The sequence below is a fragment of the Aegilops tauschii genome, chromosome 7 (assembly GCF_002575655.3).
Source record: "Aegilops tauschii subsp. strangulata cultivar AL8/78 chromosome 7, Aet v6.0, whole genome shotgun sequence".
In the NCBI taxonomy this organism is placed as follows: Eukaryota; Viridiplantae; Streptophyta; class Magnoliopsida; order Poales; family Poaceae; genus Aegilops; species Aegilops tauschii.
Genome location: NC_053041.3, coordinates 58692783 through 58830804, shown reverse-complemented (window position 1 = coordinate 58830804; position 138022 = coordinate 58692783). Strand labels below are relative to the sequence as shown.

General features: G+C 46.5%; 7 protein-coding genes and 1 non-coding gene across 10 annotated transcripts; 5 read left to right on the top strand and 3 right to left on the bottom strand.

The window, feature by feature from the left end:
* Window positions 1-56162: 56162 nt before the first annotated feature.
* On the bottom strand, window positions 56163-58277 carry LOC109784978 (GDSL esterase/lipase APG). Its single transcript, XM_020343580.4, has 5 exons — window positions 57934-58277; window positions 57673-57803; window positions 57193-57426; window positions 56824-57079; window positions 56163-56698 (listed from the first exon to the last, which is right to left on the bottom strand). Exons 1-5 carry the CDS (start codon window positions 58169-58171, stop codon window positions 56502-56504), a joined length of 1056 nt encoding a protein of 351 aa, XP_020199169.1. The 5' UTR covers window positions 58172-58277; the 3' UTR covers window positions 56163-56501.
* Window positions 58278-66101: 7824 nt separating this feature from the next.
* LOC109784979 (RNA-binding protein 2) lies at window positions 66102-70487 on the top strand. 2 transcript variants are annotated; one of them, XM_020343582.3, is made up of 6 exons: window positions 66102-66293; window positions 68272-68375; window positions 68472-68874; window positions 68956-69017; window positions 69497-69578; window positions 70068-70487. In XM_020343582.3, exons 1-6 carry the CDS (start codon window positions 66245-66247, stop codon window positions 70181-70183), a joined length of 816 nt encoding a protein of 271 aa, XP_020199171.1. In that variant the 5' UTR covers window positions 66102-66244; the 3' UTR covers window positions 70184-70487. The 2 variants fall into 2 exon arrangements, with proteins under 2 accessions (XP_020199171.1, XP_073361866.1); XM_073505765.1 differs by having other exon boundaries at window positions 66143-67447; window positions 67610-68375.
* A 233-nt stretch (window positions 70488-70720) lies between these two features.
* Window positions 70721-75045, top strand: LOC109784980 (mitogen-activated protein kinase kinase SIPKK). The gene is made up of 9 exons (XM_020343583.4): window positions 70721-71932; window positions 72034-72118; window positions 73085-73225; window positions 73411-73635; window positions 73756-73938; window positions 74051-74256; window positions 74532-74577; window positions 74686-74774; window positions 74866-75045. Exons 1-9 carry the CDS (start codon window positions 71874-71876, stop codon window positions 74879-74881), a joined length of 1050 nt encoding a protein of 349 aa, XP_020199172.1. The 5' UTR covers window positions 70721-71873; the 3' UTR covers window positions 74882-75045.
* Window positions 75046-86842: 11797 nt separating this feature from the next.
* On the top strand, window positions 86843-89105 carry LOC109784981 (uncharacterized). 2 transcript variants are annotated; one of them, XM_020343584.4, is made up of 3 exons: window positions 86843-87144; window positions 88254-88478; window positions 88713-89105. In XM_020343584.4, the coding sequence occupies exons 1-3, from the start codon at window positions 86973-86975 to the stop codon at window positions 88886-88888; spliced, it is 573 nt and encodes a 190-aa protein (XP_020199173.1). In that variant the 5' UTR covers window positions 86843-86972; the 3' UTR covers window positions 88889-89105. The 2 variants fall into 2 exon arrangements, with proteins under 2 accessions (XP_020199173.1, XP_020199174.1); XM_020343585.4 differs by having other exon boundaries at window positions 86866-87144; window positions 88257-88478.
* Window positions 89106-90009: 904 nt separating this feature from the next.
* Window positions 90010-94655, top strand: LOC109784983 (uncharacterized). The gene is made up of 9 exons (XM_020343587.4): window positions 90010-90358; window positions 90462-90549; window positions 90782-90892; window positions 91131-91213; window positions 92522-92636; window positions 92996-93087; window positions 93548-93613; window positions 93703-93796; window positions 94220-94655. Exons 1-9 carry the CDS (start codon window positions 90099-90101, stop codon window positions 94334-94336), a joined length of 1026 nt encoding a protein of 341 aa, XP_020199176.1. The 5' UTR covers window positions 90010-90098; the 3' UTR covers window positions 94337-94655.
* Window positions 94656-94705: 50 nt separating this feature from the next.
* On the bottom strand, window positions 94706-99500 carry LOC109784982 (probable WRKY transcription factor 72). Its single transcript, XM_040394840.3, has 5 exons — window positions 99148-99500; window positions 98650-98724; window positions 97668-98246; window positions 97456-97569; window positions 94706-95808 (listed from the first exon to the last, which is right to left on the bottom strand). Exons 1-5 carry the CDS (start codon window positions 99202-99204, stop codon window positions 94816-94818), a joined length of 1818 nt encoding a protein of 605 aa, XP_040250774.1. The 5' UTR covers window positions 99205-99500; the 3' UTR covers window positions 94706-94815.
* Window positions 99501-107391: 7891 nt separating this feature from the next.
* On the bottom strand, window positions 107392-112334 carry LOC109784975 (probable WRKY transcription factor 61). Its single transcript, XM_020343579.4, has 5 exons — window positions 112087-112334; window positions 111615-111689; window positions 110683-111249; window positions 110446-110559; window positions 107392-108563 (listed from the first exon to the last, which is right to left on the bottom strand). Exons 1-5 carry the CDS (start codon window positions 112141-112143, stop codon window positions 107601-107603), a joined length of 1776 nt encoding a protein of 591 aa, XP_020199168.1. The 5' UTR covers window positions 112144-112334; the 3' UTR covers window positions 107392-107600.
* A 5868-nt stretch (window positions 112335-118202) lies between these two features.
* Window positions 118203-118341, top strand: LOC120970123 (small nucleolar RNA Z247). The gene has a single exon (XR_005764869.1). It is a non-coding gene; the product is annotated as a small nucleolar RNA Z247 (small nucleolar RNA).
* The last annotated feature ends 19681 nt before the right edge of the window (window positions 118342-138022 follow it).

Below are 138022 nucleotides of genomic sequence, written 5' to 3'. Positions count from 1 at the left end.
GATTAGAGATTAATCAGAAATTGAACAATTAAATGATTTTATAAGTTCAGTACTAATTGACCATTTAAAGTATGCAATATTCAACAAAAAACAATATTGGACTGAAATGTTACCTTGATTCCTTGCCTTCGAATCCTTGTACAATAACAAACAAAATAGGATAACTATACATACTCCGATAAATCGGTCCAAACGATAAACGTTGACGATATGGTATTATCTTATCGGTCACCCACCAAGTAGCGATAAATCGGTGAATTGGACGATTTTTTTAACAAAATGTCGGCTCACGACGACATGTAGATTAGTAACGAACGTTGTCTACTTAATGTTGTGCTCATCTTCATTGGCTTGGTTCGGTAACTAGGATGAAAATCCCTTGTCCATACCGTCTACGGCCTGACGTGCATTGGTGCGGAACACGTCAGACTTAATCATAGGTGTTTATTATATAAAGCAGCTAAGTATAGGTCTTTATTGGGCTAACCTAGGTAACTAAGCATATTAGAGCTAACATAGAGCTAACTTAGGTCATTTTGGAGAAGAAGAAGAAGAAGGGTTTTACCCTTTTCCTTCTCATTCTTCTTCTTTTATTCTTTCTTTTTCTTCTCTTTCTTCTTCTATTCTTTCTTTTTTCTCCTCTTCCTTGTTTTTCTTCTTCTTATTCCTTATTTGTGTCATTTTAGAGCTTACATAGGTAATTATGCCATTTTTTTAGCTAACTAAGCTTATTATGTCAATTTGGAGGAAAATAAAGTAAGTATAGGTCATTTTTGTGCTAACATAAGTAATTATGCCATTTTTGAGCTAATAAAATGGATCATTTTGGAGCTAACCTAGCTAAAATGGATCATGTTGGAGCTAACCTAGGTAAGCTTAGTCATTTTGGAGCTAACCTAGGTAAAATGGATCGTATTGGAGCTAACCAAGGTTAAATGGGTCATTTGGAGCTAACTTAACTAATTATGCCTTTTTGAGTTAACTAAGCATAATTATGCCATTTCTTACACAAGTAAGCCAAGTGTATGTCATTATTAAGCAAACCTAGGTAACTAAGCATATTAGAGATAGCTTAGCATATTAGAGCTAACTTAGGTCATTTCGGAGGAAACAAAGCTAAGTATAGATCATTTTGGAGATCTGACATACCTGCCATAGTTCACTACTTGTTGGGGATATTACCACTGGGCGTAAACCAGCCAGGAGAGGCCGGGTTAACCCCATAAGTAGTTCATCCGTATCTGAAGTCCATGAAGACAGACGGTGACGCTTTATGAAGGCCCAGGGCCCAAAGCCGGTTTAAGGCCTGTAGACATAAACCGGCATTGATATGTGAACTTGTGTTGTAAGATAGAAGTAGCAGAGACCGAGCCGGACACGAGTATGAGCCGGCCTCGGGATTCTGTAAACCGACGGGCGTCAACCCATGTATATAAGGGGACGACCCGGCGGCGGTTCAAGGACAACAGACAACAACTCGAGACTCAGGCAAAGCATATTCGCTCCCTGGTCATCGAAACCCCAGCAATTCCATCACAACTAGACGTAGGCTTTTACCTTCATCGTAAGGGGCCGAACTAGTATAAAACTCTCTTGCGCCCCTTGTCCGCTTTAACCCCTTTAAGTTAACCCGTAGCGATGGCTCCACGACTAAGTCCTTTCTCTAGGACATCTGCCGTGACAAAACCACGACAGTTGGCGCCCACAGTGGGGCTATCGCACGATGGTTTCAAGTTCTTGGAGGGCAACTTCGAAGGACTCAAGGGTTACGCTGTGGGCCGGATGACCAAGAGTCGTCGCGGCAAGCTCTACATCGACGATGCAGGCTGGGGCCCCAAGGCCGGCTCAATCGAGTACGGGTACCGGGTCCCCTTTGGTGGCATACACGTTTTCATTGGCAAGATCGGCGAACCGGGCCCTGAGCCGGACATCTGCACCGACCTCGTCGAAACGGCTCAGCGTGCGAGATCTGCCCGGGTCAAGCCCGTCATGAAGCGTGCCTTCGTGGGAGTTATCCATGGAGGGGAATCTGAGGATAGATCGGAATCTGGTGGTGAGACCGTCGTTTATTCCGGCGACGAGTCATCGACCGGAGAGACCGAGTCGTTATATCAGTTACAAGATGGCCGGATTGGGGGCTGTTCCGATGGCGACAGTATTTCGGACCCCTTCGATCTGCCAAACCGGGTTGCGATCTTCCGGTACACAACCGGCGCTCCACTCTTCGACCGCAGCGGCGATGATTTTCGGATCGACAGCGGCAACAGCGGCCGGGGCAGGAGGCCCTGTGCGACCGCCAGCTCAGGTTCTATCAGATTTGTTTGACGCGTTGGCAACGCTGATGGCGGAGGTTAACTCGGCGGATCAGGATGCACACAATGCGGAAATCACGAAAGTGAAAGATCAGATCACCTAGGCCAAAGCCGACTTAGCAGCTCAGGATACCAGGATGGCCGTGGAGTGGGCCGCTTTGGATGCACAAGCTTACTGGATTATGCTGGATCAGAGTGCGTCGAACGAAGTCCTGAAGAGGAGGTACAGATCTCGCCTGCCGCCGGTTTATGACGCTAGAAATCTCTTTAACACCCCAGGAGCAGGGACTAGTAATCCGCCGGTGGTAAACCGGACGGAGGCACCTGGAGCAGGGCCGCCGGTTCAGCCACGTTTGGTGGATCTGCCTCGTCAGAACAACATTGTAACACCGCATGTCCCCACGCCGCTGGGTCATTACTCTAACCCGATGGACAACATTGTCGCTTCCGCTTCACGGCTGGCGGCCATCCCGATCGAAGGCGATTCTCCGGCGGCAGTCGAGACGCGTCAGGTTAAGGAGCTTCTTCAGACAGCCTTGATTCAACAGGAGGCTTATTCATATTGTCGCGATCGGATTCATTCCACTCCCCATCCAAGCCGGAGTTACAGCAGGCGTATGGATGAACCGGCAGTGTCAAGCAATGCGCGGAACCGTGATCTGCCCCGTGGCAATAACCCGGCGGGTGGTGCTGGTGATGCTCAGGAGGTGGTGGACGGGGCTCGGGCACGCAGAGAGGCCGAGTTAGCGGCGCAGCATGAAGCCCGTCAGCTTACTCCGGTTCGTCCAACCACATCGGTGGAACCAGGAGTTACCTCTAGTTATTTGGGAGTGCCGTGTCTCGTCCCGGCGTTGCGCAATGTGCGCCTGCCCAAGGATTTCAAGGGCCCGCGCAAGGTGCCGAATTACACCGCCGATTTATCCCCTGAAACATGGGTCGAAAGCTATGAGATGGCCATGGAGATGCTGGATGTGGATGATGCGGCATGTGCGAAATACTTCACCATGATGCTAGAAGGGACGGCCAGCACTTGGCTAAAGAGCTTACCGGCTAATTCTATCAGGTCATGGGCCGAGTTGAGAGCCCGGTTTATTCAGAATTTCAAGGATACATGCAAGCAGCCCATGTCAATTGTGGACTTAGCTGCCTGTGTCCAGGAGGAAGGAGAGTCAACAACCCATTGGGTGCGCCGGGTTTCGGAGATTTTGCATTCATCGGACCGCATCAACGCTGACACCGCAGTTTTAACATTGGAAGGCAATTGCCGGTTTGAACCCCTGAAGTTGAAGTTGGGACGGCTCAAACGTCATTGTAATGACATGGGAACCCTCATGGCTGCACTGGTGAAGTATGCCGACTCTGATAGTGCCAAGGATCCCGAGTCTGACGATGATAAGACAGGGAAGGGAAAAAAGAGCGGCAACGCCAAGGGGCAGCACCACAACCTGGCGGGTCATGGAAACGGCGGCAAGCTTAAGGCGGACCACGGTTTAGACTTTGTGGCTAATACTAATACACATGACAAGGGCCAAAGGCGTAAGGGTAAACCGCCCCAGCGCGGTGGAGGGCCAAGTCCTAATCCGGACCATTTGTCTTATCTGTTGAACCAGCCCTGTCCAAAGCATGGGACGAAGGAGATCCCGTCCACGCACCTCTGGAAAGATTGTTACATCATGCAAGAGTTCAAAAATTCTGATTCTTTCCGGTATGATCATGGACCAGGAGGCGGTTCGGGCCTCGGGTCTCATGGGCCGGGTTATGGTGGAGGAAATTCCGGTTCAGGCTTCCACGGTAACCAGGGTGGACATAACAATCAAAGTAATCAGGGTAACCAAGGTGGCTATAATCATCAGGGCAATCAGCAGCAGTAGCAGCAGTCAGGTTACCAGAGCAACCCGAAGCAGTTGAATAGCAGACAGTATCATGTCTTCACCACTAGCTTGGACAAGCGTGATCAGAAGCTTCATAAAAGGGCGGTGAATGCCGTTGAACCGGCGGTGCCCTGTTATTTGCGCTGGTCCGAGCAGCCGATTGTGTGGAGTAGAGAAGATCATCCACTCCGGGTTGACAATCCGGGTCATCTGGCTCTGGTGGTGGCACCTCAGGTGGGAGGTTATAAGTTCACTAAGGTGCTCATGGATGGAGGGAGTAGTATCAATATCCTTTATTATGAAACTTTCCGTCGCATGGGGTTAACAGATAAAAATCTTAAACCGTCCAATACGGTGTTCCATGGTGTGGTGCCTGGTAAATCGGCATATCCTGTTGGTAAGATAGCTCTGGAGGTGGCTTTTGGAGATGAGCATGACTCAAGATCAGAAACTTTGACCTTTGAAGTGGTGAAAATCAAAAGCCTGTATCATGCCCTGTTTGGACGGCCAGCTTATGCTAAGTTTATGGCACGGCCTTGTTATGTCTATCTACAGCTCAAGATGCCGGGTCACAAGGGATCTATAACCGTGCATGGAAGCCGCAAGATCGCTCTGGAGTGTGAAGAAGGTGATGCGGCTTATGCAGAGTTGGTTTGTGCAACAGAAGAGTTGAAGTTTTACAAAGACAATGTTGATCCGGCAGATATGACTTCATTAAAGAAACCAACTACAGAGCATGATCCGGCCCTAAAATTCAAATCGGCTGATGAGACTAAGCTTGTTGACTTTGTGCCTGGCGATTCGTCCAAGCAATTTAGCATCTGCGCTAACTTGGATCCGAAATAGGAAAGCGCGCTCATCGAGTTCTCCGTGAGAATCGGGACATCTTTGCGTGGAAGCCTTCTGACATGCCAGGTGTACCGAGAGAACTCGGTGAGCACACTCTCAATATTGATCCAAAGTATAAACCGGTCAAGCAGTTTCTCCGCCGGTTCAATGAAGAAAGACGCAAGGCTATTGGAGAAGAAGTAGCCAGACTCTTGGCGGCTGGATTTATTGTTGAAGTATTCCATCCTGAGTGGTTGGCTAATCCGGTGCTGGTCCTCAAGAAGAATGGCACTTGGCGTATGTGTGTGGACTACACAGATCTCAACAAAGCTTGTCCAGTAGATCCTTTTGCCCTTCCCCGTATTGATCAAATTATTGATGCTACGGCGGGTTGCGAGCGTTTAAGCTTTTTGGATGCATATTCTGGTTATCATCAGATCAAAATGGCAGTTAAGGACCAGGAGAAGACAGCCTTCATAACTCCCTTTGGAGCCTTCTGCTATGTGTCCATGCCCTTTGGGCTCAAGAGTGCCCAGGCAACTTATCAACGGTGTGTGCAGAATTGTCTTCATAAACAGATCGGCCGCAATGTTCACGCCTATGTAGATGATATTGTGGTAAAATCAAGGAAGAAGGAGACATTGATTGATGACTTGAAGGAAACCTTTGATAACCTGCGGGTTTACAAAATGATGCTTAATCCGGCCAAGTGTGTCTTTGGTGTACCTGCAGGCAAGCTCTTGGGCTTTTTGGTGTCTAACAGGGGCATTGAAGCTAATCCGGAAAAGATCAAAGCCATCACCTCCTTGGCTAAACCGAAGTGTATCAATGATGTTCAACGCCTGGCAGGCCGGATTGCCGCGTTGAGCCGGTTTGTCAGTCGCCTTGGCGAGAAGGCCATCCCTTTATATCAGATGCTGAAGAAAACGGATAACTTCGTCTGGAGTGACGCCGCTAATGAAGCATTTGAGGACTTAAAGCAGCAGCTGGCTAATCCGCCGATTCTCGCTGCTCCAGTGGACAAAGAACCATTGTTGCTATATGTGGCAGCTAATGCTCGGGCTGTTAGTGTGGCTATTGTGGTGGAGCGCAAGGAGGCAGGAAAGGAATATCCGGTTCAACGGCCGGTCTACTATATCAGTGAGGTACTTATTGAGTCCAAGCAGAGGTACCCGCATTGGCAAAAATTGGTGTATGGGGTTTTTATGGCAAGCCGGAAGCTTAAGCAGTATTTCCAAGGTTAGCCCATCACGGTGGTCAGCTCTGCTCCGTTGGGAGATATAATCCAGAACAGGGAAGCAACTGGACGGATTGCTAAGTGGGCTATAGAGCTCGGGCCTCACGGGTTGAAATACATACCCTGAACGGCGATCAAATCTCAGGCACTTGTGGATTTCATCAATGATTGGACAGAATTACAAGCGCCGGAGGAGAAGCCGGATCATACTTATTGGACTATTCATTTTGATGGGTCCAGGAAATTGGAGGGCTCGGGGGCTGGAGTCGTATTAACTTCCCCATGAGGTGATAAGTTTTGTTATGTTCTCCGTTTAATGTTCCCTTGCACTAACAATGCAGCTGAATATGAGGCTTTACTCCATGGTCTTCGGATGGCTAAGGAGATGAACCTAAGCCGAGTTAAGTGCTTCGGTGACTCGGATCTGGTGGCTCAACAAGTGTCCGGCACTTGGGATTCCAAGGACCCACTAATGGCAGCATATCGTCGTGAGGTGGATATTGTTGCAGGTCACTTTAAAGGTTATCAGGTGGATCATGTGGACCGGCGGAAGAATGAAGCGGCGGACGCTTTAAGCCGCCTGGGTTCCCAACGTAAACCGGTTCCACCTAATGTCTTCCTGGATGTTTTGCATAATCCGTCCGTCAAGCTCCCTGGTGAAGAGGATTTGGCTGTTCCTGATCCGGAGGCTCAGTTGGTGGCGGCTCTTCATGTTATCCCGGATTGGACGGTTCCATGTCTGGCGTATATGAACCGGGGCGAGTTACCAGAGGTTGAAACATTGGCCAGGCAGATAATCCAGCGGTCCAAGTCCATGACTATTATCAATGGAGAGTTCCATCATTGCAGTGTGACAGGGGCGTTTCAACGCTGTGTGTCTCCTAAGGAAGGCCGTGAAATTTTGCGTGAGATCCACGAAGGAGATTGTGGTCACCACACCGGTTCAAAATCTTTGGTGGCCAAGGCGTTTCGTCACTGTTCCTATTGGTTGACAGCTCATGCTGATGCCGAGGACTTGGTCAAAAGATGTGATGGCTGTCAGAAATTCTCAAGGCGCGCTCATGTACCGGCTCAAGAATTGAGGATGATTCCAATCACCTGGCCGTTTGCAACTTGGGGGCTGGATATGGTTGGGCCTTTCAAGAGGTCCAAGGACAAGAAGACCCACCTTTTGGTGGCGGTTGATAAGTTCACAAAGTGGGTGGAGGCAGAGCCAGTTAGTAACTGTGACGCAGCCACGGCGGTTCAGTTCATCAAAAAGGTGATCTTCCGGTTCGGCTTTCCACACAGCATTATAACAGACAATGGTACCAATCTGTCAAAAGGTGCCATGAAGGAGTTCTGTCAACGTGAGCACATCTGGCTTGACGTGTCATCAGTGGCTCACCCACAGTCTAATGGTCAAGCGGAGAGGGCCAATCAAGAGATCTTGAGAGGCATCAAACCCCGGCTTATGGTTCCTTTGCAACGGACGCCGGGTTGTTGGGTTGAGGAGTTACCTTCTGTGTTGTGGAGCATCAATACCACACCCAACAGATCGACAGGATACACACCATTTTTCATGGTTTATGGAGCGGAAGCAGTTCTTCCTAGTGACATCCGTCATGACTCGCCTCGTGTAGCGGCATATGTTGAAGCTGACAACGAGAAGGCACGGCAGGAAGCTCTTGACCTGTTAGATGAGGAACGTGACATGGCGGCAGCCCGTTCGGCGATTTATCAGCAAGATCTGCGTCGTTATCATAGCCGCCGGGTTAGAACCAGAATCTTTCAAGAAGGTGATTTGGTGCTTCGGCTCATCCAGGATCAGACGGATATGCATAAGCTATCCCCCCCTTGGGAAGGACCCTTTGTGGTCAGCAAGAATCTGCACAACGGGTCATACTACCTAATCGATGTTCGAGAGCGCAAAGACTCACGTAAATCGGAGGAGGAGACCAACCGGTCGTGGAATATTGCTCATCTGAGCTATAGGCTCTGCTTATGTACATATTATGACATTGTATATATTATGATCAATATAATAAACCGGAACCTCAGCTAAAGCGGGGTATCTGTTGTTTTTCTTACATCATGTGTGGTTACATGGAGCTTACAAAGCAGCGTCCGGTTTACCCCTTGATTTAGCTTCTCAAAGCTTTATATTACATCACTTGGGGGCTTGGTCGTATCCGAACCATAGCTACACCTCTTGATCGGCGCAATGCCACAACATCACTTGGGGGCTTGGTCGTATCCGAACCATAGCTACACCTCTTGATCGGTGCAATGCCACAGCATCACTTGGGGGCTTGGTCGTATCCGAACCATAGCTACACCTCTTGATCGGTGCAATGCCATGGCATCACTTGGGGGCTTGGTCGTATCCGAACCACAGTCACACGTCTTGATCGGCTCAAAGCCACATCAATCCGGGGCCAAAGAGAGTGTTGTAAAACAACAGCTCAAACATAGGCACCCACTGAGCACAGCTCACAATGTTGCTTGGGGATTCTTTGCTGTCGAAATGAACTAAGAATCTACACTTGTAACAGGCTATCAAGCCATGGCTTGGAAGCCTGGTGTATACACCTAAAACCTCGGGTTAACCTGCCTATTTAAGTAAGTCACTCCGCCCAGGTAAACCTGGTATGACCCTTCGAACTTTGACAAGTTACTCTAAAATGAAGACCCTGAACTTGTCAAGTTAAAACGATGATTGGTTAAGGATTGAGGACCATCTTAAAAGGCTTTGCAAAAATGGTTTAACTCAGTGGCCTGGCAGCCCATGAAAAGCCTCGAATTTGGGGCCTGGCAGCCCGTGAAAAGCCTCGACTACAACGGTTTTTATTTGCCTTTTGCTAAGTTTTCTTTGTTAGATTTGTGATGTTTTTACAACCGGTGTTTATCAACCCGGTTAGGCTGTCAACTACAAGTTGTCAGTACACGATCAAATTATAATCCGGAGACTATCAGCCCGGTCTGTTTTTGACTCAAAGGCACCAGTATGGAATAAATCGGTGTTTCTCACAACCCGGAACGGTTTTATTGTAAACCGGCATCATATATCAGGAGTTACTTATCCTCCAGAGTAGGGTTATGGCCCTCACTACAAAGTTGGCCAGCCAACATCATGCCTAAAGGTCGCAGGTATTATATATTTCCATATTTGGTTATCTTTTACAACCTTGGTTACAGACCTTGATCATATATATATTTGGGTATCATGAACCGCCCGGGGGTAAACCGCCAGGGCGCTTTAAGCTTCTTATCTGCAGGAATAGCTTGAATAAATGGCTATGGATTATGAATATCATATCTTAAGCATGTCGGATTAAGCAAGCATCAGTCGCAGATAAATATGCACGAAGGCATACCAGACCAAGTATTTTAACTAGCATATTACAAGGCGTTTCAGTGCCCAAAAGGATAATTGTTTTCTCAAATACATGTTGCAGCATGTAGAAGACTAAACCGGCCTCCGGTTCATGGTTGGTCACCAGCTTGGCCTGACGGCTGCGGATCATCTCGCACTGGTTCAACTGCCTCCTCTCTACCCAGTGGCTGGAAATCAACAGTTGCCCAGTCGATCCCAGTTAGGGCCTGGAATACTGCTTCATCACTTATCAGCGTGGACGGTTCAATGTTAGGGGCATAAGTGTGCTTACGGATTGGTGGGATAAGATTTTGCGCTTTTGGAATTGGTGCCGCAACCCGTCTGTCCTTATCATCATAACTAGCCTGATAGTATGAAAGATCTGCCTCTTCAACCAGTTGACAAGTCAATGGGCGTACTTCCCGGTTTATGATTCGGAGATCATCATTGCCAAATTCTGTTCCGTCTTCCTTCAAACTGGGATAGCCTTGGGCCGCCTCCACTGGATCAAAGTCAGGTACCCACGCTTTTGCCCGGGTTAGTGCGGCCAAAGCGCCCGTTCTAGCAGCAGACTTTTTTAGCTCGTCTACCCGGACAGGAAGCATAGATAACCTTTCTAAGGTATCCTTGATCAAAGTGGGAGGAGGATTATTATGTGAAGCAGTATAGATGATCCGCTGCGCACCGGTATACAGCTGCTCTATCAGAGTGTAGGCAGCTTTCAACTTCTTCTGTACATCAGAGCCCAGATGGCTAATGCGAGTTCCTGCACCATTGTACACATCAGTAAACCGACAACACACGGGAGAGATATGTTGAAAGTATTAAGGAAAAGATGTTTTACCGAACACAGCAGCAGTCATGGCATGAATCTGCCGCTTTACGCCCGTCAGTTCATCAACCACCGTTTTAAGAGCGGCTTCTGCTTTTTCTGCCCTTTTTATCAAAGCGGATTTTTTAGTCTCCCAATCTGCCTGCTCTTTGTGGAAGCCCTCTTTCAGTTTCTCCATAGCACCTAGAGCGCTGATCAATTCTTCCTTCACTTTGGAGGTTTCAGCTTGCTGGGATCTGAGGTTCTCTTGCAGATCAGCGGTTTGGCTTTCCTTCTTGCTCAGTTCAGCCTATAAAGAGACAGATATATAATAAGTTTACAGTACATATTTGAAGTACCAAGTACATAACAAGTTATGCCCTTAGTACTTGGGGGCTAATGCATATTTGCTCTTTATCAGAAATTTTTACAAGTCCCAAGTACAATACAAGTATTAAGCTTGGCACTTGGGGGCTAATGTGTATTTGCTCATAAAATGCTGATATGGAAATTCTTCCACAAAGTCCCGGTTCATCTTTATAAAGTTAAACTGGCCCTTGGGGGCTACATCGGTGAAGTTAAGATGCATTGTTGCAAACATGAAATTGTTACTAAGTCCCGGTTTAAATTGGTATCTTAAACCGTCACTTGGGGGCTACTGGAGTTGATAAGCTGCAATTAAATATAAGAGAGAAACACTTATGAAGTTACCTCATAGCGCTCCTTCATCATATTTACCAAACCGGCTTCATAGTCACGGCTGGTGTACAGACGGTTCAGGAAGCCAGAGTGAAGGTCTTGAGCATTCAGATGGGCATAATTTGACAAATCGGTGTTCCATTTGCCTTTGCCAATTGCAGAGAGCTCATCTTTGGCAGTATGCTTTGACAAAGCGACAGGATTTCCCGGAGCGGTATGGCCAGTGCCAGTAATCATAATGTCATCATCTTTGTCATCAGCAGCCGTTACTGGGGTTGGCGGTTTGTCAGTATGTTTAACTGGACTTGCTGGTTTATTGTCAGTTCGGACAGGGCTGGTTGGCTGGTCAGCATGGCTTGTGGTGTCAACTTCTGCCTGCTCAACAACGAAGTCATGATCTTGAGGCGGTGGGTCATTCAGTATGGCATCAAGTTGGTCTCTTCAGGATCTGGAGTTTTCTCCGGTTCAACAGCCACGTCTTCATCAGCCGGTTTATTCAACCGAGCTTTCTTGCTGGGTCTGGGCTTGGCGCTGAGAAAAATAAACATGAGGATCAGTACAGTATATCAAAATAGCAACATCAAGGATAACAACAAGTGTATAGCTCACCAAGAACCGTTTTGAGGGGTGGAAGTTTTGTGGCCGACGACTCGCCAGAAGATGAGTGAGAAGTACCCTGATAATTTGAATCGGACGGGTTAAGAGGCTGGCGGAAACAACCTGCTTTGGGGCATGAAGTATCAATGGGATAAGAGACCTCTGATTGGCGTTTCCGAACCGGACTGTTCGGTAAACCGGCGGAGGTAACTACCTGGCTGATGTGCCGGGTTGTGCGGCGAGCCTCATGCTGCTGCGTCTTCAAAAGAAAGTTTGGGTCCAAGTAAGCAAGGAGGTGAGAAATTTACTTTCCGGTTTGCTTGACGGATTTTTGATGTTGGCAGAGGATTTGAATCGGAGGAAAGAATGGTTACCTCTACGTCATCAGCATGACTGCCTTCAGCGTCGTCCTGATAATAATCATTGTTAATGAGATGTACGAAAAATGAACCAAGAGAGTCAAGTTCTACCTCTGATTCCGGATTACCCACGTCGTCATTAGCTGGTAGCTCGGAGGATGCAGTGGTCCTTTTCTTGGCAGGTTTTTTGATAACCTTGGTCTTTGGACGAACTGGCTTGACCGGGTTATCTTGCGGCTTGACCAGTTTGTCTTGTGGTGGTTTCTTGTTCCAGAATGGATCATCACCCTGTCAGAAAATAATCACACTTTCAGAGAATATTTGGACAAAAGCAACTTCAGATAAAAAGATTATATGATTCTTACAGCTGGCGGTTTGTTGAAAGCGTAGAAAGGGAGTAGTCCGGTTTGGGCACAGACGGCCTCCGGTTCGTTCAGCATTTTCTTTACAGCCTCAGTGACTTCTGCATCTGTAAGCTGAATGTCAATGTGCCACTGAGCATCCTTCAAACTCCCCGTATACTCACACATCAAACCGGAGCGCCGGCTTAAGGGCAGAATACTCCAGCTTATCTAGCAACGAGCAAGATCAACTCCTGTTAAACCGTTCGCCATGAAGGCTCTATGCTTTGATAAGTGGGGATCATAGTTGGCCCTTTCTTTTGCCGTCAACCTCTGAGCAAAAGGATGTGTGTTGCTAAGGCGTTCAGGGAGGTAACCCGGCAGGGGGTTTTCATCAGGTGGAGATGTATCCATGCAATAAAACCAAGTCTGGTTCCACTCTTTGCGGTGACTGTGGAGTTTGGGATGAGGGAAGGTGACTTCCTTCCTTTTCTGAACCGCCATTCCGCCCAGTTCCGTATTGGGTCCATCCGAGAACTCTGTGCGATGGTTTAAGTGAAAGAAATCCCTAAACAGTTCGACTGTAGGTTCCTCTTGCAGATAAACCTCACAGAAGACTTGGAAGTGGCAGATGTTGGTCACAGAATTGGGACCGATGTCTTGAGGGCGCAGCTGAAAATTGGCTAGTACATCTCGGAAAAATTTCGAACCGGAAGGGCTAAAACCTCGACTCAGATGGTCAACAAACACGACTACCTCTCCGTCCTTGGGTGTAGGAGGATTTTCCGGGCCAGGGACCCTCCAGTGGATGACATCTTTCTTGGCTAAAGCGCCCGTTTTAACAAGATTGTTTAACTGTTCTTCGGTTACTCGAGAAGGAGCCCAATTGCATTCATAGATTTGCTTGGCCATGGCAATGAAAGATCTGAAACATGATTATTGCCGGTTTAAGATTTACAATGGACAACTATACAGCGGTATAAGGATGTGAGCATATTGTTAAACCGGAATTGGTTATTCGTAAAACGGAGTCTGACAATGAAAACAGTATAATGATGAATGCATTGGCGGTTCAACAGGGGACTAATGGTATCTACTGGGTCATCATTTTGTATATGAAGTTAAACCGCCCAATCTGGTATTAAAAGCGTATAAGTGAAGGAAGAAACAAGTTTCACATCTTGCCATGGTAATTTCAGATCTACCGCGCGTTGGAAAAACAAAATATATTCTGACCTAATTTCCAGCGTGTTAAAGGTTCACCAAGTTGAGATGAGTTTTATACAAGGCAGATGTTCTAACAAGGAAGCAGGAGTTTAAAGTACAAAGGCTTTGGAAAAATCAGATCTAAACTAGCCATTGGTACTGCTAAAGAGAAGCAAACAGATTCAAGAACTTCGAACTACGAAGAACGATGAACCCTAATGGTCGATCTGGAGTAAGAAAGGAGGAACGTACTGGTGCTGAGGAAGCAGCGGAGGATTGCCGCGTTTTTCTGGTCCGATCAGGTTGATGCAGCGGCCGTCGCGGAGGAAGAAATGAAGGTCGACGGTGGTGGCGGAGCTCCAAAGGATGGGCAGTGCAAGGAAGAAGATGAGGTGAAGAGATACGGGGGGAATGGAAAGACCCCCTGGCTCTATTTATAAGGGCAGAAAGATAAGCGTCAGGCGCGAAAATCGAGGAGCCTAAATTTTGGATATGAGGCGGAGCTGTCGCCTCGATTGTCGGAGGCTCATTAATGAAGGTGGATTATACACAGTTTTAAATAACAGGTGATGTCACGGCGGTTTACCATGATCCTAGAAGATGAGGTCACCGCTGTTTACAAGATTATGTGAAGATGTTGAAGAAGAAATTTTCTTAAGTATTGAGGACTGACATGAACCAGTTCAAATCAATCTGGGGCCTAATGTTGGGGATATTACCACTGGGCGTAAACCGGCCAGGAGAGGCCGGGTTAACCCCATAAGTAGTTCATCCGTATCTGAAGTCCATGAAGACAGACGGTGACGCTTTATGAAGGCCCAGGGCCCAAAGCCGGTTTAAGGCCTGTAGACATAAACCGGCATTGATATGTAAACTTTTGTTGTAAGATAGAAGTAGCAGAGACCGAGCCGGACACGATTATGAGCCGGCCTCGGGATTCTGTAAACCGACGGGCGTCAACCCATGTATATAAGGGGACGACCCGGCGGCGGTTCAAGGACAACAGACAACAACTCGAGACTCAGGCAAAGCGTATTCGCTCCCTGGTCATCGAAACCCCAGCAATTCCATCACAACTAGACGTAGGCTTTTACCTTCATCGTAAGAGGCCGAACTAGTATAAAACTCTCTTGCGTCCCTTGTCCGCTTTAACCCCTTTCAGTTAACCCGTAGCGATGGCTCCACGACTAAGTCCTTTCTCTAGGACATCTGTCGTGACAAAACCACGACACTACTCCTTCTTCTCCTTCTCCTTCATCATCCTGATGCGCTTAGAGTGGCGAGGCAGTGGAGGCAGTGGGATGTAGTCTTCTACCACAATTGGCATGGTCATGTCGCCCGGCTGTGGGACCGCCGGTGCCACCACCATCGCGAGGTCATTGTCAGGCACCACCACCATCGCGAGGCCATCTTCAGGCAGCACCATCGCTAGGTCATCCTCAGCCACCACCATCTCTTGCCCATCGTCAGCCACCACCATTGCTAGGTCATCCTCAGCCACCACCATCTCTTGCCCATCGTAAGCAAGCACCTCCTCATCCCCACTCTGCTCCTCTTCTTCCCCACTCCATTCTGGATCATCCTCGCTGCTGCTTTTGTTGTAGCCAGAGTCGCTGCTGCTTTGGCTGTAGCCAGAGACGCTGCTGCTGCTCCCATTGCCTGGCGAAATGCAACAATGACCATTAACAATAGATGTGAGACAAAGCCAAATCTAGAGGAAGAAGAGGCAGAACATACTCGCATCGTCGTCGTCCAGGTAGCGCATGCGACACATAGTCTTGTTGAACACCTTCACGGTGAGCATGGCGTCGCTGTCGTACCTGAAGAGAAGGAAGTACCCGTGTCGCAGGTCGTAGGCACGGTAGAACTGCTCCCAGCCACAACACAGGTACATGAGGCCGTACCTGATCACCACCTCCACGTCCCAATGCCTGCGAAGCCCGCTGCCGGCATGTCGCATCTTCACATTCTTTGGCCGATGGCCGTCCAACATCTTCATAAAAGTGTCAGGCAGCCTCTGCAGTTTGGGACAAGGAGTGATGTAGCAAACAGCAGAGTTATCATAATGAGATGGGTGCAGGGGAGATCTCTCCTTTTATATACCTGCCTCCTAGAGGAATTCCCAAATATGATACTGAAGAACTCGAAATCATCCAACTCGTACTCCGGTGTGGCAGAGCGCAGCCTGCGGTGGCGGCCTCCCTCCATCTCTGATAAGCAGCAGAAGAGACCAATTACTACCCTTACAACATTATAGCAGCAGAAGTTTTGAGCAGAAGATAATCAACTACACGAAGTTATCATTTCACATTCAAAAAGCAATGCACTTGTGGACATATGATGGCAACAGCTTGAACCCTTCAAAACAAGGGATTTCTTTATACATGAAACAAAACTGAGAATGTAAACCAAATTAACAAGTTGCAGTTACTTGGAGTAACATTTGGTTTTAATTTAACTATAATATGCAAGGGATGATATTGCTCAGATATGTGTTACAAAACTGAGAAACAAGTTTGAAGAGAGAATAACAAGCACTAGTGTTGGCACTCTACTTTGGGCAGTTAGTTAGTGGAAATTTTGCTACTAGAGATGCTTTGACTGATTTCCTGGAACGTAAATAATTTCCTGGAACCCAAAAACCATTGGATACGAAAACAATGATATTTGCATCAATAAATAACTATTTCTTGCTACAAGTGCCAGTAATATCTTAATCTTGGTCTCGAGATGGGCACGGGTTAATTAACTGCAAGTGGAGACATTAGGTGCATTTTTCTATGAGCACACTTGCTAAGTTGCCGTCGCATGGTTAGATGTTGAAGGCAAAGCTCTCACATGGTAATGATGGATCATATTGGCTTGAGATCTCGATGTCCCAGACAAATCAAGGTGCTCATGAAATAAAAATCATATATAACTGTTTTTTTACTGTGTCAAATTGGACCCCTATTAAAACAACACACGGCAATACTAATCTCCAATTACTTATCTCTTAATTTCCTCTCAAGCCTTAACCTATCTGTTTCTTGTTCTGTTTCCCAGTGATTCCTTTAAATTACCAGCACACAACTTCTGTCATGGCTTCAATCAACAACAAAATAAGAGATAAGTACTTCTGCCATGGCACACTTACTTGAGGGCAAGGAGCGGTTGAGGTCGAGGTCGGGGTGGCGCGGGGCGGGGGAGGGGGTCGCCGGGGCGGCGGCGGCATGGTGACAGGGTTGGCGCGGGGGCGGAGAGGGGGTCGTCGGGGCGGCGCGGCGATGTGGGTGGAATGGGGCGGCGACGGCAGGGGGCAGGGCTGCCGGCGACGGGGGTGGTGCGGGGTGGCGGCGACTCGGGCACGGGGCCGAGAGAGGGGACAAAGAGAGAGGGGTCGGGCGCGGGCGTGTTTGATTTTTAGTTAGGGCACGGTTCTTTGCCGTCTGCTAGCAGACGATAAAGAGCCTAGCCAACGGACGTCAGTTTGTGCACCTTCTTTGCCGTCTGCTAGCGGACGGCAAAGAAAGTGTCCGTTAGGTGGATGTCGCTAGTGGGCCACCCTCCCTCTTTGCCGTCAGCGAGCATACGGCAATGCATCTATGCCGTCAGCTAGCGGACGGCAGAGAGCCGGCTGACGGCAAACAATATCTTTGCCGTTAGCTTCTTCTTTGCCGTCAGCTTCTTCTTTGCCGTCTGTTTCATTTAACCTTATGGCAAAGACCTTCTTTGCCCTCAGCTAGCTGGCAGCAAAGAGCCAGCTGACGGCAAATATCCTAATTCCAGTAGTGTCATGGTCATTGGCGGTGGACCATACACGTCTGGCTTCTTCTCATCGTCATCCTCCAAGAGGGATGCAAACGACTTGTCTAGCTCCACGTCTGTGAGGTGGATACGGCGGCGGTTGGCCACCTCCATCTCGAACTGAATTGAGTCGAGGATGGCGGCTACTTCGCCTCTAACACCGCTGAAGCCTCCGTGGCTTGGGAATTTTGGAACTCTACCTCCACCTCCGCCATGGAAAAGCCATTGAGCTCCACGCCTAGCGCCTCCTTCGCAACATCCTCCATGGCCGCGTCCTCGACGCCCGGCTCCTCCTCCTCCTTCGGTAGCTCCTCCTCCATCACTGCAAGCTTGGCCACGCGGCGTGCCTCCTCCATGGCGCGCATCTCGGCTTGGAACTCCGCCCGGCGTTAACATCTTATAATACATGATCTTCTGCTGGAACATGGCGTGTAGCGGTGAGCTGGGATTGGAAGTGGAAGAGGGAGAGGAGCGAACATCAGCAACAACCGACGGGAGGAAGAGGAGGGGAATGGGGACGCGGCTAGTGTTGCCTTGCTGTCCAACTTCAAAAGCCGGATTTAGCCCCTCCGGCGGTGCGCTGGACCTGTGCCATGAATGCTTCTGCAGCAAACCAGGGGAGGCACCCAACAGGCGCATGGCTTTCCTCGTGGCTCCCTCCTGCTAGTCTGACATGGTGAATGTGTCCGGGGGTTCCCGGGCCTCCTCTTTTCCACCCCAGATAAGAGTTGGGTTTGAGGGGTGCCAGACAGCCCAGACATATAGAGTCGGTTTGAGGGGGGCGGTTGGGTCGCATTTTCGAGACCGGTCATTGACCGGGCCATCCGTGCGGATGTATAGGAGAGATTTGAGGGGGGCGGCTATAGATGTTCTAAGAACTATTTTTTCAGTTTGAAGAATTCCAGTGCACTTTCTTTTTGAAAAGGATTCAGCTCTATCATAGAAGTTCACCGAAAGAATAAAGCACCTCAAACATAATAAGAATTACATAGAGATTTCGTGACCATCAAATGACCACTACTGATGCTAAAACATATATTTTCAAGTAGGGTAGCTGGATTTGAATTGATGAACATATTTCAGGCTCCTTCAGTTTATGGCACCCAGAACAACGTGTCTAATCTGTATGTCAATATGTTTAGTCCGAAAAAGAATATTGAAGAATTGACAGGAAGCTTTGCATATTTCAAACAGATGAAACAAACAAAAAAGAGGTGCATATAGAAGACTCGCTAATACTTTTGGAAAACAAAAACAACTATGAATTCACAAAATTCTCTTCCGGCGGAGGAAATAGCTTGTTGCCATCTATAGTCAACATCAACGGAGGTGCCCAGCTTCTAATTAGCATGATGGTGCATGCCCTTCGGCCCTAGGCGACAATGGATGCTATGACGACTAGCCAACTGAGCCTTGCGCTTGATGGGTCGTTCAGTTGCTCACATGCCTCAACCATTCGTTAATGGAGCCCAGGAAGCTGACAAGGGTCGCTAGAAGGGCGCACACATCGAGCTTGGCATCGACAAATGTGGCCAGCTGCCATGTCCTCGTGCATCGCCAAGAGGTTGATGAATAAGTTGATTGCACGCCTGACAGAGTGAGGGACGATGTCGTGGCTTCAAGGTGGCGCATGGGGCCACCACAATGTTTATTATGAGCACTTCAGTTGCCACCAAGTGTTTTCTTCTTGACGTCTCCTATTCCCAAACTAAAAATCTCTTGCATCTTTCTTTTTGTCTTGCATTGTCTGCGACTCTAGGTTAACAATAAGTGTATTGGAGGAAAATGCAAAGCATTAGTGACTTCTGAAACATGGGGAGAACACACTGGATTGGTGGTCTTACATAAAAATCTTGCATTGTTTCTATTGAATTGAGTAATATGTTGAAGGACTCATCAAGCGTGTATACAACAAACTAGATTGGTTCTCGTATATAAATTGTTGGCCTTGTAGAGTGTGGTTGCTTTTTTTATTGAAGTTGTGTAGGGTGTGGTTGCTGAGACATCAATCATAGAATAATTTCATGTGATATTTTTGCATGGAAAAATCTTCATAAATAATGGTTCGATTCAGCCCATGGAAAAATCTACCACCCCTGACATCGGTGGTATCGTAGAAGAGGTCGGCTGGAGATAGTCACACAACAAGTCGATGCAATCCTCATGGTATCCACTACATGTGCAAGCAGATAGAGGCTTCGAGCTATGTTGACCAAGAAAGAATGCATGCCCACCCAACTAACTGGCCCTGCATCGACCAGGACTGGTGCGCAAGTTTGCCTCAAATAGCTCAAGTGCAACATTGCTTGAACGTTCAGAGACATCTTCATATGGCAAATAGGAAATAGGGCAAGCGCCCCCGGCAGGCCGGAGGGCATAGCCTTGGCTCTCACACACATATGGTGGTTGGAGGCGGCATGGTGGCGCGTCGGGCCACCACAACGTTCACTACGAATACTTCCATTACCACCAAGTATTCCCTTCCTGATGTCTCCCATTCTCAAAACAGCAATCTCTTTTCTCTTCTTTTTTTGTCTTACATTGCATTGTCTTTGTTAACAACAATTGTATGAGAGGAAAGTGCAAATCCTTGGTGAATATGAAACAGGGGAGAAGACACTCTGGATTTGCTTGTCTTACAGAACTTTTTTCTTGTGTTGTTTCTGCTGATGAGAAATATGTTGAATGACTCATCAAGTGTGTATAGAGCACACTCAATCAGTGTTGGTATATAAATTGTTAGCCGTGGAGGGTGCGGTTGCTGTAATCAGTCCATGTGACCGAGTGAAATACGTAGAGAAGAAAAGAATGACATGGTTGCTTGCATGGTCCTAAGTCCTAACATGGATGTACTGTCCTCTATTCCCGAACTCTATGCTTTGTTAAACAGAATAGTCATCTAGAGGTAAGGGTGGAAACTGAAGGTAGATAATCGGACATGTCTGGTATTTGTATTCAAGAAAATGTCTATATGGCAATCGAATATTCGTATGTGAATTATAATGGAAATAATGTGGATAATAACCGGAATTATTCTGTAAATACAAATACAAATGTGTTTTGGATTTTTAAAGAAAGTGTGGATATGGATATGGATATCAGTATCCTAATGGTTACACTTATCCATGAAAACGATTGATGTTTGTACGAACGCGCTCACCGAGAAAGCTCTAGCGCTGCTGTTCGGCCTCAACCTAGCAGAAACTGTTGGGTGCAACTGACTAATTGTTCATTCTGATAATCTTGAGGTCGACGAAACCATCAAGGCTGGAGGTTGATCCTCAGGAGTTGTGGCTGTATTTTTGACGATTGCTACCATATTTTTTTAGAACGAAGGCTCGCGAAGAGCCCGGCTTTGAATTAACCAAGCCATCAACCGGTCAGGAAATACAAACACACACAAACCACCTCAGCCAAACGATACAAGGGGACACTTTAGGAGGCTTACAACTCAACGGATCGCACAAGCTCAAAGAGAATACAGGAAAACAAAGCTCGATGCTTGTCCTAGCCGAATACTACAGCTAAACAGACATCTAGGATAGGGACACACACGAGCACGACGAGGATCTTCTTACAACAGTGTGGTAAGTGAGCCCGACCAACGCCCAGGTAGAAAGACAACACACATCCTCCATCTCTCCGCCGCAGAGGGACCCTTCCCTCTCGCCATGGCTTGCAAGGCGCCGTACCATCGGACTTGAGAGACACTCACCCTAGTGCAGGGGAAGTGCAAGCTTCGGGACCTGGAGCAGCCGCGGCACATCACCACTTGAACCTTCGAGCACTCCGCGACTGCCGCATCGCCACACCCTAGAACACCTGAGAGCTGCAGGAAAACCACCAGGTGTAGCTACTGAAGAAAGGCAACAAGGGCATCAAGTAAAACCGACAAGCCACCGAGGAGCATTGCCAGACAGCCGTTGAAGAAAGAACTGGGGTTCCGCCACTGGCGAGGCGCAGGTCGAGCCTGGTAGGGGAACCCTATCCCCTACCGCCGGGACGAGGCGCCGCACCGCCGGAACTGGACCAGATGCGTCACCAGCAAAGAAACACCACCATGAGAGAAATAGGAACACCTTCGGCCATGCAGAACCTCGTTGACACCACCATCACCGGACCACCCAAGCCGCCCAAGCTCCGACTTTTGAACCCCTCACCTGAACGCAACCCTCCCCAGACGGCGCCCCCAAGGAAGACATGACGCACAGCGCACCGCGCACGCCCAATCCTAGCCGGATTTTGGGCTTTCACCCGGGAGGAGGAGCAGGGGTGGAAAGGGGAAGGGCCTCTGCAGCACCTCCAAGGAGGAGACGGCGTCAAGGACGTCGCTGCTGCCAGGCCAGCCAAGCCGACCAACGGTTTCCCGCGGCCCAAAACCAGACCACCTGTCACCCACCCACACCAGACCGGCGCTCGGAGGGAAGCCGGCGTGAACCGGCAGGGACAAGGGAGACAGGGGAAAGGAGCCAGACCTCAGATCTGACGAGGAGGGGAAGACCTCCGTGCGCCGCCGCCACCCGCCGTCGTCTCACCACCCGCGTGGTCGAGGCCGCCGGCCAGAGCACACCCGCGAAGGATGCCAGCGGACATGGCGCCGCCGCCTCACCAAGGAGGGCCGCCGCCCCAGATCCAAGGTCCTCCTCAAGGGAAGGAGCGACCGAGGTCTCGCCGCCACCATCACCGGCGGCCGCATGAGCGAATCCGGCGGCTTTCTCAGGTGGCGGCGAGGGAGGGAGGGTAAGGGAGCGGCGGCCCGACGGGGAAACCCTAGTCGCCGCCCGAGTCGCCCGAAGCGGACGACTTGCGAATTTCCCTATTTGGTTTTCGAACATTGTTATGGGGAACAGAATTGTGTAGCTCATGAGCTAGCTAAATTGGCTAGATGACCCTTTGTAATAGCTCGATGGAAGAACAACCAGATGTGATCATCCCTGTACTCACAAACGATGTAACCATAGTTTCTGGTCAATAAAGGGTTGTTGAGTTGAAAAAAAAAAGAAGAAGAAAAAAGGGTCCATAGTCAGAAGGTAACGTAGCCCATTAAGAAGACCAGAACCAGGCTTACTTGCAGTGGGCAGGATTCAGGGCAGTGACACAACCAAGTTTGTTCGCCTGCAGAGGTGAAAAGCTTGTTCAAGTTGTACATATCAGTCTCAAATGAAAGATGAAATTGCACATCCGAATACATCCCATGGAAATGAAGCACCATCATACTAATTAGAAGTTCCACAATTATACGGTACATAACATAGCACTAGGATAAAGATAGCCAGAACCAGGACGGTTGATCATCATACTAACTAATAACCTAAGTTACACGATAACATATCACTACGATAAAGATGGGCAGCACCCATACTGGCATGATCACAAAGCTTCAGCAGAACAAGTTAGGCATACATATGAGAATCTGCATACCCCTCTGATCATAAAAGCTTCAGTAGAGTAAGCACCCTGATAGACTGATCACATAGGTTCGGCAGGTAAAAACCATGTCGGGCGCCACTGGCCAGCATCATGTGCAGGTGCTACAGTCTGAGACATCAATGCATGACCATACCATTCCGTATGTTGTACACACCACATTCGCGAAATGGACTCGAAAAATACTTTGGATGGGGATAGTCACAAATGAAGTAGATGCAATCCTCCTGGGATCCTATGCATTCTCTAGCAGGCAGAGACTTGGAGCCATGCTGGCCAACAAAGAGAGCATGTCCACCCAACTCACTGATCCTTTTCCATCGGCAAGGGTTGGAGTGCAGGTCTGCCTCAAGGACAACAAATCCAGGAGTTTGAGTATTGTCAAAGATATTGTCATCAGGGGAAGGGCTCAGACGACGAATGAATCGTTTCACCACCAATAGTCTACCAGCACATTCAACTAGATACACCATGTATGTGAACGCCACCTCTCTGGAAATGCATTCTGGTCCTCCATGAAAATCGCCCGAAGAGTCGATTACGCGATTGATGGTTGAATTACTATCGAGGTTTCTGCATAACTCAAGGATGAAGAGCTGGCCAAAGACAGACACCGCGTACAACTTTTCATCGAACAACGCGGCATCAAAGAAGCGATGTACTGAATTGCCTTGTACCGAGTAAGTGGCAATCAGTGGCTGACTAGTGCAAACTGTACCGATATTATCATCATCCTTGATCAATGCCGCAACAAGGGAATCAGGTGATATGTCCAGGGGCGAGGGTACCACCAACTTGTACAAAAGTTGCTTAGGATCATATTCGCCGTGTATACGCTGCCAAAATGAGAGCGGATTAGGAAGCTCCAATGTGGTCTTAGAGAAAGGGTTCATCAATGTGCATGCGTCATCACTGCTCATGAGGAATAACCAGTTGTCAATGGAGCCATGGCAACGAGCACCATCTGGTAAACACATCTGGTGAACCTCACCTCCTGGGATGCTGAAGAAGGTGCCATCAGGGAGGGTGAGCCATGGGAATGGGAGGGGAAGTGGTTGCAGCAGGCTGTTAGAGCGCCATGGGTGACAGACTGCTCTCAGACGAACACGGTCAGCTAGCGAGGGGAGGCGCTTGAGGACAAGGCCCAAGAGTTCTGGCGGAAGATCTGACCAAGGTCTATACTGTGGAGCCTCCATCATGCAAGCCTACAAGAGAAGAAATAGGATTCATAGTTAAACAGAGTAAAAACTGCAACCAGCAGTGCTTATTGTACTATTCTAAGACCAAAGACCATCAGCTCAAAGAAAACTGAAGGAAGTTCAGAGTATATAAAAATTTGAAGATGTCGCGGAAACCATAAATACACAAGACAGAAATAAAGTAGTAAACATTGTTAGATGTGTATAGTCTCTTTTTGGTATAGCCCCATTGTATAAGGGGGTTCCTGCACTTTACCATACATGTATATGTAATGGCCTTTGGCCCTCGGTAAAGATCAGTTGCTCATTATCTAATATGGTATCAGATGCCAATTTTACCTCTCTCCCGCACGCTGCAACTCCGTGCGTGCTCCACCTTCGTCGCCGTTGCTGCTAGTCCCCGTCCCTAGCTCCGACCGCCTCCTTCCCAAACCTACTCGCCGCCAGTCCTATCCCGCTCGTCCTCGCCTCGTCTGGACTCGCCGCCGGCCGGACCTCGCCTTCCTCTGTCGCCGGCTCTCCTGCCTGGCCGCCGCTAGGCCTCACCTTCCTCTGTTGCCGGCGGGCCCCCTCTCCGTCGTCCGCGCCTGCATCCGCCGTCGGCCGGCCTGGATCCGCCCGGCCGCTGCTCCTCCTCGCCTCGATGACCTGCCGCGGCCGCTCCCTCTGCTCGTCCCCTTCTGGACGAGAGGGTTGCCGCCCCTGCACTGGCCTCGCTCCCGCTCTCATCCAGGAGCGGGCTGCCGCCCCTGCACTCGCCTCGCCCCAGCTCGCTCGATTCGATGCGCGTCTCGCCGCTTGCGTTTTGGGCTCGGGTGCGCTGTGGCCCGATCTAGATCGGGTCTCCTCTGCAGTTTGACCAAAAAAAGGAGGCAGAGAGACAGATCTCAGTATGTCCTCTTCACGCTATGTGGTTGTTCCTCGATGCTCAGTGATCTTTGATGGCACCAACTACGCTGAGTTTGCGGGCTTCATGCGCATCCATATGTGTGGTCTTCTTATGTGGGGTGTTCTCTCTGGCGAGGTCCCCTGTCCGCCCTGCCCTGTCGCTCCTGTGGCTCCTACCCCGCCAGTGCCGCCGGTTCTTGCTGCTGATGCTTCTCAGGCTGACCGGGATGCAGCCAAGGCACTTGATGATGCTGTAGTTGATGCTTATGATCAGCAGATGTCAGCCTATTCTGATGCTCTTTCTGCCTACAGAGATGTTTTTTCTGCTTACATTCAGTGGTGCAATGATGATGCTCGGGCTGCTACTATTCTCACTGCGAGTGTCTTACCTCAGTTTGCTTCGGAGTTTATGGCCCTAGGCATCGTTGCAGCAATATGGTCCTATCTTTGTCAGCGCTATCAGCCCTCTGGCGATGCTCTATACCTCTCTGTGGTGCGTCAGGAGCATGCTCTTCAGCAGGGTGACTCGTCTGTTGATGAGTTCTATTCACATGCTCTGCCATCTGGCGTCAGCTTGACTCACTGCGGACAGTTTTTTGTGGCACTTGCCGTTGCTGTCAGACTACGCGGTCTGACTTGGAGTTTCAGAGGGTTCATGAGTTCTTATCTCGTCTCCGCTCTGAGTTTGAGCCTCGACGTGTTCACTTGCTTGCTCGTGGTCGTGTTCCTATCTCGGAGGTGCTTGCTGAACTTCGTGTTGAGGAGACCCGCCTTCGCTCTGCTGGGTTGCTTGCGGTTCCATCCGTGTTGGCCGCACGAGCTCCTGTGTCATCTGCTCGTCTCACCGCTCCACCGCTCCTGCCTACTCCTTCAGGGGGCGAGTCGCCCTCTGATAACCCACAAGCATAGGGGATCAATTGTAGCCTCTTTCGATAAGTAAGAGTGTCGAACCCAACGAGGAGCTAAAGGTAGAACAAATATTCCCTCAAGTTCTGTCGACCACCGATACAACTCTACGCACGCTTGACGTTCGCTTTACCTAGAACAAGTATGAAACTATAAGTACTTTGTAGGTGTTTTTGGATAGGTTTGCAAGATAATAAAGAGCACGTAAATAAAAGCTAGGGGCTGTTTAGATGAAGACACAACTAAATTAGTTTTAGTAAAGAGCTTTTTGTCACGAGAAAGTTATTTGTCCCTAGGCAATCGATAACTAGACCGGTAATCACTATTGCAATTTTATTTGAGGGAGAGGCATAAGCTAACATACTTTCTCTACTTGGATCATATGCACTTATGCTTGGAACTCTAGCAAGCATCCGCAACTACTAAAGATCATTAAGGTAAAACCCAGCCATAGCATTAAAGTATCAAGTCCCCTTTATCCCATACGCAAACAACCTACTTACTCGGGTATGTGCTTCTGTCACTCACGCCACCCACCATAAGCAAATCATGAACATATTGCAAACCCTACAGCGGGGATCCCTCACACTTGCGCGACACGGAGAGCACCATAGGACAGCACCAATAATAAAACATGCAACTCAAACCAATCTTGATCATCAAATAGCCCATAGGACAAAACCGATCTACTCAAACATCATAGATAGCCATACATCATTGGGAAATAATATATAGCGTTGAGCACCATGTTTAAGTAGATATTACAGCGGGTAAGAGAGAGGTTACACCGCTGCATAGAGGGGGAAGAGTTGGTGATGATGGTGGTGAAGTTGTTGGTGAAGATTGCGGTGATGATGATGGCCACGGCAGCGTTCCGGCGCCACCGGAAGAGAAGGGGAGAGGGGGCCCCTTCGTCTTATTCTTCCTTGACCTCCTCCCTAGATGGGAGAAGGGTTTCCCCTCTGGTCCTTGGCCTCCATGGCGTGGGAGGGGCGAGAGCCCCTCCGAGATTGGATTTCTCTCTCTGTCTCTCTCTGTTTCTGCGTTCTCCCTGCTGCCCTTTCACCGTTTCGTATATATATATATGGAGATTCGTAACTCCGATTGGATTGAAACCTTCGCCGTGATTTTTTTACCAAAAATTAGCTTTCTTGCGTCCGAAGTTGAGTAGCAACCGCCTTACGGGTGGCCCACGAGGCTCAGGGGCGCGCCCCCTGCCTCGTGGCCACCTCGGGCACCGTCTCGCGTCGATTCTTCCTCCGGAATTTTCCAAATATTCCAAAAATATTCTCCGTCCGTTTTTATCCCGTTTGGATTCCGTTTGATATGGGGTTTCTGTGAAACATAAAACATGCAACAAACAGGAACTGGCACTGGGCACTGGATCAATATGTTAGTCCCAAAAATAGTATAAAAAGTTGCCAAAAAGTATATGAAAGTTGTATAATATTGGCATGGAACAATCAAAAATTATAGATACGACGGAGACGTATCACCCTCCTTATGTCGAGAAGGGTACATCGTGCCATTACACTTTCTGTGGCTACTGCTCCCGATCAGGTCACCCAGAGTCTGATTGTCGCCAGAAGAAGTGATACGTCTTCAACGTATCTATAATTTTAGATTGCTCCATGCTATATTATCTTCTGTTTAAGACATTATTGGGCTTTATTATTCACTTTTATATTATTTTTGGGACTAACCTATAAACCGGAGGCCCGGCCCAGAATTGCATTTTTTTGCCTATTTCAGAGTTACGCAGAAAAAGAATATCAAACGGAGTCCAAACGGAATGAAACCTTTGGGAGCGTGATTTTTGGAACGAACAAGATCCAGGAGACTTGGACCCTACTGAAAGATCGTGGATGTCGCCTAGAGGGGGGTGAATAGGCGCTTTAAAATAATTACGTTGAGGCTTGAACAAATGCGGAATAAACCTAGCGGTTAATTTGTCAAGCACAAAACCTACAACAACTAGGCTCACCTATGTGCACCAACAACTTATGCTAAGCAAGAAAAACTACTTAGGTGATAGCAAGATATATGACAAGAAACAATATGGCTATCACAAAGTAAAGTGCATAAGTAAAGGGCTCGGGTAAGAGATAACCGAGGCACGCGGAGACGACGATGTATCCCGAAGTTCACACCCTTGCGGATGCTAATCTCCGTTTGGAGCGGTGTGGAGGCACAATGCTCCCCAAGAAGCCACTAGGGCCACCGTAATCTCCTCACGCCCTCGCACAATGCAAGATGCCGTGATTCCACTAAGGGACCCTTGAGGGCGGTCACCGAACCCGTACAAATGGCAGCCCTTGGGGGCGGTCACCGAACCCGTACACTTTGGCAACCCTTGGGGACGGTCACCGGAACCCGTCAAATTGCTCGGGGCGATCTCCACAACCTAATTAGAGACCCCGACACTTGCCCGGAGCTTTACACCACAATGATTGAGCTCCGAACACCACCAACCGTCTAGGGCGCCCAAGCACCCAAGAGGAACAAGCTCAAGGGTACCAAGCACCCAAGAGTAATAAGCTTCTCAACTTGTAACTTCCACGTATCACCGTGGAGAACTCAAACCGATGCACCAAATGCAATGGCAAGGGCACACAGAGTGCCCAAGTCCTTCTCTCTCAAATCCCACCGAAACAACTAATGCTAGGGAGGAAAATGAGAGGAAGAACAAGAAGGAGAACACCAAGAACTCCAAGATCTAGATCCAAGGGGTTCCCCTCACATAGAGGAGAAAGTGATTGGTGGAAATGTGGATCCAGATCTCCTCTCTCTTTTCCCTCAAAAACTAGCAAGAATCCATGGAGGGATTGAGAGTTAGCAAGCTCGAAGAAGGTCAACAATGGGGGAAGAACACAAGCTCAAAGGATGGGGTAGAATGGGGAAGAAGACCCCCTTATATAGTGGGGGGAACAATCCAACCGTTACCCCCAAAACAGCCCCGCAGAGGGCGGTACTACCGCAGGAGGCAGCGGTACTACCGCTCCCCCGGGCGGTACTACCGTGGAGTCTGGAGGGCAGGAGAGTGACAGACCCGAGCGGTACTGCCGCGGTGGTTGGGCGGTACTACCGCTCGTGAGCGGTACTGCCGCCCTACTGCCGCTGCGAAGTACCGCACTATCCGACACGAAAAATGACCCCTCGAGTCGACGCGGTAGGGGCCTGGTACCGTAGCGGTACTACTGCTGAGGACCCACCAGCGGTACTACCGCTGCGGAGCGGTACTGCCGCTTGTGACCCCTAAGCGGTACTAGCGCTGGGTACCGCGGTACTACCGCTGGGACCAACCTAAGGCCACTGCCACGAAAACAAGTATACTCCAAGGAAAACCAGAACTGCCAAAACTTCTTCATATGAGCTCCGAATTGAGCAAACTCAAGCTTGTTGGATTGAGGAAGACGAGTAGCATCAAAACAGCGACTGGTTATAGTAAGAAGAGGCGGGGGAGGTATGCCAACAAATAGAGGAGTGAAACCTCCAACCGAGAAGAACCGGCATAACCTCCAACATCGAAAACATCATAGAAGATGTGAGTGAACTCCGTTTTCTATGAACTCGAGCTCGTCATCAAGATGACATAAGCTCCAAAACTCACAAAGATAAGAACCAAACAAGAACCAATAAAGATGATGCAAGGATGCAATGGTTTGAGCTCTCTATGAACGATACGATCAAGCTACTCATCGAGAGCCCCCCTTGATAGTACGGTAATCGATCCTATAACCCAGTCTCCCAACTACCATCATGAGACCGGTAAAATAGAAAACCTATCAAGAGCAAACCTTTGCTTTGCAAATGGTCTACTTGAGCTAGATGATGACGATCTTGACTCCCTCAAGATGGACCACCTTTCTTGATTGTGTTGGCTCGATGAAGACTAGTTGATTGCTCCCCCATACTCCACTATGGGTGAGCCACCCTTCCGCACATCTTCACAAGTCCATTGTCACCACAATGGCTTCAAGCATTTGATCTCTTCGTGATGCTTTACTTGAACTTGCCCGCTTCACTTGAACTTGCACACCGCACCCTAACCCCACAAAGAACTCTCACAAAGACCATGGGTTAGTACACAAAGCGTAATTGACAATGCTTACCATACCATGGGATCGCTTGATCCCTCGGTACATCTTGTGCGCTTTGTGTGTTGATCAACTTGATTCACTCTTGACTTAGTCTTGATCAACCTTGACTCTTTCCAACTCTCTTCATTTGGATGATGTCTTGAAGGTAAACATGAATGATCACACAATCTTCTTCTTCAAGACATGCTTGCAATAAGCTCAACTCTCACATGACCAATCTTTGGATAATTCCTTAATAACACCTTGGTCACGACATAAACTCCTTGAAACAAACACATGGACTTCAAGAAATGCCTATGGACAAATCCTTCAAATATAACTCAAGGCAACCATTAGTCCATAGAGATTGTCATCAATTACCAAAACAAAACATGGGGGCACCGCATGTTCTTTCACCTACGTAAGAGAAGCTTCCAGGAGGCCACGAGGTAGGGGGGCACACCTACCCCCCCCCAGGGCGCGCCCTCCACCCTCGTGGGCCCCCTGTTGCTCCACCGACGTACTCCTTCCTCCTATATATACCTATGTACCCCCAAACGATCAGAACAGGAGCCAAAAACCTAATTCCACCGCCGCAACCTTCTATACCCACGAGATCCCATCTTGGGGCATGTTCCGGAGCTCCGCCGGAGGGGGCATCCATCACAGAGGGCTTCTACATCAACACCATAGCCTCTCCGATGAAGTGTGAGTAGTTTACCTCAGACCTTCGGGTTCGTAGTTAGTAGCTAGATGGCTTCTTCTCTCTTTTTGGATCTCAATACAATGTTCTCCCCCTCTCTCGTGGAGATCTATTCGATGTAATCTTCTTTTTGCAGTGTGTTTGTTGAGACCGATGAATTGTGGGGTTTATGATCAAGATTATCTATGAACAATATTTGAATCTTCTCTGAATTCTTTTATGTATGATTGGTTATCTTTGCAAGTCTCTTCGAATTATCAGTTTGGTTTGGCCTACTAGATTGATCTTTCTTGCAATGGGAGAAGTGCTTAGCTTTGGGTTCAATCTTGCGGTGTCCTTTCCTAGTGACAGTAGGGGCAGCAAGGCACGTATTGTATTATTGCCATCGAGGATAACAAGATGGGGTTTTTATCATATTGCATGAATTTATCCCTCTACATCATGTCATCTTGCTTAAGGCGTTACTCTATTTTCATGAACTTAATACTCTAGATGCATGCTGGATAGCGGTCGATGAGTGGAGTAATAGTAGTAGATGCAGGCAGGAGTCGGTCTACTTGTCTCGGACGTGATGCCTATATACATGATCATACCTAGATATTCTCATAAATATGCTCAATTCTGTCAATTGCTCAACAGTAATTCGTGTTGGGGAACGTAGTAATTTCAAAAAAAATCCTACGCACACGCAAGATCATGGTGATGCATAGCAACGAGAGGGGAGAGTGTTGTCCACGTACCCTCGTAGACCGACAGCGGAAGCGTTATCACAACGCGGTTGATGTAGTCGTACGTCTTCACGATCCGACCGATCAAGTACCGAACGTACGGCACCTCCGAGTTCTACACACGTTCAGCTCGATGACGTCCCTCGAACTCCGATCCAGCCGAGTGTTGAGGGAGAGTTTCGTCAGCACGACGGCGTGATGACGATGATGATGTTCCACCGACGCAGGGTTTCGCTTAAGCTCCGCAACGGTATTATCGAGGTGTAATATGGTGGGGGGCACCGCACACGGCTAAAAGATCTCAAGGATCAATTGTTGTGTCCCTGGGGTGCCCCCCTGCCCCCGTATATAAAGGAGCAAGGGGGAGGCAGCCGGCCAAGAGGAGAGGCGCGCCATGGGGGGGAGTCCTACTCCCACCGGGAGTAGGACTCCTCCTTTCCTTGTGGGAGTAGGAGAAGGGAAGGGGGAAGGAGAAAGAAGGAAGGGTGCGCCCCCCTTCCCTAGTCCAATTCGGACCAGATCATGGGGAGGGGTGCGGACACCTTTTGAGGCCTTTCTCTCCTTTCCCGTATGGCCCATTAAGGCCCAATACGAATTCCCGTAACTCTCCGGTACTCCGAAAAATACCCGAATCACTCGGAACCTTTCCGAAGTCCGAATATAGTCGTCCAATATATCGATTTTTACGTCTCGACCATTTCGAGAATCCTCGTCATATCCCCGATCTCATCCGGGACTCCGAACTCCTTCGGTACATCAAAACTCAATAAAACTGTCATCGTAACGTTAAGCGTGCGGACCCTACGGGTTCGAGAACTATGTAGACATGACCGAGACACGTCTCCGGTCAATAACCAATAGCGGGACCTGGATGCCCATATTGGCTCCCACATATTCTACGAAGATCTTTATCGGTCAGACCGCATAACAACATACGTTGTTCCCTTTGTCACCAGTATGTTACTTGCCCGAGATTTGATCGTCGGTATCTCGATACCTAGTTCAATCTCGTTACCGGCAAGTCTCTTTACTCGTTCCGTAACACATCATCCCGCAACTAACTCATTAGTCACAATGCTTGCAAGGCTTATAGTGATGTGCATTACCGAGTGGGCCCAGAGATACCTCTCCGACAATTGGAGTGACAAATCCTAATCTCGAAATACGCCAACCCAACAAGTACCTTTGGAGACACCTGTAGAGCACCTTTATAATCACCCATTTACGTTGTGACGTTTGGTAGCACACAAAGTGTTCCTCCGGTAAACGGGAGTTGCATAATCTCATAGTCATAGGAACATGTATAAGTCATGAAGAAAGCAATAGCAACATACTAAACGATCGGGTGCTAAGCTAACGGAATGGGTCAAGTCAATCACGTCATTCTCCTAATGAGGTGATCCCGTTAATCAAATGACAACTCATGTCTATGGCTAGGAAACATAACCATCTTTGATTAACGAGCTAGTCAAGTAGAGGCATACTAGTGACACTCTGTTTGTCTATGTATTCACACATGTATTATGTTTCCGGTTAATACAATTCTAGCATGAATAATAAACATTCATCATGATATAAGGAAATAAATAATAACTTTATTATTGCCTCTAGAGCATACTTATGCTCTTGAGAGAAGCCACTAGTGAAACCTATGGCCCCCGGGTCTATCTTCATCATATTAATCTTCCAACACTTATTTATTTCCTTTGCTTTTTACTTGGCTTTTATTTTACTTTGCATCTTATCATAAAAATACCAAAAATATTATCCTATCATATCTATCAGATCTCACTCTCGTAAGTGACCGTGAAGGGATTGACAACCCCTTATCGCGTTGGTTGCGAGGATTTATTTGTTTTGTGTAGGTGAGAGGGACTCGCGCGTAGCCTCCTACTGGATTGATACCTTGGTTCTCAAAAGCTGAGGGAAATACTTACGCTACTTTGCTGCATCACCCTTTCCTCTTCAAGGGAAAACCAACGCAGTGTTCAATAGGTAGCAAGAAGGATTTCTGGCACCGTTGCCGGGGAGGTCTACGCAAAAGTCAACATACCAAGTACCCATCACAATCCCTTATCTCCCGCATTACATTATTTGCCATTTGCCTCTCGTTTTCCTCTCCCCCACTTCATCCTTGCCGTTTTATTCGCCCTCTCTTTTTCGTTCGCCTCTTTTTCGCTTGCTTTTTGTTTGCTCGTGTGTTGGATTGCTTGTTTGTCACGTTGGCTCTACCTAGATTTGGTGATCTTCACCTTAAAAGATTAGAAGAGATCGAAAGCAATGTTAGGAGTTTTATGGTTTTGCAATTTGAGCATAATAATTTCTTTAGAAATGAGCTTAAGGAACAAAAAAGCTTTATGAGTTATATGAATAAAGAACTTGATGATATGTCTAAAGAATTTGATGGTTTGAGATCCCAAATTGCTCGTCTTGAGAAGTTGATAGCTGAAATATCGGATAAGCAGGCTACCTTAGTTAATAAGATGGCCGCTAAACCGGATTTCTATGAAAATAAAGATGAAGATCTAAAAGTTATTGATGTGTCTCCTATTAAATCTTTGTTTTGCAATATGAATCTTGATAATGATGGGACTGAATATGATCCACCTTTACCTAGAAGGCGTTCCAAAAATTCGGAGTTTTTATATCTTGATGCTAAAATTGATAAAAGTGGGATTGAAGAGATCAAAACCCTAGATGTTGCTAAACCCACTATTTTGGATTTCAAGGAATTTAATTATGAAAATTGCTCTTTGATAGTTGTATTTCCTTGTTGCAATCCGTGCTAAATTCTCCTCATGCTTATAGTCAAAATAAAGCTTTTACCAAACATATCGTTGATGCTTTGATGCAATCTTATGAAGAAAAACTTGAGTTGGAAGTTTCTATCCCTAGAAAACTTTATGATGAGTGGGAACCTACTATTAAAATTAAGATTAAAGATTATGAATGCTATGCTTTGTGTGATGTGGGTGCTAGTGTTTCCACGATTCCAAAAACTTTGTGTGATTTGCTAGGTTTCCATGATTTTGATGATTGCTCTTTAAACTTGCACCTTGCGGATTCTACTATTAAGAAACCTATGGGAAGAATTAATGATGTTCTTATTGTTGCAAATAGGAACTATGTGCCCGTAGATTTTATCGTTCTTGATATAGATTGCAATCCTTCATGTCCTATTATTCTTGATAGACCTTTCCTTAGAACGATTGGTGCAATTATTGATATGAAGGAAGGGAATATTAGATTCCAATTTCCATTAAAGAAAGGCATGGAACACTTCCCTAGGAAGAAAATAAAATTACCATATGAATCTATCATGAGAGCCACTTATGGATTGCCCACCAAAGATGGCAATACCTAAGATCTATCCTTGCTTTTATGCCTAGCTAGGGGCGTTAAACGATAGCGCTTGTTGGGAGGCAACCCAATTTTATTTTTAGTTTTTTTTTTTTGATTTTGCTTCTGTTTAGGAATAAATCTTTGTTCTAGCCTCTGTTTAGATGTGTTTTTATGTTTTAATTAGTGTTTGTGCCAAGTTAAACCTATAGGATCTTCTTGGAAGATAGTTATTTGATCTTGCAGAAATTTCCAGAAACTTTCTGTTCACGAAAACAATTGTTAAAAATCACCAGAATGTGATAAAATACTGATTCCAATTTCTGCTGATCAATAAAGAAATTTTCTAGGTCTTCCTATTTTGGCTGATTTTTTGGAGTTCCATAAGTTTGCGTTAGTTACAGATTACTACAGACTGTTCTGTTTTTGACAGATTCTGTTTTTCGTGTGTTGTTTGCTTATTTTGATGAATCTATGGCTAATAAAATAGTTTATAAACCATAGAGAAGTTGTAATACATTAGGTTTAACACCAATATAAATAAAGAATGAGTTCATTACAGTACCTTGAAGTGGTCTTTTGTTTTCTTTTGCTAACGGAGCTCACGAGATTTTCTGCTGAGTTTTGTGTTGTGAAGTTTTCAAGTTTTGGGTGAAAGATTTGATGGATTATGGAACAAGGAGTGTCAAGAGCCTAAGCTTGGGGATGCCCATGGCACCCCCAAGATAATCTAAGGACACCAAAAATCCAAAGCTTGGGGATGCCCCGGAAGGCATCCCCTCTTTCGTCTACTTCCATCGGTAACTTTACTTGGAGCTATATTTTTATTCACCACATGATATGTGTTTTGCTTGGAGCGTCTTGTATGATTTGAGTCTTTGCTTTTTAGTTCACCACAATCATCCTTTCTGTACACACCTTTTGAGAGAGCCATACATGATTTGGAAATTATTAGAATACTCTATGTGCTTCACTTATATCTTTTGAGTTATATAGTTTTGCTCTAGTACTTCACTTATATCTTTTAGAGCACGGTGGTGGATTTGTTTTATAGAAACTATTGATCTCTCATGCTTCACTTAGATTATTTTGAGTGTCTTAAATAGCATGGTAATTTGCTTAAATAATCCTAATATGCTAGGTATTCAAGTTTAGTAAAAACTTTCTTATGAGTGTGTTGAATACTAAGGGAAGTTTGATGCTTGATGATTGTTTTGAGATATGGAGGTAATAATATCAAAGTCGTGCTAGTTGAGTAGATGTGAATTTGAGAAATGCTTGTGTTGAAGTTTGCAAGTCCCATAGCATGCACGTATGGTAAACGTTATGTAACAAATTTGAAACATGAGGTGTTCTTTGATTGTCCTCCTTATGAGTGGCGGTCGGGGACGAGCGATGGTCTTTTCCTACCAATCTATCCCCCTAGGAGCATGCGTGTACTGCTTGGTTTTTGATGACTTGTAGATTTTTGCAATAAGTATGTGAGTTCTTTATGACTAATGTTGAGTCCATGGATTATACGCACTCTCACCCTTCCATCATTGCTAGCCTCTTCGGTACCGTGCATTGCCCTTTCTCACATTGAGAGTTGGTGCAAACTTCACCGGTGCATCCAAACCCCGTGATATGATACGCTCTTTCACACATAAACCTCCTTATATCTTGCTCAAAACAGCCACCATACCTACCTATTATGGCATTTCCATAGCCATTCCGAGATATATTGCCATGCAACTTTCCACCATTCCGTTTATCATGACACGTCCATCATTGTCATATTGCTTAGCATGATCATGTAGTTGACATAGTATTTGTGGCAAAGCCACCATTCATAATTCTTTCATACATGTCACTCTTGGTTCATTGCATATCCCGGTACACCGCCGGAGGCATTCATATAGAGTCATACTTTGTTCTAGTATCGAGTTGTAATCATTGAGTTGTAAATAAATAGAAGTGTGAAGAGAGAAGGGACAATGTTACTATCCTTTGCCACACTTGTGCTTCAAAGTAGCACCATAATCTTCATGATAGAGTCTCTTGTTTTGTCACTTTCATATACTAGTGGGAATTTTTCATTATAGAACTTGGCTTGTATATTCCAACAATGGGCCTCCTCAAGTGCCCTAGGTCTTCGTGAGCAAGCAAGTTGGATGCACACCCACTTAGTTTCTTTTGTTGAGCTTTCATACATTTATAGCTCTAGTGCATCCGTTGCATGGCAATCCCTACTCCTTGCATTAACATCAATCGATGGGCATCTCCATAGCTCATTGATTAGCCTCGTTGATGTGAGACTTTCTCCTTTTTTGTCTTCTCCACATAACCTCCATCATCATATTCTATTCCACCCATAGTGCTATGTCCATGGCTCGCGCTCATATATTGCGTGAAGGTTTATAAGTTTGAGATTACTAAAGTATGAAACAATTGCTTGGCTTGTCATCGGGGTTGTGCATGATGAGAGCATTCTTGTGTGACGAAAATGGAGCATGACTAAACTATATGATTTTGTAGGGATGAACTTTCTTTGGCCATGTTATTTTGAGAAGACATAATTGCTTAGTTAGTATGCTTGAAGTATTATTATTTTTATGTCAATATGAACTTTTATCTTGAATCTTTCGGATCTGAATATTCATACCACAATTAAGAAGAATTACATTGAAAATTATGCCTAGTAGCACTCCGCATCAAAAATTCTGTTTTTATCATTTACCTACTCGAGGACGAGCAGGAATTAAGCTTGGGGATGCTTGATACGTCTCCAACGTATCTATAATTTTTGATTGCTCCATGCTATATTATCTTCTGTTTTGGACATTATTGGGCTTTATTATTCACTTTTATATTATTTTTGGGACTAACCTATTAACTGGAGACCCAGCCCAGAATTGTTGTTTTTTGCCTATTTTAGAGTTTCGCAGAAAAAGAATATCAAACGGAGTCCAAACGGAACGAAACCTTCGGGAGCGTGATTTTTGGAACGAACAAGATCCAGGAGACTTGGACCCTACGTAAGAGAAGCTTCCAGGAGGCCATGAGGTAGGGGGGCGCCCTCCACCCTCGTGGGCCCCCTGTTGCTCCACCGACGTACTCCTTCCTCCTATATATACCTACGTACCCCCAAACGATCAGAACAGGAGCCAAAAACCTAATTCCACCGCCGCAACCTTCTGTACCCACGAGATCCCATCTTGGGGCCTGTTCCGGAGCTCCGCCGGAGGGGGCATCCATCACGGAGGGCTTCTACATCAACACCATAGCCTCTCCGATGAAGTGTGAGTAGTTTACCTCAGACCTTCGGGTCCATAGTTAGTAGCTAGATGGCTTCTTCTCTCTTTTTGGATCTCAATACAATGTTCTCCCCCTCTCTCGTGGAGATCTATTCGATGTAATCTTCTTTTTGCGGTGTGTTTGTTGAGACCGATGAATTGTGGGTTTATGATCAAGATTATCTATGAACAATATTTGAATCTTCTCTGAATTCTTTTATGTATGATTGGTTATCTTTGCAAGTCTCTTCGAAAAATCAGTTTGGTTTGGCCTACTAGATTGATCTTTCTTGCAATGGGAGAAGTGCTTAGCTTTGGGTTCAATCTTGCGGTGTCCTTTCCTAGTGACAGTAGGGGCAGCAAGGCACGTATTGTATTGTTGCCATCGAGGATAACAAGATGAGGTTTTTATCATATTGCATGAATTTATCCCTCTACATCATGTCATCTTGCTTAAGGCGTTACTCTGTTTTCATGAACTTAATACTCTAGATGCATGTTGGATAGCAGTCGATGAGTGGAGTAATAGTAGTAGATGCAGGCAGGAGTCGGTCTACTTGTCTCGGACGTGATGCCTATATACATGATCATACCTAGATATTCTCATAACTATGCTCAATTCTGTCAATTGCTCAATAGTAATTCGTTCACCCACCGTAAAATACTTATGCTGTTGAGAGAAGCCACTAGTGAAACCTATGGCCCCCAGGTCTATCTTCATCATATTAATCTTCCAACATTTATTTATTTCCTTTGCTTTTTACTTTGCTTTTATTTTACTTTGCATCTTATCATAAAAATACCAAGAATATTATCCTATCATATCTATTAGATCTCACTCTCGTAAGTGACCGTGAAGGGATTGACAACCCCTTATCCCGTTGGTTGCGAGGATTTATTTGTTTTGTGTAGGTGCGAGGGACTCGCGTGTAGCCTCCTACTGGATTGATACCTTGGTTCTCAAAAACTGAGGGAAATACTTACGCTACTTTGCTGCATCACCCTTTCCTCTTCAAGGGAAAACCAACGCAGTGCTCAAGAGGTAGCAAGAAGCAAGACCAGAGGCGCTCCTCTTCCAGCGGGACTCCAGGGTCTTCCTCGACTCCGTCACTCACTGACCAGGACATTGTACGCCTCAAGCATCTACTTGCTTCCTCCGGCTCCTCGTCGACTGGTTCTGCTGCTACTGTGACTGCATCCATTTCTCCACCACCGCAGGCATCTACACAGTCAGGTACATCTTCGTGGGTTCTGGATTCTGGAGCCTCCTTTCATATGTCTTCTGGTTCTTCCATGTTGTCTTCTCTCCGACCTCTTGATTCGCCTGTTAATGTTCTTACCGCCGATGGCACACCTCTTCCTTTTGCTAGTCGTGGCATTCTTTCCACTCCATCTTTTTCTGTTCCTAGTGTTTCACATGTTCCTTGCCTTACCATGAATCTTTTTTCCGCTGCCCAACTTACTAATTCTGGTTGTCGTGTCATTCTTGATACCAACTCTTGCTCCATTCAGGATCGTCGCACCAAGGCTTTGGTTGGTGCTGGCCCCTCGCACCGTGAGTCAGAGGGCCTTTGCGAGGTTGACTGGCTTTGTGTTCCTTCCGCTGCCACCACTTCTGCCAGCTCTCATGCTCTTGCTGCCTCTTCGTCTGCGTCCTTCCAGCAGTGGCATCATCGCCTTGGTCACATATGTGGCTCTCGCTTGTCTTCTTTAGTTCGTCAGGGCCTCTTAGGGTCTGTATCTGGAGATGTTTCTTTACATTGTAATGGTTGCAGACTTGGCAAATAGACCCAGTTACCTTATCCTACCAGTGAGTCGGTATCTCAGCGTCCTTTTGACTTAGTTCATTCCGATGTCTGGGGTCCTGCTCCCTTTGATTCAAAAGGTGGCCATCGCTACTATGTTTTGTTTATTGATGATTTGTCTCGCTACACTTGGCTCTACTTCATGAAATCTCGTAGCGAAGTTCTCTCTATATACAAATGTTTTGCTGCCATGGTTCACACCCAGTTTTCCACGCCTATTCGCACTTTTCATGCTGACTCTGCTGGTGAATTTATCTCCCAGCTGTTGCATGGTTTTCTCGCGGAACAGGGTACTCTAGCCCAGTTTTGTTGTCCTGGCACTCATTCTAAGAATGGCGTTACGGAACGTAAGCATCGTCATTTGCTTGAGACGGCTCGTGCGCTGATGATTGCCGCTTCCCTTCCCCCACACTTTTGGGCTGAGGCTGTTTCTGCATCCACCTACCTCATCAACATTCAACCATCGACTGCCCTGCAGGGTGGTATTCCTATGGAGTGTCTCACTGGTGTTGGGGATCGTAGCAGAAATTTAAAATTTTCTACGCATCACCAAGATCAATCTATGGAGTCATCTAGCAACGAGAGAGAGGAGTGCATCTACATACCCTTGTAGATCGCGAGCGTAAGCGTTCAAGAGAACGGGGTTGATGGAGTCGTACTCGTCGTGATCCAAATCACCGATGACCGAGCGCCGAACGGACGGCACCTCCGCGTTCAACACACATACGGTTGGGGAAGACGTCTCCTCCTTCTTGATCCAGCAAGGGGGAAGGAGAGGTTGATGGAGATCCAGCAGCACGACGGCGTGGTGGTGGAAGCAGCGGGGATCTCGGCAGGGCTTCGCCAAGCTCAGCGAGAGGGAGAGGTGTCACGGAAGGGAGAGGGAGGCGCCAGGGGCTTGGCTGCGGCTGCCCTCCCTCCCCCCCCCCCTTTATATAGGGTCCCTGGGGGGCGGCGGCCAAGGGGGTGGCTTGCCCCCCAAGCCAAGTGGGGCGCCCCCCCCCCCCCACCCCTAGGGTTTCCAACCCTAGGCGCAGGGGAGGCCCAAGGGGGCCGCACCAGCCCACCAGGGGCTGGTTCCCTTCACCACTTCAGCCCATGGGGCCCTCCGGGATAGGTGGCCCCACCCGATGGACCCCCGGGACCCTTCCGGTGGTCCCGGTACAATACCGGTGACCCCGAAACTTTCCCGGTGGCCGAAACTGGACTTCCTATATATAATTCTTCACCTCCGGACCATTCCGGAACTCCTCGTGATGTCCGGGATCTCATCCGGGACTCCGAACAACTTTCAGATTTCCGCATACTAATATCTCTACAACCCTAGCGTCACCGAACCTTAAGTGTGTAGACCCTACGGGTTCAGGAGACATGCAGACATGACCGAGACGACTCTCCGGTCAATAACCAACAGCGGGATCTGGATACCCATGTTGGCTCCCACATGTTCCACGATGATCTCATCGGATGAACCACGATGTCGAGGATTCAATCAATCCCGTATACAATTCCCTTTGTCAATCGGTACGTTACTTGCCCGAGATTCGATCGTCGGTATCCCAATACCTTGTTCAATCTAGTTACCGGCAAGTCACTTTACTCGTACCGTAATGCATGATCCCGTGACCAAACACTTGGTCACATTGAGCTCATTATGATGATGCATTACCGAGTGGGCCCAGAGATACCTCTCCGTCATACGGAGTGACAAATCCCAGTCTCGATTCGTGCCAACCCAACAGACACTTTCGGAGATACCCGTAGTGCACCTTTATAGCCACCCAGTTACGTTGTGACGTTTAGCACACCCAAAGCACTCCTATGGTATCCGGGAGTTGCACAATCTCATGGTCTAAGGAAATGATACTTGACATTTGGAAAAGCTCTAGCAAACGAACTACACGATCTTGTGTTATGCTTAGGATTGGGTCTTGTCCATCACATCATTCTCCTAATGATGTGATCCCATTATCAATGACATCCAATGTCCATAGTCAGGAAACCATGACTATCTGTTGATCAACGAGCTAGTCAACTAGAGGCTCACCAGGGACATGTTGTGGTCTATGTATTCACACATGTATTACGATTTCCGGATAACACAATTATAGCATGAACAATAGACAATTATCATGAACAAGGAAATATAATAATAACCATTTTATTATTGCCTCTAGGGCATATTTCCAACAGTCTCCCACTTGCACTAGAGTCAATAATCTAGTTACATTGTGATGAATCGAACACCCATAGAGTTCTGGTGTTGATCATGTTTTGCTCTAGGGAGAGGTTTAGTCAACGGATCTGCTACATTCAGGTCCGTATGTACTTTACAAATATCTATGTCTCCATTTTGAACATTTTCACGAATGGAGTTGAAGCGACGCTTGATATGCCTGGTCTTCCTGTGAAACCTGGGCTCCTTGGCAAGGGCAATAGCTCCAGTGTTGTCACAGAAGAGAGTCATCGGGCCCGACGCATTGGGAATAACTCCTAGGTCGGTAATGAACTCCTTCACCCAGATTGCTTCTTGTGCTGCCTCTGAGGCCGCCATGTATTCCGCTTCACATGTAGATCCCGCCACAACGTTTTGCTTGCAACTGCACCAGCTGACCGCCCCACCATTCAAAATATACACATATCCGGTTTGTGACTTAGAGTCATCCAGATCTATGTCGAAGCTAGCATCGACGTAACCCTTTACGACGAGCTCTTCGTCACCTCCATAAACGAGAAACATATCCTTAGTCCTTTTTAGGTACTTTAGGATGTTCTTGACCGCTGTCCAGTGTTCCATGCCGGGATTACTTTGGTACCTTCCTACCAAACTTACGGCAAGGTTTACATCAGGTCTGGTACACAGCATGGCATACATAATAGACCCTATGGCCGAGGCATAGGGGACGACACTCATCTTTTCTCTATCTTCTGCCGTGGTCGGGCATTGAGCCGTCCTCAATTGCACACCTTGCAATACAGGCAAGAACCCCTTCTTGGACTGATCCATATTGAACTTCTTCAATATCTTGTCAAGGTACGTACTTTGTGAAAGACCAATGAGGCGTCTTGATCTATCTCTATAGATCTTGATGCCTAATATATAAGCAGCTTCTCCAAGGTCCTTCATTGAAAAACACTTGTTCAAGTAGGCCTTTATGCTTCCCAAGAATTCTATATCATTTCCCATCAACAGTATGTCATCCACATATAATATGAGAAATGCTACAGAGCTCCCACTCACTTTCTTGTAAACACAGGCTTCTCCATAAGTCTGTGTAAACCCAAACGCTTTGATCATCTCATCAAATCGAATGTTCCAACTCCGAGATGCTTGCACCAGCCCATAGATGGAGCGTTGGAGCTTGCATACCTTGTTAGCATTCTTAGGGTCGACAAAACCTTCCGGCTGCATCATATACAATTCTTCCTTAAGAAAGCCGTTAAGGAATGCCGTTTTGACGTCCATTTGCCATATCTCATAATCATAGAATGCGGCAATTGCTAACATGATTCGGACTGACTTCAGCTTCGCTACGGGTGAGAAAGTCTCATCGTAGTCAACCCCTTGAACTTGTCGATAACCCTTAGTGACAAGTCGAGCCTTATAGATGGTAACATTTCCATCCGCGTCTGTCTTTTTCTTAAAGATCCATTTATTTTCTATCGCTCGCCGATCATCGGGAAAGTCTGTCAAAGTCCATACTTTGTTTTCATACATGGATCCTATCTCGGATTGCATGGCTTCAAGCCATTTGTTGGAATCTGGACCCGCCATCGCTTCTTCATAGTTCGAAGGTTCACCGTTGTCCAACAACATGATTTCCAGGACAGGGTTGTCGTACCACTCTGGTGCGGAACGTGTCCTTATGGACCTATGAAGTTCAGCAGTAACTTGATCTGAAGCTTCATGATCATCATCATTAACTTCCTCCCCAGTCGGTGCAGGCACCACAGGAACATCTTCCCGCGCTGCGCTACTTTCCGGTTCGGAAGGGGTGACTATCACCTCATCAAGTTCCACTTTCCTCCCACTCACTTCTTTCGAGAGAAACTCTTTCTCCAGAAAGGACCCGTTCTTCGCAACGAAGATCTTGCCTTCGGATCTGAGGTAGAAGGTATACCCAATGGTTTCCTTAGGGTATCCTATGAAGACGCATTTTTTGACTTGGGTTCGAGCTTTTCAGGTTGAAGTTTCTTGACATAAGCATCGCATCCCCAAACTTTAAGAAACGACAGCTTAGGTTTCTTCCCAAACCATAATTCATACGGTGTCGTCTCAACGGATTTCGACGGAGCCCTATTTAAAGTGAATGCGGCAGTCTCTAAAGCATAGCCCCAAAATGAGAGCGGTAGATTGGTAAGAGACATCATAGATCGCACCATATCCAATAGAGTGCGATTACGACGTTCGGACACACCATTTCGCTGAGGTGTTCCAGACGGCGTGAGTTGTGAAACTATTCCACATTTCCTTAAGTGTGTGCCAAATTCGTGACTCAAATATTCCCCTCCACGATCTGATCGTAAGAATTTTATTTTTCTGTCACGTTGATTCTCAACCTCACTCTGAAATTCCTTGAAATTTTCAAAGGTCTCAGACTTGTGTTTCATTAGGTAGACATACCCATATCTACTCAAGTCATCAGTGAGAGTGAGAACATAACGATAGCCACCGCGAGCCTCAACACTCATTGGACCGCACACATCAGTATGTATGATTTCCAATAAGTTGGTTGCTCGCTCCATTGTTCCGGAGAACGGAGTCTTGGTCATCTTACCCATGAGGCATGGTTCGCACGTGTCAAATGATTCGTAATCAAGAGACTCTAAAAGTCCATCAGCATGGAGCTTCTTCATGCGCTTGACACCAATGTGACCAAGACAGAAGTGCCACAAGTATGTGGGACTATCATTATCAACCTTACATCTTTTGGTACTCACACTATGAATATGTGTAACACTACGTTTGAGATTCATTAAGAATAAACCATTAACCAGCGGGGCATGACCATAAAACATATCTCTCATATAAATAGAACAACCATTATTCTCGGATTTAAATGAGTAGCCATCTCGAATTAAACGAGATCCTGATACAATGTTCATGCTCAAAGCTGGCACTAAATAACAATTATTGAGGTTTAAAACTAATCCCGTTGGTAAATGTAGAGGTAGCGTGCCGACGGCGATCACATCGACCTTGGAACCATTCCCGACGCGCATCGTCACCTCGTCCTTTGCCAGTCTCCGTTTATTCCGCAGCTCCTGCTTTGAGTTACAAATATGAGCAACCGCACCGGTATCAAATACCCAGGAGCTACTACGAGTGCTGGTAAGGTACACATCAATAACATGTATATCACATATACCTTTGGTGAGGCCGGCCTTCTTGTCCGCTAAGTACTTGGGGCAGTTCCGCTTCCAGTGACCACTTCCCTTGCAATAAAAGCACTCAGTCTCAGGCTTGGGTCCATTCTTTGGCTTCTCCCCGGCAACTGGCTTACCGGGCACGGCAACTCCCTTGCCGTCCTTCTTGAAGTTCTTCTTACCCTTGCCTTTCTTGAACTTAGTGGTTTTATTCACCATCAACACTTGATGTTCCTTTTTGATCTCCACCTCCGCTGATTTCAGCATTGAATATACCTCAGGAATGGTCTTTTCCATCCCCTGCATATTGAAGTTCATCACAAAGCTCTTGTAGCTCGGTGGAAGCGACTGAAGGATTATGTCAATGACCGCGTCATCCGGGAGATTAACTCCCAGCTGAGTCAAGCGGTTGTGTAACCCAGACATTTTGAGTATGTGCTCACTGACAGAACTATTTTCCTCCATCTTACAACTGAAGAACTTGTCGGAGACTTCATATCTCTCGACCCGGGCATGAGCTTGGAAAACCATTTTCAGCTCTTCGAACATCTCATATGCTCCGTGTTGCTCAAAACGCTTTTGGAGCCCCGGTTCTAAGCTGTAAAGCATGCCGCACTGAACGAGGGAGTAATCATCAGCACGCTGCTGCCAAGCGTTCATAACATCTTGGTTCTCTGGGATGGGTGCGTCACCTAGCGGTGCTTCTAGGACATAATCTTTCTTGGCAGCTATGAGGATGATCCTCAGGTTCCGGACCCAGTCCGTATAGTTGCTGCCATCATCTTTCAGCTTGGTTTTCTCTAGGAACGCGTTGAAGTTGAGGGCAACATTAGCATGGGCCATTTGATCTACAAGACATATTATAAAGATTTTAGACTAAGTTCATGATAATTAAGTTCATCTAATCAAATTATTCAATGAACTCCCACTCAGATAGACATCCCTCTAGTCATCTAAGTGAAACATGATCCGAGTCAACTAGGCCGTGTCCGATCATCACGTGAGACGGACTAGTCAACATCGGTGAACATCTTCATGTTGATCGTATCTTCTATACGACTCATGCTCGACCTTTCGGTCTTCCGTGTTCCGAGGCCATGTCTGTACATGCTAGGCTCGTCAAGTCAACCTAAGTGTATTGCGTGTGTAAATCTGGCTTACACCCGTTGTATTCGAACGTTAGAATCTATCACACCCGATCATCACGTGGTGCTTCGAAACAACGAACTTTCGCAACGGTCCACAGTTAGGGGGAACACTTTCTTGAAATTATTGCGAGGGATCATCTTATTTAAGCTACCGTCGTTCTAAGCAAATAAGATGTAAAACATGATAAACATCACATGCAATCAAATAGTGACATGATATGGCCAATTTCATTTTGCTCCTTTTGATCTCCATCTTCGGGGCGCCATGATCATCGTCGTCACCGGCATGACACCATGATCTCCATCATCATGATCTCCATCATCGTGTCTTCATGAAGTTGTCTCGTCATTTATTACTTCTACTACTATGGCTAACGGTTTAGCAATAAAGTAAAGTAATTTACATGACGTTATATGTTGACACGCAGGTCATAAATAAATTAAGACAACTCCTATGGCTCCTGCCGGTTGTCATGCTCATCGACATTCAAGTCGTGATTCCTATTACAAGAACATGATCAATCTCATACATCACATATATCATTCATCACAACTTTTGGCCATATCACATCACACGGCATATGCTGCAAAAACAAGTTAGACGTCCTCTAATTGTTGTTGCAAGTTTTTACGTGGCTGCTATAGGTTTCTTAGCAAGAACGTTTCTTACCTACGCCAAAACCACAACGTGATATGCCAATTTCTATTTACCATTCATAAGGACCCTTTTCATCGAATCCGTTCCGACTAAAGTGGGAGAGACAGACACCCGCTAGCCACCTTATGCAACTAGTGCATGTCAGTCGGTGGAACCTGTCTCACGTAAGCGTACGTGTAAGGTCGGTCCGGGCCGCTTCATCCCACAATGCCGCCGAAACAAGATAAGACTAGTAGTGGCAAGAAAATTGACAACATCTATGCCCACAACAAGTTTGTGTTCTACTCGTGCATAGAAACTACGCATAAACCTGGCTCATGATGCCACTGTTGGGGATCGTAGCAGAATTTTAAAATTTTCTACGCATCACCAAGATCAATCTATGGAGTCATCTAGCAACGAGAGAGAGGAGTGCATCTACATACCCTTGTAGATCGCGAGCGGAAGCGTTCAAGAGAATGGGGTTGATGGAGTCGTACTCGTCGTGATCCAAATCACCGATGACCGAGCGCCGAACGGACGGCACCTCCGTGTTCAACACATGTACGGTTGGGGAAGACGTCTCCTCCTTCTTGATCCAGCAAGGGGGAAGGAGAGGTTGATGGAGATCCAGCAGCACGACGGCGTGGTGGTGGAAGCAGCGGGGATCTCGGCAGGGCTTCGCCAAGCTCAGCGAGAGGGAGAGGTGTCACGGGAGGGAGAGGGAGGCGCCAGGGGCTTGGGTGCGGCTGCCCTCCCTCCCCCCCCTTTATATAGGGTCCCTGGGGGCGCCGGCCCTAGGAGATCCCATCTCCAAGGGGGGCGGCGGCCAAGGGGGTGGCTTGCCCCCCAAGCCAAGTGGGGCGCCCCCCCACCCCTAGGGTTTCCAACCCTAGGCGCAGGGGAGGCCCAAGGGGGGCGCACCAGCCCACCAGGGGCTGGTTCCCTTCCCCACTTCAGCCCATGGGGCCATCCGGGATAGGTGGCCCCACCCGGTGGACCCCCGGGACCCTTCCGGTGGTCCCGGTACAATACCGGTGACCCCCGAAACTTTCCCGGTGGCCGAAACTGGACTTCCTATATATAATTCTTCACCTCCGGACCATTCCGGAACTCCTCGTGACGTCCGGGATCTCATCCGGGACTCCGAACAACTTTCGGATTTCCGCATACTAATATCTCTACAACCCTAGCGTCACCGAACCTTAAGTGTGTAGACCCTACGGGTTCGGGAGACATGCAGACATGACCGAGATGACTCTCCGGTCAATAACCAACAGCGGGATCTGGATACCCATGTTGGCTCCCACATGTTCCACGATGATCTCATCGGATGAACCACGATGTCGAGGATTCAATCAATCCCATATGCAATTCCCTTTGTCAATCGGTACGTTACTTGCCCGAGATTCGATCGTCGGTATCCCAATACCTTGTTCAATCTCATTACCGGCAAGTCACTTTACTCGTACCGTAATGCATGATCCCGTGACCAAACACTTGGTCAGATTGAGCTCATTATGATGATGCATTACCGAGTGGGCCCAGAGATACCTCTCCGTCATACGGAGTGATAAATCCCAGTCTCGATTCGTGCCAACCCAACAGACACTTTCGGAGATACCCGTAGTGCACCTTTATAGCCACCCAGTTACGTTGTGACGTTTGGCACACCCAAAGCACTCCTATGGTATCCGGGAGTTGCACAATGTCATGGTCTAAGGAAATGATACTTGACATTTGGAAAAGCTCTAGCAAACGAACTACACGATCTTGTGCTATGCTTAGGATTGGGTCTTGTCCATCACATCATTCTCCTAATGATGTGATCCCGTTATCAATGACATCCAATGTCCATAGTCAGGAAACCATGACTATCTATTGATCAACGAGCTAGTCAACTAGAGGCTCACTAGGGACATGTTGTGGTCTATGTATTCACACATGTATTACGATTTCCGGATAACACAATTATAGCATGAACAATAGACAATTATCATGAACAAGGAAATATAATAATAACCATTTTATTATTGCCTCTAGGGCATATTTCCAACAACTGGTCGTTCTCCTGACTACTCAGCCCTTCGTATGTTTAGATGTGTGTGATATGTCCTTCTTGCCCCGCGAGAACGCACCAAACTGACTGCTCAGTCGGTTGAGTGTGTTTTCCTTGGCTACAGTGATGAGCACAAGGGTTATCGCTGTTGGGATCCTGTTGGTCGTCGCTTGCGCATCTCGCATGATGTGACCTTTGACGAGTCTCGCTCTTACTACCCACGTCCTTCTTCCTCGAGCTTCTCTGTGGACGATATTTCTTTTCTTCTTCTCCCCGATACACCTTGCTATGTGCCTCATGTTTCACCTCTTCCTCCTGCCCCTCTCATTCCTTCTCATTCACCACCGACACCATCTTCCCCATCCTCCTCCTCCACCTCTCCACCATCATCTCCAGTCCATCGCCCTCTCTCACCGTTTCCCCTCCACTATACTCGTCGTCCTCGTTCTGAGGATGCTTCTCTTGACACGCCTTCCACCTCAGGTGCACCTCCACTCACGCCTCCCCCGGTTCATAACCTCCGTGCTCGGCCTCGCCCCCCGCCTGATCGGTACGGTCTCTCTGTTATTGCTGAGCCCACTTCCTATCGGACTGCCATCACTCAGCCTGAATGGCAGCTTGCGATGGCCGAAGAGCTTGCTGCCCTTGAGCGCTCTGGCACATGGGATCTGGTTTCCCTCCCTTCCGGTGTTCGTCCCATCACCTGCAAGTGGGTCTACAAGATTAAGACTCGCTCCGATGGTTCTCTTGAGCGCTACAAAGCGTGTCTTGTGGCCCGTGGTTTTCAGCAGGAGCAGGGACGCGATTATGATGAGACATCCGCTCCTGTGGCCCAAACCTTGCACTACGTATGAAATCATGAATGCTTCTTGCACTTGGTAACAAGAGCTACAGAAATGAAGTGCACTTTGTATCAACAGCCACAACTAAGCTTAGACAGTACAGTACTCAGAGCATGTTTTTTCAGAGAATGAAGTGTGTGACTAGAATAGAAAAGAAGGATCCTTTGACTAGAAACAGCAACAGGAGCAGAGTATGACGATCTGTAAAAGAATTGTGCTCTTGAATTTGCAGTGCCCCAACATCAGTGACCACATAGACCATTTCCATTTTTGCTTAGATGAAAAGGGCTGACTTCATTCATCTATATGTGTCTAAAAGGAAGTGCCATCTTATTCAAGTACAGGCCGAAACAATGGCTGGGCATATGAGCAAATTTATATTACTGTACATTTATTGTTTGTATAGCAGATCAATATTAACTCCATCACAAAGCTCAGATGAACAAAAAGAAAACAAATTTCGATGAGGTCAAGTAGCAACTTGTGTCATCTGCTTCCTGAAAAACATGCTGAAACAGTGATAGGCCTTGCATCGGAGCCAAGTATATATTTCCCTCACCATTTGTACTAGGCGTAACAGATAGATCTACTAAAAGGAACACATTTTTGGTTAGGTAAAGTAGTAGAAATCTGCAAAAGATGCACGTTAGGGCCAAGCATTTCAGGTAAAATTTAGTAGATCTACTGAAAGAACGAAGAAAGTTGGTCATGCAGAGCTTCAATCGATCTGCCCAACCAACTCAAGTGCTAAAGTCCAGGTCGGCATCGTCACATTGCTTAGATGTAGGAGCTCACCGCTTACGAGTCTTGAGCGCCTGGTGGCCTGGCCTGACCAGCGAGCGAGAGGGGAAGAGGAGGAGGACAGAGCCGGGCGCCGGCGGTGGGGGTGGCAGCTGGATCTGGATTCCCCGGCGAGGCTCACATCAGCGAGGAGCTAGGGTTCGCAAACCTAGCCGTGGGTTGGGGAGGAGAAGAGGAACAGGAGATGGCAATAGGTACCCATTACCAGGTATACTGCAGGTAAAAATCCTATTAAGGTAGAGCTCTTTTACTTTATCCGATAATAAATACGGGCCGTCTATTCACAAAATCTAAGGATGGTGATCGATCTATACTGCTCAGTTGTGCGAGGACCATCGCCAGCAGTATCAGAGCATCTCCAGCCGTTGAGCCCCCAGGGGGCATTTTCTTCGCCCCTTGGGGGGCTACCGGCGAAAATTTTAGCCTGGGAGTCGAATGATATCCACTCGTTGCCCCCCCCACCGCCCAAGCGTGTGTGCTCTGCTCACAAGCTCGCCACCGACCGGCTCTGCAGCCGCCTGCTCGCCACCGCCCCGCTCTGCAGCCTCGCGCCCGCAACCCGGCCGGCCACGGCCTCGGCCCGCTCGCCGGCGTCAGGCCGCTCGCCCGCGCGGCCACGGCCCCGGCGCCGCTCTTCCTCCCTCCCAAGCACCACGCCATGCTGCCCGCCCGCCGCCTGCTCCACACGGGCCCGTCGGCGGACCCGGGCACGCTGGCGTGCCGCCTGGCGTCCCGCGCCGTCGTCCGCTTCCGTGGCCCCGAGGCACCGCACTGACAAGGTGGACGCCGGCAAGCTGCAGGTCCGCGCCGCATGGTGGGCCTCGTTGGTGACGGCGACCAGGCGCGCAACGGCGCGCGGGAAGGAGCCGTCGAAGTCCGACGCGTCTGCGAGGAGCAGCACCAGCGACCTGGCCCCCGACGGCGACGCGAGGCGCGGGCCGACAGTGTTAACGAAGTCGAAGTCCGGGAGCAGCAGCGTCGCTCGAGCAGGGGGGAGACGGGGAGACGAGCAGCAGCCGAGCAGCAGCAGCCGCGGCCACAAGGCCAGGCGCTCGCGCTCGCCGCTGGGCGTCGCCGGACAAGAGCGCGTCGACGGCGCCCTTGCGCGTGAGCGGCCCATGGAGGGCGGGAGGCGCGCGCGGAGGCGCGGCCATGCTAGCTCACGCGACGCTACGAGGGCGGGAGGCGCGGAGGCGCGGCCATGCGAGCTCGGGAGGGCAGGCGTCGGTGTCCGGGCGGGAGCGCGAGACCTTCTTCTCCGCGGCTGCTCCGGGGAGGCGCGACGCGGGGCCAACGACGGGCAACGGGGCCGGCCGCTTGCGGCTCCTCCGGGGAGATGCGGGCGAGGCCGGCGACGGGAGACGGGGCCGGCTCGCCGGTGGAAGGCGTCCAGGATCGCCGGAGCGAGGAGCAGGGGAGAGAGAAGAGAGAGCAGAAGAGCGAGGCCGGCATGCAGGAGAGAGCTTGTCTTTTTTGCATGCATCACGTGGTGGGCCAAGCCAGGAAAAGAAGGAGAGAGAGAGTAGAGAGGCTGGCAGTGGGCCTTTGGCAGCGAAAGTATCGCGTCGGCGCCCCCAGCTGCCTCCCGGTTTGCTGCGTTCCGCTTGCGCGCGGCGGCCATAATTTTAGACAAATCCGACGCAAAACGAGTGTCTGGACGTGTGACTCGAACGTTTTTTTATCGCCGGTGCTAAAAAAAGGGGGCTCCTTGGGGAGGCGGCTGGAGATGCTCTCTCAGGACAGCCGCTCCTCCTCAAGCAGTACACGTCCTGTGAGGGTAATTTAGGGAGAGAGTGAGAATTACCTGCCTCCCGTCCAAGACAACCCCTTCCTCCTCACATTTCCGGCCGCATGGCTGCACGCACGCGTCCATCGGCTCGTAGTCTATGTCCACCTGGTCACCTCCTTATTATCGGGTGTGCTTGTGGACGCTACGTTGTCACGTGCGCTAGGATCGTCTTCCTCAACGAGGCCTCCACCCCTTCCTCTGTGGGCGGCCACCGTCGCATCTTGTCTTCGTCTAGTAGCCCGCTTCTCTTTCCTCGCCCATGCTCATGGCCAGGCACTTCGGCGGTATGGCACAGTTGTTCGAGCCCAATGTGCTCCCCTTCTTCGGCAGGATCACCTCGCGACCGCCAGCTAGAGAAGTTAGATGTAGTGCCTATTTCTGATTCTGAAGCTAGGAATCGACGAGCTCCACAGATCAACCCACACATCATCTCCATCGATCAGGAAGCAATGGAAAACAATAATAGTACTCAAACTTGAGTGATAAACCACCCGTCGTACCAAGACAGAGGAGGTGGGGGACGTTGTCGTCTGTATCATTTTTTGCAGGTAGCGACATGTACAGATCATGACGTGACCGTGCATGTGAGGGCGATGTGCGCCCCGGTTGGATGTGCGGTGACCCGGCGGCAAGGTCAACTCACGCCTGACGATCTACATCAATCACGCGGGTGGAGGCTGGTGGCCAGAGTACGCCATGAAATAGGGAAGCGATGGTGAGTTCGACGACGGCGTAGTCAACAGCGAGCAGGGCGACGTCCGACGGAATAACCAAAGTAATCGCTTGTTTCTCTTCTAATAAGTACTCCCTCCGTAAACTAATATAAGAGTGTTTAGAATACTAAAGTAGTGATCTAAATGCTCTTATATTAGTTTACAGAGGGAATACAAAGAGCAGATCGACTCGCCGATGGGATGAAATCACCTGACTAAACTACCCTCATGAAATCAACGGTGGATGATTGTATACTGCTCCATCTCCTCCGTAGCAGTAAAGGGTACCATAAAAAGCACATTAGTGTAAGGGTATGGAATAAAAAATTACCCATGTGTATGTAAATAGGGAAATCTTAAACCCATCGGATAGAGCGGGTACGGGTATGAGATCATATAACCCATACCCGCATACCCATGTATCCTATAAAATCTAACAAGCACGGAAAAATTACCTCTACCTTTTGTCATGAGTTTGTGAACTTAAAAACGTATGACTATGTACTACTGCTTATGACTATGGGTTGACGTTTTGATGTGCTGTTGTTTACAAGAAAGTGTTGATGTTTATTAAATGTGGTGTGTTTATGATGTGTTGTTGCTTCTAAGTATGTATTGATGTTATTATGTGTTATTGTTTATAAATTATGATTGCATCTTTTCGTTTATGATTATGTGCCTCTCAAATTGATGTTGTGCAAACATGCGTATTTTTTACCCGCGGGTACCCATTTACCCTGTCGGATGACGGGTATGAGAAAAAAAAATGTACCCACTAGCAGGAATGGGTACGAGTGATGGGTAAGCTTAAATGGGACGGGTAAGGGTATGGGGTGGCTCCACCCGTACCCAAACCCTGCGGGTGTCATCCCTACTCTCTCACCCGGTGGGGAAGTGTGTTCATTTATAGTACACGCACGCATTTTTTATTATGTCTGAAGAAATAATTCCTTTTTTTACAGCGTCGGCAGGAATATCGCAATGCAGTTGGTGGGTTCAATGATTGGGGTCAGAATATAAGTATAAGCTGCTTAAATATGAGCATACAAACAAATCCAGAAATGTTATCTGTACTACGTTCCTTGAGAGGCCAACCTCAGCGAGCGCCCCCTCGCTGTCGCATAGATGTCGATGCAGGGGAACGCCATGTTGGATGGCCGGAGGCGCGCGAGGGGGAAGGTCTCGTACTCGCAACCTCTCGCGAGAGTGCGGGGGCTTTTTGCCAATGGGCTGGAGAGCTGGTTCGTGAACATTCATGTTGAAACAGATTTTTTATATATAAATTAGCATTTTTTATTATTTTTTTAATTCATCCAAAAATCCTTATTTCTCTTATACTTTCTCAAAGGGCGGTTTTATTATAACCGGATTTCCTTTTCTTTTATAAGAGAATGACATTTTTATAATAAGAAGATGGTATTTTTTTATTATAAGAGGATGGCCGTTTTATTTTATAAGAGCACGCCATTTTTTTTATTATAGGTTGACATTTTTATTATTGTGTGGATGGCATTTGTATTATTTAAGATATAACATTTTATTATAAGAGGATGCCATTTTTCACTTATAAGATAAGAGGATGGCATTTATTATTATAAAAGGATGGCAGAGAATGGCAGTTTTGTTATAAGAGCATGTCATTTAATAGGATGAGCATGTTTGTTATTTTATTAAGAGGAAGACATTTTTAATATTGAGAGGTGGAATTTTTTACTGCCACTTTTTTGCACACAATTTTTTAGGTGATGACATGGCAACTACTATGGCATTTTTTCATTTTTGTGATTTCTGTCATGGTATTTTTTTCTCAAAACAAAAACTATTTAGTGGGCCTTCGGGCCAACAGGGGGTCTCCATGGCCCTCCCCACTAGTGAACGGGGGAAACGTTCGCCGAGGGAGAGCCCTAGTCAGTGCCTTAAGCACCCGTTTGCCCAACTGGCGCTCATGTGGCAGCTCGTCTAGGCCGGCCCAAACAACACCAGCTTTCTTGCCTCGATCGCTCAGTCATGCACATTCGTTCACGAAGTCGTCCCTGTTCACTTGGTCATTTTGAACAGGTTCCATGCAGTTACCCTGTTCACCAGATGATGCGCACCATTTGGCCAGTTGACTTTTTCAAAAAGGTTCACGAGATTGAAAAAAGATTGCGAAATTGAAAAGGTTCATAGATTCGAAAAAGATCATGAATTTCAAAAGCCCACAAATTCAGAAAAAATGACCAATTTGGGAAAAGTTTGTAAATCTGAAAAAAAAATCATCGATTAAAAAAATCATCAATTTTGAAAAAAAAGTTGTCAAATTTGGAAAAGTTCGTCAATTTTGAAAAATCACCGTTTCTGAAAAAATTTCATCAAATTTGGAAAACGTTCAACACTCAGAAAAAGATCATCAGTTTTGAAAAAAACTATTTTTATATTCGAATAGTTCATAATTTATGACTTATTTTTCAAACTTGTGAACTTTATTAAGTCCGGGAACGTTTTTCCAATTTTATGAACATTTTAGTAATAACGAATGTTTTATCGTAATGTATAATACTTTAATTTTCCTTTTTTTCAAAAGTTATCTTTTGTTTCTGTTTTCCACGAGCAGTTCTTGAATGGTAAAACGGATGTGAATCAAGTAATCTGTGTGGATTTGAGTTCCAGTATCCAACATGTTTCTACGGAACGTGTATGGAGTACATTAAAGTGTCTACATAATATGGGAGTGATTTCGAATATCTTAAAAAAGTATCTTCCAATATATTGTGCATTTTGAAAAATAAAAATAAAAGAAAGGAAAAGGAACATAAAAAAGAAAAATAAAGAAAATAAACCAAACAAAACCAGAAATAACCAAATCGAAAAATGAAAAAAAAAGGCTAGGAAGCTTCCTAAAACCAGGAAGAGCTCTCTCTCGTTGCACCCTTAGATGGGCCGGCCAAGTCGGAGGCTCCTCCTGGTGACTGGGGGGTCCTACAAATTATATCTTCTTTGCCCGTTCATTAAAGCCACACGCAAAAAAGAATTGTTTGGCATGTCAGCACATAGATATAACTTGAAGGAAACACGGTTTCTGTTCAAAAGGAGCCATGCAATCATTTGTGAAAAAACACGGTGATCATCAAATTTGAAGGACATGCAAGAAAAAGAAAAGAAAAGATCCAGTGCTTGCACCCATAACTTCGAGCTTTTCGTAGGTATAAGCCATGTCTCCATGTGTCCCAGTCCCTAGCTACAACGCTGGCGATATAGTGAGTGGCACAGCCCGAGAAAGTAACCCCTCCCGCCACATGGGCACGCTTGGCAACGGGAGCTCTGGGCACACATTATTTTCCCCTCAGGACGCCTGAAAAGCTTGCGCCATCGTCGTCCTCCGACCGATGACCTTAGATGACCAGTGCGTGGTTTATTATGTGACGAGGTCGATGCCGGTGACGAGGAGCGCGTCGGCGATCACTTGATTGGCCGCCTCCGATGGGTGGACGGCGTCCCAGAACACGTAGGTCGTCGCGTTCGGGCACGTCCCCACCGACTTGGGGTTGCAGAGGAACACCGTGAACTCCACCTTCCCCGTCCCGCAGCATCCCCGCTTCGCCTCCGTGAACCCTGACACCAGAGACGCGCCCACAGTTGAGCATGAACGATAGAGCGCAAGGCTGCAATGCCGGGAAAGCACAAACAGTGCCATGCATGGCACCCAGAGGCCTTAGGTCGAGTAACAGTAGTGGTACCTTGATCTCCAGGAGAGGTGACGAGGCTGTACAGGGGCGTGTAGATGTCGAAGACGGCGATCTTGAGGTCGTGGTACCGCTTCGCCAGCGAGCTGACGGCGGCGCTCATCTTCCCGTTGAACCTCTGGGAGTCGCTGTTGAGCCTCGACACGCACCCGGTGCTCCCGTGCCCGAACAGCGTGATCGCTGCGGGGAGGCAGCCCAGGGGTGGCAGCGTGGTCACCGCGATGCGCCGCGCTCCCATGCCGTAAAGTTGCTGCATTCAGTTTCAGTTTCAGAAATTTATACATTATTACATGATCGATTATATGACCACCGGAGCTGTGTCGAGGATGGGTCGTTTGTTTAGGCTGGCACGGCGTGGCTTACTGCCGCGCTGTTGACGAAGATGCTGACGAGGCGGTCCGAGAACTGGTCGACGGTCTGGGTCTTGAAGAGCAGAGGATTGATGTAGTAGTTCTGGACGAAGTCACTTGCACCGAAGCTGACGATGTACAGCGAGCCGCTGATGATGGACTTGGCCTGGCTGCTCCCAGCAAACGCCGTCAGCTTGGACTGGTACTCCCTGAAGTACTCCAATTGTTGGGAGAAAGGGATGGCATGCTGGGTCACGCAATTAATTTTCCAAAGTTAACTGGAGACCATTTAAACTCTACAACAAATTTGTAAAGTGCTACTGTTGTCCAGAAAAATAATAATGAGGTGGTGACAGATAACTAATCCATTTATGATCGACTAGCTGATGATCATTGATCAATGAACATGAAGTAGCATGCAGGCAGAACATCTCAACTAGAGCTCCTTTCACGGTGTCGTTTCCTCGAGAGGCCGATGATCGATAATACTTACATACATAAGTGCCGTGTGATCGTAGTAGCCGGATCCAGCAGACGCGAAGTTGGCGCCGATCAGAAGGTTCTTCCCTGACGCCTGCGGGCTGAGATACGCCGGCGGGTAGCTAGTAAACCCCAGGGTATCAGCTGCAACAACACAAGTCGTAACAAGAGATATACAGTATTAGCAAGTGCAATCATAATACTGCACCACCATGTACGTAGATGCTGAAGAACACATATAACTGGGAGAGAGAGAGAGAGAGTGCAAACTGACCAGTGATGTCGGTGGCCAGCTTGCCGTTGCAAAACCTCCCGGTGGCCACACGGTTGGGGAAGTCCCTGCCGTAGGGAGGGAAGTCCGCCTTGATGAGGGTGTGGAGGTAGTCGTTGTTACCTATGTCCACCGACGAGTCGCCGAAGGTAAAGACCCCCGGCACGAGTGGCTGCGCCTCCCCGCCATGAGCCCCCGCCAGGAGGAGGACAGCCAGGAGCAGCAGGCACCTCACCTCCATTGCAGAACCAAGACGAGTGTGTGGTTATCTTGTGAGGAGAAGCACGGTCTGCTCTAATGGAACGTGTGTGACCTTTATATAAGTGTGTGCCTGCACACACTCACACACACACACACACACACAATTTGCAGTGGTTAATGCGTTTGTTATCAGTCCATAACTACACCATATGAACAAGCCGCCCTGGCAAAGACCAGGAAGCACCCAACCCAGTACTCTTGGTGGGACCTAGCCGTCATCCATCCAGAGCAGCACTCTAGTTTCTGTGCACCGATGTTAATCTGTCCTCCATCAAACAACACGCTGAATATAGTACGTGATCTTAGCAAATTTGCTAGCGGCGGTCTCCTTCCATTCCATGGTTGTCGCATCACATCAGTATCACCATGCCCTGCACCCACCGCATGGTTATCCACACTAACTCCTCCGTCGTCCATCCGCAATGGCGACTATTTATTGCGCTGATAGGGAAGCAGGGCGGTGGTTGAGCGAGGGGGTCTATTGATGCTGTGCACATCACAACGCATTGGCAATAAAAATGGCATGAACATGAGACGAATGAAGGCGCCAACAGCCACCACGCAACCACTAGCTAGCCAGTTATTGCACATGCTGGAGTACCGGCACAATATACACGGTTGGGACTCGTGCATCGGGTCCAAACTGGAAGGATGGATCATTCACAGGGCCTGCTGGTGCTGGGTGTAATAGATTGTGGATTCTGGAGGGTGTGGTCTGTGCGGTGCAGATCTTTCTCAAGTACAATGTGCAGCTGGGAGGTCTGTCTGGAGGACGACTTCCATCAATGCCAGTAGTGAGTGAATGCTGTGGTGCTGCACGCGTCAGCTCTGCGAAAATGCTGTGGGGAGGAGGAGGGTAGAGGGAATCCATGGGATAGGTTTCTTGCCTGGTTGAAGTTAGAGTAGCTACTTGGAAGCTACGGCGAAAGCAGTGGCTTGGTGGTGGTAGTGGTACCAGGATGGTATGCAGTACACTCCTGTTTACCAGTAACACTGCTATTATTGAATTAGAGCAAAAGAGTTCTTATAAGATTCTAATGCATTGCATGATTAGTGGGACCTGAGCTGTAGGTGGGCCTTTTTCTCTCCAAAAGGAACATGGATTTTCATTTTTAGCATGCTCTATGTGGATTCAGGGATATACTGGAAATATTACCAATTTAAAGTATGTTGGGCACATACGAAAGCTAAGGTGAGCTTACCTGATAAAGGACATGGTAGTCTGGATGATTTGGAGATATAAACTGTATGCTGTAGGTATCTTCATGGCTTCTGCCATTTTATAGTGGCGAGCTGGAAGCAAAGTTAACTGCATTTTCCAAACACAAAAATAAAATAAAAATCCAGGGTGAGATACATCAGCAACAGTTTTACAATTAAGAAAATACAGGATATGATACCGTTTTTATGTGAAAAAGAACTGATGTTTTACTACACTAGCGATAGCAAAGAAATTGATGTTTTAGAAGTAGAACATGTATGGAAGAGCGTATTTCTTTCTGTATATTACTCTATGCAGCAGTACAGTTCTGAAGATGGATTGGTGGCAGGTGGCTGCGGCGACCTCATATCCGGCAGGCGTCCTGGTTGAGGAGCACGCCGGACTGGTGGGTGCCCATACCCGGCAGGCGTCCTAGTTGGGACCTCAGGTCTTAGATGTTAGGTTTGGCTGCGAGGTCTGTTTGGTATTAGACCTAGACTATCAGCGCCCCTTCATTAACTGGATAGGAGTAGCGACAGATGTTGCTTAGATGGTGGCTTTGGTCTTACTGTTGTATGACTTTGTAAGGTCTTGTGTTAATAATTAATAAAATGGTTATATGCATCGTCCAGATGGAGAGGCCGGGGGTATTCCTCCTTTTCTAAAAAAATATTACTCTATGCAGCAATATCCAACAAAGATTTTTTAGCACAATCTTGAAAAGGAAAACAGCACTGTGTTAAAAATGTTAAACAAAGATAGGATGGAACTTGCATTTCCATACAAAGCGACAAAATTCATTTACTCGTTTAAATAATAATGCATTACTTGACAATTTGGCCTATACAGCTTATTTAGTTTAACCAACTATGCACACCATGCACAGCTATGTTAGCTGAGATTATCATGATTGTGGCAGAAACCATATCTAACTACCAAGAGTCCAAGAGTATATCAACAGGTATGATGAATTATTTTTGTATTTTAATCGCAAAAATAATAAATAAAAAAGATAGAAGCATCCTAAATTAAGGTTCATCTGAAACACATAAAGCATGGCATCACCTTGAAATCAGAAGAGCTGATAAAGGGTCCTACCTGGTTTGATAACTTTAAGGCAGAAAAGGAAAGAAAGATATGTGTGTTTCTATGTCATACATAAGATTGTGAAAATGACAAAGTAACAATAGAATAGTTGCAAGTTTCTGATAACCGACCAAAGCTACTAAACTGATCCATCCACTGCTTTTCTAGACAGTTCCTTACAGAAGGTTGACATCACCACATAGAAGAAGATGAGAATACCTTATAATATACTATATATAAAAATCAATGGCTACAGTTAATACAGGGACCTACCATTTGCAAGAATATATAGAGAAATGATCATCTTCCATGAGGTTAACATCAATGTTGACAGACCTAACTCATATAAACCACCAGTGATGCAAGTAGCAAACACAACCAAAGAGAAAGGCACCTAACTCAGTAAGCACTGAGGCTTTAGTCACAGCAGTTCAAAATGTTGCAGCGACCTTTTATCCTGTCAAAATCATTTGAAAAGAGTCTCAAAAAGATGACAGAAATATGATATATGGAAGGCTACCAAATGATGCTAGAACAGTAAATAAACCTTTTCTGGTGTCAGTGTTGAGTGTTCAACCGAAGCTTGAAAGATATACCATATCCAGACCTGTATAACATATTCCGAAGTTTGCTGTTTCGTAGAAGGAACAAAAGCAATCCAATTTGGAGAAAATTACACAAATTATGTGCAAGAGCTAAAAGAGTGTTGAACTAGCATTCCATGATGAAGTGATAAAACAATTTAATAGATTGATTGTATCTCTAGTTTACCCAATTATAGAAGGGAGCATGGACCACTGCATGGGTAATATAGATCAGATGCGGTAACTAAGCCAAAAATAGTAGCACATAGTTGCCGTATATGGTATATTCAGAGCTGAGGCATGTAAATGCAGAGAGAACATGCCAAAGAGGAACTGAGGTGTAACAGCAACAAGTATAAATCAACTATACCTTTCTTCCCGTGAGGAACAGTAGCACTTGAAAGGTACATGATAGTATTTATTAATTAGCAGCAAAATCAGTTGGATGTCGTAATCAGTGTGTTCAAATACTAACAATAGGACAGCCTTTTTAGAATCTGTGAAACAGTGTATGCATATTTGAACATAACAACAACTAGAAGAAATCTCAGAATAGGCAGTTCATCATGAGTGAGATACGGGCGCAATGCGGACAATATTTCTGTAATTATTGGCATCCTTTCATTTAAAAGTGAAATGCAGTTCTTTTAGACATGGCAGATCCTTTAACTATGGAACATGAAGGAGGGGAACAGTTACGGAGATGATGACAGTGCAACTATAACATAATGAAGCATACAAGGACAATGATGCCCTTATCAAGCAAGGCATCAACAGTAACATCATTCAAGTGTTCAAATCATAACTGAATTCTGAGAAAATAACTGGAAGTAGAAAGAGTATCTACTCTTGCACATGTAAGGTTCAGTAAGCTAGCAGGTCACAAGACGATCGATGTACATAACACAATCTCGCGTCTCCAATATGGATCATTGTGAAATTTATGACTGAGATACTCCTAATTATGCATCCAAGCAAACAACTGGGCGCAGTTCATCGATAATAAGATAATGCACATCAGATGAGTACTGAACACAAAGGTGCTTCATGTTTGCTGGCATCTGAAAACTACAGGCTTACAGCAGCATACCACATCAACGGAACGGAGCTTCTTCCGACACCTAGATACCGCTATCATACCTTCTGACCAAACACTTGACTACCACTAACATCAGCACTTAAGTACTATGGGCTTAACATGAAACAGAAACCCATGTATCAGTGACCAGAACCTGAAATCCTGATCTTCACCCAAAGAAAGAGAGCTACAAAACCAACGGTGGGCAACAGTAACTGAGCAACTCTTTCGCGGTCGCCGTGGATCATCATCTAGCAAGCCATGGACGGTCTCAAAATGTGTCAAAATCAGGCACCCCTGTTCAGCAAAACAAAGGACTTCACACTTTCACAGTCCCCCCTCGAAAGACTTGCGCCGCTGCTGCGACCTCTGCCCGTGCTGCGCCCACGGCACCAGCGCGATCTCGGCCATGTCCCGCGGCGGGCCGGGGCTGCCGCACCCCGCCGGCCCGCCGACGCCGTCCCCTCCGCTCTTCCCCTCGCCATCGGAGCCGTCGGCCTTCCGATCAGCGGCGAGCGCCTCGGCCTCCACGTCGCAGACCGCCGCCAGCAGGTCGATGGCGCCGGCGTCCTCCTCGCGCACCACCGCTACCGGAGCCTCTGGCTTGGGGGCCGCGACGCGCCGACCGCAGCCCGGAGGGTACCTCCGCACGGCCGAGAGGCGGCGCGTGACCACCTCCGCTGCCGCCGGAGCCCTGGTCCCGGCCATCGGCCCGTCCGCCCCGCCGCGATCGTGCCCCTTGGCCCCGGGGAGGCGAGCCGCCGCGGGGGGTGACGAGGGTTTGGTGGCCGCGCGCGCGTAGGGGTTGGGCGGTGGTGGGTCGTTGGCGGCGGAGGGGGCGGGGACCGGGCGGCTAGGCCGCTGGGCCGCATTGCCCTGCTGGCGGCCGCAGCCCGGCGGGAAGCGTCGGATGGCGGAGGCGAGGCGGCGACCGGCGGGCAGCGGCGGGAGGTGTGGTGGTGGTGGTGGAGCCGTCGCCATTTGGACTGTAGCGAGGCCTCGAAGTTCGTACCGAACGAATGGGAGGAAGATTGCAGAGGAAGGAACCGCCGAAGGAAGATTTTTTACCACGGTCAATTTGCTCGGCCGGACATTTTACACAATCTAACACAACAAAAATGCATTTCGATATAAGTTTCAGAAAAAAAATAGTTTCGCACAAAGAACCCAAAAAAAATATTTATTTTCTGGGCCTGCTACACGTCCGCCGACGGATCTTTTAAAAAGATCCGCCGGCTCACAAGTCGTCCGATTGTATGACATGAGCCGTTCGTTCCTCTTTTCTATTTTCCTGCCACAAGCCCTTTGTTGCAAACCTCGTTCCTGCAACAAGATCTTAATTGCAAAATTTGTTCTTCTTTTTCTGCAACAAGACTCTTGTTGCAAACCTAATTCCTGCAACAACAAGATCTCAGTTGCAAAAACATGCAATATCTCCAGCCACTTCTTTGTGTTCTTGCAAAAAGACCCTTGTTGCAAAATTTACAGCAGCATCTCCGACCTCTTCTCTGTATTTCTGCAACAAACTACTTGTTGCAATTTTATTCAACAAAGACCATATTGCAAAAAACTTCATTGTGTCCAGTCGCCATTACAACAGCGTCGTTGTTGCAGGAACTGCTGCTACATGCGGTACCAGCGTTTGCAGCTGACCTTGAGGAAGCATCAGCCATGCATGTCCACACCGGTGCTCCTCCAGGACGGTGACGACGGTGCTCCGGCAGCGGCGTGCCTCGCAGTGGAAAGAGAGAAAGGAGGAGGGAGGAGAAGAGGAAGGGCGCGGGTGGCGGAGCAACGCCATTTGGTTTGATGCACTTGAGGTAGGAGAAGTTGGGAAGGAGACATGGATGGTATCTGTTCGTTGGAGATAAGGAAAAATAAGAGCGGTGGTGCAGACTCGCATGGGCACGTGGCGCATAGAGAAGGCGGTGGACGTTTAGCGTGGGATCCGCCGGGTGATCAGAATCTTTTCCCTTGTTTTCTTCGAAAAAACTTCCGATCTATTAATCAAATATCATGATAATACAAAGAGTACGGCAAGTAACAAAAATTACAGGGACAGCCCGGCATGACGACCCGACCCGAAAAAACTGGGCTTTGGGCTTTGCAGCCCAAAAGTGTATTCGGCCTGGGCTCGGGCTTTGATTTCTCAGCATTTCGGGGCGGTCTTATATGTGTATCTTTGGCGGAACAGCGTTCGGGCCGGCCTCGGGTAATATTGGTATTGTCACCATATCACGATATTATTGTAATTTGCCTAAAAAAAGTTATTATTGTAATGTTGATTTTGATCTTTTTTTGAAGTGTTGTTGATTTTGATTTAAGTCGCTGATGTGGACGCGGCAGGGATCCTATTCCGTGAGTAGTTAGCCCGGTAGGGATCGTGTGCGTACCCCCGGCACCCCCGCTGCGTACATGTGGGCCGGCCCAACTAGGTCATGTCCGGTTTTGGGAAGGTTCTAGTACATACACTTTTTGATTTTGTGGGTTTTTTCTCCTTTTCTTTTTTCTTTTTATTTCATTTTGTTTCTTTTTTTAACATTTTTTCAAAATGGGGTGAACAATTATTGAATAAAAAATGTGTTCATCGAATTCAAAATATGTTCATCATTCTTTCAAAAATGTTCATGAATTTCTTAAAAATGTTCATGAAAATAAAAAAATGTTCATAGAATTCATAAAATGTTCTTGAATTCAAAATTCGTTCATAAAATTCAAATTTTGTTCATTTAATTCAAATTTTGTTCATAAAATGCCAGAAATGTTTATTTTAATTCAAAAGTGTTCACTAAACTTCTAAAAAATTCATTGTGTTTTGAATTTGTGAACTTTTTTTAATTCATGAATATATTTTTTGCATTAGTGAGCATTTTTGAAATTCTGAAACTTTCTTAGAGAAGCAAAAAACAAAAACGTAAAACAAAAAAAAGAAACAAAAAAACAAGGAAGCCCCGCACCTGGGCCGACCCAAGTTCGAGCGTGGGGGGAGCTAGGGGTGCGCTCTGCACCTTTGCTCAAGCGCCCGGCACGCTAAATAGGAGTTCCCTGTATGCGGCGGGTCTGAGAACGCTATCTCGGCCTAGCGTCCTGCAGGCCTTATGGATGTTGCTTGCGTGAGATTGAGTTGCTTGCGTAGGCCCTATATTTTGAGTGATATCTGAGGATTGAATTGGAGTTGACCCTCAAGGTGCTTCCAAGATGATGGTCTGGTTGTCGATTCGCTTCGAGGATCATGCACAGTAACTTATTGGCCTGATTCATGGTCTTCTCCATTGTGTGAGAACATGGCGGGTCTTAGTCAAAGGGCTTGGCTGGCGTCGTTGCTCACACTCCAAGCCGATTCAACTTAGCAAGGGGATTTGTGTGAATTCACCAAACCGAAATCACACCTGATGCAATGTACTCCCACATATGTATATGTTACAGATCGATCGAGACATTAGAGGAACGACATGTGGAGGCATATTCGGTGGAAAAGAATTCATCTCTCAATACCAAATTGTGACAACCCGCTCCATGAGAAGGACCAAACCACACAGATAGCGGTTGGCAGGCAAGGGTAGGTGAGAAGTACTAGAAGATAAGAAGATGAGGAACAGGTGAATATACATTTTTTTTTGCAAAAAGAATATACATATTTTTGGCACAACGAGTCGACAACAAGAATTTGTCATGCCATGAGCAATGATCACACCACATATGTACACCATTTCTTTTTCCTTTTTTTACAACACATAAAAGTACGAAGTCTTTGGAAAGGATGACTTTTTTCTGGTGTAATACAATCACTGGTTAGTGGGTGATCCCCAAATATGAATGTTTTCCTTTTCAAAATATTCTGAATGCTCACGCGTTCCCACGGAAAGAACTGGGCCGTTGTTTAAAAAAGCTGAGATCTGGGCCGTGTCCTGATTAGACGAACAAGCCCAGACCGCGCACGAAACCGCTCCACCAACAGAGTCCAGGGCTCCCCCAAAGTCGCCCCACTCCGTACCTCCACCCAAACCCAACTAACCCAAACCCAACCCCTGCTGGCTCGCTCGCTCGCCGCCGGCCGCCGCCCAGCGCCTCCGCCGACCCCCGCTCCCGCCGCACGCCGGCCCCATGGCGGATCCCTACCGCTCGTACCTCCCGTCCTCCTCTCACGACAGAGGTACGCGTTGCCCGGACCCCCACGCAGCCGGGTCTCCTGTTCCGCTCGTTCGATTCTCGCCGCGTCTCGAGTCGGGGAGGCAAATCTCTAGAGGATGGGCGAAGGGGGTGTGGGTTTCCGCTCTCCGGTTCGTCTGTAGCCACCGCTGAAGATTCCTAGGGTTCGCGCGGGGTGAGGTTTTGGGTAATTGGGTTGTAGATTGCAGAGGAGGGGAACATTTGTTGCGGCAAGATTGGTTCGACTGGGATGAATCTGTGTGTATTCTGGATTGGTATCAATCTGCTGGTGCTCTGTGGTAGGGTTGTTCCATTGTGGTGTTAGTTTCTAGCCTACCGCGAGTTTTACCAGCATCCCAGACCACACTGCCACTGCTAGGGCATGGCTGATGGTATATATATAGTACACATATGCCTCTATGGTCCAGATAGGTGTGACCTGTGATGTCTGAGTTTGTGTTGACCTGGATGAGTTATGGCTCTTCATGGCAAGAGTAATCCACGGAGCGCACATGAATCGTATCCCACAAGAGTACCAGCATTTACCGCCCTCCTCCAGAAAACGTGTTGCCAGACAAAAAGATACCGAATCGTTTTAATGTTGTCCAATTTTAGTATGAAAAATCTGGTGATAAATAAGTTAGTATCTCAATCGGATGCTAATCTTCGCACAGTCTGTAGTGGTAGCTCCGCGCGCTCGCAAGCGAGACGTCGCCGGTACGAATCCTCCAACGGTACGTTTTTAGCAAACTATGTTCAATATTTACTGTCACTTGCGCGCGCAACAAGATTTATATTTGTTTTAAAGATCGAAAAAACTAGAGGAGTGGGATAGGCACGTCGAACTCGCGTTCCAAGGGGACAACACCAAGAGCGAGCTACCACTGCACCACGGTTGCATATGTGTAAGACTTGCGGTCACAGTTTCCCTATAACTTTTTCAGGAAATTTGGAAATTCGTTTGAAAATTCCGCATGGTAACTTCCGATATTTTCCAGTAAACATGGTTACCACAAATCTTGGCCCTTCGGTACCAATTGCTTATTCGTGTCATAGAGTGTTCTTTGTTTGGTTTTAAGTGATCGCGGGAAAGGAAAGGATAGCTTTCCCACTATCCATGTGATCATTTTGCTATTTGGAACTGGCTTTGGTAAGTAGGTTTGGAGGAATATGAAGTGTGCTAAAAGATCACTCTATGACACTATCCATGTGTCATAGAGTGTTCTTTGTTTGGTTTTAAGTGATCGCGGGAAAGGAAAGGATAGCTTTCCCACTATCCATGTGATCATTTTGCTATTTGGAACTGGCTTTGGTAAGTAGGTTTGGAGGAATATGAAGTGTGCTAAAAGATAGTGGAGTGTAAGATTGCCCTGAATCAGGCGGTTTATGTTGTGAGGGTTAATGTGATGCTGTACCTTTTATTTTTTGAGGGAATGTGATGTCGTATCTGATACCATGTGGTCCATGGAAATCATTCTTGAATTGAACTTTTATACGTAGGAAGAACCTCTATGGTTGTCAAGGCAGTTTGCCATTGTTAGTTGTTACCTTTTTATATGATTTTACTATTGTCTATTGAATGTTGGAACACAAGATATACTTATGGAGTATATATATAGTTGTAATTTTGGAAGCACTCCCTTGTGCCAACTGTGGACAGTGGACCCATTGTTCAATCAACTTAGTGGTTACTTCAGTTGCATTCGTTTGGATAGATTGTCGAAGTTGCTGAGTTGTCAGAAGTGCAAGAATAAGCAAATCTCCATGGACATATTTATACATGGTGAAAGATGAATGTACGAAGTTGTATGTAGTTTGCATTCATATACATGCATATATGCCTGTTATGATGAGACGTACCTTCTGTTTTATCTCTTTATTTCCTTTTCTTTCTCTTTTGATGTGGAAAATGACACTTATACCGCATTATAAATGCCTAACATGGATTTTGTTGCCATGGGATAATTTTATTTTATAAGCAGTTCCACTGGGCGGTTATCCTGGGTACGTTCTACCTGAAGAATCATCCTATTATGCTTCAAAAATGGCTGCTCTGCGAGGAGTACCAAATGTACCTAGAGTTGATGTAAGACAACTTCACTTTCGCAGATTTATAGTTACTAGCAAGAGCAAGGTAAATTCCTTTTTGGTTTGTCACACAGCACATTGTTTTGATCCACAGGTACCACTACAGTCAAGAGCTTATGGTTTGGATGTTCCAGCAGGCGTGAGCCATCCTGCTTATGGTTTGGATGTTCCAGCAGGCGTGAGCCATCCTGCTTATGGTTTGGATGTTCCAGCAGGCGCGAGCCATCCTGCTTATGGTATGGATGTTCCAGCAGGCGTGAACCATCCTGCTTTGGTTGGCTTGGGTGCACTGCCAGCTGGAGCTAGGCCGCGGGGACCTAGCCCTTTGGAAGACCCAGCTTTAGTCCAGAGAAGTTCTTCACTTGGCAAAAGTGTCAGTATTCCGGAAGTTGAGCGCCCCAAACCTGTTTTGATCGTCGATCGGCCATCAGAAGATGAATCCAACATTCTTTTTGTTGATGGTCTCCCAACTGATTGCACCCGGAGAGAAGTAGCTCGTATCCTTTGTAATCAGTATTCTCCGCATCATATTTTTGTCTTTCATTAGTTCCATTTGCAACCTTAACTACCTCTGGAAGATTTGTTCCGTCCTTTCGTTGGCTTCAAGGACCTCAGACTTGTGCACAAGGAGCCCAGACGTGTATGTCCCGTGCTTTTTCCAATGCATCATTTTTTCCACACTCCAAACAGTTGGGTAGTTCATAACCAGTCACCCATTCACTTACAAACCCGTGCATGTGCGAATTTGTATGCGAACCCCATTTTGCTAAATATATGTTTATGCGGTGAAATGTAAGCAATTGCAATGAAGCATATTTATTTGAAAAAGTACGTGGGATATTAGGACAGAAATTAATTGTTATTACTTATAGGTTTTGAGTACCTAAGGCTCTAAAAGTAACAGAAATTATGGATGTCAAATTATGTCAAGTTTTTATTCCTGAACTTTATCTTGGTATTTTGTGTCAACTGCAACGTGTTACCTCATTTTCTTGGGTAATGAACAAATAGCTACTTCTGCTTTCTACATTTGCAGAGAGTTGAGCCCCCTTATTACTGGTGAAATGTCCTTTTCTAACCCAATTTCGAACTCACTTTTTTACCACTTTCCTCTTGCAGAGTGGTGACAAGGCTTATGCTCTGTGCTTTGTGGAGTTCAGTGACGCAAAATGTGCAGGGACTGCTATGGAGGCTCTCCAAGGTTCTTGTTTCAGTGGCGTGCATTTGTTGCTTTGGATACTTTCACTCTATATTCCTTCATACTACCTCCCTTCCTAAATATAAGTCTTTTTAGAGATTCCAATGCAGACTACATACGGAGCAAAATGAGTGAATCTACACTCTAAAATATGTTATATACATTTGTATGTAGTTCTTATTGAAATCTATAAAAAGACTTATATTTAGAAACGGAGGAAGTATATCTTTTCGTGTAGACATTATCTTTTTTTTGAACAAGAATAATCACAGCATACTTATAAAGTGTCAATAGGAGCTTTGCAAGTATTGAAAACACATGTGTCTTACACATTTAATATAAAAAACCAAATGTTGTCTCTGTATGTTTGCTATTCATGTATCAACACATGCAACAACAAAAAATTCCTAAGTAGTATTTGCTAGAACCAACTTGTAAGAATAAGCGATTCTGGGCCGCACAGACTGAACATCAACATTTGTTGTTTTGCAGAATACCGCTTCGACGAGAGGAAGCTCGACGGCCCATTCCTTAAGATCCAGTTCGCAAGGTTCCCGTTCCGACCTCCGCCAGCCCATGAAGATCGGAAACGCCTTAGCGCTCGCTGATCGCCGTCATCTATATATCTCCCCCCTTTGCCAGCAGTGTATCGTAGGCAGTGGGCCATTGTAGATCAGCTATGTTTGTTCAGCCTGTAGTAGCAACCTGTCACGGGCCTTTGTCAGCTGGAGATTGGCTAGCTAGACAGACTTGCCTGGTACCCACCTGCCTGCCCTGGCACATTCGCCGTGTTCCCGCGTCACATTTTTCGCGGGTGGATATGCTAGAAATGATATGACATTCGCCGTGTTCCCGCGTCACATTTTTCGCGGGTGGATATGCTGGAAATGGTATGCATAAACTGTTCCTGTCTTTGCAGCTCCAGGGCAGTAGGTAGAGTACAATCTGTCTGGTATCCTGGGGTTGCCACTAGTGATGCTGGGGAGTGGCATCTTTGTATCCGGGGCCTGATACAGCCACCAGAGTCCAGAGCTGTCAATTGGGGACAGGAACCGCAAGAGACAAAGTTGCTCAGGTTCGCTGGAGTCGCCGTTGATTTTGCCGTGGAATGTGAGCGCTCGAGACGAAGGTGGGACGTCGACGGTGAGAATTGCCCGCCTGTCGTACGCGTTCGCCTTGGCTCTCGCGACGGTTTTTTCCGCTGGAGCTTCCCGAAGGAGGCGACTGGCGCGACGTGGTTTGGGGTTTTGCAGAGAAACCCCAGCGCGTCGGTTAGCCGTTGGATCGCGAATGTGTTGCCGGTTTTCTCTTTGCCCTCATCTTTATCTGTGGCTTGAGTTTGCAGGCGTCTGTAGGCTGTAGCATCGTCGTCGTCGTCCCCAAAGCTAGCACGTCTAGAATGCTGGTGTTTTTCTAACGGAGTGGCTATTTTGTTTGCAAAATCGCAGCCTTAAGATGTTCTCTGGAAGTTTGACACTACTTGTTGATGGGCCTTTCTTGTCACCTACTTTTCTTCTTCTTACTAGCAGCACGCTTGCTGTGTAAACAGGTCTCTTGCATGGTACCTTTCCACCCATCTTTAAAAATAATAAGCATGAAAATGCAGTAGAAATTATGGTTGAGCTTTTCGAAGGTGAGCTGAGCATCTCTTGGCACTGGGCTTGCCATGTATACGCAGACAAGATTTGCATGTAGCCGGTTTAGCCTTTAATGTTTACATCTTGGTTGATGATGAATTGATGATGATAGGGATGGCTCAACTCGGCGGAGAGGACAGGAGAGGAGGAGCCGGGGCTCGCATTTTCCACGGTATTTCCATGTGGCCGGGGTGGGTAGTGGGCATGTGTGCGCCTCCCAAATTGGGTGGTGAGGCGGCGTGAGAGCTACCCTTCCCTCTTCCCTGCTTGCCATGGCACTCGCACCACCGGCGACCTGTAGCGCGCCGAGTCGTATACGCACGCCTTGTTATAATTCCTCTGGTGTACCGTCTACACTGTCATCGAGTATTGTCCCCGTTACGCCAGCCATTTAATCCATGGAATTACGTGGGCACCGTAATGCGCAATTTGACAGCGAATAAAGGTCAAAGTGCAGACAGACGAGGTGGACCAAGACTCGTCGCTCGTCAGTCGTCACCAGCCCAGCGCAGCGCGGCAATTCAGCAAAGCAGAACAACCCCCACCCGCCGTTTTTCTCCCCCCCACCTTCCCTCCGCGTCCCCTCCTCCGAGGCCACCTAGCAAGCTCCGGCCGTCCGCCCGTCCACGAGCGAGCCGGCCGCCGGCCGCCGCCGAAGCCGATGAAGAAGCCGGGAAAGCTCGCGCTGCCCTCCCAGGACTCCACCATCGGCAAGTTCCTGTAAGCAATCCCCCTCCCTCCTTCGTTTGTTTTGTTCTTCGTGGACGCGTTCCGTCGTGCTGATTGGTTTGGTTTCGCGGCGGCCGTGGTCCGGGGGGCAGGACGCAGAGCGGGACGTTCAAGGATGGCGACCTGCTCGTCAACAAGGACGGCCTCCGCATCGTCCCGCAGAGCGAGGAAGGCGAGGTAAACCAACCAACCACACTCAACCCGGGCAGGCACCCCCTAGATTGAAAATTAAAATTCCCCAGCCCGTCTTGTCCTAGACGCGTAGGGCTGGACCTGCCTCGCAGATTGGTGCAGCCCGTACTGTTTTTTGTAATTCCGTTGATGCCATCAACAGATTTTAAATTTCTTTCCGGTCGCGTGATTGGATTAGCGGCAGGTGCCCAGCAGGGGGTTCCTGTCCTCCCCTGGTTACCCTTTCAGAAGAACGATTTAGGAAAAATAATGATATGCACTATCATTAATTTTAATTTTATTTTATTTCCGTCAAAAATTATTATGTCCCCTCTTTCAGACCAGCCATTCAGGCAAAAATCTAATCATTTCTTCTCAAGAAGAGATGGCGGCCTTGTATAGATGTAAACTGTACTCCCTCCGTTCCTAAATATAAGTCTTTTTTAGAGATTCCAATATAGACTACATACGGAACAAAATGAGTGAATCTACACTCTAAAATACGTCTATATACATCCATATGTAGTCCATATAGAAATCTCTAAAAAGACTTATATTTAGGAATGGAGGGAATATTTTTTATAGTGGCCTTGTATACACGAGCAGAAAAAATTGGGAGGTCTGATTGGATCAGAGGGTAGGGAGGAGGGGTTTCCTATCCACCAATTTCAGAATAACGTCTTAGGAAAAATGATGGGAGTACTACTATTTAGGATTTATTTTATTTCCCTTAGGTGGTGGAATACATGCGGTCATCTTTCATGTGGGGATATCCGCCTATGCAGTTTATTACTGATGCCATTTATCATGCATCCAGTGGTTGCTCATATTTATCCGGAAATGCTGTGGAAGAGTGCTCCATTTTCTGTGTGGGAATTGTCTAGTTGCATTCTTGTCCTTAACTTGTTATAACTCTTCATTCATCTAGTCTGGGTCTCACCTTCTTTCTGTTGACATACTCGACTTCTCTAGGCTCCTCCTATCAAGCCGTTGGATAATAATCATCAGTTGAGCATAGACGATCTAGATTCAATCAAAGTGATCGGGAAAGGTAATAGCGGAACCGTGCAGTTGGTGCGCCACAAATGGACTGGCCAGTTTTTTGCTCTCAAGGTATTGTCCCAAACATACATTATTTGATGTTTTTTTCTTTATATGTTTGCTATGTATTTTTGGTTCCTTCGACTTTTTTCGTTACAAAATTATGGTGGTGACTGTAACTATCCTCTCTGCTATTTTACCTATATATGTTACAAAGGGTCTTCACCTCCATTGCTGCACTGTTGTCATGTCTGCAGGTTATACAGCTCAATATTCAGGAAAGCATACGCAAGCAGATGGCCCAGGAGTTGAAAATAAGCTTGTTTACACAGTGCCAGTATGTTGTCACATGCTATCAGTGTTTCTATGTCAATGGTGTTATTTCTATTGCTTTGGAGTATATGGATGGTGGCTCTCTCGCTGATTTCCTCAAGGCTGTTAGAACCGTTCCTGAGGCCTACCTTGCTGCAATTTGTAAGCAGGCCAGTGAAATGTCACATAATCAACCACAAAGTTTCCCCTTCTTCCTTTTTCGGCTATCAGAATGTCGCCTCAAGATGAAATAGACCTTTTCAATCGACAATTGCAACTTCCTCATGCAGGTGTTGAAAGGGCTGATGTACTTGCATCACGAGAAGCGCGTTATACACCGAGATCTGAAACCATCGAATATATTGATAAATCATAGGGGTGAAGTAAAGATATCAGATTTTGGTGTTAGTGCCATCATTTCTAGTTCTTCTGCACAGCGAGATACATTTACTGGCACATTTAACTACATGGCGGTGAGTGAAAGTTTGTTTAAATTATGTAGACATGTCTTCCAGTGTGGCATGAAAAGATGTTCATCAATTTTTTTGTTTCAGCTAACCAATGTAAAATGTATACTCTTGACAGCCTGAAAGAATCAGTGGGCAGAAACATGGTCATCTGAGTGATATCTGGAGCTTGGGCCTAGTTATGCTGGAATGTGCCACTGGCAATTTCCCATATCCTCCTCGTGAAAGCTTTTATGAACTTCTTGAAGCTGTTGTCGACCAACCATCACCTTCTGCACCATCAGACCAGTTTTCACCAGAGTTCTGTTCATTCATTTCTGCTTGGTATTTGTGCTTCTCCATTGAACCCCCTTTGTTAATCAATGTTACTCGGGCAATATTTGCAATTTTTAGATCTAGAGCTCTAAAGTATGAGCTTAGGTACAGTACCATTATATGTTTGCGGACACGTATTATCTGAACTTCCAGATATTTTTTGTTTTTGTCTCATCTCATCTGTGGGCAGATTATTTGATCTTTTATTTATTTATTTATTTGTGGAACATCAGTGTCCAAAAGAAGGCTAATATCTGTTTTTTTATTGTTTTTTTGGATTTCAGTATCCAAAAAAATGCTGCAGATAGGTCATCTGCCCAAACCCTATCAGTAAGGAAAATTCTGTTTGCTTCCCATTTTTGTATGTACTTTTGAAAGCATCATTAGTTGGCTGACTGATCTTGATCCAATTCTTCTATCTGTTGCCTCGACGTCCAGGTTCATCCATTCCTGAGCATGTACGATGACCTGAATATCGATCTTTCTGACTACTTCAGGACCGCAGGATCACCGCTTGCCACCTTCAAGTAATCCAATGACCCACTGAAGAGTACATACATGGTTACTGCAATTCCTTTACAATTCCAGTGATGGTCTATTCTCCTTTTTTTTTCCTAGGCAAATCGCGTTGTGAGACGACAAATGCTCAACCATGCGTCATGAGCTGGAGCTAACTGAAGCAAGTGAATGGAGTTATTTTTCTTTTCCTTTTGTTCATGAACTGGGCTTTGGTGATATCTTTGAACCGAGTATGATACAATTGGCTGCATAATTATACAAATACAAGTTTGTAAAGCATCAGTGAGGATCGAAGTTTTGCCTGTCTGCATACCGGAACCATCCGTTTGTTGTCTGGCTTTGACCTTTGTTATGTATGGGCTTATCGCTTTTGCAGTTTTACTAATGAAACCATATTTGCTGGGTTGCTTCATGACCTGATTTGGACTAGTATCTGCAAGCTTTTAGTTCAGATGGTGATGTGTCACTTTAGGTGGAGGGTGGTGGTGGGCTTCTGAAATCAGGAATGGTTGCTTTTGCAAGTGGCACCTTCTTGTAATTTGTAATTTCACAGAAGTGAAATTCAAATTTGATCCATGCAAAAAAGAAAGAAAAATATGTTATGTTGTGAAATAGTATAAAAAATTGTGACAGTGGACAAAGATGATGAAGGTAGCCGAAGGAACGAAGCGTAGGAGAGGAAGAAAGGCGAAGAATATTGCATCGTGACAATGGACGAGATGGAGCAAAGAAGAAGAAGGTGAACAGGAACAATGGATAAAAACCGAACAAACAGAAGGACGGGGTGAGAACAAAGGGGAGGACATACAGAAAAGGAATAGAATAATATTTTCAGGAATGTAAAATGACCTAATACAAATGATGAAACGAGTGGAAGGAAGGAACGATATGACAGGAAAGACAAGATTGCATCCAAACCCATCTTTCTTGGTTATAAGTCTGGTGTTAAAGGTTTTAAATTATGGAATCCTGAAAACCAGAAGGTTGTTATTAGCAGAAATGTTATCTTTAATGAAACAACTATGTTACATGACGTTCCATCTACTAATGTTCCTGTTGAGAGTGAACAGCAACTATCAGGTGGAGCATGTTATTGATTCAGGTGATACATCCGGTAATGAAAATGTTGATGCACATGATGAACCGATCGTTGATGATGAACATGTCACTCCAAATCAGCCTATTGTTCCACCCAGTTGGAATCTCGCATGTGACAGAGTTAGGCGGGTTATTAATAAACCTGACAGGTTAATTGAAGAGTGCAATATGTTTCTTTTGCTTTATCTGTTGCAGAAGAAATTGAAGGTAATGCTGAGCCTTCTTCATATTCCGAGGCTATTATTTCTGGTAATAGTAATAAGTGGATGGCTGCTATGCATGATGAGATGGAATCACTTGAAAAGAATGGCACTTGGGATTTAGTAAAATTACCTAGAGAGAAGAAACCTATTCGTTGCAAGTGGGTTTTCAAGAGGAAAGAAGATGTTTCTCCTAATGATGAGACAATATATAAAACAAGGTTAGTTGCTAAAGGTTACAGTCAAATTCCAGGTATTGACTATAACGAAGTCTTTTCTCCTGTTGTGAAGCATAGCTCTATTCGCACTTTACTTAGTATTGTTGCCATGAATGATTTTGAGCTTGAACAATTGGATGTTAAAACTGCATTCTTACATGGAGAATTAGAAGAGGATATTTATATGGAACAACCGGAAGATTTTATTATTCCTGGAAAAGAAAAGCTTGTCTGTAAGTTAAAGAAATCTCTTTATGGATTGAAGCAATCCCCTAGACAGTGGTACAGGAGATTTGACACTTTTATGCTCTCTCAAGGTTTCAAAAGGTCTAATTATGATAGCTGTGTTCATTTGAAAAGTGTCAATGGTTCAGTTATTTATTTGCTCCTTTATTTTAATGATATGCTAATTGCTGCAAAGAGTATGCCAGAGATTAATGAACTAAAGAAGCAATTGAGTAATGAATTTGAGATGAAGGATTTGGGTGCAGCAAAGAAAATACTTGGCATGGAAATATCCAGAGATAGACCGTCTGAAAAAGTATATCTAAGTCAGAGAGGATACATTGATAAGGTTCTTCGTCGTTTTAACATGCATAATGCCAAGCCGATGAGTACTTCGTTAGCTGCACACTTCAAATTATCATCAGCCTTATGTCCTAAGTCAGATGCCAATATTGAGTACATGTCTAGAGTTCCCTATTCCAGTGCAGTTGGTTCACTTATGTATGCCATGGTTTATTCTCGTTCGGATTTATCATATGCATTGAGTGTTGTCAGTGGATACATGACTAATCCTGGAAAAGAGCATTGGAAAGCAGTTCAGTGGATTTGCAGATACTTGCGAGGTACTTCTAATGCTTATCTACAATTTGGGAAAACTAGAGATGGACTTGTTGGTTTTGTTGATTCTGATTTTGCTGGTGATTTGGATAAGAGAAGATCGCTCACAGGTTATGTTTTCACCATTGGTGGTTGTGCTGGGAGTTGGAGAGCAACTTTGCAGTCTATTGTGGCTTGTTCCACTACTGATGCCGAGTATATGGCTATTTCGGAGGCATGCAAAGAAGCTATCTGGTTGAAAGATTTATATACTGAGCTTTGTGGAGATTCATCTTGCCCTCCGTATTTAGTGACAGTCAAAGTGCTACATATCTTACAAAGAATCCAATGTATCATGAGAGAACAAAGCACATTGATGTCAGATATCACTATTGTCACGCCCAATATGCGATCCTATCCGAGAGGAACTCGAAGGTCCCAACAAGGATAGAGCCGCATATTGAAGACGCTTTTGCAAGGTGGATATCATTACATCGTACCATTACATAATAGATGGGGATACATACAAAGGGCATACCAGTGGCAAAAGAATACATCAAAACATCATACATGAGAACAACATCCGACTACGGACGAAACACAAACAGAAACTCAAACGACATCCACCCTGCTAGCCCAGGCTGCCAACCAGGAACCTATCCCCTGATCGAAGAAGAAGCAGAAGGACTCGAAAACAAGCAAGCATCGCTCTCACGTCGGATCATACCTGCACCTGCAACTGTTGTTGTAGTAATATGTGAGCCACGAGGACTCAGCAATCCCATTACCATGGGTATCAAGACTAGCAAAGCTTAATGGGTATGGAAAGGATAAGTGGTGAGGTTGCAGCAAGCGACTAAGCATTGTATGGTGGCTAACTTACGAATACAAGAGTAAGATGAGAAACTACGCAAATGGTCGCAAGCTAGTAATGATCAAGAAGTGATCCTGAACTACTTACGTTCAAACATAACCCCACCGTGTTCTCTTCTCGACTCACTCGAAAAGAGACAGTCACGGTTACACACGCAGTTGGTGTGTTTTAATTCATATCTGGTGTCAAATTCTTTACAACCGGATATTAAAAACTCCCATCTGCCACATAACTGCGGGCACGGCTTCCGAAAGATTAAACACTGCAGGGGTGTCCCAACTTAGCCCACGACAAGCTCTCACGATCAACAAAGGAAAATCCTCCTCCCGGAACAACCCAATCAAACTCGGAATACCGGTTCACAAGACATTTCGACAATGGTAAAACAAGTCCAGCAAGACCTCCCGACGTGCCGATGCACTGATAGTAGCCACGCGTATCTCGTCTCAGGCCACGATCGGATGAACACTACGTACGACAGCCAAAAACCCGAGTTGCCCCAGGTGGCGCCACAAGTGGCTCTAGTTTGGACCAACACTCATGAGGAGCACTGGTCCGGGGTTGTTAATTAAGTCCTCGGGGTCCAGAAAGTTCCTATGCAAGTTTTAGTTGTTATTAGGCAAATGGTAAAATCAATGTTGGGCCTTCCTGGAAGAGTTTTATTCAAAGCGAACTGTCAAGGGGGGCCCATAAACCCCAACCGTGTTAGGAACGCAAAATCAAGGAGCATAACACCGGTATGACGGAAACTAGGGCGGCAAGTGTGGAACAAAACACCAGGCAAAAGGCCGAGTCTTCCATCCTTTACCAAGTATATATATGCATTAATTAAGTAAGAGATATTGTGATATCCCATGATATCCATGTCCCAACATGGAACAATCTGCAACTGCACCTGCAACTAGCAACACTATAAGAGGGGCTGAGTAAAGCGGTAACATAGCCAAACAACTTTTTTCTTTGATGGTGGAAAGGTTAGAGGCTTATCATGGCAATTTGGGAGGCGTGATAAACAAGTGGTAGGTAGCGCGACATAGCAATAGCATCGAGACAACTAGCAAAGCAAAGATAGTAGTGGTATCCAGGATAATGACCATCTTGCCTGAAATCCCGCTAGGAAGACGACCAAATCCATGAAGAAGACGAACGAGCGTAGTCGAACGAATCCTCACAATCGCAACGAAGCCGAAACTATCGAGAAGGAGCACAACCGGAAAGAAGCATACGACATGGTAAATAAGCTAGCATAGACATGGCATGATGCACAACCAAGTATGATGCATGTCCGGTTTAATGAGGCATGGCATGGCAAAGTGCAACAAACAATACTACAAGTTAAGTGGAGCTATATTGATGAAACACCACATTCATTTATTTAGTTCTCTCTCGCTAATGTACACAACAATATTAAATGTTGGTTAACATGGCAAGAGGTGAAGCATAATAAATCTACCTATCTAGGCAATTTAAATGAGGCCGAAAACAACAAACAACAATTCCGGAAAATCCACATGAGCAATTTTCGAATTCAGTACTGTTCTGCCCTATACACAATTTTAGAGTTGTTATACATGCAAAGTAATGCTACCATGTTAATTTATGCATTTTTCCACCCCAATTACATATAAAATTTATTTAATTCCGAGCTACGGTTATTTAGTTATTAAATAAACCATTTTGGCATGTAATTTATGCAAACAACATGTTTAAACATTTTTAACATAGATGAAATCAGCATATTATGAACCTAGATGGAAATCTAAGCATTTTGCATATATAAAACATTTTAATCCGATGCACGGTTTGTGAGTTATGATATGCATGAACAATGAGGGTTTCTCTGTAAAACAGTAATTCACTGGATAATTGGCAAAATCGTCCAGGGAAAAAAACATGACACGGGCCGAAACTGAGATCTGGCCCAGGGCGCGGGGGAGCTGCTCACATCGGGCCTTGAGGCCGGTCGGTGGATCTGGCGGCCCACGGCGAAGGCGAAGCAGAGGAGGGCTCGCGCGGGCGACGCGGCACTCGTCCACGCTGGCGCTGGACCAAGTCAACGAGGGGGCAGCGCTGGCCGTCTCGTTCGTGAAGCAGGGGACGGCGGTTGGCGATACCGTTGCGGGATGCAGGGCACGGCGGCGACCTCCGGCAACACGTGGATGGACGAGGGGGACGGATCCGGATCTGGCCGGGAACGGGCTTGGACGGCGCCGGTGCAGGGACGACGCGGGGACGGAATTGAGGCGCGGGGGGGCGGCAGCGGCGGCGAACCAGAAGCGGAGGCGGAGCTCGAGCGAGGTGCCCCCATGGCGTCCCGTGGAACAGAGAAAGCAAGAGAGTTTGAGAGACCAGAGGGAGAGAGAGAACCGAAGGGAGAGAGAAGGAAGCAGGGGCATGGTCTGGTCGTGGTCGATGCGGCGCCGGGCGTGCTCGGGTGCTCCTCCCGAGCGGGAGCCCCGCGGTGACGCGGCACAGGGGAGGACGAGGCAGGCGGCTCGGTGGTCAGGCGTGGTCGAAGGCGCACGGGGCTGCTGCTGCTTGAAGGAGACGAAGGCACGGCGACGGATCGAAAGAAGAGGCCGGCCATGGTGTGCCGTCTGCCGTGGAGAGGCAACAGAGAGAGATGAGCGAGGAAAGGGAGTTAATTACACAGAAGTATCACAATTGGGGTATCACATGCAGATTGGTACCACGATTGCTAATTTTTACGTGTCAGTACCAATATTGGTTCAGGTTTTTGCAAAAAAGCTAAAAGGCTGATTTATACGTATTGACAATGTACCTGACTGTTGGGGCCCGTTTGCCAGGTGCCGACGTGGCATTTTTTTTTGCAGAAAACCCCCTTACTTTATACGTAATCACATAAATACCCGTTATTTTTAGGGAAAAATGTTAACGTGAGACAAAAATTCGCGCGCGCCAGGTTTCGAACCTGCAGCAGGTAGGCGGAGCGTGCTAGCCACCAGGCCAAAGGGCTGGTCATGTTACTGTCCAGGCAGGATTTTCTTTATACAGCAAACGAAGGCTGGCCGGTGGTTGGGCCAGCCAAAGCCTGTAATTGTTTTTTCGTTTCGCGTTTTACTGACGCGCGTGCTGGGCTCGTTCGCCCAGATTTCTTTTCTATTTATTTATCTTATTATGCTTTATTTTTGTTTTTGGTTTTCGCTTATTTTTAGGATTTACGCAATAAGTTTCTAAAACATGCTGAACATTTTCTCAAATACACATTGTCAAAATAATTCATCATGTATTAAGAAAATGTTCAACCTATATTACAAAAATGATCATCGTATATATTAAAAAGTGTTCAACCTAAATTAAAAAAATGTTCATCGTATATATTAAAAAAATGTTCAACCTAAATTACAAAAATGTTCAACCCAAAAGTTCAATATATTAAAAAATGCTCACTGTTTGCAAAGTAAAGTTCATCAAGCATTGAAAAATGATCACTATACGCAGAAAAGGTGCTCAACGTACATTAAGATAATGTTCATGCAAATTCGAAAACATGTTCATCATGTATTGAAGCCTATCTAAAAAAATGTTTAGTAAGTATTAATAAAAGTTGCACTATTTTAGTGCACTAATATGTAATCGCAAAAAAATGTATTGATATTATGATTAAAAAATAAGTAATTCACGGCACGCAGACGCGCTGGGCTCGGCCGCCAGCCCAGCGTGTCTACTATAATATAAAGACGACCCGCCTATAGCCTAACGCAAGCTTCGTTGTGGCCTGGTGGCTAGCGCGGTCCGCCTATGTGCTGCAGGTCGCATGTTCGAAACCTGGCGCGGGTGATTTTTTTGTTTAGTTTATTTATTTGTCCAGTTCGTTGGAAACTTTCAAACAAGTCCGAACAAAAAAAAAGTCTCTCACATTAACATTTTTTTCGCAAAAATAACGGGTATTTATGTGATTATGTATAAAGCAAGGGGTTTTTTTGCAAAAAATATGTCACGTCGGCACCTGACAGACGGGCCCCAACAGTCAGGTACACTGTCAATACGTATAAATCAGCCTTTTAGCCTTTTTTGCAAAAACCTGGACCAATGTTGGTACTGACACGTAAAAATTAGCAATCGTGGTACCAATCTGCATGTGATGTCTCAATTGTGGTACTTCTGTGCAATTAACTCGAGGAAAGGTGAAGAAATAGAGAAAGGGAAGGAAGAGCAGGGAGGAAGGGCGCGGTCCTGCGTGCTCGTGGCGAGGGCGCCATGGACCGAGAGAAGGGAGCTTGAGCTCCTGGTTGCTGCTGGAGGACGACGGGGTCCTGGTCGGTGGCTTCGGTTGCCGGTGGGAGAAGTGGCTCGGGGTCGTGGACGAGCTCCTGGCTCGAGGCGGGGCAGGATGGGGGTGTAGGTGGAGATCGAGGGGAGTTTCTGGTTGGATCGATGGAATCCGATGGGGATTGGTCGGTGTTGGAATCAAGGGGCGACCAGGTGGCGGCGGGATGGATCCCGAGAGAGAGAAGGTAGGTAGGTGGCGGTGGGCAGGAGGATGGATGGGACATCTTCCCTAGAAACTAGGGTTGCTCAGTGTTTATAGCAAATCAGATAAGTTTGGGGTGGTTAGGTCCCTCCGATCGTAACCGGATGGTCCGAGATAAAAATGTTAGGGAAGTCCGAACAAAAAGGCGAAGATATTTTACGGATGTTCGGGGATGATCCGGACCCATCGGTTACGACAACCCGGTTCAAGTTTGGGGAAGTTTCGGACGCGCACGCGAGGGGTCTGTGCACTGTGCAGAGAGATTATGCGGCCAGACAAGAGGGACTCAAAAAACCTAGATGGTCTCGGAACGGTCAACGAAGGCAAGGGGGGGGGGCACGGCAACTACGTGTTGGAAATATGCCCTAGAGGCAATAATAAAATGGTTATTATTATATTTCCTTGTTCATGATAATTGTCTATTGTTCATGCTATAATTGTGTTATCCGGAAATCGTAATACATGTGTGAACACATAGACCATAACGTGTCCCTAGTGAGCCTCTAGTTGACTAGCTCGTTGATCAATAGATGGTTACGGTTTCCTGACCATGGACATTGGATGTCATTGATAACGGGATCACATCATTAAGAGAATGATGTGATGGACAAGACCCAAATCCTAAGCATAGCACTAGATCGTGTAGTTCATTTGCTAAAGCTTTTCTAATGTCAAGTATCATTTCCTTAGACCATGAGATCGTGCAACTCCCGAACACCGTAGGAATGCTTTGGTTGTACCAAACGTCACAACGTAACTTAGTCTCATGCATTACGGAACGAGTAAAGTGACTTTCCGGTAACGAGATTGAACGAGGTATTGGGATACCGACGATCGAATCTCGGGCAAGTAACGTACCGATTGATAAAGGGAATTGTATACGGGATTGCTTGAATCCTCGACATCGTGGTTCATCTGATGAGATCATCGTGGAACATGTGGGAGCCAACATGGGTATCCAAATCCCGCTGTTGGTTATTGGCTAGAGAGGTGTCTCGGTCATGTCTGCATAATTCCCGAACCCGTAGGGTCTACACACTTAAGGTTCGATGACGCTAGGGTTATAAGGAAGGTTTGTATGTGATTAACGAATGTTGTTCGGAGTCCCGGATGAGACCCCGGACGTCACGAGGAGTTCCGGAATGGTCCGGAGGTAAAGATTTATATATGGGAAGTCACCATACGGTCACCGGAAGTGTTCGGGGGTATGCCGGTATTGTGCCGGAACCACCGAAGGGGTTCCGGGGGTCCACCTGCCCCGGAGGGCCTTATGGGCTGTAGGTGGAAGGGAACCAGCCCTAAGTGGGCTGGGCGCCAAACCCCCCTAGGGCCCATGCGCCTAGGGTTTGGGGGGAACCCTAAAGGGGGGCGCCCCCCTTGCTTGGGGGGCAAGCCACCTTCCCCTGGCCGCCGCCCCTCCCACCAGATGGGATCTAAGGGGGCCGGCCCCCCTCTCCCTTGCCCCTATATATAGTGAAGGGGTGGGAGGGCAGCCACACCTTTCCCAAGGCGCAGCCCCTCCCCTCCCCAACACCTCTCCTCCTCCGTGTGTGCTTGGCGAAGCCCTGCCGGAGAAACTGTCACTCCACCACCACCACGCCGTCGTGCTACCGTTGGAGCCTTCTTCCTCAACCTCTCCCTCCTCCTTGCTGGATCAAGGCGTGGGAGACGTCACCGCTCCGTACATGTGTTGAACGCGGAGGTGCCGTCCGTTCGGCGCTTGGATCATCGGTGATTTGGATCATGACGAGTACGACTCCATCAACCCCGTTCTCTTGAACGCTTCCGCTCGCGATCTACAAGGGTATGTAGATGCACTCCTCCCCTCTCGTTGCTAGTAAACTCCATAGATTGATCTTGGTGATGCGTAGAAAATTTTGAATTATTGCTACGTTCCCCAACACTATGAACGAATGCAAGCTTTATAAAAACATGCAGATGCAATGCGCATGATGCGATGATGAAATGCAACAAACAATAAAACACACGACAACAATGAAATATCTGAAAGGCATCTGGAGCGTCGGTCTTGGGTCGTCACAACTATATTCGAGATGTTGTTGCTGAAGGTGATTTGAAGGTATGAAAGATAAGTACTCATGATGACAAAGCCAGTTCCTACCAATAAGTTTGAGTTTTGCTCAGGCTTAGTTGGTATCTCTCACTATTCCTATGGACTTTGACGCACAATCTGTTTATGCTGATTTGGCTGGAGTTATTCACTTTCTTCGACTACTCCAGGGAATTCGGCTCAAGGCGGAGATTATTAAATTATGATCCAAATTCTAGTACCGTGTTGGACTAGACGTAGGACACACGGTGTGGGCGTTTGCATTGGTACCGACGCGTACGAGTATAACTCATTTACTTGTCCTCCAAGGACTCTCATGTACTGCCCTCATATATACCCCATGTAGTCGCACCTAAAGACGGCATGTCATCTCGTGCTTGTCACTACTAGGAAAAGGGCTATAGCTGATATGGACATTAATGGCACACCATGTATGTGGTGCGCCACTGCTATATAGCAGTGGCGCACCAGATACAGGTGCGCCATTATTGACATATTACTAATGGCGCACTATCCCATGGTGCGCCACTACTAACAAATTTTTTTATTTTGTTTTTTCAAAACTACTAATGGCGCACCACACACCAGGTGCGCCGTTAGTAACACTGGTGCTAAATGCACCCCCGGACCGCCTTTTCAGTTTAAAAAAAATAAAAGAAAATGATGGAAATGTAAAAAAAATAAAAGAAAATAAGTTTCTCATGTGATATGTGGTCTAGTTGTTGAGAAATTTACAAATATGAATTTCGACTTTATTTGCAAAATCTCTCTGGAATTTAGTAAAATGTGCATAACTTTTGCATACGAACTCGGATTAAAAAGTTTTTTATATGAAAAATCATCTACTCGAAAAGTTACATACGAATTGAATGAAAGATACAGGGCCTTTAAGATCTAGAGGGGGAAAATGAAAAAAAATTCAAACTTACTAGTGGCGCACCATTTGCTAGGTGCGCCACTAGTAACAGAAAAAAATTGGTTTAAAAACAATTTGGATTTTTTTTTCAAAATATGATACGTAATATGACCGGGAAGTTTGAAATATTTTTTCAAAATTTCATCACACTCATGAACATGAACAAAGTCCTAGACATCAACAAGGTTTAATAGGATTGATATGATAGATATATCAACAAGTGCCTGTGGGTGACCTTCCGGGAAGTTTGACCACGAAGTGCGATTTGACTTGAGATTAAGCATATTGACCTGAGATTAAGCCACAGTGACCCGAGATTAAGAAAAAACGAAAAAAACAATTCTAAAAAAATGTGGTTTAATTTTTTTTTAGTAATGGCGCACTTCTAAGGCGCACCAGATAGGGGCCTAGCTTATGACCAACTCAAATATTATACATTTGTGACTTACTGAATGCTAAGTGGGACGACCTTATTTTCAAGTGATGCAATATTTTGTGCCAATTACAAAAGATAAAATGCCTAACATGTTGCTAAATGGATTTCCTTTTGAGTTTAAACCCACATTATCGTCAGTGGCGGTGGCGGCACCCCTAGGATGGAGCGCGAGATAACATGAAGGAAAGGTCTCTCAGTTCTATTCATGGAGCTAGCAGCGCTTTAGTTCTAGATAAGACTCCTAGTCTAGTATTCCCTTCGTTCGGAATTACTCGTCCAAGAAATGAATGTATCTAGATGTATTTTAGCTGTAGATACATCCATTTTTATCTATTTTTGTGACAAGTAATTCCAAACGGAGGGAGTAGGTTGTTGTCCGAACACGTTATGTTCTTGTGTTGGCGTTCACTTTGATGTTTGTTGTGATTTGTGGTTCTTTCAGCTTCGTGCGTGTTTGGTCTTCTTCAGGAGTGCAATGATAAAGCAATAATTTGACAAACATGTATTGCAAGGGATATGTCTTTAATTGTGTGTCTAACGGTCTTAGGTTCTCGTCTCTTCAGTGGACGGCTCATGCGGCTACTCAAGTACTAGCTTTTTGTGCCGGCTTTTTGTGCCGGCTTTCTCCCGCAGATTCAACGGATCTTGGTGTAATTTTCAGTTTTATCCAAATTTTTTTATTGTTGTTCAAGTTTTCTTAAGTTGTTTTGATCTATTATCCTCCCTCCGATTCATATTACTTGTCTTAGGTTTGTAACGCTAAGGATCGCAGGGAGTACCGTTATTTTGGGGGTCTTTAACCATTTTTTATTATAATCTATAAAGTCAAATAGTTGTTACAAAAATAGTAAATCAACTCAAATTCTCTTTAATAAAGAAGTTAGTAAATAAAAGTCCATCTCGAAAACAATACATAATTGTGGACCGCAGACAGCCCGGAGCCCACAAGCCACCAAAGTCGGGGCGGCCCGCGAGCCACAGGATCTTTCCTCGCTCCCTCCCTCTCTTTCTCTCGGCCGCGTCGTCGTCGCTGCTTTCCCCCACCCTCTCTCCCCAGCCCCACCCAATTTCCAATCATGGCGCTCGCATCCGGCACCACGGCCCCCCCGCTCCTCGGCCGCCTCCCGGGCACGGCGCGCCCCCACCTCGCCGTCTCCCCTTCGCCCTCCGCCCCTGTCTCCTCGGTCCGCTTCGCCGCCCGCGCCGGAGGCTCCCGCGCCGTCTCCCTCCGCGCCTCCGCGCCTCCAGGTCCGTGGTCAAACCAGATGTTAGATGTTCTCCTCCACGCATATTTTTAAATTGAAAATACGTTGGAGCGTTTTAGCTTGGAACGATTCGGATCGAATCCCCTTGCCAGACTTCTTCTGTTGCGAGAACCGGTAAAATGAAGCCGGATTGATGCGTAGCTGCCTGCCGTGAGAAATATGCAGCGATGGCCATAGGGGCTGATCTTGATGTAGCTGTAGCGCACATCGCTATCTTGATTCAGGCAGCCGGAAATTGTTGATGGGAGATTGCTGAGTGCGTAGTTGATGGCGTTGCCTTGCCTGTATTGCCTAAGTTAGTTGCCTTCTAGTAACTTGTGTGGCAAAGTGGTTGTCCCCACTAGGCTTATAATCAGAGCGACCCCATCCTAATTGTAGATCTTCCGTCCACGACCCCTATTAAACAATTTAGACAACATGGGTCGATCGGACACATGCTCCTAGGAAATCCTACTTCTGGTTGCAGTATCAGCCTGTCAGGTGGGAAAGCAGTTAATTTGAACTAAAACCACGACGAGTAATTTGGAACGGAGGGAGTACGTGTGTGGCATGTTTCTGTTTTCTTCTCTGTGGTATTCTGGAGTTTGTTTGTACCAGATAAAATTTATAGATAATAATGTAATTATTATACATCAGTTTGATCATTATAAGCCATATCTGATATGCCGTATGCATATATCTAGCTATCTGTATCTGTCGTTAGTAGATAAGTAGTTCGGTACTTAGGCCTTGTTTGCACGATTCCTATCCATCCAAGGGGATTAAGCAAAGATGTTGTCGTTATAAGTTTTTTCCCTTGTAAACTTGTATATTTTTAGAAATGTGTCACAACTGGTGAACACGATTATCTCGGCATAGATTGAAGTTGGCTTCAATAACCCGGTCCTTCCAGTCATCCTACATCACTCATAGTTCATCTGTCTTGCATGAGCAAGGATTCAGTTGAGGAAACACCGAAGATTTGATGGCTACTAGATAGTCAGATATATCCTACAATTTTCGGGATGTTAAATGCTTTATGCAAATGCTGCAGAATTTCAGACAGGTTTTGTTCAGCATCAACTTAGTAAAATCATTTACCATACTTTGCAGCAGCTGCGACCGCAACGCCTGGTAGCATTGCACCAGCTATCTCATTGACAGAGAAGGCCTTGAAGCATCTGAATAGAATGAGGTCCGAAAAGAATGAAGATCTCTGTTTGAGGATTGGAGTTAAACAAGGTGGATGCTCTGGCATGTCTTACACCATGGAGTTTGAGAGCCGAGGAAGCGCCAACCCCGACGATTCAGTCATCGAGTATGAGGGTTTCACAATAGGTAACTGCTTTGCCTTGACTGTATATACGTTTGAGAGGACATTGATTTGCATTTCTGCTCGAGATTAGAGTAACAGTTTTGCGGTTCAAATAAATCCTTGAAGGCTTGAAAAAATAGTCCACAGGCTGTTGATCACAAGTACATGTGACAACCCATTCTGCCTAATCAGGCCAAACCACCTGGTCTACGGTCTACTGGAACTCTAATGAGACAGTATATTTTGTGTGCCTGCAGTCTGCGACCCAAAGAGCCTTCTCTTCATGTTTGGAATGGAGCTGGACTACAGCGACGCCCTCATTGGGGGCGGCTTCAACTTCCAGAACCCAAACGCGACGAAGACGTGCGGGTGCGGTAAGTCGTTTGCGACCAGCAAGGAAATGCAGAGCACAGCAACTGCCTGCAACAACTGAACTAGAAATATAGTGCCAGGGTGTGATATTACCATGCATCTTTGGTTGCTCTGCATCCGAAAATGGTCGGATGGACAATACCACAGGTTCACAGATATACTCAGAATGAATGGCTACGATTTGTAATACAGTTCAGTTCAGTGTGTATCAAGGTTCCAGTGGGGCTTGTACTAAGTTGTAACTGCTCAGTAGAATTTTAACGATAATCACGAAGATAGCTATACCTCTTTCTCTGCTGATTATAAGCTAGATGAGTGCACGCTACGCTGCTCAGTTTGTGAAGTGCTTATTTTGTAATCTGATGTTGAAAATCAGCCGCAAAAGTAGTAAAAAAAGGGATCAAACAAACACCAAAATACACAAAAGGTCGATTCAACAAATAGGATTATGATAATGCATTTGATATTCTCCAGTGGAGGCCTGTAAGTTGATTTTGGTAGGTGGAGCCGGAGGCGGAAATGACATGGCCGGCTGTGTCATCGTTGGTAAGGGCGACTCGAGAAACGAGTCGGAGATGGGGATGCCGCTGCTGATCATGGAGTCATTGGCAAAGCCGAGGCGGAGGTTGAGCGGTGTGGGTACTCGTGAAGTTGTGATGGAGGGGGTTGGGGTCACCAGTACCGGCACCGTAGAGGTTGGGGGAGGTGTTTAGAGTGATGGCTAGGGCAGTGCCGGCTCAGATACGGCGGGATGGCGGTTTAGCTGGAGGTGGGGAGCTCGGGTCGACAGAGGTCGAAGGGCAATAGCGGGCATGCAAGAATTAACCGAAACGCAAATTGATTGACAAATGGGTGGCCCCTTGTGATTTATCCGGCGTAATGCCAAGCACGGTTTAAAGTCTAACGGTCTTGGTAAATCTCAATGTAGTGAGACTTGGTTATGTCTCCGTCGATGCTATATCTGAGAGATCGTTCATTGAGATTCCTGCAAAAAAGATTTTTTTTTTATTTTTATGATGTGTTATGTCACTTGATTGAGACTTGGTTAAGTCGACTGAGACCTATCCACACCCCTGAGGCCCCAGGGTCTAAACCATACACCAACACTTTTACGCAACTAAATCATTCCAAACAATCTGGACCGTTGAGTTCTCCATCGGACGGTGATCCCGTCTCCGAACCAAACCCACCGTTATCCAAGCAGCACGGAGGAGCAGCCAGTCACGGCTCGGCCACGTACTGCTTCTCGCCTACGCCGCACGAAGCAATCAATGGCGACCTCGCCGGCGCTGCTCTCGCGGCAGTACGCGCGCCCCTCCCCTCCTCTCCCCCGCCAGCTCCTCGCGCCTTCGCCCGTCGCCGCAGCCTCCTCCGCAGCGCGGCGGCTGCGCGTCCGCCGCGGGCCTGCCCCAGCTAAAGCCAAGTTCGGCAAGTTCGACGCCGCGGACGCTCCCACGGAGGCCGCGCCGGCTGCACCGGCGACATCGGAGGCCGACGGCGCGGCGGGGCAGGCGGTGCTGGAGGATGACAGGTGAGGCACGCTTCCGACTCCGGGAAACGCCGCCGCGTTGCTTTGGGTTGTGGCGCGTCTGACTGACCGCGTGCGTTGTTTCTCGCTGTCTCTGTGGCTTCAGTTGCCTGCCGCCGGATCTGGAGGGCGCGATATGGCAGTCGGGGAAGGCCAGCGCCGATTTCGTCAACTCCGGCGGCATGCGAGGAATCGTACGTTTCCAATTGCCCATATATCCACTGATCTGACAGTTTGGTTCAGCCTTAACCTGCTGTGAAATTTCTGCATTTTTTACTTGTAACGCCATGGAACGGAACAGTCTCAAACTCTCAATGTTCAAGTTCCATCCACAATTATATTCTCGTGTCGGTCATGCAGTTTTGCGATCTCGCATCGCGTTCTCACCGTTGATGATCTGTTCTTGTGTTATCATCATTGCTGTAGGCAGAGCTGCTGATCCCTCAGCTGGAGTTCCTCAACCAGGAAGGAGCGCAGGCCGAGGTCTGGGCGCTGTCGAGAATACTCCTCGACACGCTCGCGGAGGAGACTGGCCAGGTTTGGATGCAAGGTCATTTAGCGATGAATAAATGCAGCTTTTGCTCTGTCTGATCCATCTGCAGTTGCATGGCCGATTTCATCACCCACACAGATTTTTAAATGCCCAGTTCTCTCCCTCTTTGATCTCTATCTGAGATGCCCCTGATTTGAAGGCCCCCATCAATTGTGAATCTTGTCGTTTAAGTACCTTGAATATCTGTTCTTCACATTCAACTTGCTGTCTGATCTACCACAGGTAGTTAAGGCCGTCTTCCCTGACGCTGGGGTGGCTGCCCTTCTCAAGCATCAGTGGAAAGACGCAAAGTTCAAGTGTGCTAGGTATTGCCTCACTTCCAGTAGCCCACCCACACAGTGGTGGATGGATTCCTTACTCAAATTTGGTGCGCATGTTATATGTGACGGTCCATTTTTTCTATTCATGTTACATGCTATTGCTAGAAGTATTTATAGCGAAGCGCATTAATTTTGTTGCTAAGATCTTTTCAGTAAATTGAGTAAATAGCATAAAACTACTACTTTACAGGCTAGGGTTCCAAAAACCTACCGGTTTTTAGTTTTTCGCTGATAACTACCAAGTAAGGGGTTGGCTGTTTCAAAAAACCCTAAAAACAGAATGCTTTAAAATTAATTGTGATTATGACAGTTGGGACCCGCACGTAAGAGAACCGTTTGTTTGACTGGTACCTTACATGTAGGGCCGATATATCAGTATATCTGTAAGTTTAAAAAAGCAATCAGGTCCCTGTAACTTTTTAAAAAAAGCAATCAGGTCCTTGACTATTTTCTGAAAAAAGCAATCGGGCCCTTTGCGTGATCTCTGGGAACGGCGCCGGCACCTCGCCAGCGGCCAGGTCGCCGGCCAAGCGAAAGGAGGTGGCGCGGCCGTCACATTCCTCGTTCTTGCCATGGCGCGCGGCTTACGACGGCCCAAGCACCGGACATGGCGCGGCTAGCGGCGCCCTTGCTCCTGGCCATGGTGCGCGGCTCGCGACGGACCGAGCCCTGGCCATGCCACGGCCCGTGCCCCTGCGATGCGGCTGCCCTCCAGGCGGCGTTTGTTCCTGCAGTCGAGCTTGTCTGGCGCGCGACGGATGGTGGAGGTGGCCGCCGGTGGGTGGTGTTTGTCGGGAGGAGGAGAGGAAGAAGAAAGAGACAGGAGGAGAGAAGAGAAGATAAGAGGAAGAAGAGGCAACTTACACGTGGGTCCCACATGTAAGTTAACGGTCAGAGCAAACGGTCAAACAAACGGATTGTTTAGGAGTGGGCCCGACTTGTCATAAAACGGTTTAAATCGCTAGCAACGAGTGTTTAGGGTTTTTTGAAACAGCCAACCCCTGACTTGGTAGTTATCAGCGAAAAATTGAAAACCGGTAGTTTTTTGGAACCCTAGCCTGTAAAGTAGTAGTTTTATGCTATTTACTCCAGTAAATTCTCTCCAAATGATTTGTGGCGTGGATATCATATTTTACTTGACTGGTTCACAGGATAGGACAAGATGTGGACCAATTTGAGTTTCTTTAGAGAAGTAGATGTTATTAGTTGCTTCTATCATGAAGGCGTAAAAGATGATTGCCATGACATTTCTTGTGAATCTAAAATCTGTCTATTCTCTTATCTTGATTGCAGTCTTAGCGACCGAAAGCCAGTTGATACTGATGACGGAGTTGTTGTTATGATTATCCCTGACCACCAGATGCTTGAATCTGTTGAACGCATCGCATCTCAACTCGCTGATGATCCCGTATGTAACTAATGCCTGATCAAAATTTCAATTTCAGCAGATACATGTGCATTAGTTTATACTTTATAGTAAGGAAAATGAATTCCATCTTTTGTGTCCCAAGCAAAGTTGGTAGGATAGGATCAGCATGTGTATTTACAGGTCATTTTGGCATGCATGTATATTTGTAGGATCTATATTCATTTGCACATCAGCTTAGCATACCCATCGCATGCCATTTTTCATTTTCCCAGGCACATCCATCTATGTTCACATCCTGTATAATTTTTTTAACAGTCTGTACATCACTATTATCATTTGTATATATGTTCCACTCAATATGGTATCTTGAAATAACTTCCAGTTTTAATCCACTGAAGATAAGACCTCTTGTCATGTGGAACCCACGTCTTGTTAGTGGAGATGTTGGAGTGGGATATAATGTTCGGAATCTACGCAGAAATTTCTTAAGGTAAGTGAACGGAAACATCTGTACATTGTTGCCTCTATATATGTGCTATTGGTATTTTCCGAGATATAAACAGTTGTTGATTGTGGATATCAGAGTATGGATGTGGCTTGAGAAGTATCAGACTATGGACTGAGAAACATCTTCTCTACCACTATATGTAACTGTTTCTAGTTGCCTCAACATAAATAAGTACCAAGTTATAGAAACAGATCTCGTCAAAGAGTTATGAATAGTGAATTAGTGATGCATCTTCATGAAACCATACTGAAATGCTCTGAAGTATGGTCCACTATATACTATACCTATAAATGATGGTCATCTGTACAAATTTCATTTTATTAAAATATTTATGGTAATCCATTAAGCAGTTTAACGGTAGTATTAGTGCATATCTCCTTCCCTCTTTTGTCCACTGTATTTCCCTGTTGTCTTTTTCTAACATCCATCACCCATTTTGCAGTACTTTTACCACTGTTTACTCGATGAGGCCGTTGCCTACCGGTGCAATCTTCAGATGCTATCCTGAGTGCGTCGATATTTGTTGCCTTTTTCTTACAATCCAATTAAATGTTCAGTAAAGTAATAGGCTGAAGATATCTGTTATTCATGTTTCAGAAAGTGGAAAGTGTTTTATGATGATCCAAAAAGACCCAATCGGTATTTGCTCGCCAGAGAATCTTCAAGTCGTCCTGATGCAACAGATATTGAGGTTAGACACTGTATAGCTGATTTTATCTTCATGATTAGTTTTTTCTCCATCGCCATGCTGCGTTTGTGTGCCTGTTAGTACTACTTGGTAAGTTGAATCAGTACTGTCGAAAAAACGAGTCTGCTATTGGACCGTGTATAGACTATAGAAGCTGCAAGCACCCAAGAGGAAACTGATTTCTCGAATTCTAGGTATCATTGTGACATTGTGCGACCGACCGCACACACATTAAGCTGTCAAACAACTGACACTCTATACAAGACAGAGAACAAGAAGTCACCCTGGGCCTACTAGCTAGAGGATCAGCCATTATTTTTGATAGTACAAGTTAGACAACCTCGTTCTGGAAAACCCATTTCATCAAGTGCTAGTGCTGTCCATAATTTACATCTTCACGATTAGTGACACCATTCTAATCTGCAGATAATATTTGGCGGCGGCGGCGCCAGTGAGCAACCTGAAGAGGAGCCTTCAATGATGACCAATGTCATGGCCGCGTTTAGCTCCGTGAGCCGGTTTATGAGGGTCATCTCCAAGTGAAAATCCCAGGCAGTTCTCTCCACATTTGAAGCCATCGTAAGCACCTCCAAAGAGGATTTGGTTCAGGCGCACGGCGGATATGGCGGTGCTTGGGCAACTTCATGCGTGGGCAGGGGCTACACGCTACTGCTGTTCAGGAATCAGAGAAGTTCAGAACAATGGTTTGCACGCACTTGGTCGTTAGCGAAGGTTACAACCGTGTCTGCATAATGTACACGCATCATATGGCCGTGCAATTTGTAGTTATGTAACTGGATCAAAGCTATTGTACATAGTCTCATATTCTTTTCTGAAAGTAATGGAGATCTGAATTAAGTTATTTTTAGCAATCGACACATTTTCAGCAATTATGGGCGTATTTAGGGTGAGAATGATGAATCAATCGACACATTTTCAGTAATTATGCTACAGTCAGTATATATGTACACCAAATGATCAAATTAATCCAGAAACACAACTCAGAACCTTCAGCTAACTAATTAATTAATGTGCTCCCTGCTTTTCACAGGTGAGGTGGAAGCGGTAGCACTAGTGGAGCCCCAGAGTGCCAGCGACGGCTGCAAGAACGACATCTTGCCGTTCGGGGAACCGCTCTGTGCCACCCCCGTCGACGACGACCGTGCCAGCAACGCCGACGAGCCCGCCGCACTCGACGGGCCCAGCCCGAGGTGCTCCCCCCACTCGAGCCCCTTGCGGCCTCCTGCAGCCGGCTTGCCGACGTACGACGTGATGGCGGCCGCGAGCGCCGTGTGGAAGCCCGGGTCCGTCGTGATCGCCTTGGCGATCGTGTCGGTGAGCACGATAGGCGCCGCCGTGCCCGTGACGCCGCCGCTCAACTGAGCCGCCCTCTGCTGCACCTGCGCCGGCTGGTAGAGCGACGCCAGCGAGGCTTGCTGCCTTCCATTGATGCCGCTCAGCGCGGCCTCGAACGAGCTCTTGCCGGCGCCGTTGTAGGGCGCGCCGGACGGGGATCCGTAGGTCAGGTACGATCCAACGCCGGCTGGCCACGCGGTGGCGCCGGGCAGGCTGCTCGCGCCGGAGCCGGAGAAGGAGAAGCTCGTGGAAGGGTACCTGTGGCCGTGAGGGCTGGTGAAGCTGGAGGAGAACCTGTTGCTGTTGCTGAGGGAGAAGGCCTGCTGCGAGGCGGCCTGCGAGGTGAGGTCTAGGGTGATGGTGGGGTACGACGGGGTGGCGCTGATGGACGCGCCGGCGCCGGCCGGGAGGAAGAACGGCCGGCCGCCCAGCTGGCTGGAGGAGGCGTCCGTGGCCGTCGCCGGGAGGCCGAACCTGAGGCCGTGAAGGCTGGAGGCGGCGGAGGGGAAGCCGAGCGAGGTGGAGGAGCCTGACATGAGCATGGACGCGGCGGCGGAGGTGGTGGAGGCCATGGCGGTGGCGGAGGCGGAGAGCGGGTGGCTGTGCGCGCCCTCGTAGGTGGTGATCAGGATCGACATGTCCTCCGCACATCTCTGCACCTGGGGAACATAATGTACGTGCATGGTCAGTTGGTCACCATTGTGAGGAAAGATGCTTTGTGTAGTGTGTGTGCGCGCGCGCGCATGCCATTGAAGAAAGATGAGCGTGAGTTTTAGAGCATCTTTGATTAGTCAAGAATGTTACTCCCTCTATAAACTAATATAAAAGCATTTAGAATACTATGCTCTTATATTTATTTACAGGGGGAGTATTTGAAACTTGATTAGTTCAAGTGCAAATCCCCCGCTACTGCCATTAAAGAGAAGATTGTCTTTTCCCTCAAAAAATAAAGAGAAGATTGTCTTTTTTTTGTAAACCGAGCGAACATATGTACACACGCATTTACACATGTTCTTGTGCAACCGGTGTACCAATTTTAGAAGTCGTTAGGAATCCTGAAAAATTTAGTACACATACGCAATATACGTCTATCAAAAATTTCAATTAAAAATTCGACTCTCAACAAGAAAAAAAGAGAAAAGTTACTTAATTACTCAAACGAGGGATATGAATATTGCGCGTTAACGTTTCCACATTTGAATTTTGTATATTTATTTCTAAATGTAAAGGTATATTTCATGCACCAAAAAACACTGAAGGTATATTTAAAATTTTGTTATCAGTTAGAGGTATATGCTATGTTTATGAACATAGCTGTTTTCAGATTTCAAAAAAAAAAACATTGAGCATGGATCATTAGTCATTTTTGGAAAGACATGTAATGCTTCCAGTCGGTTTTGTATAAGTTAAAAGAATAATGAGTGTTTCCCCTAAAAAAGAATAATAAGTGTTTTTAGGAGAAGTTTCTATTTCGAGTTCTTTTTAGGATCTTTCTATTTTTGAGTGGACTTGGATCAAGTGGGCAGACAGCACACATGTGGCGACGCTGGCCCAACCCAAAGCCCATCATAGTCTCCAGCATTTCTAAACCCCCATCGGCCATGTGGGATCAGTTTGTTTAATTCGATGCGATCAACCTAAACCCAAACAACACCGTTGACGTTGCCGGCCGCCGATCGAGAAGCAGCGCGCCCATCGCCGAGGAGGGAACCTCATCGCCGCCAGAGAGAGCCAGACGGCGACGCCGTTACCAAGGCAGGAGAGGCGCCCACCTCCCGGCGCGGCTCCGGCCCTCGCGATCAGGTCAGGTTCCGATCTCCGAGTCCGACCCCCCGTGCTCACCAGTTTTGATCCGCTGGTTCCCTCCCTGGTGGCGCCAGTGCTCATGCGCTTGATTTATGAAGTTTTGACGCCGGATCTGGGATCGTGCGCATGGTGGCTTAATTTGGTTGGTCACAGGTGCCACTTGATACTCCCTTCGTACCACAATATAAGATGTTTTTGTAAGCTATGTTTACTTATTATTGAATCTCTTGTAGAAATTGTATAATGCACCAACCTCTCGCAGGTATAAGCTTGACTTTTCTTGATAATCATTTTGTTTTGACATTCGACTCATATTTTGCTTATCAAAGTAACGATCAAGTAGTGTGTGGAAGGAGTGCTAAGTAAGTCGCATTGCGATGTTCCGAAGCAACACATGTATAGTTCTTCGTCATGCTTGGTTGCGGAACACACCTTGCCACAGATTCTTTGGTACCATGTGTTTGGGTTGTTTTGCGATGTATGAAAGTGAATATACATACCTGTTTTCTGACAGGGCACCCTGTTGCAACGGTGCAGCGGTAGTAGGCGCGCGGGCACGGGTTCCCCTTGGATATCTTCTGCCCGTACTTCCTCCACTGGCACCCATCGTTCATCTGAACACCACCAAACCACAAATCACATATATATGGGTATCCCAATCATTTAATTTTCTATTCACTTGTGTACGTTGTTTACGTATATGTACATATACCGTTGCTGTGTCACACCGTGCCCTCACCGACACCCTGGCCTTCTTGGCCAGTGGCTGCTGGGCCACCTCCTCCTCGGCCTCCGTGCCACCACCGGTGCTCCTCGGGTTCTTCGTTGCTTTGCTCGATGTTGTTGTCGTCTCTGTGGCGGCGTCCTCCTCGGAGCTGCCTCCAGGGCTCAACGTCAGCACATCCGGCTGCGCCTTCATCTCAGTTTGACCAGCTGCACCAACAGCTTTGCAGCCCGATGAAAGTCCAAGAGAGACACCCTTGCCGTCTGGATTATTACTGCCGGTCCTGTTCTCTTCTCCCATGTTCTGCCTGCTCGTGCTAGCGCTCGCACTCGTTCCGAGGCGTAATGCGACGAATCTGGGGTCTTTGACGCCGTCGGCGGGTGATGTGTGCTCCAGTGAGAGCACGGCGAGGTTTTTCCCTCGTCCTTGCTGGTGGAGAACATCGAACTGCTTCTGAAGGGATCGATGGTCCTCCACCATCCGTGACAACATCGTCTTCAGCCTCTCGTTCTCTTTTCTCACTTCGCCCATCTCTGCCCTCGTGGAGGCAATCTTGTCTTCTTGAGCCTGAATCAATGAAAGCATCACAACAGCGAGACCTGTTATTAGTTACATACTCATTATTTGGTGAAGCAAATCACATATGATAATGGCTAGTTGGCTACTTGGCTTGCTGTGTATGTATTTGACTACTTGGAACTAACTAGTTTTGCAACTAGGAAGATGAACAATACTATAGGAAAATAAAAATAGCTAATAGATGTAGGTTCTTTTTTCGTGAATTAATCGAGGAATTTCAGGGTAACTAATTTTTTAAAGGCCAGCTATAGTTTTTACTGCCGCTTCTGAAATAAAAAAGAATAGAAGGGGGGATATGTAGTACCAGACTCGGCCTTATGGCTTATGTAACCAATTACGAATTTTTTTGCGGTTTATGTTTGTTGAACGTGTTTGATAATTAATTATGTACCTCTTTTTTTGCGCTTGACTGGTTTTGCAAGAACTTGAAAAAATTGCCATCTGAGGCCCGATGATCATCTCTCATCTGCAACGCCAACGTGAAAGTCTATATTAGTATAAGATGAGCAAACAATTTCGAAAAGATGAGCAAACAATTCATAAACACTGTGAATTTATTGGATGACAAGCTGTGGAAAAGATCCATTTCTTGGGCTTATCCACATGTTTAATTTGACTTTTCTACGAGCATTAGGATCTGTGGTCCCTAAAGATGATCACTTGATTGATTTTGACATCGATCAGAAAGACAAGTCCCTGACTTCCATTCATGGATCAAGAACCACATCCCAGAGAAGAGAGAAACTCAGCCAAGTCCTAACCATTAGTCCAAACCATACTTATCCAAATAAATGTACACTCATTCAAGAAAAGAAAAATCAAACTCTTTGGAGCATATAAAGGCACAAACACAAAATCAAGAGAGGTGATAAATTAAACAGTTCCGAACCTGATCTTTCAGCCGATCTTCATGGCCGCTAAGCTGCCTCTGGTCTCCCTTGATCATCTCGCTCTCCTTTCAGAGAAGACAAGCTATCTCTCCTCCTCCTCTTTGTAGTTTCTCTAGCCTTCCAACCCTTTCTTCTCTAGCCCTGCACCAGCTTTGCCATGGCCTTGTATATATAGAGAGAGGCTGCTAGCTAGACGCCTAGACCATGGCCTGGACCTTCTCTCCGTCTTCCCCTCTCCAGTTTGGACGAGCTAGATTTTTGTCTTAAACAAACGCCGTACGCCGGTGCTTACCTACGCTGATTAGGCAGTCAGCGTCATCAGAAATGTCAAACCACAGCCGCACTCTTTGGTGAAGACTCGCGGAGAGTCAGAAAAATACAGTACATATATCGGCAGAGGAGACTGAGACCATTTACGTGTGTGGAATAGGCTTCAACGTGGGCAACATGCTGCTGTAGTCTGGAGGCCAGTTATGACGCGCGGCCGTCCAGACTGTGTGTTACATACGTCGTCGAGCGCGTCCCCCTCCGGCGTTGATCGATGAAGCTTCCTGCGAGTCCTCGTCATCGGCGTCGCCTCGGCCCACTATTATAGAGCGGGACACTCTGTCGTCAAGCAAGGAATCGCTTTCAGACTAAATTTCAGTCCTGTAGGGCCGTTTGTCAGAGGAAGTTCAGTCATAATGACTCATGCATATATGTCTTTGATCCATGTAATGAGATTTGGTGAGAGGGAGGGCAAGACGGCCGGCCCCATGTGTCTCCTAGTCTAAGTCAGAATTTCCTTCCAGAAAGAAGTCCATTTAATTTGGCGGCGTACTTGTCAGTACTGTAGTTATGTAAGTACAGTATATGTCACAGGAAAATGTATTGGAGTCAGAATGATAAGAAAAATAATTTACTCACAAAAAGAAGTTTAAGAAAACTAATGATTATTGCTCGCTGGCTAGCGAGATCTATCATCAAGAACTGGGCTGGACCTGCAAAGGTTGGACTACGACTAGATATCTCCCTAGATCCAAGGTTTCCCCATACCACAGCCCACAGGGCATGCACGTTCAGTAGTGGACTACTTGCATGGAATTCTTTGGGGAATCAACATATCAACACAATAATCAAATGCAAAACCATTGACCTTAATCATGGCTAATCTCATCATGGGGGTTAACAAAAGCACAGTGCTGTGATCCAAGGTTAGCTGCACCGTTTGCCTAGAATACCGCGTGAAGTACTATATAGTTCAGCTTAATTTGGATGGTCTTTGAGGCCCTGGCTGCCTCTTCTGGTCATCCTATTGGTGCTCTCTCTTACCGGTACAGTTATCATGGATTTAGTGCGCCATTCTTTTAAGATCCCGATGCGTTGAAACCTTCATTATTAATTGCTTACTTGCCCCCGTATATATGCAACAGTTCATGGCTCTCGCCGTCCATTTGCAACAGAGCCGACGTTAAAATTCTCACTCATTGCATCTTGCATTACCCGGCTAGAGAAAGTGCATTGTTTTTTATTAATATAAGCTTAATCGACTTCCCTAATTTTTCATTTGGGAGCTGAAGTGCCATTCAAGCTTGGTGTTTGAAATTGTGCGCACGTACGGACCAGACTTTACACACTACTAGTTAGGTGGCTCAGAGATTGAAATTTGCGGCAATTCAAGGAGTAGGTGGTTCCTTGATTTTAAGAATTCATGGCTTCTGCCAAACAGTATGTGCGTGTGATGGGTCTTTTCAAGTTTGCTTCCTCTTCTATTTCTCCTAAAGAAAATTTTGGTGACTTCTATTTTCCTATGTAACAAGTGCATTCCAAATTCAATACAGTCGTTAGTTCGATCTTTTTGTTTACAATCATTATTATTTCATACTTATAGCCGGTTGATTATGCCTTGGTCTCTCATTTTTCTTATCGTCACATGTGCATATATACTTGTTTGACTTGGAAGAAGGGAAGATAACTTGCAAGTTGTTACAATGAGGCATACAAAATTGGCCCTGTGGTAGTATGCATTCATGCCTGTCAGCCTGTGTATGGATCAGAATTCAGAAGTCAACTCTCTTTCCTTATAAAGGAACCTCAACTCATAATATCTTGAGTTTAGAGGTGATCATGGTGATCAGCTGTGTGTACAATCAGCAACAATTTGACCTGTAGACCTAAAGTACCAATTGTACGGTTACCATGTTCAATTGAATGCAGATTCATCCTTCAAGTTGACCATATCACTTTGTTTCAGTTTTCTATGTATGTGACTGATCACCAAGTATCTAACTACCTACATATCTATCTATATATATTATATAGTATAGGGATAAGTATATTTTTCGTCCTCGAACTCTTCCGAGAGATTAGAAATCGTCCCTCAACTCAAAACCGGATAGTTTTTATCCATCAACTATCAAAACCAGATAGTTTTCGTCCCTCGTGCTGCTTCGGGCGGTTTTAGTACGCGGTGAACAGTAACTTGGTGAACAGTGAAAATAAAAAAATAGCAAAAAAATGTAAAAAATCTGAAATTTTATAGCATCGAAGATACTCTGGTGCGCAAGACCCGTGCAAAATTTCGTGGTGTTTCAACATTCGAGCAGCTCGTGGCAAACAAAAAACTGTAAATATATACGGTGAACAGTAAATTCAAAAAATAGCAAACAAAATCAAAACAGTATGAATTTTTTTGGCATCAAAGAGGCTTGGGTGCGCAACATGCGTGCAAATTTTCGTGGTATTTGGGCATTGTACAAACTCGTGGCAAAACAAAAACAAAATTTGGCTCAAATTTATCTTTTTGGAAAAGTGCGCTATTTAGTTTTTTTGGCGAGAGCTCCTCGTATGTCATTTGATCATGAAATTTTGCACGCGTCTTATGTACCTGAGCATCTTTGATGCCAAAAAGTTTCATATTTTTTTTATTTTTTTGCTACTTTTTTGAATTTACTGTTCACCGATGTACATATTTACAGTTTTTTGTTTGTCACGAGCTGCTCGAATGTCGAAACACCACGAAATTTTGCACGGGTCTTGCGCACTAGAGTATCTTCGATGCTGTAAAATTTCATATTTTTTTTTGATATTTTTTTCAATTTTACTGCTCATTGTGTTACTATTCACTGCGTACTAAAACTGCCCGAAGCGGCCAGAGGGACGAAAACTATCCGGTTTGGAGTTGAGGGATGACTTCTAAACTCTCGGAAGAGTTCGAGGACGAAAAATATACTTATCCCTATAGTATATACCTGCAGTCTGCAGAGCCTAGACCTTATGTATGCAAATGAAACAAGGGATTATGTTGCTTCTGCAAGTGAATCCTAGTTTGTAGTTCTAAAGCAAGAATTGCATGCTACTTGACTAACTACTTGTGTATATTAACTTAAGAAATCATGATTCACGAGACACATGCATGGGAAAAGAAATCAGGGTAAGGTATTAGATACACAAAGTTAGAACGGCTGATAGCTTTTGTTCAGATGCAGCAATTATGTACATGGAATGTACATGGTCACAAATAGAAGTTAGCAACAATATGTGCACACAATAAGTCAAATTGTTTTGATGATAATCATACTGCAAAATAGCCGGTTACTCTCTGGCATGGTGACATGAATAGTAGTCATGATAATATCAGAAAGTGTACATATCATTCAATTACTTCATGGTGATCTTTCAGGAGCTAGCTAACCTATATCTAGCTTAGTTGATCTTGATAAAATATATTGCTTAGGTCACCAAGAGTTTGGCAAGTAGAACCCATAGGGTAGTTGGGTCCTCCATGGAGAACAGATCTCTCACACGAGCACATTGACATGACAGAAATAACGTGTCCTCGATTAATTAATTAAATCAGTAAGCACCAGCAATGAAGAGATGGAAGCTTCAAGTTGATGCCCAAGCTATGTCATGCTTATGTGACATAAACCAATATTTTTTATGCCAGCATCGAAGATTAGCTGTGCCCTTGTTGGCTTCACAACATGCATGCAAGTGTCCTAGCTAGTAGGATAAATCGAGATCAGAAAGCAACCCTTCTTCAGAGAATTAATGCAGAGATGACGGGTCAAATCTATGAACAATTAACTTGAGAATTCCTTTGCTGATAACTAACCTCCTTGCGAAAAATATGTGCATCAAGGACACTAGCATATATATGTAGATTTTTATCATGTAACTTATGATATTGATTCTTCTGTCGACATTGATGCATCATGTAGCGGCACTTGGTGCAGTTTTTCAACAATAACGTCAACAAGTGGAACCTGGTAACAGTGCAATCCACATGGAGACAAGGGAAAGGCTACTCATTGCCACTGGTGGGATAGAATTAAGTAGGCAGCTAATTGGGAAATTTGGGGTAATAATCATCCAGTTTCAAAGCTGTTGCTTGGCTGAAGGCAAGTCTCTTACCCATGCTATGACCCCACGACACATGCCTGGTTTTTGTATTCTTCCGTCAACTTCCATGTGCCAACTATTGATTGAGTTATTTTTTTTCCATTAAAGTGTGCGCAAGTGGCATCCGATGGTCAAGATCATCGCTGCTAGTTCTGAACTTAATTAGAATTCGGAGTACGTATTGGAATTATGTAGGTTCATTGTAGGTGGTCGAGTTGATGAGAAGACGTGTTCATCGTCTCTCATGAACTGCTCGACCGCAAGTGGCGCCCATCGTATGGTCATAGTCACCCATTACATAATTCTCTTGTGAGTCTGAGGTTTGGTTGTTTATTAGCTCAACATTCTCAAATGCAGTTCATGACAGGTCATCAGTAATAATGACAATTTGTTTCCTCGACAGATAATATTGGTGATCTTCGTAGCCAAAATATTTCTTCAACAGTTCAGTAAGCCTTTCAATACTTAACCATACCTTTCTCCCGGTGCATGCATCCGCATGGAGAGCCATGTATATGTGTGAAATCCATGAGATGAATGAAGAACAAAGCATTCCGTCTAAAAACTTTGAATTCTGTCCGGGCATGAGACCATTTAGGTGGTTTCGTCATTGGTGCATCTCCCCTCCTGCCATGACCTTCAGCTTCGCGGCAACAAGCTCTTTGCCCTTTTCTAGGGAAATTGTATCTTCTTCTGGTAATTAGGTCATGCAGACCCTGTTCCTACTTCATGTTCTTTCTCTGTTAAGAGTTTTGTGCAATTGAGTTGGCTGCGATGGCGATGGTTATGTTTGTTTGGGCTTGCAATCGTCTCCGTAGATCCATGTGAGAGTTGGTATGCATGACTTGGTAGTCCACAGAGTTTAATGTAGAATTTTGATGCTCTGGCTGGTAGCAGTCGGAGACTATATATACAAACGTCATATTCGACTATATATCTACATCATGTGTCTTGAATAGACTAGATCTAGTGGCGTCCATGATAGAATCTCACATCATTGACCAAATGGGGGCCAGTTGTATACATAGTCAGAAGAGTCTAGTTTTTCAATCCTTCTATTTTTTCTGGGAATATATCAAGGGGAGTCTTGCTTTCGATCATCGATCATTTCGTGACCTTAGCGAAATTTAGTATCTGCCACTTATAGTGGTTCTGAACTTTTAATATGTGGGAATTGCATATCAGAGAGTAGTGGCCAAGGTGACTATGTAGTACAGTATGAAAACAAAGCTACAGCTCATGCTGATACTCATTTTTTTTACTGGAATGGAGGCCAGTTGTATACATAATTCATTTTTTAGTGTCCACCAAATTACTTTTAACTAAATAGAGTTATGTAACAGAAGCTGCTCATGATGGACAAGATTAAAGCATAATCCTGACCACAATACGTAACCTGAACCTCGTAAGAAAAGAAAGGAATCGATATACATATATAGCTGCTGATTACTTTGTGCATGACAAGGATGCCTGTGCATTTAGTACATTTTTACAAACATATACAGCAATGTGGCGCAAACTGAACCATACCCTGAATACGACTCATCGGAAGTCATGTCTAATCTATTCCAAGAATAAAAGTTTAACTGTACATCCAATAGGTTCATTCTCACACAATGTATTTAAACCTCCCTGAAGTATACAAGGCTGCAGTTTTCCTAAAAGTTAAGAGTGGTAAAATGACGTTAAAAAAAGTGAGCAAATGAAACAGCAGCCCTCATATAATTCTAAACCGTAATGACGATTAGGATTCATTAATAAAATCATCCCAGTAGTTTGCACTGACACGCAACAGCTATTATACTGACGAAGGTCAATGTTTCCATTAAGCACTGAATTTTTTGAGATGTCATCAAGACAAACTTCTTTAGTCATCTCTTGGTTGCATCGCATGAGACCTATATGTTAGAGTTGATTCCGTACGGTTAAAGTAAATTATCAAAGTTGAAAACTTACCGGCTCTATAAATAATATATATGAAAATGACAAGTGGATGTTCAACATTAAAGGAGTCAACTTATAACCACGGCATCGAAGCATAAACCAGTTAAGATATCTTTAAACCCTTTCCATGGAAGCCTCTCGATCGGGTGTTATTCAACGGAAAATGACAAACCTAAAGATCATCTCCATCTCCATGTGCTTATCTCAAGCCTCCAGACAAGGGATAAACTGAAGATGGTTTGCTTCCTTTGATGGGGACAATGCAAATCCTAATTCCCAAACAGATCTAGTTCAAAAGCACATCATGAATGAATACAAATTTACATATTCAATGTTCAGTATTATTACTGGAAGGAAACCTTCTTTTTTTTGCACCATGCTTATTATTTGTGTAACCCGGACTAGAAAATGCATGTACTGTAACTATATTCTTGTTCGTTTGAAGAACATCAATATCGGTTTAGTCTTTGATGTTGTAGTAAATAGATAGCGTGGCATATTGCAATAGATTGAACCCATCAAGACCATGCAGAAGCTGTGCATATGGTACATGTTAAGGCCCTGTTTGTTTGGCCTCTTGCTTCTGCTTTTACAGCTTTTATATCAAAAGTCATAAAAGCCCAAAAACACCTATTTAGGAGCTTTTATGGCTTTTTGGCCAAAGTGAAAAAGCTACCAAAAGCCATAAAAGCTCAAAAGCACCTATTTAGGAGCTTTTATGGCATTTTGGCCAAAGTGGAAAAACCGCAAAAGCAGAAGCAAAAGCCCAAACAAACAGGGCCTAAGACTACCAGCTAGATAAAACCTCTCAATTGATTGATTAGCAGGGATGCTGTTATTTGAATTAGCATCAGAAGCTGAAAGCATAAGAGGTACATCATCAAACAGAGTTTTGTTAATCAAAGTGTATCCTTGGTTGGACCACTTCTTTGAATTTCGTAAACCGAACCTGCACATTGCAGCATACTGAGCTGTCCTGTCCTATCCTCGCAGGAAAATGCCAGCTAATACAAAATGTCAATGATTCCCAAAATTATATCTCTGCTAATTAGGGGTTAGTAATTGTGAACCACCAAGTTTCAGCCTCTAATGATAAGAAAATCAAGCAACGTACGGCACGGCAGACCAATGAAATAAGATTGCAAGTTGCCCTGTGGCTGTAGAATTTCCGTACTTATCAGGCTCTGAGGATAGGACCGTGTGAGTGTCACTTTCTAATGTCTAACAATTCAATACTAAACTCTGCACGACGAATTTGTAAGATGTCAAATGGTAAGAAAAGTCCCGTTCTATCATATATTACTCCACTAGCATTTATGAGTTGAAAGAAACATGGCAATGCATCAATCAGAAACATACCAAGTTTTTACTGCACTAGCAACAAAGATTGTTTCTGAATATGAAATCAGACGTACTGTCACGGTATAACTGTTTGTCACTATCCAGTTCAAAGGTTCTCCTCATCTAGATTTCTTCTAAGGAGCGTCTGGGGTATTGCCACAACTGTTTCCTCTATCTCTATGTATGCTGCTGCATATGGTTTCTTCCGTGTTGAGCAATGATCCTTAAATAGCTGAATTCATGTTGAGCAATGACTAATGGAATGGCAGGTGGGTAATTTTCGTAAAAGGTATGCCCTCACAGTGGTGGTAGCAAGCGTCGAGCAGCTGTGGAAAATACACTGTGCTAAAGTCGCTGGCGTGAATTTTTGACAGTATAACTCAGATCCCAAACATGAACCAAACGGAGACTACTTTATTTTCCGCTGTACCCTCCGTCCCAAAATTCTTGTCTTAGATACTAAATATGGATGTATCAAGACAAGAATTTTGGGACTGAGGGAATACCACAATGCGTGTTAATTCAACAGGAGACTAGATCGACAGTGGCAGAGGGCTGTAAGCAATGGGGGACACTTGGGAAATCGGCAGGCCTAGTTATGATCACTGCAAAGATTTTTTTTCCAGGCAACATGCAAATAACTTGTCGCAGACAAAAACTCTTGGCGTGTGTTTAGGCTGTGAATGATGAATCTATAGTCAGTATATATCTACACAAAATGTTCAAATCAATCCACAAACAGAACTCAGAACCTTCAGCCAACTAATTAATGTGCTCCATGTTTTCACAATGTCGAAGCAGTAGCACTCGTGGAGCCCGACAGCGCCTGCGATGTCATCCTGCCGTTTGGGGAACTGCTCTGTGCGGCCCCCGTTGATGACGATCGTGCCAGCACTGCCGACGAGCACGCCGCGGCTGCCGCACTGGACGGCCCCAGCCCGAGGTGCTCACCCCACTCGAGCCCCTTGCTGCCTCCTGCAGCCGGCTTGCCAACATACGACGTGATGGCGGCCGCGAGCGCTGTGTGGAAGCCCGGGTCCGACGTGATCGCCTTGGCGATCGTGTCGGTGAGCACGGTCGGCGCCGTGCTGCCGCCGCTCACGGGAGCCGCCCTCTGCTGCACCGGCTGGTAGAGGAATGCCGCCGATCCTTGTTGCCTTCCATTGATGCCGCTGAGCGCGGCCTCGAATGAGCTCTTGCCGGCGCCGTTGTAGGGTGCGCTGGGCGAGGATCCGTAGCTCAGGTACGATCCAACACCGGCCGGCCAGGGGGTGGCGCCAGGTAGGCTGCTCGCGCCGGAGCCGGAGAAGGAGAAGCTCGTGGAAGGGTACCTACCAGCGCTGGTATTGTGGCCGTAAGAGCCGGTGGAGCTGGAGGAGAACCTGTTGGTGTTGCTGAGGGAGAAGGCCTGTTGTGAGGCAGCCTGCGAGGTGAGGTCGAGGGTGATGGTGGGGTACGACGGGGTGGCGCTGATGGACGCGCCGGCGGCGGCCGGGAGGAAGAACGGTCGGCCGCCCAGCTCGTTAGTGGAGGTGCTACTGGCCACCCCCGGGATGCCGAACCTAAGGCCGTGGAGGCTGGAGGCGGCAGAGGGGAAGCCGAGCGAGGTGGAAGAGCCCGACACGAGCATGGATGCCGCGGCTGAGGTGGTGGATGCCATGGCGGTGGCGGAGGCGGACAACGGGTGGTTGTGCGCGCCCTCGTAGGTGCTGATCAGGATCGACATGTCCTCCGCGCATCTTTGCACCTAGGAAAAAAGAGTGCATGGTCAGTTGGTCATCATGGCAAGGAAGGATGCTGTGTGTAGTGTGTGTGCATGGCGCCACTGAAGAAATATGAGCGTGAGTTTTAAAGCATCTTTGATTAGTGAAGAATTTTACTTTAAAACTTGATTAATTCAAGTGCAAATCCAATGCATGGTGAGAAGATCGTTTGTTCTTATACCGAGCGCACAATGTGCACACTTATTTTATACATGAAATTTTTGTGCAACTGGCTGAAAAACCCATGCTAAAAGTTATTGAAAATCCTTTAAATAGTTGAGTACATACGTAGACACAATTTACGTCTATCATGTCATGAATTTTCAATTATATATTGAACTCATAACCTGAGAAACAAAAAATACAAATCATGCTATGAATAGTAAGCAATTCACATACAGATGTGAACTGTGCATGTTAATGCTACCGCATTTGAATCTGTTATATTTATTGCGCAAGCTGAACTTATATTTGAAATTTTGTGCCATGTTAGAGATATGCTATGTCTCACCCGCAAAAAGAAAAAGAGATATGCTATGTCTATGAACTCAGTTGTTTTCAATTTTTTTGGGAACTTTTACCATGGATATATTTTCGACATTAGTACACTGATCGCAAGAGGGCTCCGGATGCATAGCACTGGTTCGCCGAGAAGACATTTGCTGAATTATTAGACATTTTCTTGAAAAGGCATGTATGCTTTATGTAAGATATACTCCCTCCATCCGGAATTACTTGTCGGAGAAATGGATGTATCTAGACATATTTTAGTTCTAGATACATCCACTTTCATCTATTTTCACGGCAAGTAATTCCGGACGGAGGGAGTATAAAAAAAATAAGTTCATTTTTAGGGATTCTATTTTGGTTGGACTTGTTTCTTTTCCTTTTACTTTCAGGGGAGGTTGGACTTGCTTTTTTTTAGGGAAAAAAGGTTGGACTTGCTTGAAATGGCATGCAGCGCGCGCGCGCGCACACACACATGTGGCAAAGCTGGCCCAACCCAAAGCCCATCAGAGTCTTTTCCAGGCTCTAGCATACTAAACCCCCATCGGCCACTGGCATGTGGGACCTGGACCAGTTTGTTTCGATGCGATCAGCCTAAAATCCAATGGCACCCTTGCCGTTGCCAGAGAAGCTGCGCCCGGGCAAGCCAGGGGAGGGAACCCAATCACCGCCCCGGCGGCTCCGGCCCTCCCTCGTGATCAGGTCAGGCTCTGATCTCCGGCTACGTGCTCTTCTGTTTAATGGAGTCTGGACGCCGGATTTGTGACCATGCATATGGCGGCTTAATTTAGTTGATCGTGCCACTTGGTACTAGTACTTTTTTTAGGGGAACCTGATACTCTAAATATGAACTGTACTAGGCATCCACTTGAGAAATATACGAGAAAAGAGAACACATCATGCTAGTTTTTGGGCAAACATAATAATACTATGGCTCTGCCAATATGGCATAATTAGATCTCGCTGGACAGCAATGTATAAAAAAAGATCTCCCTGAATTTCTACAAAAGGGTTATCTGGGGACATTTTTGATCTGTAAGTGTCGAGCTTCAACAGTTCAGCATTGAATTTTTTTTTATGAACTGTATAATGCATCTGTTAGCCGGCGCCAACCTCCTGACATTAAAGCAACACGTGTGTATAGGTCTTGGTCAAGTTTGGTTTGCGGAACATAAAAGCATTTTTGGTTTAGGGTTAATTACAAATAGAGGGAGTGCTAATTAAGTCGCACTGCGATGTTTGGAACCAACATATGTATAGTTCTTCGTCATGTTTGGTTTGCGAAACACACTTTGCCGCAGCTTCTTTGGTACCATGTGTTGGGGTTATTTTGCGATGTATGGCAGTGAATATACAAACCTGTTTTCTGACGGGGCACCCTGTTTCGACGGTGCAGCGGTAGTAGGCGCGTGGACATGGGTTCCCCTTGGATATCTTCTGCCCGTACTTCCTCCACTGGCACCCATCGTTCATCTGATCGATCGCCAACAAGCCATACATTCAAATCATATACGCATATGAGTTTCCACATCCCACTCATGCATTTACCATTCAAGTTCTTAATTAGGTACCCTAGAGTGATGTAGATGTACGTACCGTTGGTGTGTCACACCTTGCCCTCACCGACACCCTGGCCTTCTTGGCCAGTGGCTGCTGGGCCACCTCCTCTGTCACCGCGCCGCTGCCGGTGCTTCTCGGGTTCTTTGCCATCTTGCTTGCTGTGGCTGACGTTGTCGTCTCCGCGGCCTCCTCCTTGGAGCTGCCTCCGGGGCTCAACGTCACCACATCTGGCCGCACCTTCGTCTCACTTCCATCAGTTCTTGCACCAACAGCTCCGCAGGCTGATGAAAGTCCAAGAAAGATGCCCTTGTCATCTGGATTATTAGTGCTGCCCTTGATCTCTTCTCCCATGTTCTGCCTGCTCATGCCGGCGCTCGTTCCAAGGTGCAAAGAGACGAACCCGGGGCCGTCGACTGCTGATGTATGCTCCGGTGAGCCAACGGCGATGTCCTTGCCTCGCCCTTGATGGTGGAGAACGTCGAATTGCTTCTGAAGCGAGCGATGGTCCTCCACCATCCGTGATAGCATAATCTTCAGCCTCTCGTTCTCTTTTCTGACTTCGCCCATTTCTGCCCTTGTGGACGCAATCTTGTCTTCTTGAGCCTGAATCAATGAAACCATCACATCAGAGATACTTCAATTAGTCATTTCTCATTAGTTAAGCAAATCACATATGATAATGCCTAGTTGGCTACTTGGCTGGGTTTGTGTATACATATGTATATTTGACTACTGGGAGCTAACTAGTTTCGCACCTAGGAAGATGAAAAAAACTACAGGAAAATATACATATATAGCTAATGGATTTAGGTACTTTTTCGTGAATAAGTTGAGGAATTTCAGGATAGTTAAGAAATTTAAAGGCTACTTATTACTAGTTTTTACTGCCTACCAGGCCCTGCCTTACGTAACGAATTAAGAAAAGTTGTGCTGTTTATGTTTGTTGAACGCGTTTAATAATTATGTACCTCTTTTTTTGTGCTTGACTGGTTTTGCAAGAACTTGAAAAAATTGCCATCAGAGGCCCGATGATCATCTCTCATCTGCAACGCCAACATGAAAGTCTATATTATCATACGATGAGCAAACAATTAATAACACCATGAATTTATTGGATGGAAAGCAGCTAGTTGTTGAAAAATCCAATTCCTGGCTGATCCACATGTTTAATTTGACTGTTCTACTAGCACCAGGATCTGTGGTCCCTAAAGATGATCACCTGACTGATTTTGACATGAGAAAGAGAAGTCCCTGACTTCCATTCATGGATCAAGAACCACAACCCAAGAAGAGAGAAACTCAGCCAAATCCTAACCACTAGTCCTAACCATACTTATCCAAATAAATGAGCAAGCATTCAAGAAAAAAAAATCAAACTCTTTGAAGCATATGTGACAGCACAAATACAAAATCAAGAGAAGAAATTAATCAGTTCCAAACCTGATCTTTCAGCCGCTCTTCATGACCTCCAAGCTGCCGCTGGTCTCCCTTGATCATCTCGATCTCCTTTCACAGAAGACAAGCTAGCTCTCCTTAGAGCAAGGCAAAGGTCTCTCTCCTCCTCCTCTCTCTCCAGTTAGCTTCCGTAGCCTTCCAACCCTTTCTTCTCTAGCCCTTTACCAGCCTTGGCATGGCCTTGTATATATAGGGAGAGAGGCAGCTAGCTAGATGCCTAGACAATGGCCTCGACCTTCTCTTTCTCTTCCACCCCCTCCTGTTTGGACTAGATTTATTTTGGCATAAACAAACGCCGTACGCCGGTGCTTACCTACGCTGATTAGGCGGTCAGCGTCAGAAATGTCAAACACAGCCGCACTCTTTGGTGAAGACTTGCAGAGAGCCAGAAAAAATCATATATCAGAGGACAGGAGACTCAGATTTATGTGTGTGGAATAGGCTTCAACGTGTGCAACATGCTGTTGTTGTCTGGAGGCCAGTTATAACTAGGACGCGCGTCCAGACTGTGTTATGGACGTCGTCGAACGCGTACGTCCGACGTTGATGAAGCTTCCTGCTAGTCCTCGTCGTCGGCGTCGTCGCCTCCGCCCACTATTATGGATAGAGAGACTGTCCTCAAGCAAGGAATCGCTTTCAGACCAAATTTGAGTCCTGTAGGGCCGTCCGTCAGAGGAAGTTCAGTCATAATCGCTCATACATATATATGTCTTTGAATCCGTGTAATGAGATTTGGTGAGAGGTGGAGGACATGGCGGCCCCATGTGTCTTCTACACAAGTCAGAATTTCCTGCCAGAAAGAAGTCCATTTAATTTTGGCAGTGTACTTGTTATTAATTAGTAGTTATGTAATTATGTCACAGAAAAATGAATTAGAGTAGTCAGAGTGGTTAGAAAGAGAATTTATTCAACAAAAATCATTTTTAAACAGAATTAAAAAAAAGTTTAATAAAGCCAATAATTTCTTGCTAGTTAGTCAGATCTATCATCAAAAACTGGGATAGGCCTGCAAAGCTTGGACCATGACTTAGATATATCTCCCCCCTAGATCCAAGGTTTCCCTCTTCCACAGGCATGCACGTTCAGTAGTGGACTACTTGCATGGAATTCTTTGGGAAATCAACATATCAACACAGTAAACAAATGCAAGACCATTGACCTTAATCATGGCTAATCTCATGGGGATTAAGAAAAAGTGTGGTGCTGTGATCCAAGGTTAGCTGCACCATTTTCCTAGAATACAGTGTGAGTAACTGAGTCTAGTAACTATATAGTTCAGCTTGGGGTGGTCTTTTAGGCTCTGGCTGGTGATCCCATTGGTGCTCTCTGTTACCGGTACAGTTATCATGGATCTAGCTAGTGTCACCCTTGTTTTTAGATCCCAATGTGTTGAAGCCTTCATTTTCTATTGCTGCCAGCCACCGTGATCTGGGCCGGGAGGGCACCGCCGCCAGCCACCGCGACGCCCCGTCGCCAAGAAGCCATGCCGCCGCCACCTCGCCACCCGACACCGCGCCACCCAAGGGGCCACGCCGCCGCCGGATCCGCTGCCGCCGAAGTGCGCCGCCGCCAGCCGCCCGAGTCGTGGAGCTGCGCGGGGGGAAGAACGGGGCCGCCACCACCGGCACCACACGAGCAAGGCCTGGTGGCCCAGGCCGGCGGCGGCGGGAGGAGGAGAAGGGGAAGGGGGGGGGGGGGGGGGGGGGGGGGGGGCGCTGGGATGGGCAGGGCGGGAGCCCCCGGTCGGGGAGGCGAGGCGGGGGTACCGATGGATATCTGTCATGGCTTTCGTCATCCATTTGCAACAGATCTCTATGCTAAAATTCTCAGTAATTGCACCCAGCATTTACCCAGCTAGAACTAGAGAATAACATTTTGTCTTGTTAATATAAGCTTAATTAATTTACCTAATTTTCCATTTGGGGGCCAAAGTGCCGTTCAAGCTTGGTGTTTGAATTTTTGCACATGGACCGGACTTTGCACACTCAATTAATTAGATGGCTCAGCGGAAATTTGCAGCAATTCAAGAGGGTGGGTAAAACCTGGATTTCAAAAAATAGATGGCTTCCACCGAACAATATATGTGTGTGTATGTGATGGGTCTTTTCAAGTTTGCTTCCTCCTTTGTTTCTCCTAAAGAAAATTTGGGTGACTTCTATTTCCCTAGGTAATAAGTGGCATTATTAATTGAATACATCAGTTGGTTGGATCTTTCGGTTTACAACCATTATTATTTCATACTTATAGTCGGTTGATTGTCTTAGTCTCCAATTTTTCTTATAGCCACATGTGCATATATACTTGTTTGACTTGGAGGAAGGAAAGCTAACTTGCAAGTGTTACAATGAGACATACAAAATTGGCACTGTGGTAGTATGCATTCATGCCTATGTATGGATCATAATTCAGAAGTCAACTCTTCTTTCCTTATAAAGGAACCTCAATTCATAATATCTTGAGGTTAGAGGTGAACATGGTGATTAGCTGTGTACAATCAGCAACAATTTGACCTGTAGACCTAGAGTACCAATTGTACGGTTATCATGTTCAATTGAATGCAGATTCATCCTTTAAGTTGACTGTATCTTTTTGTTTCAGTTTTCTATGTATGTGACTTCACCAAGTATCTAACTACCTGCTTATCTACATATATTAGATACCTGTAGAGCCTAGTCCTTATGCACATGAAACAAGGGACTACTTATGTTTCTTCTGCGAATGAATCCTAGTTTGTAGTTATTCTAAAGGAAGAATTGCATTGTACTCCCTCCGTCTGGAAGTACTTGTCCTAGAAATGGATAAAATGGATGTATCTATAACTAAAATAAGTCTAGATACAACCATTTCTAGGACAAGTATTTCCGGACGGAGGGAGTACTTGACTAGCTACTTGTGTATATTTACATAAGAAACCCTGATCCGTGAGACGCATGCATTTGAAAAGAAGAGGAAACAAAATCAGGAGTAAGGTATGAGATACATAAAGTTAGGACGGCTGATTGCTTGTTCAGATGCAGCTATTGCCTCTTTTTCTTTGAATGCACATGGTATCAAATGAAAGCTAGCAAGAATGTGTGCATGTTAAGATTAAAATGGTTTTGGTGATGCCTATACTACAACTCAGTCGGCTACTCAAATGGTGACATATATGAGTGGTGGTCACCATATGAGAAAGTTTACATGGTGATCTTGTAGGAGCCTATATCTAGCTTAGTTGATCTGGATAAAATATATTGTTTAGGTCACCAAGAGTTTGGCAAGTAGAACCCATAGGGTGGTTGGGTCTATGGAGAACAGATTGATCACACGAGCACATTGACATGACAGAAAGAACGTGTCCTTGATAGTTAATTAATTCAGTAAGTGACAACAATGATGAGAGGGAGGCTTCAAGTTGACGCCCAAGCTATGTCATGCTTATGTGACATGAACTAATTTTTTTACGCTAGCATCGGAGATTAGCTGTGCCCTTGTTGGCTTCCTAACATGCAAGTGTCCTAGACTCGTGGTAGGATAAGTACAGATCAGAAAGCAACACTTCTTCAGAGAAAAATTAAGGCAGAGTTGAGGAGTCAAATCTATGAACAATTAAATTTGGAATTTCTGTGCTGATAATTAACCTCGTTGCAGAAAAAAATGTGTACCGAGTATCCTATATTTATGATTTTTTTATCAAATAAATTACAATACTGATTCCTCTGTCGACATCGTTGCATCATGCGGCGGCATCTGGGGCCGAGATTTTCAACAATAACGTCAACAACTGCAGCCTGGCAACAGTACAATCGACAGGAGGGGAAAGAATTAAGTAGGCAGCCAATTGAGAAATTTGGGGTATTAATCATCCAATTTCAAACCTGTTTCTTAACTGAGAGCAAGTCTCTTACCCATGCCATGACCCCACGATACATGCCTGTTTTTGTATTCTTCCGTCAACTTCCGCGTACACAGTATTGGGAGTCCTCAACTAGCATGTGCCAACCTATCACATCTATTGATTGGGTCTCTTTTTTTCCCAGGTCGCAAGTGGCATCCGACGGTCAAGATCGCTGCTAGTTTCTGAACTTTAGAATTCTCGGTATTGGAATTATGTAGGTTCATTGTAGGTGGTCGAGTTGATGAGAAGACGTGTTCATTTCTCATGAACTGTTCAACCGCGAGTGACGTCAATCGTATGGTCATAGACTCATAGTCACCCATTACATAATTCTCTAGCGAGTCTGAGGTTCCGGTTGTTTATTAGCTCAACATTCTCAAATACAGTTCACGACAGGTCACCAATAATAATGACAATTTGTTTCTAGCAATCGTTGAAGCAAAAATACCCACATTCCTACTTGACTGAAATTCTCAAAGAGCAGAATATACCTTCAACAGTGCAGCAGGCCTTTCTTTATTTAACCATACCTTTCTCCCGGTGCGCGCATCCGCATGGAGAGCCATGTAATTATGTGTGAAATCCCTGAGATGAATGAAGAACAAAGCATCCCGTATAAAAAACTTTGAATCCTGTCCCGGAATGAGATCTTTTAGGTGGTTTTGTCAGTGGCACATCTCCCTTCCCTGCCATTACCTTCAGCTTGGCGGCAACATGCTCTTCACCATATCTCAGGGTGGACACGGTTCGGGCCGGTCCGGTCCCTGACCGAGCCGTCGTTTGGACCGGCCGTCGGCGGTCCGGAGCGGACCGGACCGAGCAGCGTTGCGGTCCTGTTTTCAGGGACCGGACCGCAGCAACGAAAGCCCGAGCCGGACCGAGCGGCTCGTTTGGACCGGCCGGTGGTCACCCCAGAGCTCGTGCCGGAGCACGGCGACGCAGGGAGGGCACTGCAGGCAGCGGGGCTCGTCGTGGAGGTGTCCGGCGACTTCTGTGACTCACGGTGGATGGCACGGCGGCCAAGCAGAGCTCGGGTAGCAACAGCGATGAAGAATCTGGCACGACGGCCGGTGCACGACGACCGGTGTACAACGGCGGTGTAGGGCCTCCCGCTTCAAGTTCTACCTTCCAGGTGATAGATCCGAGCATGGCGCATCCATTAGACATGCTTGCCAGCGTCATGGAGGCCCATGGCCGCGCGGATGAACGACGGCGGCGCTGACCAGCGCACGACCGACGCGCCCGTCATGCAGCTCCGGCCACGCGCTCGCCACGCGCCTGCCACGCCCCTGCCACGCCCTCGGCACGCCCCCGCCTCGTCCCGACATGCCCCTGCCACGCCCCCGCCATGCCATAGCTCGTGTTCGTCGGTCCGCTCGGTCGGACCGAGCTTTAACCGGACCGGACCGAGGGATTTTCGGTCCCGTTTGCAGGGTCCGGACCGGCTGGATTTTATGCCGGGCCAGGACCTGTTAAAAGTGTAGGACCGTAGTTGTATCGTGACATTGTAACGTGATTGTATTCGTTGGAGTTGAGGCGCAGGTTGTTGGCTAGGATATCCTCTATCTCATGTATAGCTTGGAGTAGAGGACAAGTTAACAACCAACTAACCACCTGCGCCTTATCATGTAATCGCTCTGCCTATATTAACACGAAGGCGTCCCTGCCAGGAGGCAACACGCTTAACGCAGCCAACCCTAGCTTTTACATGGTCATCAGAGCACTTCTCGAGATCATCCATGGCGACACCTTCAAACTCCTTCCCATCCTCTCCGTTTGTGCATGCCGTCTCCGAGAAGCTCAGCAAGAACAACCAAGCCCTATGGCGGGCGACGGTCCTGTCGGCGATCAGAGGTGCCCGCATGGAGCAGTACCTCGACGTCGATCACCCGGTGCCACCCATGCACCTTGAAGAGGCCACATCTGATGGCAAAACCAAGACAAAGAAGCCCAACCCGGAGTTCCAGACCTGGTATGCTCAAGATCAGGAAGTCTTTTCTTACCTTCTGACAACTCTGCCCCGTGAGATGGCCGTCCAGGTCGCTACCTGTCATACGTCGCGGAGCTCTGGAAGACGATTGCAGAGATGCTTGTGTCTCACACTCGTGCCCAGACTGTCAACGTGCGCATCACCCTCGCCAACCTGCAGAAGGGGAACTCCTCCATCACCGACTACGTCGGGGAAGTCAAGTCTCTGTGCGATAAACTCATCGCAGCAGGGAACAAGATCGACGATGATGACATCGTCTCTCACATCCTCGCTGGCCTGGACGAGGAATTTGATCCGGTGGTCTCTGCTATGTGCTCCAGAGTGGAGCCGATCACCGTGCCCGAGATGTTCTCTCAGCTCATCAGCTTCGAGACGAGGATGAAGCTTCACGGCGGAGTGTCGCAGTCCTCCGCTAACGCTGCCACCAGAGGCCATGGGCGCGGTGGTGACCGTGGTCGTGGCCGCGGCGGAAACGGCAACAACGGTGGTGACCGTGGTCGCCCCTACATCAAGCCTGGCGGCCGCGGTGGACAAGGAGGAGGCGGCCACTACAAAAACAACGGTGGCGGGGGCAACTACAACAACAATGCCCCTGCACCTAGGATCCAGTGCCAGATCTGTGGCAAACTGGGCCATCCAGCGTGGAAGTGCTGGAAGCGCTATGATGAAGCCTACCAAGGAGGAGAAGAGAGGACGGCGAACCTGGCAGCACCTCAGTATGGGGTGGACACCAACTGGTACCTTGACAGCGGCGCCACCGATCACATCACAGGAGACCTTGAGAAGCTGACTGTCCGCAACCACTACACCGGGAACGAGCAAATCCACACTGCTAGTGGGTCAGGTATGGCTATAGAACATATTGGTCACTCAGCTATTCGTACCCCTGATCGTGATCTCTACCTAAATAATATTCTTCATGTTCCAGAAACTAGCAAGAGCCTAATCTCTGCTAGTCGTCTTGCTCTTGACAATGATACATTCTGTGAAATTCACCCTCATTCTTTTCTTGTTAAGGAACGGGGAACGAGGAAGGTTCTTCTTCGAGGCAGGGGTAGATGTGGTCTATACCCCGTCAAGCACAAGGGATCCAACATCCAGAAGCAGATGCTCAGTGCCACCAAGATATCTTCGGATAGATGGCACCGACGTTTAGGTCACCCATCTCCTCTAGTTGTCAGGAGAATTCTTAGTCAGAATAAACTTCCTTGTGCTAGTTTTTCCAGTAGTGATTCTGTTTGTGACGCCTGTCAAAAGGGAAAAAGTCACCAGTTACCTTATCCAAAATCAATAAGTGAATCCAAGTTTCCTTTAGAGCTTATTTTCTCTGATGTTTGGGGACCTGCTATTGAAACAGTAGGCAGAAAGAAATATTATGTGAGTTTTATCGATGACTTCAGCAAATTCACATGGATATATTTGATCAAACACAAGTCTGAAGTTTTTCAAAAATTTCATGATTTTCAGCACCTTGTTGAACGACAGTTTAATCGCAAAATTCTCGCTCTTCAGACAGATTGGGGAGGGGAGTATGAAAAACTCAACTCCTTCTTCACCAAGATAGGAATATCTCATCATGTATCTAGTCCCCATGCGCATCAACAGAACGGATCAGGAGAGAGAAAACATCGACATATTGTCGAAGTGGGCTTGTCTCTTCTTGCCCAAGCCTCTATGCCCTTAAAATTCTGGGATGAGGCATTTATTGCTGCTACTATTTGATCAATCACCTTCCTAGCAAAGTTATCAAGCTTGAGACCCCTCTTGAGTGATTGTTCCATGAAAAACCCAATTACTCCGCACTTAGGATTTTTGGGTGTGCTTGTTGGCCCAACCTCCGACCCTATAACAAGCACAAACTTCAGTTCCGTTTCAAACAATGCACTTTTCTTGGATATAGCAACCTTCACAAAGGTTTTAAATGCCTTGATATTTCAATAGGACGAGTGTATATCTCCAGGGATGTTATTTTCGATGAAAATGTATTTCCCTTCGCTACACTTCACCCAAATGCCGGTGCACGGCTCCGGGCAGAAATTCTTCTTTTGAGTCCGGAGTTACTAAACCCAACCGATCATGGGGATGAACATTATGCTAATGATCATTTGTTACATAGCCCTACTTCTGACGGAGATAGCGGTGAAAAAAACTGCACTCCAAATGCTTGTGATTTTATGCAACAACAACAGGAAACACCTGGCGGCGGACACGAGGCAGATTCGCCTGGACGCGCCGATTCTGGAGCTGACGCGGGAACAGATCCCCAGGCGGATCCTCTGACGCCCCAGGCGGATCGTCCGACGCCGCCCCCACCAGAATCCGGGGCCATCCACTCCCCGGGTAACGCCTGGCATGGGTCTCCAGGCCGGTTGGGTGGGCCGGCCACTCCTCTGTCTCCGCGCCCCAGTCGTCACGAGGCGGGTGGGCCTGAACCTGGTCGCCTGTCCCCCGCCGCGCGGCGCAATGATGGCGGGCGCGACCGCGCGCTGGCCCGTGGTCACGTGGCACCCGCTGACTCGTCAAGGCGGGATCCTCCTGCTCCACCAGCGCGCGATCCAACATCGTCCGACCGCGCGACAGGCGAGGTTGGTTCTGCTATGGCGGGATCGGGATCTTCTGCGGCTGCCGCACCCGTACGCTCCAGCACACCTCCTCAGATGACTACACGAGCACAATGAGGTATTTAAAATCCCACAGTTTACAAAGATGGGACACTCAGGTATGATAAGCACTTCAAATTTGCAAATTTTGCTTCTACTGGTGAGCCCCAAACTTTGACCGAAGCTCTAGGAAATGACAATTGGAAAAATGCCATGAATGTAGAGTATCACGCACTTATGAAAAACCAAACTTGGCATTTGGTTCCTCCTAAGCGAGGGAGGAATATTATTGATTGTAAATGGGTATATAAAATTAAAAAGAGACCTGATGGCACAATAGATAGATATAAGGCTAGACTAGTAGCTAAGGGCTTCAAACAACGCTATGGTATTGATTATGAGGATACTTTTAGTCCCGTAGTTAAAGCTGCTACTATTAGACTTGTTCTATCTATTGCTGTCTCCAAGGGATGGATTCTTCGCCAATTGGATGTTCAGAATGCGTTCTTACATGGCGTTCTCGAGGAGGAGGTCTATATGAGACAACCACCTGGGTTTGAAAATGGTTCAAAGCCACATCATGTGTGCAAGTTGGACAAGGCCTTATATGGCCTAAAGCAGGCACCTAGAGCCTGGTATTCAAGATTAAGTGCAAAGCTTCAGCAACTTGGTTTCAAGCCTTCAAGGGGTGACACTTCTCTTTTCTTCTTCAAGAAAGGGAAGGTGATTATATTTATGTTAATTTATGTTGATGACATAATTGTTGCCAGCTCTTCACAGGAAGCTACCACAGCATTGCTATCAAATTTGAAAAATGAGTTTGCTCTTAAAGACCTAGGAGAGTTACACTACTTCCTAGGTATTGCGGTAAAAAAGTTGCATGATGGTATTATGTTAACTCGGGAAAAATATGCCAAAGATGTAATCAGACGTGTAGGTATGAAGGATTGCAAACCCTCCAGTACACCTATGGCTATCACTGACAAGTTGTCATTATATGAAGGAGAATTACTAAGCCCAGAAGAAGGAACTAAGTACAGAAGTGTAGTTGGTGCTCTCCAGTACTTGACACTAACAAGACCCGATATATCCTTTGCTGTTAATAAAGTTTGTCAATTTTTACATGCTCCTACCTCTGTACATTGGATAGCTGTAAAGAGGATATTGAGGTATCTTGAAGGGAGTGCCAACACAGGGCTGAAATTGTGTAAATCTTCGTCAACCATAGTAAGTGCATTTTCTGATGCAGACTGGGCTGGATGTCCTGATGATAGAAGATCTACAGGGGGATTTGCAATCTTTCTTGGGTCGAATCTGATATCCTGGAGTGCTAAGAAGCAGGCTACAGTGTCACGCTCGAGCACTGAGGCAGAATATAAATCTTTGGCAAATGCAACAGCTGAGGTAATGTGGATTGAAACTTTACTTGATGAACTTGGCGTTGGAAGAACAGGTGTGTCATGCTTATGGTGTGACAATCTTGGAGCAACATATTTGTCTGCAAATCCAGTGTTTCATGCACGAACGAAACACATAGAGATTGATTACCATTTTGTACGAGAGAGAGTTGCACAAAAGTTGCTAGATATTCAGTTCATTCCAACAGGAGATCAAGTTGCAGATGGGTTCACAAAACCGTTACAAGTCAAGCAACTACAAGCCTTCAAGCGCAATCTGAACCTTGATACGTTAAGATTGAGGGAGGATGTTAAAAGTGTAGGACCGTAGTTGTATCGTGACATTGTAACGTGATTGTATTCGTTGGAGTTGAGGCGCAGGTTGTTGGCTAGGATATCCTCTATCTCATGTATAGCTTGGAGTAGAGGACAAGTTAACAACCAACTAACCACCTGCATATGCATCCCATCCATAGCCTTTAATACTATGGACGACGGACGTGGCGACAGACGTGCGTCTCCGCGGCCGCCGATCCAGCCGGAACCGCCGCCGCCGCTCCCGCCGGCCGATGGGGAGGGCTTGGGGGCCGGCGGAGGGGGGCCTTCACCGCCGCCGATCCGCCTGGCAGCCCTGTGCGTTGGAGAGGCACATTCGCCTCTGCCGCCACTGCTGTCTTCGCCGGATCCGCCGCCTCCTCTGGATGAGCCGCGGCCGGCGCTCACGGTGGTTCCTGCGGCGGTGCACGATCAGCCCCCCTCCCCGGCTTCCCGTCGAGATCCCTCGACGGCGGATCGGGATCGGGGGTTTTTGAATCCTTTGAAATGGCGTGTGCGATTTGAAGATGCTAGGGAGGCGGGGCGATGGATCAATGGTCTGATCTACTCGCATCCGTCTCGTTGGATGACGATCCGAGATGAAGATGGAGAAATTTTGGCCGGACAACATCTCAACACTGACGAGGAACTTGCTAACAGTAAGCGTTTATCGATTGATTTCTTCCATATCAAGGTTCTTGAGTGTGTGCATGTGCCTGTGGATTGCGAAGAACAACCTGTCGTTGTGGATCTTACGGAGGACGTGGATGGACCAAAGCCTACGCAGCGGTTTGGGGGTCGTTTCTGGATCCTTGCCGATGAGGACAAAGACGATGTTGATCTGCAGGAAATGTCGGATCGGCCGCCACCTACGCGTGGCTTGGTAACATCCGTCTCTTTGCCCGAACCAATTGAGAGCTGCAAAAATTCGTTTTCGCTCGGTCCTCTGGTTCCTTCGCAGAAGTCGAAAGTGAAACCATGGATTGGACCGTTGCCTAAGGTGGTGCCGCCGACTATCACTTTGTCCAACTTTTTTCATCCCGAGTGCTGGACGAGAGTAACTAGGAGAAAGAAGAAGGGAGGCCGGCGTGCGCGATGTTCGGGCGGCCAGATTTGAACGTTTGAATTCGTTTTTAGGCAGAGATGGGCCGCAAGCGACTGATAGTGTTGTGGGCTTGGCTAGTACTGGGCTTGAGGCCTAGGGGCTGGCCAAGCCTGCGCTGCACCTGGCGAGGGCGACGTGCATGAGGAGGCCTCGGTTCGGTCGCCACCGCATGCACGATCTCTCTCCTCCTCCTGCCGCATCGTTCCTGCTAGGGTTCGCCGTCGCGGGAGGTAGGGTTTCCCGTTTGCTATCTCGCGCCGTCCCACCCCGGGGATCGCCGGCGTTGGGCTCCGCCCGCCTCTCGGGTCTTTTGTGGCCGCGATGCCGCCCAAGCCTCCTCCGCCGAGGGTTGCGCCGGCGGTGAGGAACCCGCCTGGGGCTGCGGGTGTCTCTTCTGCTCAGGCAGCAGCCGCTGCCGCGCAGGCTCTCGCGCGTGTGGCGCCTCCGCCTAGGGTGGCTCCGCCGCCACCTCGGGTGGCGCCTCCTCCGCCCCCGGCGAGGGTGGTCCCTCCTCAGCCCCCGAGGGCTGCGCCTCCTCCGCCGCCCCTACCTACGGCTGCGCCTCCGCCGCCACCTAGGGCCGAGCCGCCGCCGCCCCAACGGCCGTGGCCGAGGCAGATGGCAGGTAGTCGCGGTGGGTCGGGCCAAGGCATGAACGGTCGCGGGGCGGGTGTTTCTGCGGGGGACGATCGCAATCCTCCGCGTGGTCAGTGGGGCGATGATGGATTTGAGGCTTATGGTTCTGGTCTGCATCGGGGTTCTTCGTCTACCGGAGGTGGCCGTGGCTATGCTTGGGTGGACAACGACAATGCCAATAGGGGTTTCCAAGGACCGCCCGGTGATTTTGTGGAGGGTGCGGTTGGCCCTAATAACCGTTCTTTCCGGGGTCGTTTCCGCGGAGGCCGTGGCGGGAACCGGCGTCATCCTCCGCCGAAGCAGCCGACTACTGCGGCTGAGCAGCATGCGATCTCGCCGGAGGTGGCTGCCGGTGGATCGGCTCTACCGCAGGTGGCGGTGGAGATGGTTCAAGCCCTGGCTGCAGTCACGTTGTCGGAGCCCATGTAGACTGGAGATTCTGCTTCTGAGCAAGGTACGGAGAAGTCCGAGGTTGAAAAGGTGTCCAAGTGGGCGGCTAAAAATAAGAAGCTAACCTGTTTCCGTTGCGGTGAACCGGGACACTTTTTGGTTGAATGCACTGCGGAGTTATGTGACTTGTGCCGGAAACCTAAACATACAGCTGCTGATGTCCTCTTATGTTGGGGCCTAAACCTTCTGTTCAGATATACGGGGTTTGCTGCTCAGAGTTGATGTTCTTCGAGTCTCCCAGTGTGGAACCCTTGGCACCCGCGGTGGAGACCTCCTTCCCCGGTGTGGTGAAGGTGGTTCATGGACCTTTGACCGAGGCACAGATCATTCAGCAGTTGCGGGAGCTGGCTCCGGGTAATTTTCAGTGGTCGTTGCTCAAGCTCACAGATACATCTTACAAAGTAGATTTCCCGTCTAAGGAGGATCAGCTGAGAATCCTCAAGTTCGGTATGAGCAGGGTCACGGGTACTAGTTTTGTGCTGCAGTTTGATGAGTGGAAAAAGAAGGAGCCGCAGGGCATGCCGTTAACTCAGATTTGGGTTCGTTTCTCTGGGGCGCCATCTGAGCCCCTGGATAGCTTTTTGGTTACGTGGAGCCTGGGTTCTTTGATTGGCAAGACTAAGCAGGTGGATATGCAGTTCACACGTGCTCACGGGGTGGCGCGTTTACTTGTCAGTGTTGCTAACATTGAGTTCCTGCCAGATGTGGTGCCTTGGACGCATGAAGGCGTTCTGTATCATTTGGATGTTGAGTATGAGGATCCTAACCTTTTCAGTGAATTTGAGGATGATAATCCTATGGACACCTCCGAGGGAGGAGGTGCTTCGGGGAACCAGGATGATAGTGCTAAGAGTAATGATGATAAGGCCAAGGGGCCTTCGGGTCCGTCTGATTCTGGTCACACTACTCCTGATAGGTCAACTGGCACGGTCCCAACGAGTACTTTGCAGCTTGGTTCCTTGGGGGCTTTCTCGGCTCCGCCTAGGCTTTGGTGTGAACGAGTTGATCCAGTGAGCCCCGTGGTAAGTCCGTGTGTGTCGAAGCCTGTTGAGCTGGGAGGTGCCGAGGGGCAGGAGGCCCCTCCCTCTTCTCCCACTCCTTCTCCGGTTATGGAGGAGGTGGCTGCGACGGTGGTCTCGGCTGGAGGTGGCGGGCAGGTGGCCCGGCGATCCGCGTCGCCATCATCGTCGGCGCCGAGCACAAGCTCGGGGGTTTCGCTCCATCCCATGAGGCCGGCTGTCTGCGGAGGGGTGTGCGTGCAGGAGGCCACCGCACCCCTTCCTGCCACGGAGGGCGGGTCGGGTGGCGTGGCCGTTATGACGCCCCAATCCCCGGATCGCTCCCCTAGGCTGGCCTCGCCGGTCTCGGGTCCGTCTGCCGTTCCGGCTATCGGCGGGACTCCCGTGGACAGGCCGCGGGAGATGTCGTCGTCTTTTGGTGCTGCGCCGGAGGTCCCAGCACGGGTCACCGCTGTTGGGGGACGGGTAGGAGGCCCTTCCCCTAGCAGAGCTTCGCGCGAGGAGGTCATCGCCTTTGGTGGGATTCCGGATCCTGTCTCTGAGGGGAGGCGGATCAGCGGGAGGCTGCAGGAGCAGCCGGACGTTGATGACATGCAGCTAAGGTGTGCTATGAGGGCGGCCAAGCTGCGTGACGTCGAGATCTCCACCGGTATGTCTGTTAATAAATCAAATTCGATTTTGCATTTTACCAATGATGAGATTGTTCATAATGCAAATCAACTAGGAGTTTCACTTGGTAGTAATGATATGGAGATCTCTAGGTCAGTTAATGACATTCTTGATTTAGAAGCAGAGAGGGCGTTGGAAATGATTCGTAACATAGCTGCCGTTAAACCTATGAATGAGTCAGACATTGATGCACTTGGGGTCAGGATTCTTGATGGTTTGTGTGTCGATCTTGACCCTGCGTTACCGGAGATGGAGGAGGAGGAGGGTTTTGCTTATCCTGAGACCTCTAACCATGTAGATGAGTCGTTGGTGATTGCGGCTGAGCCCGAGTGTGGTGACCGAACTGAAGATCGCGTTAAGCCTAAACGAACTTGGAAACGGAAGGTTTATCCAGTGTCGGCTGTGCGTAGAAGTGCTAGGATCCGTACCTCTAAAAAATTTCATGATGAAATATGAGAGGCATTTTCTGGAATAGCAGGTCTTAAAGACTTGGCTAAAAGAAGGTTTCTAGCGGATGCTTCTCTTGAACATCATTTGGATTTTATTGCTTTGTCAGAGACTGGAAGAGACAACTTCACTTCCCAATTTCTTAGCACTTTATCGGGGGGGGGGGGGGTAGATTTCGACTGGCATTGCCTCCCTCCGCGAGGAAGATCCGGTGGGGTTTTACTTGGGGTTAAGTGTGATACTTTGGAAGTTCGGAGTGTAGTTCTGGGAGAGTTTGCGGTAAAGTTTCGGGTCAGAACTAAGGCCGATGGGTTTGATTGGGCTTTGGTGGTGGTTTACGGCACCGCGCAACCAGACCTCAAACCAGACTTCTTGGCCGATCTGGTCCGTGTGTGTGGTAACGAGCAGCTCCCTATCCTAGTGGGGGGTGATTTCAACATAATTCGAAGAAGGGAGGAAAAGAATAATGAGAATTTTGATGGCAGATGGTCGTTTATGTTCAATACCATAATTGAGAGCTTGGATCTCAGAGAGATAGAGCTCTCGGGTAGGAAATTCACTTGGGCTAACTCGTTAACAATCCCGACTTTTGAGAAGCTAGACCGTGTCTTAGCTAGCGTCGAATGGGAACATAACTTTCCCCTGGTAACAGTGCAGGCGCTGACACGAGGTCTCTCGGATCACACGCTGTTACTAGTTGACTCGGGGGCTCAAACCCATGCGGGTAACAAGAATATTTTCTCGTTTGAACTTGCATGGTTTGAAAGAGAAGGGTTCCTTGAGCTGTTAGCTAGAGAGTGGGCTAAAGACTCAGGAGGAAGGTCACCTATTGAAAGATGGCAATGCAAGATTCGTCATCTATGAAGGTTCCTTCGTGGATGGGCTAAGCATACGCATGGGATTTATAAGGCTGAGAAGGAACGACTCCTTCTACTTATTCAGACCCTAGAAGTAAAAGCTGAAACTTCCATTTTAGATACCAGCGAGTTGGAAACTAAGATGGAAGCTGAGCTGCGGCTGAAAGATCTCCTCCGCGAGGAGGAATTGAAGTGGGCGCTGCGAGCTAAGGTTCGCAAAATCGTCCAAGGAGAGGATAACACTCAATTCTTTCATATGATTGCTAATGGAAAGCATCGTAAGAAGAGGATTTTCCAATTAGAACAAGACGAAGGGACGATAGTTGGTCAAGAAAATCTGAAAGTTTACATTACCAACTATTATAAGCAGTTGTTTGGACCTCCGGAAGAGAATTTTGTATCCTTAGATGAGTCAAGGGTTGAGGATGTTCCTCAACTTGAGACTGACAAGAATGAGATTTTGACTGCTCCCTTTACGGAGAAAGAGGTGTTTGAGGCCATCGCACAAATGAAAAATAATAAGGCTCCAGGACCGGATGGGTTTCCAGCGGAGTTTTATAAAAAATGTTGGCACTTTATTAAGGGGGACCTGATTCCGATGTTCCATGAGCTTTTTGCTGGACAACTTCAATTGTTTAAGCTGAATTTTGGAACGATAACTTTACTTCCTAAGAAGACAGAGGCCGTTCGCATTGAGCAGTTCAGGCATATATGTCTGCTTAATGTTAGTTTCAAAATCTTCAGCAAGGTTGGGACGAACAGACTTACGCAGATTGCGCATTCTGTGGTGCAACCGTCCCAGACTGCTTTCATGCCAGATAGAAATATCCTTGAAGGGGTTGTCGTCTTGCATGAAACACTCCATGAGATTCACTCAAAACAACTAGATGGCGTTGTTTTTAAAGTGGATTTTGAAAAAGCATACGATAAAGTTAAATGGCCATTCCTTCAACAGGCTCTCCGTATGAAAGGATTTGATCCGGCCTGAAGAAACCAGATTGAATCCTTTACCCAAAAAGGGAGTGTAGGGATTAAAGTGAATGATGACATAGGTCACTACTTCTAGACACACAAAGGGTTAGGGCAAGGAGATCCAATGTCACCGATCCTATTCAACATAGTGGTAGATATGCTGACCATTTTAATAGGACGGGCTAAGGATGCAGGGCAGGTAGGTGGCCTTGTTCCGCATTTAGTTGATGGCGGTATCTCCATCCTTCAGTATGCTGATGATACTATCATCTTCATGGAGCACGACTTGACGAAAGCGAGAAACATGAAGCTCGTGTTATGCTTATTTGAACAATTGACCGGGTTAAAAATTAACTTCCACAAGAGCGAATTATTCTGTTTTGGAAGAGCTAATGATGACCAGGAGGCTTATAAACAATTGTTCGGATGTGAATTGGGAACGTTACCGTTCACGTATTTAGGTATATCCATTCATCATCGTAAGCTAACTAACAAAGAGTGGAAATGCATTGAGGATCGTTTTGAGAAGAAACTGAGCTGATGGAAAGGGAAGCTCATGTCATATGGAGGGCGATTAATTTTGATTAATTCGGTCCTCACAAGTATGCCTATGTTTCTCCTCTCCTTTTTCGAGGTCCCGATGGGAGTCAGGAAGAGGCTAGATTTCTATCGATCACGATTCTTTTGGCAGAGTGATGAGCTTAAACAAAAGTATAGGCTGGCTAAATGGGATATAATCTGTAGGCCAAAGGACCAAGGGGGTCTAGGTATTGAAAATCTGGAAGTCAAAAACAGATGTATCCTTAGCAAGTGGCTGTTCAAACTTTCATCTGAGACGGAGGCTACTTGGGCTCAGATTTTGCGAAATAAGTATCTTCACTCTAAAACCTTGTCCCAGGTGACAGTGAGGCCGACTGACTCACCATTTTGGAAAGGCTTGATGAGAGTCAAACCACTCTTTTTCAACAGGACAAGGTTCTTAGTCGGAAATGGAGCTACTACGAGGTTCTGGGAGGATACGTGGCTTGGGGAGACTCCCCTTGCGCTTCAATATCCTACTTTGTATAACGTTGTTCAACGTAGAGAAGCCTACGTTGCAACCGTTCTACAATCCACTCCCCTCAATATTAGCTTTCGGAGGACGCTAGTGGGAAATCGTTGGGAGGCCTGGCTTCATCTTGTAAGACGATTGATGGATGTCCAGTTGTCTCAGCAGCCAGATCAGTTGTATTGGAAACTAACTAAGAACGGCGTGTTCTCGGTCAAATCCATGTATCTGGATGTTATTAACTCTAGCGTGATTCCTTCCTCGAAGCAAGTTTGGAAAGTGAAGGTACCTTTGAGAATCAAAGTGTTTATGTGGTTTGTGCATAAACAAGTTATTTTGACTAAGGATAATCCGGCAAAACGCAACTGGGTGGGTTCTGCAAGATGTAGTTTTTGCGACCATAACGAAACAATCAAACACCTCTTTCTTGATTGTCCGCTGGCCAAGATTCTATGGCAGTCGATTCATATTGCTTTTAATATTAATCCGCCCACTTCTATCAACACATTATTTGGAACGTGGCTCGATGGGATTGATTCAGATACTGCGAGGCACATTCGTGTAGGCGTCCGTGCTTTATTATGGGCAGTCTGGAACTGCAGAAATGATTTGGTTTTTAACGGAACAACGAACATTCACTTTTTGCAGGTTATCTTCAGGGCCACTGCGTTGATCCGTATGTGGTCGCTACTCACTCCGACGGAGGCCAGGGAGCGTTTGGTTACCGCGTCTACCCGATGGGAGATGGTAGCTCGGGATATTTTCAACCGGTTTAGATGGCGGTCATGTAATAGGATAGGCATGTAGTGCTCCTATTTCTATTTGCCAGCCGGTTCTGGCTTTGTCTTTTTTGTTTAGCTCTTGTGAGCATTTGTTTACTTCTTACTTCGAGATTTGGAGACTTGTTGCTGGATATTTTTATTAATAAAATGAGCCGTATGCATCTTTCTGATGGGGTAAACCCCCTTTTCGAAAAAAACCACCTGCGCCTTATCATGTAATCGCTCTGCCTATATTAACACGAAGGCGTCCCTGCCAGGAGGCAACACGCTTAACGCAGCCAACCCTAGCTTTTAGAGGACCGAGCCTGGCCGGACCGAGCGGGCCATGAGCCGGTCCTAAAGACCGCTCGTGTCGTCCACCCTGAACCATATCCATGGAACTTGTATCTTCTTCTGGTACTTAGGTCATGCAGACCCTGTTCCAACTCCATGTATTTCGCTGTCACAAATATGTGCAATTGGGTTGGCTGTGATGGCGATGGTTCGGTTTGTTTGGGCTTAATTGTTTCTTCATAGAGCCATGCTGTGAGGTTTGGTATATATGACGTGATAGTCCACAGAGATTAATGTAGAAATTGATGCTCTGGCTGGTAGCAGTCGGAGACTATATGTACAAATGTCCTATTTGACTATATATCTACACCATGTGTCTTGAATAGACTAGATCTGGTGGCGTCCATGATAGAATCTCACACCATTTGACCAAATGGGGGCCAGTTGTATACATAGTCATAGTATCTAGTTTTTCAATCATTCTATTTTTTCCTGGGAATATATCAAGGGGAGTCTTGCTTTCAATCATCGATCATTTCGTTACCTTAGCGAAATTTAGTATGTGCCACTTTCAGTGGTTGTGAGCTTTTAGTATGCGGGAATTGCATATCAGAGAGGAGTGGCCAAGGTGACTATGCAGTACAGTATGAAAACAAAGTTAGAACTCATGATGTTAGTTAAACCATCTGTGGCTTGCTGATATTTCAATCTTTTAATGTTTGCCAAATTACTTTTAACTAGATAGAATTATTTCACAGAAGCTTCTCATGATGGGCAAGATCAAAGCGTAACCCTGACCACAATATATTCCTGAATCTGGTAAGAAAAGAAAGGAATTTATAGACCATCATTTAGCTGCCGAATACTTTGTGCATGACAAGGATGCATGTGCATTCAACACAGTTTTACAAACATATACTCCCTCCGTCCGGAAATACTTGTCCGAGGGATGGATGTATCTAGATGTATTTTAGTTCTAGATACATCCATTTGTATCCATTTCTACGACAACTATTTCTGGACGGAGGGAGTACATCAATTTAGTGCAAACTGAACCATATCTTGAATAGGACTGATCTGAAGTCATATCTACTTGATTTCAAGAATAAAAGTATAACTGTACATACAATAGGTTCGTTCTCACACAACGTATCTAAACCTCCCTGAAGTGTAGTACAATGTTACAGTTTTCCTAAAAGTCAAGACTGGTAAAATAACTGTTAAAAAGAGTGAGCAAAATGAAACAGCAGCCCTCATATAATTGTAAACCAGGAATGACGATAGCTTAACCTTTGACTATTTGGATTCATTAACAACATCATCCCAGTAGTTCGCACTGACACGCAACAGCTATTATACTGACGAAGGTCAATGTTTGCATCAAGCATTGAATTTTTTGAGATGTCACCAACACAAACTTCTTTAATCATCTCTTGGTTGCATCGCATGAGACCTACACGTTAGATTTGATTCCGTACAGTTAAATTAAATTATCAAAGCTGAAAACTCACCGGCTGTATATATAATATACAGGAAAGTGACAAGTAGATGTTTAACATTAAAGGAGTCAACTTATAACCACTGCATCGGAGCATAAACCAGCTAAGTTCTCTTTAAATCCTTTTCCATTGAAGCCTCTCAATCGGGTGTTATTCAACGGAAAATGACAAACCTAGGTCATGCCAATAATGCCAAAAAGTCAGATCATCTCCATCTCCTCCATGTGTTTATCTCAAGCCTCCACACAAGGGATAAACTGAAGATGGTTTGCCTCCTTTGACGGGGACAATGGAAATCCCAACTCCCAAACAGATCTAGCTCGGAAGTGCACTACAAATAATGAACACAAATTTACATATTCACAATTTAGTATTATTAGTGCAATGAAGCCTTTTTCTCACCAGGCTTATTATTTGTGTGTACCTCTGACTAGAAAATGTACTGTAACTATTCTTGCTCGTTTGAAGAACATCGGTATCGGTTTAGTCTACGTTTTTGTAGTAAATAGATAGCATGTCATATTTCAATGGATCGAACCGATCAAAACCATGCAGAAGTTGTGCATATGGTATATGGGAAGACTACCAGCTGGATAAAACCTCTCAATTGATTGATTAGCAGGGATGCCATTATTTGAATTAGCATCAGAAGCTGAAAGCATAAGAGGTACATTATCAAAGGAGTTCCGTTAATTGACATGTATGTATCCTCTGTCAGACCACTTCTTTGAATTTGGTCAACTCAACCAGATTGCAGCATACTGAGCTGTCCTGTCCTGTCCTGTCCTCGCAGCAAAATGCCGGCTAATGAAAAATGTCAATGATTACCAAAATACTCTCTGCTAATTAGGGGTTATCAATTGTCAACCACCAAGTTTCAGCCTCTAATAAGGAAATCAAGCAATGTACGGCACGGCAGACCAATGAAATAAGATTGCAAGTTGTTCTGTGGATGTAGAATTTCCGTACTTATCAGGTTCTGAGGATAGGACCGTGTGAGTGTCACTTTCTAATGTCTAACTGTTCAATAAACTCTACATGACGAAATTGTAATATGTCAAGTGGCGACAAAAGTCCCATTTTATCATATATTACTCAACTAGCATATAAGAGTTGAAAGAAACATGGCAATGTTATCAGAAACCTGCCAAGTTTTTACTGCTTTAGCAGCAAAGATTGTTTGAACTTCTTTAACTGAAGGAGCCCAAGCTTGAAACTGGATGTAGCGTCATGGTGTAGCTGTTCGTCACTGGCCTGCTGTTCGACATGTACAATCCTATTAGACGGAAGGCATATTGCCCGGCTTTAGCAAGCTGAAGCCCTTACAGAGTACCACGCACGCACGCACGCACACGCGCGCGCGCGCGCACACACACACACAGAGAACCGCAACATGACCGCATAGGTGATGGATCAAGTTGTCAATGGTCGACGAGTACATGGTCTTGCTGAGTTGCTTCCATAGCTGCAAGAATAGTCATTTTTATAGGCAGTCAGCACGATGCTTAATGGAAATTCTTTCGATGGGACTCGCAAAACCCAACCACGTAACCCTATGCACTAAAACCAAAAGTCTACCACTAAGGGCATGAAAGTCTGCGAAGGACGTCTAATCCCAATCACACTCGGTGACGGCGTGGATGCATCCCATCTAAATTGGGTCAAGATGCAGGTGAAGAAGGTATGGCTACTATCCTCACCCACCCCTCAAAGAGCATCGTGAGGTGTTGTAACGGTGTAGGATGCAGGTGAAGAAGTTATGGCTAATCCCCGGGGCAGTGCTTGTACAATAATCTACACGGAGGAGAGTAGGATGCTTAGTGAGGTGTTGAAATCTTTGAAAGGAAAGCTTCTTTCCCGGGCTGAAAGGCTTGTAATGGTGAGCTCTACTGCAACCTAGTTCCTCACCCTTTCGATGGTAACAAATGGTCTTCGAAGAAGGGTTGATGGGCTTAGAAATGACATCGTGCAATACACAGGGTGAAGGAAATATGCCCTAGAGGCAATAATAAAAGTTTTTATTTATATTTCCTTATATCATGATAAATGTTTGTTATTCATGCTAGAATTGTATTAACCGGAAACTTAGTACATGTGTGAATACATAGACAAACAGAGTGTCACTAGTATGCCTCTACATGACTAGCTCGTTGAATCAAAGATGGTTAAGTTTCCTAGCCATCGACATGAGTTGTCATTTGATTAACGGGATCACATCATTAGAGAATGATGTGATTGACTTGACTCATTCCGTTAGCTTAGCACTTGATCGTTTAGTATGTTGCTATTGCTTTCTTCATGACTTATACATGTTCCTATGACTATGAGATTATGCAACTCCCGAATACCGGAGGAACACCTTGTGTGCTACCAAACGTCACAACGTAACTGGGTGATTATAAAGGTGCTCTACAGGTGTCTCCGATGGTACTTGTTGAGTTGCATAGATCAAGATTAAGATTTGTCACTCCGATTGTCGGAGAGGTATCTCTGGGCCCTCTCGGTAATGCACATCACTATAAGCCTTGCAAGCAATGTGACTAATGAGTTAGTTACGGGATGATGCATTACGGAACGAGTAAAGAGACTTGCCGGTAACGAGATTGAACTAGGTATTGAGATACCGACGATCGAATCTCGGGCAAGTAACATACCGATGACAAAGGGAACAACGTATGTTGTTATGCGGTTTGACCGATAAAGATCTTCGTAGAATATGTAGGAACCAATATGAGCATCCAGGTTCCGCTATTGGTTATTGACCGGAAGTGAGTCTCGGTCATGTCTACATAGTTCTCAAAACCGTAGGGTCCGCACGCTTAACGTTCGGTGACGATCGGTATTATGAGTTTATGTGTTTTGATGTACCGAAGGTTGTACAGAGCCCCGGATGTGATCACGGACATGACGAGGAGTCTCTAAATGGTCGAGACATAAAGATTGATATATTGGAAGGCTATGTTTGGACACCGAAATGGTTTCGGATGAGTTCAGACAAATATCGGAGCACCGGGAGGTTACCAGAAGCCCCTGGGGAGTCAATGGGCCTTAATGGGCCCTAGTGGAGATAGGAGGCAGCGGGCAAGTGGTGGGGCGCGCCCTCCTAGGCCCAAACCGAATTGGTTTACGGTTTGGGGGCCAGCCCGCCCTTTCCTTCTCTTCTCCTTCTCCTTCCTCCTTCTCCTAGTAGGAATAGGAAGGGGGGGGGGGTGCAAACCTACTTGGAGTAGGATTGCCCCCCCTTGGGCACGCCTCCTCCTAGGCTGGCCCTCTCCTCCTCCCCTCCTTTATATACGGGGAAGGGGGCACCCCATAGACACACAAGTTGATCATTGATCTCTTAGCCGTGTGCAGTGCCTCCTCCACCATAATCCACCTCGGTCATATCGTTGCAGTGCTTAGGCGAAGCCCTGCGCCGGTAGCTTCATCATCACCGTCATCACACCGTCGTGCTGACGAAGCTCTCCCTCGACACTCTGCTGGATCGTGAGTTCGTGGGACGTCACCGAGCCAAACGTGTGCAGATCGCGAAGGTGTCGTACTTTCGGTGCTAGGATCGGTAGATCGTGAAGACGTACGACTACATCAACCGCGTTGTCATAACGCTTCCGCTTACGGTCTACGAGGGTACGTAGACAACACTCTCCCCTCTCGTTGCTATGCATCACCATGATCTTACATGTGCGTAGGAATTTTTTTGAAATTACTACGTTCCCCAACAGTGGCATCCGAGCCAGGTTTATGCGTAGATGTTATATGCACGAGTAGAACACAAGTGAGTTGTGGGCGATAATAGTCATACTGCTTACCAGCATGTCATACTTTGATTCGGCGGTATTGTTGGATGAAGCGGCCCAGACCGACATTACGCGTACGCTTACGCGAGACTGGTTCTACCGACGTGCTTCGCACACAGGTGGCTGGCGGGTGTCAGTTTCTCAACTTTAGTTGAATCGAGTGTGACTACGCCCGGTCCTTGTTGAAGGTTAAAACAGCACATACTTGACGAAAAATCCTTGTGGTTTTGATGCGTAGGTAAGAACGGTTCTTGCTCAGCCCGTAGCTGCCACGTAAAACTTGCAACAACAAAGTAGAGGACGTCTAACTTGTCTTTGCAGGGAATGTTGTGATGTGTTATGGTCAAGATATGATGCTAAATTTTATTGTATGAGATGATCATGTTTTGTAACAGAGTTATCGGCAACTGGCAGGAGCCATATGGTTGTCGTTTTATTGTATGAAATGCAATCGCCATGTAATTGTTTTACTTTATCACTAAGTGGTAGCGATAGTCATAGAAGCAATAGTTGGCGAGACGACAACGATGATACGATGGAGATCAAGGTGTCGCGCCGGTGACGATGGTGATCATGACGGTGCTTTGGAGATGGAGATCAAAGGCACAAGATGATGATGGCCATATCATATCACTTATATTGATTGCATGTGATGTTTATCCTTTATGCATCTTATTTTGCTTAGTTCGATGGTAGCATTATAAGATGATCTCTCACTAAAATTTCAAGGTATAAGTGTTCTCCCTGAGTATGCACCGCTGCGACAGTTCTTCGTGCTGAGACACCACGTGATGATCGGGTGTGATAAGCTCTATGTTCACATACAACGGGTGCAAGTCAGTTTTGCACACGCAGAATACTAGGGTTAAACTTGACGAGCCAAGCATATGCAGATATGGCCTCGGAACACTGAGACCAAAAGGTCGAGTGTGAATCATATAGTAGATATGATCAACATAGTGATGTTCACCATTGAAACTACTCCATCTCACGTGATGATCGGACATGGTTTAGTTGATTTGGATCACGTGATCACTTAGATGATTAGAGGGATGTCTATCTAAGTGTGAGTTCTTAAGTAATATGATTAATTGAACTTTAATTTATCATGAACTTAGTCCTGATAGTATTAGCATATCTATGTTGTAGATCAATAGCTCGCGATGTAGCTCCCTGTTTTATTTTTGATATGTTCCTAGAGAAAACTAAGTTGAAAGATGTTAGTAGCAATGATGCGGATTGGATCCGTGATCTGAGGATTATCCTCATTGTTGCACAGAAGTATTATGTCCTTGATGCACCACTAGGTGACGGACCTATTGTAGGAGCAGATGCAGACGTTATGAACGTTTGACAAGCTCAGTATGATGACTACTTAATAGTTTAGTGCACCATGTTTTATGGCTTAGAACCGGGACTTCAAAATCCGTTTTGAACACCACGGATCATATAAAATGTTCCAAGAGCTGAAATTGATATTTCAGACTCATGCCCGAGTCGAGAGGTATGAGACCTCTGACAAGTACTTTGCCTACAAGATGGAGGAGAATAGCTCAACCCGTGAGCATGTGCTCAGATTGTCTGAGTACTACAATCGCTTGAATCAAGTGGGAGTTAATTTTCCAGATAAAATAGTGATTGACAGAGTTCTGTAGTCACTATCACCAAGTTACTGGAACTTCGTGATGAACTATAATATGCAAGGGATGACGAAAGTAATTCCCGAGCTCTTCGCAATGCTGAAATCGGCGAAGGTAGAAATCAAGAAAGAGCATCAAGTGTTGATGGTCAGCACGATCACTAGTTTCAAGAAAAGGGCAAAGGGATAGAAAGGGAACTTCAATAAGAATGACAAGCAAGTTGTCACTCCCATGAAGAAACCCAAAGCTAGACTCAAGCCTGAAACTGAGTGCTTCTACTGCAAAGGAAATGGTCACTGGAAGTGGAACTGCCTTAGATACTTGGAGGAGAAGGATGGCAAAGTAAATAAAGGTATATTGGATATACATGTTATTGATGTGTACTTTACTAGTGTTTATAGCAACCCCTCAGTATTTGATACTGGTTCAGTTGCTAAGAGTAGTAACTCGAAACGGGAGCTGCAAAATAAACAGAGACTAGTTAAGGGCGAGGTGATGATGTGTGTTGGAAGTGATTCCAAGGTTGATAAGATCATCATCGCACACTC

Coding starts and splice junctions, on each gene's coding strand:
- LOC109784978 (XM_020343580.4), bottom strand. CDS start 58,171: ATGGAGGTGAGGTGCCTGCTGCTCCTGGCTGTCCTCCTCCTGGCGGGG. Junction 57,804..57,933: donor GCTGGCCACCGACATCACTG/GTCAGTTTGCAC, acceptor GTGTTGTTGCAG/CTGATACCCTGGGGTTTACT. Junction 57,427..57,672: donor ATCACACGGCACTTATGTAT/GTAAGTATTATC, acceptor TGCGTGACCCAG/CATGCCATCCCTTTCTCCCA.
- LOC109784979 (XM_020343582.3), top strand. CDS start 66,245: ATGGCGGATCCCTACCGCTCGTACCTCCCGTCCTCCTCTCACGACAGA. Junction 68,376..68,471: donor CAAATGTACCTAGAGTTGAT/GTAAGACAACTT, acceptor TTTGATCCACAG/GTACCACTACAGTCAAGAGC. Junction 69,018..69,496: donor TGCACAAGGAGCCCAGACGT/GTATGTCCCGTG, acceptor TTCCTCTTGCAG/AGTGGTGACAAGGCTTATGC.
- LOC109784980 (XM_020343583.4), top strand. CDS start 71,874: ATGAAGAAGCCGGGAAAGCTCGCGCTGCCCTCCCAGGACTCCACCATC. Junction 73,939..74,050: donor GCACATTTAACTACATGGCG/GTGAGTGAAAGT, acceptor TACTCTTGACAG/CCTGAAAGAATCAGTGGGCA. Junction 74,578..74,685: donor CATCTGCCCAAACCCTATCA/GTAAGGAAAATT, acceptor CTCGACGTCCAG/GTTCATCCATTCCTGAGCAT.
- LOC109784981 (XM_020343584.4), top strand. CDS start 86,973: ATGGCGCTCGCATCCGGCACCACGGCCCCCCCGCTCCTCGGCCGCCTC. Junction 87,145..88,253: donor CCGCGCCTCCGCGCCTCCAG/GTCCGTGGTCAA, acceptor CATACTTTGCAG/CAGCTGCGACCGCAACGCCT. Junction 88,479..88,712: donor GTATGAGGGTTTCACAATAG/GTAACTGCTTTG, acceptor GTGTGCCTGCAG/TCTGCGACCCAAAGAGCCTT.
- LOC109784983 (XM_020343587.4), top strand. CDS start 90,099: ATGGCGACCTCGCCGGCGCTGCTCTCGCGGCAGTACGCGCGCCCCTCC. Junction 93,088..93,547: donor CTACGCAGAAATTTCTTAAG/GTAAGTGAACGG, acceptor CCCATTTTGCAG/TACTTTTACCACTGTTTACT. Junction 93,797..94,219: donor CTGATGCAACAGATATTGAG/GTTAGACACTGT, acceptor TCTAATCTGCAG/ATAATATTTGGCGGCGGCGG.
- LOC109784982 (XM_040394840.3), bottom strand. CDS start 99,204: ATGATCAAGGGAGACCAGAGGCAGCTTAGCGGCCATGAAGATCGGCTG. Junction 97,570..97,667: donor CACGGTGTGACACAGCAACG/GTATATGTACAT, acceptor GGTGGTGTTCAG/ATGAACGATGGGTGCCAGTG. Junction 95,809..97,455: donor GGTGCCCTGTCAGAAAACAG/GTATGTATATTC, acceptor TATGTTCCCCAG/GTGCAGAGATGTGCGGAGGA.
- LOC109784975 (XM_020343579.4), bottom strand. CDS start 112,143: ATGATCAAGGGAGACCAGCGGCAGCTTGGAGGTCATGAAGAGCGGCTG. Junction 111,250..111,614: donor AGTCAAGCACAAAAAAAGAG/GTACATAATTAT, acceptor TCATTGATTCAG/GCTCAAGAAGACAAGATTGC. Junction 110,560..110,682: donor CAAGGTGTGACACACCAACG/GTACGTACATCT, acceptor GCGATCGATCAG/ATGAACGATGGGTGCCAGTG.